The sequence below is a fragment of the Tamandua tetradactyla genome, chromosome 1 (assembly GCF_023851605.1).
Source record: "Tamandua tetradactyla isolate mTamTet1 chromosome 1, mTamTet1.pri, whole genome shotgun sequence".
NCBI lineage: Eukaryota > Metazoa > Chordata > Mammalia > Pilosa > Myrmecophagidae > Tamandua > Tamandua tetradactyla.
The window spans coordinates 36,487,373-36,631,551 of NC_135327.1; the positions used below are offsets into that span (position 1 = coordinate 36,487,373).

Consider the following 144,179-nt stretch of genomic DNA (forward strand, 5'->3'; position numbering starts at 1 on the left):
TTTGTCTGTTCATGGGCATTTGGATTGTTTCCAGTTTTGGGTGATTGTGAATAATGCTGCTATGAACATCGATGTGCAAATTTCTGCTTGTGTCACTGCTCTCAGTTCTTCTGGGTATATACCAAGTAGTGGTATTGCTGGGTCATAGGGCAACTTGATATTTAGTTTCCTAAGGAACCACCAAACTGTCTTGCATAGTGGCTGTACCATTATATATTCCCACCAGCAGTGCATAAGTGTCCCAATTTCTCCACATCCTCTCAAACAGATTCAACGCAGTACCAGTCAAATTCTAACAACCTAATTTGAAGACTTAGGTTAATAATGAAGGCAGATCTATAGTAGATATATAGGTCACATTGGCATATTGAAGGTGAACATGATTGAAAGGGGTTGGATAGACCGATGTGTCTTATTGTTGTTTTCTGTTTGTTTAATACCTGCCATTCTTATAGGTGTGAGGTGGCATCTCATTGTAGTCTTCATCTGCATTTCCCTTATAGCTAAAGAAAATGAGCATTTCTTCATGTGTTTTTGAGCCATTTGTATTTGTCCTTCAGAAAATTGCCTATTCATATCACTAGCCCATTTTGTAATTCGACTGTTTGTTCTTTTGTTGATAAGTTAATAATTTCTTTATATATATAGAATATCAAACCCTTTGTTTGATATGTGATTTCCAAATATTTCATTCCATTGAGTTGGCTGCCTCTTCATCTTTTTGACAAAGCCTTTTGTGGTGCAGAAGCATTTGATTTTGAGGAGTTCCCATTTATCTGTTTTTTTTCTTTAGTTGCTGTGCTTTGGGTGTAAAGTTTAGGAAACTAACTCCTATTACTAAGTCTTGAAGATGTTTCCCTACCTTTTTTTTTTCTAGGAGCTTTATGGTGTTAGTTCTTATATTTATGTGTTTGATCCACTTTGAGTTATTTTTGTACAGTGTTTAAGGAAAGGGTCCTCCTTCATTGTTTTGGCTATTGATATCCGGTTCTCTCATGCCCATTTATTGAAAATACTATCTTGTCCCAGTTTAGTGGATTTGGAGGCCTTTTCAAAAATCAGTTGACCATAGATTTGGTGGTCTATTTCTGCACTCTTTATTTGATTCCATTGGTCAATACTTCCATCTTTGTGCCAGGACCGTACTGTTCTGACGACTGTGGCTTTATAATAAGTTTTAAAGACAGGAAGTATTAATCCTCCCACTTCATCCTTCTTTTTTAGGATGCTTTTGGCTAATTGGGTCTCTTACCCTGCCTGATGAATTTGGTAACTAGCTGTTCCAAGTCTTCAGATTAGGTTGTTAGAATTTTGGTTGGCTCTGCATTGAATCTATAGACCAATTTGGGTAGAATTGAGAGCTTAACTATATTTAACCTTCCTATCCATGAGCAGGGAATGTCTTTCCACCTATTTAGATCTTCTTTGATTTCTTTTAGGTAGTTTTCTGTGTACAAGTCCTTTACTTTCAAAGTTAAATTCATTCCTAACTACTTGTTTCTTTTAGTTACGATTATGAATGGAATTTTTTCCTTAAGTGTCTCCTCAGTTAGGTCATTTATTCTGTATAGAAATGTTGCTGATTTTACACATTAATTTTATATCCTGCTACCTTGCTCAATTTGTTTACTAGCTCAAGTAATTTTGCTGTCGATTTCTCAGGATTTTCCAAGTATAGTATCACGTCATCTGCAAGTAATGACTGTTTTCCTTCTTCCTTTACAATTAGACGCCTTTTATTTCTTTGCCTTGTCTGGTTGCTCTAGCTAGAATTTCTAGCACAATGTTGAATAATAGTGGTGACAGAGGGCATACTTGTCTCATTCCAGATCTTACTGTAGCTTTCAGTTTCTTTCCATTGAGTGCAATATTGTATACTGGCTTTTATTTATATGTCCTTTAGTATATTGAGGAAGTTAACTTTGATTCCTATCCTTTGAAGTGCTTTTATCAGAAAGGGATGTTGAGTTTTGTCAAATGCTTTTTCAGCATCAATCAAGATGATCATGTGATTTTTCCCTTTTGATTTGTTATTGTACTGTCTTACATTAATTGATTTTCTTGTGTTGTACCATCCTTGCATTTCTGGCATAAACCCCGCTTGGTCGGGGTGTATAATTCTTTTAATATGTTCTGGATTTAATTTGCTAGTATTTTGTTGAGAATTTTTGCATCTATGTTCATTAGGAAGATTGGTCTGTAGTTTTCCTTTCTTATAGTATCTTTACCCCGGTTTGGTATTAAAATGATACTACCTTCATAAAATGTGTTAGATAGAGTTCCTTTCCCCTCAGGTTTTGGAAAAGTTTGAGTAGGTTGGTGTTTGTTCTTTCTGGAATGTTTGATAAAATTCCCCTGTGAAGCCATTGGGCCCTGGGTTTTTCTTTGTAGGAAGTCTTTGGATAACTGATTTACTTGTGAGTGGTTTGCTGAGATCTTTTATTTCTTCCTGAGTCAGTGAAGCTTGTTGCGTGCCTCCAGGAGTTTGTTCATTTCATCTAAGTTGTCTGGTTTTTTGGCATGTAGTTGTGCATAATATCCTCCTATGATTTATTTCTTCAGGGTCTGTGGTAATACACTCCTTCTCATTTCTGATTTTGTTTATTTGCATTCTCTTTCTCTCTTTCTTTCTCAGTCTTTCTAGTAGCCAACCAATTTTATTGATTTTCTCAAAGAACCAACTTTTGGTTTTTGATACTTTCTATTGTTCTTATGCTCTCCCATTCTTCCATTCATTTATCTCTGTTTCGATCTTTGTTATTTCTCTTCTTCTAATTGCTTTGGGGTTAGTTTGCTGTTCTTTCTCAAGTTCTCCCAGGTGAGCACTTAAGTCCCCGATTTTTGCTCTTTCTTGGTTTTGAATATAGGCATTTAGGGCAATAAATTTCCCTCTCAGCACCGCCTTTGCCACATCACATAGGTTCTGATATGTTGTATTCTTATTTTCATTAGTCTCCACTGATTTCTCTAGCAATTTCTTCTTTGACCCATGGTTGTTTAAGAATGTGTTATTTAATCTCCATATATTTGGGAAAGTTCTCATTTTTTGGTGGTTATTTATATCCAGCTTCATCCCATTGTGATCAGAGGAAGTTCTTTGAACAATTTCAATGTGTTTACATTTATAAAGATCTGTTTTGTGCCCCAGCATATGATTGATTCTGGAGAATATGCCAGGTGCACTAGAAAAGAATGTACATCTTAGTATTTTGGGATGTAATGACCTAAATAGATCTGTTAGGATCTATTTATAAATGAATAGATTCATTTATCAAGTTGTTTGACTTCTCTATTTTGTTGATAATCTTCTGTCTGGTTATTCTATCTATAGAGGAGAGTGGTGTATTGAAGTCTCCTACTATTATTGTTGAGACAACTATCACTCCCTTCAGTTTTGGCAATGTCTGGCTCATGTACTTTGGACTTCCTTCATTGGCGCATAAATGTTTATGACTCTTATTTCTTCTTGGTGATTTGACCCTTTTATTAATACATAGTGTCCTAAAATACATATATATATGTAGTCCTTCTTTATCTTTTATGATGGATTTGTATTTAAAGTCTATTTTGTCTGATATTAGTACACCTACTCCTACCTTCTTTGATTACAACTTGTATAGAACATTTTTTCCATCCTTTCACTTTCAATCTATTCATAAACATGTGTTGAAGGTAAGTCTCTCGTAAGCAGCATGGAGCTGAATTATATATCGTAATCCATTCTGCCAATCTTAATCTTTTAATTGGTAAGTTTCATCCGTTGACTTTCAATGTTACTAGTGACAAGGTGCTTCTTGAATCTACCATCTTATATTTTGGATTTAATTTGTCAGATCTATTTTCCCTCTTTCTCTTTTGATCCTTTAAGTTGCCCTAACTGCTATTTTCAATTCTCTGCCTTCCTCTAGACCTCCCACTCCTGTCTTTTTTTTTCAATTGGCAGAACTCTCTTTCAGGATCTGTTCATTTTTGAAAATTTTAATCTCCTCCTTACTTTTGAAGGGCAAATAGCTGCGTATAGAGTTGTTGGCTGGAATTCTTTCTCTTTAACAATCTTGAATAAATCATACCACTGTCTTCTCACCTCCACAGTGTCAGTTGAGTAGTCTGAGCTCAGTCTTATGTAGTTATCTTTGTATGTAGTAGACTGATTTTCCCTTGCAGCTTTCAGAATTTTCTCCTTTTCTTCAATATTTGACAGACTGATTATTATGTGTCCTGGGGGAGGCCTATTTGGACTTATTCTATTTGCAGTTTCTTGAGCTTCTTTGACGTGCATATTTCTGTCCTTTGTAAGGGTTGGGAAGTTTTCCCCCACTATATCCTCAATAATCTTCCTAGCCCTTTACTCTTCTCTGCTCCTTTTGGGACACTGATGATGCTAATATTTGTGCACTTCATTTTCTCCAACATTTCCGTGAAATCCAATTCAAATTTTTTCATCTTTTTTGACATTTGCTGTTTTGTGTGTTTGAAATCAGTTATCCTGTCCTCTAGTACTTTATTCATTCTTTTGCCTCTTCAAATCTGCTCCTGTATGTCTCTAGCATATTTTTAGTTCGTCTATGAAATCTTTAAACTCTGTGATATCTGCTATTTTTCTATTCATCCTTTCAAATTCCTCTTTATGCTCTTCTGATGTCTTTTTGATTTCCTTTATGTCACTAGTCACTCCATTTATTTTATTTAGTGGAGTTGTATGAATATCTTTGATCAGTTATTTCAACATCTGTGTCTCCTCTGGTGTTTTAATTTGGTCATTAGGCTAAGCTATCATCTGTCTGCATCATGATATGCTTAGTGATCTGCTGTCTTCGTGACATGTAAATATCTGGATTGGTTTACTTTGGGAGTTATTTTCCTTCAGTAGTCTAAAGCCTTGTATTTGCAGAATTGTTGTGGAGCAGAATGTAGGGTCCTGAGGAGGGCACAGCAGTGCAGTGATGCAATACAGCATAGGTATAGGTGCAGTTTGGTGATGCAATGCTGGTGGTTCTGAGTGGATGGCCAGCAGTTGGGAGGATGTGGGTGTGCCAGTGCAAGTGTCTGGGGTTGTGGGGCCGGTTGTGCGGTGATCTAGGGCACGGGGCCCTTTGGGGTCCTGTGCAGAGTTCAGGGCAGCGGGTCAGCATCGCTTCTGAATGCAGCGGAGGCAGGTACGGTCCAGGTGGTGCAGGTCAGCACTTGCCCAGTGCTCGGACATGACGGGGGCTTGGTGCATGCACACATCTGGAAGGGCAGTAAACTGAGGTACATGTGCGCATTGCTTGGGGGTTGAAAAAGTTGGGTTAGACTGTATGGGCTGTGGGTGGGTGTAGCCTGGGTATGGAGGTAAGCACCCAGAGCCTTTATGTGCGGGCGCTCGCTTGCAGGGGGCAGGGACTGGGAAGTAAAGCTCAGGAGGCTCAGGGTGAGACAGCACTTTTGCCAAAGAGTTGGACTAGGCTGAGGCAAGCATTGCACAAGCTTGGGCTGCGGGACAGTTATTCGCACGGGAGTGTGATGGGGCAAGGCACTTGGAGCACAGGGTGGGGGTGACGGGGTTCAGGTGCAGGGGTTGTGGAGTTGGTTATGGGTCATGAGACTGCGCTGGTGAAGGGCTGCTCACCATCAAAACCAGGGGAGGAGTTAAAGCAACAAGGAACAGACAGGGGATGTGCTGAGCTGAACTGCTGCCTTTGGAGATCATCTGCAGCTCTGGAGAAGTCTTTCCTGTCAATCAGGCAGGCCCTGGGGCAATGGGCCAGACTTCACCACTTCCTGGACCTGAGAAAGACCTCTCTGGAAAAGGCCAGGACACCGCTAGCTGGGGTGGCTTAAGTCGAGGCAGAAGTGATGTGGTCCCTGCTTCCAGGAGAATTCCCCTGCGTTGGTTTACCTTCAGGTGGTATGTGGGAAAAAGAAGAGAGTTTGGATCTGTTTGAAACAGTGTTGAATTTCACAACAGGGCTCTGCCTTTACGACGTCCTCATTTGACCCCCGGATTCAGCCCTGCCCGCTGAGGGACAGTGAAACCATTTTACACTCCTCCTTGTGGCATCAGACCCCAAGGACAGGGTCAGGTGACCAGACCCACAGGAGTCTCATGGACAAAGTAGAGAGATGGTTGGGTAGCACCAGGGACATCTGCTGGTGCCTGGATGCAAAATCATGGGTTGGGAGAATTTAGAATCATTGAAGGGAGACTATAATGATTTGGAAGATGAGCTGCTCCCTGTAATGCCTTCTGGTTCACCTCCGGATGAAGACTAAGAATCCCCATCTGGCTATATGGTAGAGAAAAAGGGAGGAACATCCCCTGCCCCAAACACAGCCCCAACTTCATTTTGGGCTACCAGCTGCCCTGAGGGTTGCTGGCATGTTCTAAAATATTTATGTTGTCAAAGAGCCAATGGGCTACTGTTAGCACCTCTCAAAGCTGTATCTGCCAAAGACTTTTGCTTAGTTCAGTTTTCTACTTACAGCCAACACCTTTCCTGGGGACCACTCCAATTACTTGTATCACATTTGAGATCAGTAATTCCCAGGAGCAAGTGAGAACCATCAGAGCACAGCCACGTTGCCATCTAGCACTAGGAATGTATTCAAGAAATATTTTATCTTATTGAGTATTCTGAAAAGTAGGTCTAAATAAGAAACAATAAACACCGATGTAAAGAAAATGCCTTTCCATAAATCAAAACTAAGATAAAGCTTCAGTGCGCTGATTTTTCATTTGAAGAGTGATGGGAATCTTCTTCCCAGCATCAGGCATAAATGGGTATCTTAAGGAAACTTGCAGAGAGGGAATATGTATTCTGAAAAAGCAAAGGTGCTATTAAATCTTAGTTTAAATACCCCAGGAATCCAAGTGAAGGCCAACAGGCCTCAGCTGCCTGCCTGTCCCACACCTTTGGTCTTGGATGATGAGACAGTGAATAAACATTTTGCTACAGAAACAATCTTACTTCTTAGCTCAAAGGGTCTGATTGTTACTATTTTAGAAGTTGGGAGGGACTGAGACAGCCTGCAATTCACCCACTGAAAGAACAGAGATTTCCTTTCTCAGCCGAACTATGCTCAGGAGATAGAACCATCAGAAGCCCATTGCAGAGGCCAAGAGCCAGCAGAAACCTGAGCTGTGCCTTCATGGCTGCACAAACCAGGAAAGGGGGATTTTGCTCCAGAACAACACTTATCAGGATGCCATCCAAATAGATAACGATAAATAAAGGGAAATCAAAAATAGAATGACCTTTAATCTTCCAAAATGTCAAGGTCCTCGTCTGAAAAAGACCAAAGACAATACCTGATTCTTGTCTGGATTCTTTTTTTTATAATGGGCAATTAGTAACACTTGAATGGGGTCTGAGGAACAGATGGGAGTGATGTTTCAGTGTGAATTCCCTGAATCCAAGAGTTGTGACCTGCTTAGGAAGGTGTCCTCAATTGCCACAGCTTCTAAAGCAAAGTGCCACAGATCACTGGCTTAAGCAAAGAAATCTATTGGCTCACATTTTGGAGGCCAGAAGTCCAACATCAGGGTATTGGCAGGTCATGCTTTCTCCAGTCTGCAGCCTTCTAGTAGTGGATTGCCAGCAATCCACAACTCAATCTCTGCTTCCATCACAGGAACATCTGTCTCCATCTCCTTCTATGGTTTTGTTTCCATATCCAAGCAGTATTACCTGGCTGGTGCCTCCAGTATGGGCTTCTCCTAGCCTCAAAGCCATGAGGCAATAAATTCACGTTCTTTAAACCAACCCACTGTATGGAATTTCTTTTAGCAGCCAGGAAAATAAAACAGGAGGTCAGGACTGGAGCATGTCTTTATGCAGGGCATGATTCCATGCCCTACAGGAGTTGTCTTTGCTTACATGAATTACTCAAACAAATTGAGGGTGATAAGGCATTGTGGTAGTTAGGTTCAGGTGTCAACTTGGCGAGGTGAAGGTGCCTAGTTCTACTGCGATGGACATAAGCCAGTGGCATCCGAACCTCATCTCTTCCTGATTACATCTGCAGTAGGCTAAAAGGTGGGCCTACTGCAATGAATGATATTTCATTTAATTGGCTGTTGCTTAAATGAGAGAGCACAACCTAGCATAGCCCAAGCAGGTCAGCATACCTCATCACAGCACTCACAGCTCAGTCCAGGCCTTTGGAGATGTAGAAAGGAATCAGCCCAGGGAAAGCTGTTGGAAACCAGAGGCCTGGAGAGAAGGCCAGCAGAGATCGCCCTGTGCCTTCCCACATAAGAAAGAATCTCAGTTGAAAGTTAGCTGCATTTACTCTGAAGAGCTATACATTAACTAAATAAATCCCCTTTTATTGAAAGCCAATCCATCTCTGGTGTGTTGCATTCTGGCAGCTAGCAAACTAAAACAGGCATCATGTCATCAACTTCTCATATGTTTCAGGGAAAAAGGTCTTTGCATTAGGATTACACCATTTCTGTATGTTTGAGATTCTTTTAGAATAAAATTTAATTTGAAAAACATCCACAGTCCTGGGACCCAGCAGTCACCTTGGCAAGTGGCAAAGGGCAAGGACAGGGCAGGCATTGCCCCAGCATAGGAGGATCTTCCATGGAAAATGCAGTGATGGGGTGTCCCAAGGGTATCTCTTCTTATTTAGTAATGGGAAAATGCCTTGTTGCTTCTCACAAAGAATGACATATTGTTTCAGCAGGAGGTGGGAGGTAGGAGACTGATATACAATGGAAAATGACCAGGAAACTCTGGCCCACTACCAGCAACTGGCAGTCCAGGAAGTTTGCCGGTATCTACAGCAAGCAGTCCATGGAGCCAAAGAACAATCCTGGAAGCAATCAGCACAAAACTGTGATGACTTTATCAATCATTGACACCTTCCACAATTTTTACCCCTAGTTTCAACTTAGGACCAACTAGAGAAAGCCATATATATTCTCCCCTACTCAACCATGTAGGATTCTTGGCTCCTAGTTGCCCACCTCCAGCTTCCCCAGACCAACCACAGCATAGCGGAAGTCTTCCCTTTTGTTCCACTTTAAAGCTTTCCTTTTATTCTGAGTGTCTCCCAAATGAAAGTGAGAGTGGTTGACTCTATTTTTATAGCACACTCTGAATGAGCAGTCTTTGATGATTTTCATTTAGGTCATGTGTTAGTTTGTTAATGCTGTCAGAAATACCAGAAAGGGTTGGTTTTTATAAAAGAGCATTTATTAAGCTGCAAGTTTATAGTTCTAAGGACCTAAAAATGTCCAAGCTAAGGTATACATGAAAGATACCTTGATTCAAGAAAGGCCAATGGGTCCAGAACACCTGTTTCAGCTGGGGGGGGGGGGCAGGGCAAATTGCTGGCATCTGCTCTTCCTTTGGCTTCTAGTTTCAAACAGCTTCCACAATGGGCTTTTCCTTCTACATGTCCAATTGTCACTTTCTGTGTCAGTTCTGAAGCTTTTTCCACAATACTTTCTTCTTAAAAGACTCTAGTAAGCAACCCACCTTGAATGGATGGAGGCACATCTCCATGGAAACCACGTAATCAAAAGGATCCACCACAGCTGGGTGGGTCACATCTCCATGAGCACAACCTATTCATAGATTTCCATTCTACAATATTGAATCAGGATTAAAAGACATGGCTTTTCAGGGCTCCACAACACTTTCAACCTGGGACAGGTTGTCTTCATTTATTTCCATACAGGTGAGTGCACCATCATCTGTCAACACCAGCAGGTGCTGTCAGTGTCCAGGAAGTCCAGGGAGTGGAAGTGACAGATGAAGGAGGAAAGACAGATCCGGGTGTATTTGGGAATAGGTTGCTGCTATGGGCAGTGGGGGCCCACCACTGGGGATAAAAGTGGAGAGGTCTGTGTGCATGCAGCACATGGGCAGTAGTTAGTTTCTGGTGTCAAATTGGTCAGGTGATGGTGTCCAGTTCTGTTGTCATGGACTTCAATCACCAGCATGTGAAATTCATCTATGGCTGCTTGCATCTGTGGTTGGCTGAGGGGAGTGCCTTCCACAAAGAGTGAGTCCTAAAATGAGAGAGCAAAAGAGAGACAGGATGCTCAGCACATTACAACACAAGCAGCTGAGAGCTCAGAGCCAGCTAAAAGCCAACTCAGACTCTGATGTTTGGAGTTGCAGAAAGAATACACCCTGGGGAAAGACGGTTGAACCCGGAAGCGGGAGAGAGGGGCAGCATACATTGCTGTGTGCCTTCCCAAATCAGGAAATTTGTAACTCAATAAATACCCTTTATATAAGTCAATCAATCACTGGTGTATTGTATCCTGGCAGCATTAGCAAACTAAAACAACATGCCTCAGAATTTCCCAGCTGAGGGACAAAGATGCAGGGATATTGATTCCCCAGTCCTTGTTTTTCATCTACAGAGGACTGCTCTCAGGTGCATAAATAGTCTGTCACTTTTCAGTCTATTCTACCTGCCGGTAAACATGCCCTATGGCCAGAGAAAGGCATCAGGCAAAGCTGCAGGGCCTGCAGTGGAAGGTCTCATGGTGAGATTCAGAAGACTCTTGTGGAGTGCCAGCAGCTTCTTGGTATTATCAAGAAAGTGTATTACAACATACAGAATCCAAGGTGCAAATTATGTATCTGATAAAGACTGAATGTCCAAAATATATGAAGAATTCCTACCATCCAACAAAATTGCAGAGCTCAATTATACAATGAAGAAAGTACTTGAATAAACACTTCTCCAAAGAATATAGACAAATGATCAATAAGCCCATGAAAAGAAGCGCAACATGAATTCTCATCAGGAAAATACAAATCAAAACCACAATTGAATACAGCTTCACACCTTCTGTGGTAGCCATAATGAAATAAGACAGAAAATAACAAGTATTAGTGAGAATATGGAGAAATTGAAAAAAGGAGTAGAGGGTCCTTGCATTTGGAAAGCCCAGGACACATCTCCTGATGGTTTCTCATTGGCTGGGATGAGGGATGCATGCCCATTCTTACATGTACTTAGAATTGGCTGTGGTCTGCACTGATTTCCTGGTTCCATCTGAAACCATCCTTGGTGGTATGAGTAGGCTCAGTCCCTCCTAAACACATGGCTGGAGACAAAGGCAGGAGGGGGTCCCCAAAGAAAAGTCATAATTATGATTTTTTCCAGAAGATGATTAGAGACAAAAGAAGAGAAGGGGGAAGAGAAGAAGGGAGAAAGAACAAAATGAAGGGAAGGGAAGGGGGGAAACCCTCTGCACACGCATCAGAATAATGAGCAGCCAGAAGAAGGAAGATCAGTCTGAAAGCCCGGCACAGGGGCCCCTCTTGTATGTAGCAGAGTTTAGTGGGGGAAAATGGCTTTTAAAAGTAGGAGTGAGCTCTGCTTCCAGATAAATGAATTAGTCACATGCGGCTCTAAGTCTCCCAAAGAATGTCACGGTTAAACCTGGACAGAATGCATGCAGCACCATCTTGAAGGCTCTGAAACAGGTATGTAGCTGACAAATTAGACGGGAAGACCAGAATTTGAAATATTACTGAACCTTTTCAGGGATTTACTGCTTATTTTCCTGTAATCCCCCAGGCAGAACTCAAGACAGCCAGAAACCTGGAAGTAGACACTGGGGTGTAGACAGAAGGCTCCAGGAGAATCCCTCTAGTTGTGGATCGAGATGCAGGAAAAGAGAACCATAAAGCTCATAGGCAGTAGGAGCAGTCCCACTTTGTTCCTGCCTCAGAGCGCTCATGCCCCAGCCTCCAAGCAATCCCATGGTGGTAGACTTGGCAACACTAGCAGAAGCCATGTGGTCTTCAGGCATAGGAAATGTGGAGCTAGGGAAACGTTCCTCTATGATCAGGGGAGCAGTAGTTCCAAGAGGTGTAGAAAACTTTAGCGCCATATCCCTGTCTGGCCCCAGAATTGGGTACAGGCATGAGAATGCTCAGCAGAGCAAGGCACTGCTCTGGCTGCAGGACCGAAAAGCAGAAACTCAGGGAACTCAAAAGCCCTGGAGACATCACAGAAAGTGAGAAGTTCAAGAAAGTGATTGTGGTGATATGAAGCTATACATACACTCAGAAAAACACGCACTTAAGTAAACCATTCCTGTAGGTATGAAACCATCGTAAGTAGGACCTTTTGATAAGGTTATTTCAGTTGAGGTAGGTGTGTAGCTCAGACCAATCAAAAATGGGTCTTAATCCTATTAAAAGGGTCTTTAATAAGAGAATGAAATTCACACAAAAAGAGAGAAAGCCACAGGAAACAAGAAGCCAGACATCAGTGGAACCCATAAGAGAAGGGACAGACTAGGAGACACTACCATGTGCCTTGTTATGAGGCAGAGGAGCCAAGAATTGCAGGCAGTCAGCCCAGGGCACCACAGTCTTCAGGGAGGAACCACTGTCTTGGTGCCTTGATTTGAACTTCATTTTAGCCTCAAAACTACAAGTCAAAAAATTCCATTGTTTGAGCCAACCCACTTCGGGATATTTGTTTGAGCCTCCAAAGGAACTAAAAGGTGACACCTGAGCTAAACCCTGAGCTGCACAAATTTGGATCTAACCCTAAACAGCATAGTCAGGACTTCTAGAACTGCACTAAGGTAGCGACCACCACCGAGCCAGACTGACCACTGTATGGTTCACACCCAACACAGATCTAAATCACATTGCAAAGAGTATTGAAACTGACATGGAAACCACAACATACAGATGGCTGGTCAGAACTTGCAGTCCGGACCCAACTGGGTCAACGGCCAGCTGAAACAAATATCAGGGTTTTATCAAGATTCAAAGTCTCATAACTTAATATTCATCTGTCCAGGATCAATTCCAAAATATTCATTATATGAAAAAAAATAGAAAAATGTCCACTCTTGGAATAAAAAACAATCAGCAGATATCAGATATTTGAATTCTCTGACAAACTTTAAAATAGACATTATCAAAATGTTCCAAGAAGTAAGGATGAGCATACTTGAAATGAAGGGAAAGGTAGGAGATATCAGCAAAGAAACAGAAGATGTAAATGAAAACCAAATAGACATTTTACAACTGAAAAATACAAAACCAAAAATCAAAAACTCATTGAAAAGGGTCAATAGCAGATTTGAAATGTCAGAGGAAAGAATTGTACACTTGAAGACAGATCAATAGAAGTTATCCCATCTGAACAAAAGGGAAAAAAGTGATTTAAAAAAAAGCATTGAGCTTCAGATACCTGTGAAACAATTTAAAAGATTTCACAGTCATGACATTTGATTCCCAGAAAAACAGGAGAAAGATTGTAGTGCAAAGATTTTGAAGAGAGAATGGCTGAAAACCTCGCCAATTTGTCTAAAGACACAGGCTTACAGATTCAAGAAGCTCAGCAAATCCCACAGGATGAATGCAAAAAAATCCATCTCAAAACATATCAGAATCAAACTGCTGAAAATTAAACCAAAAATCTTCGAAGCCAAGAGAGAAAAATGACCCTACTTATAGAGAAATAAAGATTCGAATGGTTGCAGATTTCTCAGCAGAAACCATAGCGGCCGGAAGGAAGTAGAACAAGATTTTAAAATGTTAAAAGATAAGAACTGTCAAACCAGAATTCTATATTCAGCAAAAATATACTTGAGGCAGGATAGTGAAATAAAGACATTATCAGATGAAGAAAAACTAAGATATTTCATTAATAGCACACCTGATATGAAAGAAGCGCTAAAGGAAGTTCTTCAGACAGACAGAAAATGACACCAGAAGGTAACCAGCAGGAATGCAGAAAAAGCAAAAGAAATGTAAATATGTGAATACATATAATAGACAATGTTCTCCTCTTAAGTTACAATCAGGATTAGTGAAAGCAACATTTAATCATTTTAATGAGGTCTTCAATGAATGCAATTTAATGACCTTATTAAAACATAGTTCTAGCAAAAAAGAGGGAGGAAAAGGGATTCAGATGCTGGTGAGATTATTACATTTCTTTTGAAGTAGTAAAATAGTGATTCTAAACTATCTTTTGAAGATTAGAAATGTACCCCTAGAGCAAACAATAAAATTATACCAAAATATATTAGCAAAACCATAGTAGATAAATTGAAATGAAATACCAAAAAAAAAAAAAGTAAATAACCCAAAAGAAGGTAAGGCAGTGGAATCAGAGGAATGGAAACAGGAACAAACAGAAACAAGTAGAACTAAATTCAAGCATATCACTAATTATATCAAATGTAAGTGATCTAAATGCAAATAAATTAAAGTAAATCTAAAGGGAAATACAGAGATTGCCAAAATTATAAAAATATGACCCAACTATATGTCTTCCATATTTACAAATAAGATAATCTTATGCATTATGTTTTGAAAAATCTGAAGAAGTTGACCAAAAAAAAAAAAAAACTTCTTAGAGAGTGTGATATTTGTGATGGATAGACACATAAATTCATGGAACAAAATACAGTCCAGAAATAAACCCTTGGATAACCAACTGATTTTTCACAATAGAGATGAAATCAATTCAGTAGAGAAAGAAATATCTTTTAAACCACTGGTGGTGGAAAAATTGAGCTTCTATATGCAATAGAAACAAATATCAAACTCAACACCATATCTTATACAAAATTAATCCAAAATGGAATGATGTATATAAATGTAAACATAAAACTACAAAAGTTTTAGGAGAAAATACCAACGACTAGTGTTAAGCAAAGGGTTCTCAGACATGATATCAAAAGCAAGATCCATTCTTTTTAGAAGTTGAACTTCATAAAATTTAAATTTTTGCTCTAATGAAGACACTCTTAAATGAATAAGACAAGCTACCAGCTGAAAGAAATATTTGCAAATCACTTATCCGACAAAAAAAAATAGTGGGAAGGGTGGCTGGGAGAGTGAAACTGTAGGAAACCAGGGGTTGGTCCAGCCAGGGACCACGGGGAGGCTGTGGGACTCACCCCTGAGTTATCCCATGAGGCATGAGGAAGCTGGAGAATTTCTACATCGACGTCCCCTCCTGCTCTCAGGCACTATTCCAGATCTTCCCGCCCATCCTGCACACGGGGTAGAGCGAGCTCTGGCCATCAGAGAAAGCCCTCGAGCAGAGACCCTGGTGCTGGAAGACGTGAATGGCAAGTAACAGCCTCTGGGCTTTGGGCACGTCCTCAACAGTGTTGTACACATGCAAATCCACAGAATAATTTCCCAGTGCAAGATTTACTTGCGTCTAAAAGTATCTGTGCTTTTGCTTTGATAGAAAAAGATCTGTTGAAGATTGAAAGAGTGAAAATCAGCTCGGCATGAAAAGGAGAAAAGGGTAAGAGCTCAGACACAGAAAACACGGCTGCAAAGTTTACAGGAAAGCTGTTTCTCCCAAGGCCATGGAGCAGCCATAAAATGCCATGACGCCCCCCTCATTGAGTGGCCACCACTGTTTTACCAATGATGCACCCAGACTCTCTTTGCCGTGCCTGTCTGTTATGGGGGGGCCCTCACCTCAGGAGAGCACCCTTCTGATCTTCCCTCCAAAACAGCAGCCACCCCAGGATGGATGTCCTCTTACACCCTCCTCAGAGCCGTTCAGCAGAAACCCACACCCTAGTAAATGCACTTTTCTGCAGAGCGGCTTCCACCCAGCTCCCAGGGCCCTTCCTTGTTACACCAGGGCAATAAATCCACCTGTTTCCTACTGCAGGCTGGTACCTGTCGACGGATCAGATTTTAACAGTAACTATTGCCAAGCTGATTCCTAATCTTTCAACCTTTTATGCTCCTGACAGAAAGACAGTTTCCCCCAAACCTTGCCACCACTGGAGTATTGACCAACTGTTTGTTTTTTGTCAATTTAATGGGTGAAAAATGGTTGTTAACATTTGTATTTCTTTAACCGTGAATGTGAGTGGCATCCCAAATGGGTTTAGTCTTTTTTGTTACTTTTATTCTGCAAATAACCCCTTGGTATCCACTACACATTAGATTTGCCCATCCTCTCTGGGCTGGACCAAAATTTGCTTTTTCTTTTTTATCTCAGGCAGATGAAAATAACAGGAAACCAGAAGACAGAGCCTGGCTGGCAGGGTGTCCCACCCGCTTTATCCTCTGCAAAAAGCAGGCCAAAGCCCTAATTCACAATCTTCACAGTAGCTCCACTGATAATGAGCCCAAGCTGGAAACAGCCCATTTCTCCAGGAACAGGAGAAAGCCAAATAGAGCACGTGGATCAAGGCAGCCCCAATAGTGTCTGTAGTCTTGACAGAGAACTCGGCCACCAGGGGCACCCCGAATGCCGCTTTGACGTGGACCGTCTTGGGTCCCAAGGAGGCAGCTGGCGGGAAATGGGGGTCGGGAGAGGTTCCTGGACAAAGTGGGAAGAGTGGGACTATCCGTGAGGGGGGAACTTTGGGGCCCGACTGCTCCCACATGGATATCAGTGCATTAGAGGCTTGGCAATTGTTCAGGGAGAACACAGGAATTGGGAAGACAGGCACTCTCCTAGCAGGAACATAAACTGGGGAGGTAACAGGAGGCAGTGCCCTAAACCCAGGCTACAGGAATCTCAGCAGACTTTCCAGGATCTACAAAATCACAGGAAACTGGCCGTAGTATCAGTGAGAGGTCACAGTGGATGCCAAGGAACAGGTGGGACTTACATGAGTCCAGAAGGAGAACAGACCTGGGACAGGGAGAAAAAGGATTTTATTAGTTCATTTCTCTGTATAAATTTTTATTGTAGTAACGTACATATAACACAAAATTTCCTATATTGACACTTCCATGAATACATGTATACAACTCAGTGATATTCGTCACAGTCACAATTTTTTTTACCTCTTGTTATTTATTTATTTTAACCTTCTTTTTTTACTCATCTTTCATCATACCCTGGATAAAGGGAGTATCAGACACGTTTCTACAATCACACGGTCACACTGTAAAAGTTGGATAGTTATACAATCATCTTCAAGAATCAATGCAACTGGAATACAGTTCAACAATTCCAAACACTTCCCTCCAGCCACTCCAATACACCATAAAGGAAAAAGAGATCTCCTTATACTGCAAAAAATACCCTCTACAACAACCTCTCAATTCTATTTGAAATCTCTCAGCCTCTGAAACTTTATTTTCTCTCATTTCTGACTTCGCCCTTTTAATCAAGAAGCCTTTCTCAATCCCATGATGCTGGGTCCTGGCTCACTCCAGGAGTCTAGTTCCAGGTTGCCAGGGAGATTTACATCCCTAGGAGTAAATGTAGAGGGGAGGACAGTGTTGAATTGGCTTAGAGAGAGAGAGACCACATCTGAGCAACAAAAGAGGTTCTATGGGGGTGACTCTTAGGCGTAATTATAAGTAGACTGAGATTCTCCTTTGCAGGAATAAGTTTCATAGGGGTGAACCCAAGATCAAGGGCTCAGCCTATTGAATTGGTTGTCCCCACTGCTTGTGAGAATATCTGCAATTACCTAGATGAGGAAGTTTAATATTTCCTCCTTTCTCCCCAGACTCCTAAGAGGATTTTGCAAATACTTTTTTTGCTCTTGGCCAAAATTACTCTAGGATGAACTGGGGTATAACCTGTATGAACCAACAAGTTTTCACCCCTATTCAAGATTCTATGTAATTACAGTACTCAAACAAACTGACCATACAGTTAAATTAGCTAATGCACTACCAAAAATATAAATTTTGCACAAAATAAAATCTCTTCCTTTGGTCTCACACAGAAGTTGAAGTTTTAAAACATAGACCGCATCATCCTTTATGCTGTATTTTGATCTACCCTCATCGTTTCCCAATCAGCATCATCATATCTCTACTTGAAGTCTGATCACTTCTTCAAACTTTGCTGTATGGGGTAATGCTAACTTTCACAGGTTCAGAGCTCTAACTTTGAGTCTCAGGTGTCATGCAAATAGCTGAAGTTCTGGGGAATAACTAGTTTATACACATATAGCTCAGCATCTCCGAATTCAGGAAAAACAGTTACAACTTTGTGGTTTCATTCGCCTATTTGCATGCCTCAGCACTTCACTCCTTCTTGAGGCCTCTGAGTAGTCCATTGTATGTATGCACCTCAGCTCCCCATTTCATTCCTCAACGAGGCCACCTCCATTCATTGCAATTCCTGAACAATGCTGCCAAAAACAGCAGTGTGCAAATGTCCATTCATGTTCCCACTCTCAGTTCCTCCAAGTGCATATCTAGCTATGGGGTTGCAGCAGCACATGGCAAGCCCATTCAATTGCCTCTTGTGGAACCACCACGCTATCCTCTGAAGGGGCTGCACTGCTCTGCTTCCCAACTAACAGTGAATTGGTACATCACTTCCTGCACATTTTCTCCATCATTTGTACCTCTCTATTCATTTTTAAACAGTTTGATTCACGCATCATACAATCCAATCTAAACTGAAAAATCAGTGGTTCTCATTATAAACACATAGCCATGTCTTTGCCATGACACCTATATGAGGACATTTCCTTTTCTTCTGCAAACATTCCCATACCATTCCCTCTCCCACTTATTGACATTTTAGCTTTGGCATATTGCATTTCTTGTATTCAGTGGAGTATATAACAATGTTACTGTTAACTATACACTCTAGCTTGCACTGATCGTATTTTTGCCTGTATGACATCCCATTTTCAACACCTTGCAATGTTGACATTCATTTTTCTCCCTCATGAAAAAATATTCTTATATTTGTACATTGAATCACCATCATTATCCACTCTAGGCATCCCTAAGTTATACTGTCTCAGCCTTTATCCACTATCTTTCCTTCTGGTGTCATACATGCCCCAGCCCTGCCCCCTCAAATATACTCACATTCAGCTTCAGTCAGTGCACTTTATATTATTACGCTACCATCAGATGTTAGTATGCTATCCAGTTCTGAATCTTTACAATCAGTTCTCTTGCACATTCTGTACTCCTTCAGCACCAAATGCCCAATCTCTACCCTCTTTCTAGCTCCTGGCAATCTGCGTCCTTAACTTTAATGCTCAAAGTTAACTCATTAATGTTAGTTCACTTTAGTGTTACCATACAATATTTGTCCTTTTGCTTTTGGCTTATTTCACTCAGCATAATATCCTCAAGGTTCATCCACTGTGTTTTATGCTTCATGACTTTATTCTGTCTTACAGATACAGAATATTACATCATATGTATATACTATCACTTGCTTAGTCACTCGTCCATTGATGAACATTTGAGCTGTTCCCATCTCTTGGCAATCATGAATAACACCACTATAAATATCAATGTCCAATTCTGCAATTGTTTCCTGCCTTCAGGTCCTCTGAATATATACCTAGTAAAGGATTGCTAGATTATATGGCAACTCTATACTTAGCTTCTGAGGAACCGCCAAACTGCCTTCTAGAGTGGTTGTACCATTTTACATTCCCACCAACAGTGAACAAGTGTGTGCCTTTTCCTGCAAATCCTCTCCAGCACTTGTGGCTTTCTGTTTTTTTGGTTAATGGCCATTCTAGTGGGTGTGATATGGTATCTCATTGTGGTTTTGATCTGCATTACCCTTGATGAATTATAGAGCAACTGGTTTCATGCCAGCACTGGGACACAGCTGTGAATAAAACAAAGTCTTCTCTGTGGCACTAACATTCGGAGGTCTTCCAGAGGCATTCTGAAGAGGCATTACCTAGTCTAACCTGGTAACCAACTGGAGGCAAAGGATGAGGCTTAAAATTGTGGGCACATGTGTGTGTGATTGTGTGTGGATGTGAGTCGAAGGTGTGGGTGTGTGCATGAGTGCATACAAGTGCATATCAGTGCATGCACTAGTGTGTGCACCAATGTGAGCATGTACATGGATATGTTAAAGTGTGAATGTGTGTGTATTTGTGTGTGTGCGAACACAGCCAGTCATTCATTCAACTTCAAGAACTGCACCAGGAGTCAGTGGTGAGGACAACGACAATGACGACCATACACAGGCTCTCTTCTAAGCATTTTGCCTGAGTTGTCTCATTTAATAATTAAAACACAAGGTAGGAATCATTGTTATACCCATTCTACAGAAGAGAAAACCAAGACGTAGCAAATGTAAGCAACTTACCCACATTCTAGTGAATGGTGGAGCCAAGATGCCACCCAAACATTCTGATTCAACCCTGTGGGGCTGAAAGTCAACTGACAGAGACAGACCTGAAAACCAACGAAGGAAAAACAACCTTGCAGCTTTGAGGAACCAATGTATGAGGCATTGTGAGGGCTCAAATGAGCACATGTGCACCAATCAAGGCAGAGGGGAGAGCCAAGCAATCAGGAAACCCTTCCTGGAGGAGAAAACCCTTGAGCAGAATCCAGGAAGAAGAGCTGATGATAGCAAAAAGAAGAAAGGGAAGGGATATGCCTCAGAGGGAACACCCTGAGACTGAGGTGAAGGAAATCATGGAGGAAACCTGGACAGGGGGGAGTCTGGTGTCCCTAGGCAGCTGTCCGCTGCAAAGCCCATCCTTTCAGTGTTGTTCTCACTTTGAAGGAAGAGGCTATAGGCTCAAAGGAGAGGTGAAGAGGCGGGTTACTCACTGAGAGCCCAGCCTCTCCTCTGTGATGTCAACAATTTCACTTGGCCACAGACCTACAAAGCAAAATCCAGCCAAACCAAAATCCCACAGGTAATTGCAGCCACCATCACGAATTTGGGGACCTACCTCTGGGAAGAGTGCTGATACTATGACTTTCTCATCCCCACCTTGGCTCAATGATATGCTGGGGCTCCTGACAGACAGACATCATGGGCAGCCACTGAGCTAGTCCCACTCTAGTCCATGCTGAGTCCAGGGAGCAGCCATTGGATCTACCTGGCTCCAGAAAAAAGCCTCTGTGGGGCCATGAAAGCCAAGGGCCCTAAACCAAGCCTACACTGAATCAACCTGAACTGTTGGAAACCGTGAAGAAGGGTTAGGAGGGCAGGAACCTTCTTTGATTGCAACTAGAGACCTTACCAAAAAATCACCCAAGTTACAGAGTGGGTGAGGAATTTTAGAAACCAGTCAGATCAGCTTCCTTAGCAAGTTCCTTAATCTGTGTTGACAGATTGGGGGCCAGAGAGCATCTTCTAGCAGAGATACTCAAAGCTTAAAGCCAGAGGCCACAAGCACGAAAGGCAAACACAGGTAACCTTGCAGTTAATATTCTGTTCAAGGTGGAGCAGAAAGCCTCTCTGACCCTTATGATCCTTTACATTGTGAATCTCAGCCTCTAAACTTGCTCTGGGTGAAATTTGGAAAGCTGGTGCTGAGAACAACGGATGTTTTGTAAGATCATTGGGCTGCAAACTTACATCCAAAGATATGTGCTCTTCGCAATAAACCCATTGGTGCATATCACCTACAGAGAACCTACAGCAGGGAAGGAGCTGAGACAATGAATGGAATAAAGGGGTGGAACTTGTTGACTAGTTCTGGGACCTCTTAATGCCAGAAGGGAGAGGTTCATGGAACCGCTGACAGCATGTGGGACCCAGATTGGCAGTGCCAGGAGAGTGATGATCACAAATCAAATATTTGAGGAGTCCCCAGCTCACAGAGGGACTTTCAAAGAAATTTGCAACAATCAGTTGAATCTATAGGATTAGACCTCAAACCTGGGAAGTTTAAGGGAATATTTGGGGGGAGAGTCAGATTCACAAAAGCTTGGAATATGTCTCAGTGCCAGGCAAGTAGGAAGATTCTGGTTTCCTCACCTCTTCTTCATCTCCAATTCCCTACAGCAGGAAGACTCCACAAACCACAGTTAGTAAAACAGGGGACAGGAGGTGCTATGATATCGGGGATTATAAAAAAGAAGCATAAGCTTTCCTCTAATGCAGGCATCCAGCTTGGAGGAGGTCCAGCAAGGGGAGAGGGAAAAGTGTCATCTTTACTGCATGTTCTAAGCTTTGTCATCTCAAGAGAATGTCCTCTTAATTTCTGACTCTAGGTACTGTTCTAAGACTGTGTAGGCTGAGAGTGACTTGAGAGCCCATGGGATGGCCCAGAACCATCGCACAGATTCAAGGAGCAATTGGCATTTCTGAATGCCTCCAAAAGCCTAGAGGTGGACATGGACCTGTGCTTAAATGTGGGGAGGAGAAACTGCTCACCAGGTCTCATCATCAGCTCCCTGGAAGAGAGGTCCATCTTCCATCCACATTTCAGAGATTTGTGTAGGCATCCCCAAAGCTGAAGAATTATTAACATAGAGAAAGAGCCCATGGTCTGGGCTTGGGGAGAGTGTGTAACCTGCGGTGTGGGAGGAGACTACGAGAAATAAAATCAGGGGAAAGAGGAGGGAGAGCATAGTGCAGGCAGTTTATGGTGTTCACCGCTGTGAGCTGTTCAAGGAGGCACAGCATCCTTGGCTACAGCATCCACAGAATAGGAACCCTGTTTTGGAACGCTGGGTTCTGAATAGGAACCTCAAAAGAGCATTTCTCTTATCATCCCATTCTCTGTGCCCACGATGCAAGATACTCCTCTTAATCCCACAAAAATGGCAGCTATGCCCAGGAGATGACCCCTACTGGGCACACACAACACGACAGCAGCTGCAAACACCAAACAACTACTGCTTCTACAGAGCCGTCATATGGGAGAGTCAGAGCAATCCCATGAGGAGTTAAACATTTTAGCGGCCCACCCTCACATTCCATCCCCCTTAATCGTTGCAGGGACATTCTGGGATTCACCAGCTTTGGGCTTGGGAAGTGCCCCTGGCAATAGTCAGCAGGATAAAGCTGGATGAGAGAGAAGTGAGTTGCTCCCCCAGGCCCGTAGACATAAACAGAAGAAGAGTGAAGTACCACAGGGAAAATTCCATTTGCTTGAGACCCAGGGGCTCAGAGACTCAGAACAAGGGAGCTCTGCCCAGCAGGGAAGACCATGTGGATGCCTCTGGTTTACCAGCTGGGCCAGGGGTGCAAAGATACTGCAGCACATGGAGCTCAGCTCTGTCTACCTCTGTCTCAGACCCCAATAGTTACTATCACAAATATCACATTTTTTGCCAGTCATATTGGATGAAGGCCCATCTTGATTCAATTCTAATGTATCATCAGTACTAGCTTCTCTCAAGAATTTAGACAAAGAATTGCAAATTGAATTCAGAGAAAATACTGTAGATGGAAGGAAAATATCACACAAATGAATGAAATAGAAAGCAAAAGTATAGTAGAAAAGATCCTAAAGCCCAAAACTGATTCTTTGAAAGTCTAGAAAAATCAGTAAGCCTTGGCAAGAGAGATCTGAAAATGGAGAATGTGGTCATAACCACATTGGGAGTCAAAGGGGCCTCATTTCCAATCCTGGCAATCACAAACTTGACAATGAGCTAGCAAACAACCCGAGGCAGGAAGCCTGAGGAGGAACAAGCACTGGGGTCTACAGCCTCTAGTGTGCATGCACATGACAATGAAACTTAAACACCTCCTTTGACAGGTTTCTGTGTCCAGTGGACCTTGACTGCTGTATCCTTAGAACACATGTGAAAGCATCAATTCATGCATGAAGATGAACGGGGCCAAGTTAGGGTTGCCCTCTAAACCCTCTGGTCAATAACTGTGCTAGAACTACTCTGCCAGACCACCTGTCCCCAAGGATGTGTTCCTCCACATTTGGCCCCCTTTACAGACGGCATTGTACAAGTGTCCTGAGGTGGAGGTCTAAAGCAGGGAGTGGTTTCCATGCAAAGCATCCTCATGAGTGGGTAGGGCTGCTTATTGCCGACCTTCTCTCTAGGGCCCCATTTTCTCCCTTGAGGCTCCAGGTAGGAGGCATCACAAGTTGACTCCGCTTTGAGTCCAGTGAAACAGAAAGGTGCTGAGCACCATGGGGACACACATCTTCCTCAGCACTGACCCTTCTTCTGGGCCCTGGCTCCTTTCCACATTGAACCAGCAGACCTCATGCCTGGGCTCCTCTTCTACCTTTTCCTGGGTTCTCAGTCCACCCCAGAGCCCTGACAATCTGAGTTGGTTCTTGGGGTGGGGGTTAGGGGATGGTGGGAAGATCAGCTAGTGCCACAGGGCACCCCTGTGGTTAATGGATGGAAGCAGAGGGAGGAAATGGCATCCTCATGGACCACACCAATGGCCCCCAATCCTGTAAGCTCTTTAATGCTTGCCCTGGGATACGGACTCAGCCAAGGAGGCAAGCATATCTGCTTCTTCCTTCCTTTCCCCCATTAGAGTGTATTAATGGGGGAATACACTCTACAGTGTTAGGTCTACAGAACTAACTGTCACTCCTGACAAGAGATAAAAGTCCACTCTACTTTTCCACACGGGTGTTGTTGTTCAGTAAGGTAAATTCGGTAAACCATGGCATGGCATCCACCAGAAAAGTGCAGCACAAATGAAAAATAGAAATGATGAGAGAGAAATTAGAAAGTGCAACATGTCAAGAGCTGTACATGGAGGATGTGCTCAAGATGCACTGAAAAATCACAAAACTACAGAAAACAAGGTAGGTTTCTCCTGGGCCAGACCATGAACAGCTCAAGTCAGCTCAAGTCAGGAAGAAAGAACAGAGGCTGCTGAACCCTACATCTGCCACCTTTCTCAGGATCTCTGAGGAGGGGGTCTTTGCCCCTGAAGGATTCCTGTCTACCAATAGTTCCCCAGGACAGAGGTCTCTGGAGCATCCTTCACCCCATTTATCCTGGGGAGCTGACTGCTGCAAGATGCTTCAGATGCCCGCCATAGGATGGCAGGTGATGAGATCTCCAGCTCTACTGAAGGATCCACCCTCACTGTCGCCCAGCCCCACCCTCCAGGGTTCCCTAAGCCAGATCAGCTCACAGGATGGGGGTGACATCAGAACTCTGGACAAGGAGAATACTTGCTTCAAGAAAACACAGAGAGGGTAGGTGATCAGATAAAACAACAGACACCCAGTGCAGAAGGGTCCCAGGGAGAAATTCATGTGGCTGAAAGTCATGCAGAGCAGAAAGGTTCAAGGTTGGCACCTTGGAACTAGGACTTGGCCCAGAGAGAAGGGCAGGTGGATGCCTACAGGTCAGCCCTGTTCTCCCAACAATGCTCACTACCCAAGGGGAAGCCAGACCCACTGGGCAAGGGTCTAGAATTCTTTATTTCACTCTACCAGAACCATCTCCTGGTGACTCCCCTAAGCCTTCCTCCAAAGACCCTCCCTGAATTTAGCCTAGATTCCCAGCACATCTGTGCTGCTTTGGGGCCAATTTCAGTGTCAAACCTGTTTTGCTCCTTGGAGTTCTTGAGAGGGATAGTTTCCAATGCCATCATCGTTCTTTCTGCAAATTGGGTGGGCTAATTCCAAGTCCATTATGAATCTGTAGTGAAACCGTTATCAAGAAATCACAACAAATTCTACCAAAAAGACAGAGAAACACATAGACTGTTCACATGCATATAAATTAGTGTATTCTTACAATGTGCAATTTTTCTTCTTCCTCTTATTTTTAAATCACTTATTATTCTTTATCTTTTTAATTATCAATATTTCTCACAGAAGATGCTCACATACTCACCTAAAAATGGTTCTAAGATATTCTCTGCAACACTGTGCCTAATAGCCAGCCCCTGAAAATCACAACGAGAGTTCATTGGCTATAGAACGTGTGGCACAGTCAGACAATTCATACGGCACAACAACAAACACAAACGCAATTTAGCATCATCGAAAAGTCTAAAGAATCTCTCAAACACATGGTTGGTGAACGAGAATAATCACCCTAAAGTGCTCATCCTGAATGATTCCAACACACACAGTAGGAAAACACTAGGCTGTAAGAAACCAGGACACACCAACACTCACAGGGCAGGACCCCATGGAGAGCGAGGGGCTCCCCTGTGCCAGGACTGTCCTGTGTCTTCACACGTTGTTGGTACTCTAAAGGAAGAGATCATTCTGCAAACATTCATGTAGTCGCGTGATGGTCTGTGAGTTCCTTAGGCTTCTATAAGAAGTTATTAAAAGCTCTTCATTTCCCTCTGTGATGGTTTGAAACAGCTGTGGACACCAGAAGAGTGATGTTTGTGGATCCTCATTCAATATTGCAGGAACGGATCCTTTTTATTTTAGTTGGTTTTTGGAGATGTGCCCCATGTATTCAAGGTGGGGTTTCTTACTGGAGCCTTTTAAGAGAGAATCATTTTGGAAAAAAATTCAGAGCCCACACAGCCAAGATCTCTGGAGATACAGAAGGGAAACATCCCTGGGGAAGAATTTTGAAATTAGAAGCCTGGAGAGAGAGCTAGGAGAGGTTCCCATGTGCCTTCCCAGCTGACAGAGAAACCCCGAATGTTGTCAGCCCTTCCTTGACTCAGGCTATCTTTCTCTGGATGACTTAGTTTGGACATTTTTGTGGCCTTAGGACTATAAATTTATTACTTAATAAATTTCTTTTTAGAAGTCACTCCAGCTCTGGTATATTGTATTCCAGCAGCTGTGGCAAACCAAAACACCTTCCTTAAATATGGACCAAGGATTTGTCAGGAAGAGTACAGAGAAAGAAACAAATCCATTTAGGCAGTCCACCCCCAAATCTCTGAGGGAAGCAGTTATTTCTATGGGCTGACCTGGAAAGTGCTAGAAAGCTGACTTAGCCTGAGGTTCAGATGGCGTGGTGCCCACAGAGGCCATGCACTACCCACCAACGCACACAAGTCTATCCCTCTGCACATGGACTTCCTTTCACAGGACCTGGCACTGGGATTTGGGGGCTGAGGCAGCAGTAGTAGAAGTGTCCATAGACCAGGGCTTCCTACTGGTCTTAGGGTACAGGGCTAAGACTGCAACCCAAGGAAGAGGCAGATGGTCAAGGAAAGGGGGGAGTGACTCGAGGAGGCAGCAGGCTCCTTGCAGGGATGTAGAAATCAAAGAGCCACCTCTGCAGGAACTTGCTGCCAAGACACTCCATCCCCATCAGAGCCCCTACTGATGTGGCACCCAGATCAGGGCAATCCATCCAGGAAGAGAACTTAGGGATGGACAAAATTATTCCCAAGAGTGGTTGAAAATCGCCAACCCGCCCACAGAAAGCAAGGAGCAATCAAAACAGCAGTGCAGAAGCTGGCGGAGCTGTGCTACCAACACTGATATCCCCATTGGTTCATGCTGTCCCCACCCTGCAGGCTGGACAACCTCCTCCTTGTCCCTTCCTTTGGCTCCTTTCTCCAGTTCATCTTAGTTCTCATCCCTCCACCACTCCAGTCGTCAACTCCTCAGCTGATGGGTTCACAGCTCACTATGTGCTCAGGGCCCTCGCCCAGGACCTCCAAGATGAATTTTTACTCCCATGCACATCTCAGTTTCAGGCAACTCCACCTCTGGAGGATCCAGAAGATAGCACTTCCTCACTGCCAGCCCCTGCCATGTCAGGTGACCTACCCATGAGCTGTGCTCAGCCTCCCCATGGGATTTGCAGGGCAACACATGTTCAGGGACAAGCTTGCCACTCCCTGAGCTCACCTGCCTTGGACAGTGTCCATCCTCCCTATGGTCACCTGCCTTGCTCCTGCAAAACTTTTAGTGTCTGGGTCCCTCAGCTGGCCTCCCTGTAGAGAAGCTTTCTCCTCCCACCTGGCCCAGTCCCTTCCAACCTCACGCGCTTCCCTGTGGCCCCTTTACTACTCAGAGGCTGCAACCTGCCTTGATCCATGACATCAGGACTATGGAGCTCATTTATATCCCTCAGGTCACCCAGGAGAACACAGCCTTTCCCGGTCTTAACTGCACCCACAAACACACACTCACACACACACACAGTGTGGGCTCCAAGGAAAGGTCAATGTCTGCTCTGTGAAGACACGGCTGTCCCCACAGTGCAGCCTGGGGGCCACTACCAAGGAAAATGCAGACAGGACAAGCCTAATTCCTCAACCCAAGTGTCCTCACACCCCAGGGAAGCCGCTTTGGGTCTTCTCTGCTTGTCTTGCCCCTGGGATTTTGTTTTTCAGCTGCTGGTTGCCTTCATCGTTCTCCTGCTTGCCCATCTCTGTCCGCCCCTCCTCCCACTGTTATCTCAGGCTCACATTTTGTGTCTCTCTCCCGGCCCCTCACAGAAGTTTTCACCTTGATATTTATGCCCCTGCCGACCTACTCTCCATCCACCCTGTTTGCTACAGCTCTGCTCCTCAAGGAAACATTACAGAAAATGGAAGAATTTCTAATGAATACTTCCATGTTTAAAATAAGAACCACAGAAAATGTCAGGGGCTATTTCCTTCAGAATTGGACTCCCCCAAACTGGGCCTGGTCCCAGGCAGACCTGGGGCTGCAGGCAGCCGGAAGCCACCCTCACCTTGTACTGGCTCCATCAGATTCACACCAGCTTGTACGCGAACTCATCCTCATTCTCCTGATTAAATTTAAACAGGGCATACTCCATCCACACGAGGAAATATTCCATGGGTTTGCTGATGTCATAAAACTCACAGTGATACCTCCAGACGTGATCCATCAGCCGATGAGCCCCAGAAGCAGAGTCACCTTGAGGGACAGGGTTGTTCTCTGTGGCAGCACTGAAGTTGAAGAGACGGGACAGAGAAGGCAGTGACAGCAGCTGCCAGGGACACCATCATGAACTGGATCCCATGCAGCCCTGCCCCTGCAGGCCTGAGCTGGTCACCTCCTCCTGCCTTGGAAAAGCTCCTCCTTCTCACCCCACTTCACCCTTCCCTTATCACCAAACACACAGCAATCTGGAAACCAAATCACCCACAGTGTCCACATCCCTCCTCTAAAACCTCAGACCCAAGAGACACATCAACCTGCCCACTCCCTGCTCATGCCCTGGAAAGGACCTGAGTGGGGACTTCATACACCTTACTGGCTTCCCAGCAGTGCATCTGAACAGGGTCAAGGGGGCTCAGAAGAATAATGGGGGAAAGAAGGGAAGAAGCAGGTCTGCATGTCCCTTGACTGTGCCCATGACCCAGGGTGAGCATTACAGAACTTACAGGCAGAGGTACTGGTGGGGTCCATGGGTTGCCATTTCCTCCCTCTGCTTCACCCATCACTCGAGGGTCCCCTGGAGCCTGCTGACACTCCCACCATCCCCTAACACCCACCCTGATGTGCAACAGCAAGGGACAAGGTTTTAGAATTCCTTGGGGTGCACTCAGAACCCCAGGAAAAGGGGGAATGGGAGCCCCAGGCATGAGGTCACCCAGGTCAATGTGGAGAGCAGCCAAGGCCAGGAAGAGGGGTGACTGCTGGGGAATTATGCATTCCTATGGTGTTCGGCACCTTTCTGGTTCCCTGGACTCGAAAAAGTGTCAACTCATGATGCCTCCTACCGGGAACCACAGAGGAGGAAATGCGGCCAAGGAGGGAGAGGGCGGGTAATAAGCAGCCACACCCACACATGAGGACATGATAATCTGATCATTGTGTCACTTGTATATTGTGATCTGAACAATGGGGCCAAGTAAAGCATAGCATGAAAATTGGGAAGGCTCCAGGAGTGAAGTGATAGAAGTAGGGAGTGGAAGACCCCACCCAGATCCTGTCCATACTCTTGTGACTTGAGGCCTCATGGGGTTACGGACACAGCAGCACCATCAGACTGGAGAAATGGGCAGAACACCTCCTGCAAATTTCATCTAAGCCTCCTTTTTGGTGCACACCAGAAGCTGCAAGACCCACACTTTTCTTCAAATTGGCAGGAAATACACTGAAACCCCTTTCATTCCTGACATAGATCCAACCTGACATAGACTCGCTGGATTTTAATTTGGTCTGGATAAGACAGGACATAGAAAGGAGTTTAAGTTTTGCATTTTTCTTATAATTGCATAAATCCAATTATACGTCATCTTAGAATTTTATTAGACATTCAAGGAACAAACTTCGGGATCTCTTGATCCTTTCTAGGATATCCTTTACTAATTTTATGTTCATTTCTCCATTTTTTGCTGTTATCTCCCTCCTGCTGTGTTCTCTGGGTTCAATTTGCCATTCTTTGTCTGATTTCTTGAGACATAGACTTGGTTCTCTGATCACAACCCTGACCTTTCTCCAATAATCACATTTCTGGCTCTTCTTGCCCTCAAAGCCCAGTGCTACTTAGCAGTATCCACTGTTTCTGTTATGCTAAATGTGTTAATCACTTCATGAGTAATATACGCAGTCACCACTGGTACTGTAGCCCCCGTGTTAGGTAGAGTTGATAAAGTTCAGTATGCCCACACTGCAGGCATCCATGCTGAGTCCCCTGACAGGAAAAATGCAAAACTGAAGCTCCTTTCTATGCCCTGTCTTATCCGGGCCGAATTAAAATTCAGCGAGTATGTGATCATCGCTTATTTTCCTCTCTCTTAAGCAACCAACCCCTCCTCACTTTCGGAGCAAAATAAAAAATTAGGGTCAAACAATCAGACATTTCCTTGTGGACTTCCAGATTTGCCCTGTATAAGCTTCTTCTCTCTACACGCTTGGTGGACCCACCTGTGCTCGCTCAGCCAGATTCTCTCCACCTTGTATGCAAACTCGTCCTCAGTCTTCTGATTGAACTGAAACAGGGCATACTGAAACGACATGAAGAAATATTCCAGATCTGTTCTAATGTCATAAAATTCAGAGCAATATGTCCAGACATGACCCATCAGCACAATGAACCCTAGAAGCAGAGTCACCTTGAGGTACATGGGTGTTCTCCACAGCAGCACTGAAGTCTGAGGACACAGGGACAGACAGCAGAGTGGCAGCAGCTGCCAGGGACACCATCATGGCCTAGAGCCCATGCAGGCCTGTCCCTGCAGGCCTTGAGCTGGTGAGTTCCTCCTGCATTAGACTAGCACCACAGTCCATTTCCTCCTCCCTCGTGCAGCCTCATCCCTTCTGCATCACCAAACACATTTCCATTGTGATCATGTTCTTCTCCCAAAAGCTTGGACTCACGATGTGCACTGACATGCTCCCTCATTACCTGGGTCCAGAGCTGTGCCTCCTCCCCAGTCACACTAGGATAAGGACATGGGTGGTGGCTGTGTCCTCCTCACTGGCCACCAAGCACAGCATCCATGGTCCTGCAGGGTCACAGACTTAGATGAATAATGGAGAAAAGGAGGATGGAAGTGGATCTACTTGATCCCTTGGCTGTGCTGATAACTCACAGTGAGCATTGCAGAGCTTACAAGGATGGAGGGCATTGATGTGCTCCATGGGGTTGCCATTTCCTCCCTCTGTTTCACCATTACCACGGGACCATCGGGAGCCTACTGAACCTTCCCACTGCCCTGCAAACTTCACCACAAGACAAAACTGTGAGGGTCATGGCCTTATAAAGTCCTGCAATAGACTGACAATCCCAGGAAAAGGGGGAATGAGAAACCTAGGCATGCAGTCTGCCAGGTCAATCTGGAGAGCAACCAGGGCCAAGATGAGGAGTTGGAGGTAGGAAGATATCCTTTCCCACATTGCTTGACCCTTTCTGATCCTCTGACCTCATGATGTCTTCTTCCCCAAACCTCAGAGGATTAAACAGGGCCATGAAGGGAGATGGCAGGCACTACACCATCAGGGAAGCCCAGAATACAGTGACACACATTAGGGACACCAAAATCAATAGGCCGAGTCCTTGATCTTGAACTTACTCTTACTCTTGTAACATTTTTGTATGTAGCAGTGAAATTTAGACTATAGGTATGTACAGGAGTCACGTCCAGAGGAACTCTTTTGTTGCTCAGATGCGGCCTCTCACTCTTTAAGTCCAGTACCCGAAGTGAAATCATTGTCCTTCCCCTACGTGGACCATGACATCCAGGGATGAATGTCTCCCTGGTGGCATGGAGGCAACTCCAGACATGAGTCTGGCCTCCTACTGTGGGATAAACAATACCATCCTGACCAATAGGGGGAAAAGAAGTGTAACAGATAAGCTGTTCTAGTTTGTTAGCTGCCATAATGCAATATACCAGAAATGGAATGGCTTTTTTTTTAAGGGGAAGTCAATAGGTTACTAGTTTACAGTTCTAAGGCTGAGAAAATGTCCCAATGAAAACAAATCTATAGAAATGTTCAATCAAAGGAATCCAGGGAAAGATGCCTAGGTTCAAGAAGGCCAATGAAGTTCTGGGTTTCTCTCTCAAGTGAGAAGGCACAGGATGAACACAGTCACGGTTTCTCTCTCAGCTGGAAGGGCACATAGCGAACACAGTGTCATCTGCTAGCTTTCTCTCTCTTCGCTTCTGGTTTCATGAAGCTCCCTGGGAGGTATTTTCCTCCTTCATTTCCAAATGTTTCTGGTTTGTGAACTCTCTGCTTCCTGGTCCTGCAGCATTCTCTGCTTTCTCCAAATCTCTCATTCTCCAAAATATTTCCTCTTTTATGGGACTCCAAACAACCAATCAAGACACACCCAAATGGGTGGAGACATGTCATCACCTAATCCAGTTTAACAGCCACTCTTGACTAAATCCCATCATCCAGAGAGATGATCCGATTACAGTTTTGAACAAACAGTATTGAATAGGGACTACTCCACCTTTATGAAATGGGATTTTGATCATAACATGGTTTCTCTAGGGGGCATACTTCCTTTCAAACCAGCACATTTCACCCTCCGGCCCCTAAAAAAGACATGTTTTTCCCATATACAAAATACATTAATTTCATAATGATATCAGAAATCCATAAACCATTTCAGTAGCAATACAAATGAAACACAAAGTTTGAAACAGTACAAACTCCTATCAAAGTTAGTCACAGGTATGGTCTGTTCTAAGGCAAAGTTTTCTGGTTCTGGACCTTTGAAAACTTATAACAGGTTATTCGCTGCCAACATGCAAAGGAGGACCAGTCATGGGACACATATACATATTTCCATACGGTGGAAAGAACACAGGGGTCGCTGGACCCATACAGTTTTGAAAACCCACAGGACAAAGCCCATTAGATTTCAACGTTTGAGATTCAATTATCCTCGGGGCTTCTGAAAGCTGCAGTCCCACCCTTTCCAAGGGCCTACACAGAGGTCTGCCTCTCTCAAAATGCAACCTTGGGGCACACTGGGGAGACAACCTTTTTCTAAGCTCCACCCTCCCCAAGCATCAGGGCTGCACCCGGGTCTTGGCCATCTTCAGGGCACACACTCAACTCCGTGAGTTGAGTGTGCAATCAGGCTCTCCTCAAACCACAAGGAATGTGCTTCACTCTCTCCAAGGCCTGAGGCAGCATGACTCTTCCACTGCAATGAGGTGGAAGGCCTATCCTCTGCCTTTGGGGCAAACTCACCCTCTCCACGGGCTTGGGTGGGTCCACTCTCTCGGCCTGAGGCTTCTTGCCTTCAGACCTCAGTCTCCATGGTTTTGCCTCTGAAGTTATTTATCCTCCAATATGTCCCTTCTCTGAACCCCCAAGTCCAGACTGGCAGCGAGTCTGTTTATACAGGTCCCACAGCACTCTCGTTGACTTTCTATGCAGTAGCCTCGGATCATGCCCATCAGACATAAGGACTTTCTGCAAATTCTTCCTGGATAACTCCATTTCCAATCCTGGCTTTCTCTGAGATGGCTGACTGGTTCCACATCTGGTCAAATCCTCACAGGGAGGACTATTTTCTGGCGTCTCCCTTTCTGGAAGTCCAGAATTTTCCAGGACATCAATATCTGGTTTCTTTGTACTCAAGAGTTCAGTTTTCATCTTATCTCTCTCCTGTTGCATTTCACTATAAGCTATAAGGAGAGACAAGGCTGCACTTTCCACATTTAATTTGGAGATCTCTTCTGCTAAATAGTCAATTTCATGGCTTTTTAAAATCTGCCTTCCAGCCAAAGTCACTCATCAATTTTGCCAGATTATCTGCCATTTTAAAACAAAGCTCATCTTCCTTCCAGTCTATAATAACACACACTCATTTCTGTCCTAGGCTCTATCAGAAGTGTTTTTAGAGTCAACATTCCTACCAACAGTCTCTTCAAAGCATTCTAGGCCTTCTCTATCATTCTTCTCACAACTCTTCCAGAATCTTCCCCTTATCCATTTAAAAAGCCATTCCAACATGTTTCGTATTTGCAAACCACAGAAGGAGGACCCCACTCTCTGGTACCAAAATCTGTTCTAGTTTGTTAGCTGTCAGAATGCAAGATGCCAGAAATGGAGTGGCTTTTTTTTAAAGGGGAATTTAATAGGTTACTAGTATACAGTTCTAAAGCTGATAAAATGTCCCAATGAAAACAAGTCTATAGAAATGTCCAATCTAAGGCATCCATCCAGGGAAAGATACCTTGTTCTAGAAGGCCAATGAAGTCCTGGGTTTCTCTCTCAAGTGAGAAGGCACATGGTGAACACAGCCACGGTTTTTCTCTCAGCAGGAAGGGCATATGGCAAACATGGCATCATCTGTTAGCTTTTTCTCACTTGGCTTCTTCTTTCATGAAGCTCCCCGGGAGGCATTTTCCTTCTTCATCTCCAAAGGTTTCTAGCTCGTGGATGGTCTGCTTCACAGTCCTGCAGCATTCTCTGCTCTCTCTGGATCTCTCATTCTCCAAAATGTTTACTGTTTTATAGGATTTCAAACAACCAATAAAGACCCACCCAAATGGGTAGAGACATGTCATCACCTAATCCAGTTGAACAGCCACTCTAAATCACATTATCCAGGGAGATGGTCTGATTCAAACATACAGTATTGAATAGGGAATACTCCACCTTTATGAAATGGGATTTTGATCAAAACATGGCTTTTCTAGGGAGCACACTTCCTTTCAAACCAGCACATAAGGTATCAGTGTCTGAGAGATTTCAAAAAGTATATGAGACTACTCTGGAGGTCACTTTTACACAAGCTTCAGTACTAGATATTACTACCTATCATGGTTTTCCAAACCCCAACCAAACCATTCCTGCCAATCCTAAAGAACACCAAGAGTTTCATATAAGATTGTACAAAGGTTCTATGCCCTAGGAACATGCAGATGGGTCCATAGAACAGGTATGTCCTGAAACACAGAAGGGCCAGCCCCTCCAGAACATCAACTAGTTCCACCCCCATATTCCATATTATTGAAAGCTCTTTCCAACATGAAAAAGTGAGAATGGGTATGACCCAAATACCACTAGAGAGTAGGAGAAAGGCGAAGGTGATGGTGGAGTTCTACCAACAAGGTAGGGCTTAACAAATGAGAATGACTACAGAATCATTATATTGATATTTCTTTTAATCCCTAGTGTCTGGAAGCACCTAGTAGTAAAAATCTAAAAATGCGGAATTGTAACCCATATTAAACTCTGGAATCAGCTCTACAAGGAATTGTTGTGATGTACTTTGAAATGGATATCTTTTTCACGACATTGGTATTTTTCACAAAAAGGTCGATTGTGATGATATATAAATAAATAAAAGTATATGGAATCTCCAATAGGACTGTAGCCCACATGGAGGGTAGAGATTGATAAATAAAGTCCAATAGGCCTGACCCACAGGCACCCATGCTGAGTCCCCTGATAGCAAAACCAAAAACCTAAGTTCCTTTCTACGTCCTGGCATGGCCAGATCAAATTGAAATTCAGCCCATCAATGATCAACACTCGTCTCCCTCGCTCTTAGGCAATCAACCCCTCCCCACTTTGGAAGAACACCCCCGCATAAAGTGGAAACTTAACATCAACCAATCAAAACTTTTTCTCACTGGCTTCCACATTTGCTCTCTATGAGCTTCTTCTCTCCAAGCCCTTGGTAGAGTTCCCTTCTGCTTTCCCAATGGGCTACTGCCGGATTCATGAATCACTCCACAATGCTTTAAGATCCTAACTGACATGAAAAAATGTTCATTTCTCAAGATATGTTGCCAAGTTCCAAATATTCTGTTTTGTGTTTCCAGATAACTCTATCTTCTTCATTTCAATGCTGCCACTATCTATGGTCAAACACACACTGGGACATCACCTCCATGCAATTGCTTGAAACTTCTTTTATGGATAAAAATCAGCTCAATTTTATGTTTCACCAGCTCAAGAAAGCATGCATATTCTGCTGTTCTTAAAAAAAGTTTCTATATAAGTCACTAAGTCAAATTTCTCAAATGTATTCTATATCCTTCCAAAGGCCCACTGGTTCTGACTTGGAGAAACCAGTCAAATACCAGCTCCTGAGATAGGTGCTTCAAATTCCTCTCTTAGGCCTATTTTCTAGTTCGCCAGCTGCCAGAAAGCGATATCTTAGAAATGGAATGGCTTTTAAAAGGGATAATCTATTAAGCTGTAAGTTTACAGTTCTAAGGCCATGAAATTAAAGTGAGTCTATAATAATGTCCAAATTACAGCACCCACAAGAGGTTACCTTCATTTAAGAAAGGCTGGTGATGTTCAGGGTCTTTCTCTCTTCTAGAAAGGCACATAGAGAACATGGGAATGTTTGTGAAATTCCTCTCCAGGCTTCTGGTTTCATGAAGCTCCCTGGGGGGATCCTCCTTCTTCCTCTCCAGAGGGCTCTGGCTACATGGGCTACCCTGGCTCTCTCATCATTCTGAAGCTTTCTCCAAAATGTTTCCTCCTTTAAAGGATTCCAGTAAACTATTCAAGACCCATCTCAAGGGGGTTGAGTCACATCTCCCACTAATTAAACCCACAATTGGGTGAGTCACATCTCCATGGAGATAATTTAATCAAGTCTGCAGCCTAAAGTGCTGAATGGGGATTAAAAGAAAGGATGCTTCCACATAATTACATCAGGATTAAAACATGGCTTTTCTAAGGTACATATTACTTTCAAACCAGCACAGCCTGTGAATGTACCTGTTTGTCTTCTAGCCTTCTCAGCTATTGCTTTATACCATCTAGCTATTATAAGAGGTGGCACCACAAATAGAATCACTGCCACTTCTACAATCAAGGCAGAATTTCACCTCAAGTTTTGCCAAAGGCCACTGTTCTGGTCCTATATTGTCTGAGTCCTAAGACCAGTGGAATAGAAGCAGAATTGGGCAATTCCCATCTACATACTAGTGCCCAAATTGGAAGGCTGTTGGAATCATTGATGGAGACTTTAAAATGTCCCACTGTCAGGCCCTAAATGTGGAGAACACTGGATGCAGTTAGTTGCATCTTAGCTTTACTTAGAACTTCAGATAGAAAAGGAGAGGCACACTGGGCTTGCCTGGCATGAAACGGGAGCTGAGGATGAAAGCATTTTCACTCACAGGCAATGATGACTAAAGTTCAGGGAACATCCATGTGTCTTTTTCCAGTCTGACTCATCCCTCTGAGTCTCCTACACAATGGGAATTGTTGACCAGCTTTGCTGACATCACAGACCTACCCTTGTATTTTTAAGTACGTCCCCATCCAATTGTGGGTCTTTCAGAAACTGAAAAACAGGTTGATTCAAAAGAGCAGAGCTGGCACAGACAATGGTCTTTCTGATGTGAACCAAAGGGAAAACCTCTTGCCAAGGGAGACTCAACTTGGAGCTCTGGTTCTAGGATCATGTCACAAAGAAGCACCAAGTTTCTCCATCCAGAAGCTCTTCTACAGCAGTGACTGAGGACCCCACAGGAGATGAACTATCCCTCCAGGAGCCTGGATGCCAAAGATGGAGCAAGGGGGGCAGGGACACCTGCTTCATCACAGCATTTTCTTTGCTTTCTTGTTGTTTAAAATGTGAACATATGGAAACAATGGATAATGAATGAATAAGTGAATGAACAAATTTACAAACAAACCTAAGAAGGCCGCCCATGAGCCAGCAAGGACTCCCTGGTCTAAGGTGAGGGATTTAACACAGTCAGGACTGTGCACCTGCAGCTCAAATAACCACAATAATGGTAGGAAACACATCATTGATTCTTTCCATGTAGGGACATCCGTGACAGCCAAACGAGAAGTCAGAGTGCAGCACCACGGGCCCAAAATGTACTCTAAAATGCCTATATTTCCCAAAGCACCCACATATTAACTAGGTCTACTGTTTTCCTGCCATGAAGAGCTATGCCCCACCCCCCTAATATTCCACAAGTGCTATTCAGGAGGGCGAATGTGGTGAACCATGGTCGGGCATCCACCAGAAAAGAGAAGCACAACTAAAAAAGGAAAAACGATGAGAGAGAAATTAGAAAGTGCAACGTGTCATGAGCAGTTCATGTAGGACGTGCTCAACACGCACCTAAAAATCACAAACTGCTGAAAGCAAACTAGCTTTCTCCTGAGGCAGAATGTGAACAGTTTAAAGCAGCAGCAGCAGGAGGGACGAGCAGAGGCTGCTGACCCCGGGTTTGCCTTTCTGATCCCAGCCCCCCAATAAATGCGGTGCTGCCTCTGAGGGATTCCTGTCCACCCACAGCCTCCGCAGGACAGAGGACTCTGAAACACCCCACCCCATTGGTGCTGGGGAGCTGACTGCCCAAGAAATGCTCCAGCTGGGTACCTGCCAACTAACCCGCCCTAGCACAGGCAGGTGAGGGGGGTTCCAACCCTACCGAGGGGTCTGTCCTCACTGAGGCCTGGCCCCAGCTTCGAGGTTCCCTTTTTCACAATTCAGTTCCCAGATGCGGGACATCAGAATGCTGGGTGAGGGGCATCCTTGCCTCACAGTAACATCAAAGACAGAGGATGATCTAATAAACCAAGGACTGCCCTGTGGGGACACATGCCCAAGGAGGACCCCAGGAAGAAATCCATGTGCCTAAACGCCACACGGAACAGAGAGGGTTGAGGCAGGAATCAGGAGTTAGGGCTCTTCCCAAAGAGAATGGCAGGTGGATGCCTGCAGGTCAGCTCTGTTCTACCAGCTGGGCTGCAGGCAACGGGCTTGCTGCACCCACAGGTAATCAGGCTGCGTCTCCTTAAAGCAACCACATTTGTCCCACCCAGGGGGGAGCTCTGAGATAAAGGTTCAGGAAACCCTCAATCTACCAGGAGCATTTCCTAGTGACACCCCTAAGCCTTCCCCCAAGGTTCTTCTTAGACTTTAATTTTCATTCCCAGCATATCTGTGCTGCTTTGGGGGTGTTTTATTCTGACCTTTTTCTTTCCTTGGCTTTCCTGCAAAGGGCAGCGGTCAAGGTCTTCTTCCTGCTTTCTGCAAATCGTGCAGCCCAAGTCCAAGTCCATTAAAAATATCATTGTCCAAGTCTCTCAAGTAGAAATTATACAAATGGCTGCTAAATATTTGCCCTCCTGATGAAAGTAAAAGACAGAGAGAGAAGTAAACTAGTAGGCCAATGATTAGAATAAGTTTATGCATGTAATAAAGTGAGAACTTATCACGTGCGATTTCTCAAGGTAAACAGTGAACTAAAAGGTGTTCATAAGTACAACTTACACACACTCTAGATGTTCCCTGCGGCACTCTTCCCAACAACTAACACCTGGTAATGACATCTACAATGTACTGAATATATAAGGTGTGACACATTCACATAATTTGATTGCTCCACAACAGTAAGCCTGCACACAGCACTGCAAAACCTAAGACTATAAGGAATCCCTCAAACGCACCATTGAGCAGCACAAGCTATGCACAAAGAACATGCACTGATCAATTCCATTTATAGAAGGGTGGGAAACATGTCTAATAGATATGCTTAGAAACCAGGACTGTGGAGTGATAGCGAGATGAAACAAGACAGTAGGAAAAGGCATACTCAGCTAATGCACCCCACATACCCACACACACATGCACACAAAAACCTTGAAAAAGCATGCACGGTCTGTCAGAACCAACTCAGTCAGAATTCTGGAAAACAGTCAGGTTATAAAACAGCTGCACTGGCATTGATTGAGGAAAAAGAAACCTACTAATGTAAGGAAATCTGAGGGATGCTTTAATTTGACCAAGCCCTCCCTAGAATTGAAGGGAGAAAAGGATAGCTCTAGGATGGTTGGAGAGCTCAATGCATCTCTTTCAATAAGGATCAGAACATCTAACTGAATATCAATAACAAAAAAATAAGTTTAAAGCATTGAATAATATTATACCCTAACAGACCAAACCAGATATATATGAAATACTCCACCCAACAAAAGCAAAATACTCATTCTTCTCACATGCACATGAAACATTCTCCAGTTAGACTGTATATTAGGTGGCAATGAGTTATTGCTCAATGGGTGCAGAGTTTCCATTTCTAATAATAAAAAATATTGATCATAATTGGAGGTGCTGGTATTATCACACTGTGAATATAATCACCACAGAATTGCACACTTGAAAGTGATTAAAATAGGACATATTGAGTTGTATAATATGCTACCAGAATAAAAAGTTAAAGTAAAAACCCTAAAAAATAATAATTGGAGAGTCCACATAAAATCAGCATTGCTTGTTGATCACAGACACCTTTCATCATTCCCTTAAGAGCTAAATTGTAAAAAGTAACATTAAAAATCATTATAGAGAAATGAAATATATATTACTTAAGGTAATCAAAAGTAAACTAGCTATTTGTATTTCCTTAAAATGCATTCAGTGTTGGTTTTTAATGTGCTGAAAAATATTTAGGTATTTCGCAAAATTATTTGTCGCTCACTTTTTAAGGGAGTTAATCCAGTGAAACCCTTAGATTTTGTTTGCATGCTTGATTTTTTAAATGGTGTCTTGTCAGGTGAGCTCTAGGGATAAACATTCACAGAGCCACAGATACACAGATCTGTAACTGTGGAATGCTGCTATGCTTTCGCATTTTCTACCGACATGACTTTGAAGAACACAGCCAGCCCCATCTGTGAATATTTTTCAGGTTGAAAAAAAAAAGAAATATGGGGAAAATGCATCCAAGCATATTATACACTCTTTTACAATAATGAGAGAGAACCGTTCCCCAAATACTTCTACAGCTGTCATGACCTGGTAGGGACAATTCTATCTTCCACACTGAATGTCAAGGACCAAGGCATAAGCCATCCCTGGGCCCGTCTCGTCTCCCCTGACCAAACACCTTGGACAGCAGTGGCAAGAGCAGAGGCTTGAGCTTCCCTTGTCCCACTGGTTCGGGGTCGTCCCATGAGCTGCCGCTGCGCCCCGAGATGTCCGGGTGTCCGCGAGGCGCTGACTGGCGCGTGGACCTAACCGCCTGAGTGTCCAGAGCACCGCACGCGGGGTGCGCTGTCCGTGGGCCCTGAGGCCAGCGGTCACTGGAACCCTGCTCGCTTCGCCTCCGGCTGTGTTGGCAGACTCCAAACTTCTGGAAGCAGAATCGCGACTCAGGGACTCGCCCCGCCCCGCCGCCGTCATGGACAGCTACCTGAGCAGCTACCTGGGCGCGTCCCAGCCCTCGCTCCAGCCCCCGGCCCCGAAGCGCCCGTCCCCGCCGCCCAGGCCCGCCCGCAGCCAACCCGGCCCGGCTCAGCGCCCGGTTCTGCGCGCCCCCGGTGAGCGCTGTGTGGACACCCGACCCCTGCCCCAGATCCCTCCTGAATTGGAGCCCGTCAATCTCCGCAGGGTGCTGGTCACCGAGGCTTGGAGGCGCTTTCCTAACAAGCTGACTCCGCAGACCATCTGGTGGCCGGATCCGTCCTGTGCAAAGGACATTTACTGGAAGAGGTGGCTGTGGAATGCCCGGAACCGCAGAAGGTTCAGGAGCCCCGTCACCGTCAAAATCGCCCCTCCTGGGAGCAGAGGGAGCGGCTTTAACATTTGCCCACCCCGCGACAAGTCCCCAGAGTCCTGTGCCAGGGAGACTGTGGTGAAGGCCCTCAGTCAGTGCAAAAAGGCGAGGATGAAGTTTGACGAAACGCTCTGGTTTGAGAACCCGGAAAAGAAGAGAAGGAAGTCCAGCCTGGGGGCCAGGCGGTCTGCCTTCAAGCTTGTGGTGAGAAATGGAGTGAGCCCTACCTTTCTGCCCAGACCCGGGCTTCTGAAGAGGAGACTGCGCTTCAAGAGAGAGACTGTCTGGTGGGAGAAAGCTGACCCCAGGCCCAACATCCAGCCTTTCCGGCCTGCTGCCCAGCCCACTGCAGGTACAGCGCCAGCCTGGGGCACAGGTCCTCCCCTGGAGAGGTGGGCGAAGATGCAGCACTCCTGGATCTTGGGACCTTCCTACAGTGCCTGGGAGCAGCATCAGTGAGGCCAATTTGCCTCTGGACACACCCAGCCTGCTGGCTTCCTTGGCTGCTGAGAGCCAGGTCCCTGCACTCACCCACAGAGACCCCAGACCACAGCAGCTTTCATTCTCCTCACCCATTTTCTTCTCTGTGGTGGAACACTGACACCACCAGGTCACCTTCCCCTCGACACCACAGGCTTGCTCAGCCCCCAGCCCCCATGCTTACCCTGCCCCTCCCATCAAGCAGTATATTTTGTTAGAAACGATGGTCCCACCAGTCCCACCCTTCTATTTCTGCACCTTCTACTGCCCCTTCTGTACCCCTAGTTTGAACCACAGTGAGACCCCAAAAGTAGGAGGTTGTAGCCCCAGGTGTGCCCATCCACACCACAGCTGTCGTACATCCCAGGGCTGCCCTTGCCACAGTTCTCAGTGCCTGAGCCCCACCTCAAGCGTCTCTCAACCAACCCAAAGTCATCATGCCCCTCCCCTCCCAGGAAGCGCCTGTGTTCCCGATGACCCCCTCCTCAATCTGGACCTCCGTGCTGATTGCAGAGCCTCTGTCCTCCTTGATTGTCCCCATCAGACTTCCCCACTCCGGGTTTCTGGCTGAGCAATCAAGGAAGTGCTGGTGACCTTGGGTCTCCTTGCCTCTCTTTTAGAAGAAACTGGAAGCCCAAGGACTCCGTGACAGATGAAGGATGAGGTGAGGCAGAATCCTAGGAAGTAGACCTGCCACAGTCACACTGGAGAGATGTTGTATATTCCAGAACCCTTGCCTTCCCCTGCCCACCCCTCCTCCCAGCCTTTACCATGCAAGTAGAACTTGTCAGGAAAGCACGGTGCCTTCCTACTGCCCCAGTTAGACTGGTTATTGTACATAAAGATTACCTGGTGTTATTTAAAAAATCAGACTTCCGATTTTTTTTTTCTTGCTGATCCTGTCTCCTTGAAAAAGTCACTTGGGGTCTTGTACGTTCTAGGCAAAATTTTGGTTATATCCTCCCCAATAGATGGTAACCAGGTACAAAAACGTGCCCCCAAGGCTGTTTGGAGATGTTTGAAGGACACTGAAAAGCAATGAAGACACTAAGGGGTGAGCTTGAACACACACACACACACACACGCGCGCACATATGAGCCTGGGCCAAAGTGTGGAAAGTACCTTGTGATGTTAATATGAATGGACAGAAGGAAGGAGGAATCAGGAAGGTCATAGAAGAGCCAGATGCCAAGACCCTTAAGGAAAAGAGTCACACAGGTGTAAGGAAGCACCTCTTGTTGCTCTGAAAGTGGGAAAATTTGTTTATAGAGAAGAACTTAACAGCTTTTGCCTATATCCTCATTTAAGGGGCCATGGCAAAGGGACAGTGTTGGTGGGTTTATTATCCTCAGCAGTAGTTCATGGGTACTCCTGGCATTGGAGGCCAGAACATCACCCTCTTGGGGGGGTGTGAGCAGGAATGATGCTCACTGTAGTTTGAAGCTGGATTGATCATGTCACCCGATGGGAAGTGTGCCTCCCCAGGTGTAACCCATCACCAGGAAGCCAGCCTGGGTGTGCACTCCACTGAGCTTCAGTTTGTCTGTCCTTCTCTGACAAACCGCAGAATGACAAGAGTTCCATTTGACTTGACTGCCAAGACCCTAAGAGAAGAAAATATAGTTTTCTCTCAGTAAGATACGCCTTTATAGCTTTCAAAGCACTTCTACACACCCATCAACAGATATCCCATCAACACTGTCGATTAACAAATGAACGGAGGAAGAACATATGGTCAATTAACACAATGGAATACTATTTAACTGTAAAAGGGAATGAAGTTCTGATATATGCTACAGCATGGATGAATCTTGATGATATCTTGAGTGAAATAAGCCAAACACCAAAAGACGTACATTGTATGAGAAGTGTAGAGCTTCTGTTTGAGGTTACAAAAACTTTTGTAAGGCACGGTGGTGACCGTGACACAACATTGTGAATGTAATTAACACAGTGTATTAGACACTCAAAAGTGATTAAAATGGGAAATGTTCTTTGTATAAATTTTAAAACAGTAAGTTTTAAAATAAAGAAGAAAAGACTAAATATAGTTAAGATGTTGACTGTCCCCAAATAGATGGACATATTCAACACAGTACCAATCAAAATTCCAACAACCTACTTTGAAGACCTGGGAAAGCTAATTATCATATTCATCTGGAAGGAAAAGAGACCCCCAATAGCTAAAAGCATCCTAAGAAAGAAGAACGAAGTGGGAAGATTACCACTCCCTGACTTTAAAACCTCTTTTAATACCACAGAGGTCAAAACAGTATGGTACTGGCACAAAGATAGAAGCATTGACCAGTGGAGTTGACTCAAGAGTGCAGAAATAGACCACCAAATCAATGGTCAATGGATTTTTGACAAGGCCCCCAAATCCTCTGAACTGGGACAAAGTAGTCTTTTCAATAATTGGGCATGGAAGAACTGGATATCAATAGCCAAAAGAATAAAAGAGGACCCCTGTATTATACCCTACACAAAAACTAACTCAAAGTGAATCAAACTTCTCAATAGAAAAACTAGCACCATAAAGTTTCTAGAAGAAAATTTAGGGAAACATCTTCAAGACCTGGTGTTCTAGTTTGCTAGCTCCTGGAATGCAATATCCCAGAAACGAAACATCTTTTAAAAGGGGGAATTCAATGAGTTGCTAGTTTGCAGTTCTAAGGCTGAGAAAATGTCCCAATTAAAACAAGTCTATAGAAATGTCCAATCTAAGGCATCCATCCATGGAAAGATACCTTGGTTCAAGAAGGCCAATGAAGTTCACGGTTTCTCTCTCATTTGAGAAGGCACATGGTGAATGCAGTCAGGGCTTCTCTCTTGGCTGGAAGGGCACATGGCGAACAGGGCATCAACTGCTAGCTTTCTCTCCTGGCTTCCTGTTTCATGAAGCTCCCCGGGAGGCATTTGCTTCATCTCCAAAGCGCTGGCTGATGGACTCTCTGCTTTGTGGTGCTGCAGCATTCTCTGCTCTCTCTGAATCTCTCATTCTCCAAAATGTTTCCTCTTCTATAGGACTCCAAACAACCAATCAAGAACCACCCAAATGGGTGGAGACATGTTGTCACCTAATCCATCTTAACAACCACTCTTGACTAATGAAGGCAGGAGGCTGGAGGATGCACTGACTGAGATGTAGATTGGCAAATAGTGTATACTTATGAACGAAGTTTGTGCTGCTACAAAAAGAACAAAATTAGGAAACATGCAATGATGTGAATGAACATGTGGGACATCTGGTGAGGCAAAATAGCCAGAAACAAAAGAACAACAATGGTATGGTCACCTTTAGAAAATGTTTATAAGAAAACAGGGGCCTAGGGTGTAAGCTTTTAGAGTAGACACATTAAGTCCAGAGTGGTGATTAATATTTCTGTATTTCGAGAGGCTATTTTATAGATATAGATATAGATATGGATATGGATATGGATATGGATATAGATATATATCCTGGTATTTAGAGATAAGAACAAAGCCAATCAAGTTGGGATTAAAGTAATTCAGAGCACGAAGGTAAGGAAGACAGTGTCTATATTTTAGGACCACACGTACTGTTTGAGACCAAAGGGAAGAAAGGTTTATTTAGTCTGGACTGAAATTTTCTGTAGCACATAATCTAACTCACCCTGTCTGTATAGGTCGTTTGAACAATTGAAACACAGGGAGCACAGAATAAGGAAGAGGTCCTCTAATCTTGTATGGATTAGTATAATGCCTGGATACTCCTAGAGTATATTAAGCAGATAATCAAAAAGTTTTGGCAAAGATCCTTGAGGGATGCGAGAAAGAAAAGGGAACTATTGAACCTTGCCATCAGGTAACCCCCTTAATACCATGTCAGATTTTAGGTACAACCAAATCAATAGGCCCTGCCCTCGATCCTGAGGGTTGCTTGTGTGAGGCTTGTGTAGGTAGCAGAGAATCTTGGACTACTTATAGGTATGCCTAAGAGTTATTTCTGGAGGACCTCATTTGTTGCTCAGATGTTGCCTTACTCTCTCTAAGCCCAACTCTGCAAGTGAAATCATTGCCATCCCCACTACATGAGACATGACATCCAGGGATGAAAGGCTCCCTGGCAATGTGGGAGATGACTCCCAGTGATGAATCAGGCCCTGGTACCATAGGAGCAACAATTCCATTCTGACCAAAAGGGGAAAAGAAGTGTAACTAATAAAGTAGCAGTGGATGAGAGAGATCAAATGGAGTCCAGAGGCTACTCTGGAGGTTGCATGTTATGCAACATTTGTTTAGACCTTGCTAGCTATCATGGCCTGCCAAAACCCCACCAAGATCACTGCAGCCAAACTTAAAAATTATCTACGAACATGCCCCATCCCCTGAGTGAACCCCTCCTGCTCTACAGCCACACCCTGTGAGGGAAGGAGTGGTGCCTCCTTTCACATCCTCCCCGCCCAGGGCACATCCAAGGACAACCTGTCTCGGGAATTTTCAGGGACTGAAGTAACCCACACTCCTGAGAGTTGAAGCAAGAAGCCAAGAAAACTTGTGACCATGGCTGGGGACTGTGACCCAGAAGCATGAGCACCGGCATTGGGTGTGGCTGTGGAGTGGGAGGTTTCACCTGCCCTGCCCCCAATCGCCTCCATCCTTCCAGTTTGAGGTACCATCTGTGCACCTTCTCATTTCCGTTGTGAAGTGGTTTTGAATGTAACTTACTTAGAGGTGTAATATTTAATTTTCAACCAGGTTCTAATTGATTTCCAGCTGAAGTCCAGTAGAATCAGAGAATATCCTTTCTCTCATGACTTCTCTTCTTTGAAATTTGTTGAGATTTGTTTTATTGTATAGGTAGGATCCCTATTCTATGTGGCCTTGAAAGAGTATATCCTGCACTTTTTAGGTGCAGAAATATTTATCTCAGTAAGACCATTCTGTTCAAACCTTTTTTATATTTACTCTTTTTACTTCATTCTGTTTAATGTTTTCTTTTATTCCTTTTTTATTTTTTGCATGGGCAGGCACCGGGAATTGAACCCGGGTCTCCAGCACGACAGGCAAGAATTCTGCCCCTGAGGGCACCATTGCAATGCCCTGTTTTCCTTATTTTTACTTTTGGATTTCTTAATAGGAAACTTAAGAAATGTATTTCATAATCTGTAGGGTTTCTTTAAATAGTTTGGTTCACACACCATACATTCCCGCCTAAGGATACAATCATTGGCTCTTGGAATAATCACACAGTTATGCATTTACCACTACAGCGAATATGAGAACATTCTCATTTCTTCTGAAGATAAAAATCCCATGCCCCTTAAATCCCCTTATTATTGACGTTTGGATTTGGTATAGTTTGTTACATTAATGCAAGGATATTACAATGTTAATGTTAACTATAAATTTTGTTTACATTAATTGCATTTTCCTCATACACCACCTTATTATTAACACTCTTTAAGTGATGTACACTTGTTCTAGATTTCTTTCATGCAATTAACCACCATTGCTGTCCACTCGAGGTTTCCCTAAGTTATACAGCATCAGTTCCTATTCTCTCGCTTTCCTTTCGGTGACACACATGACTCTAGCCTTCTTCTTTCAACCACAATCACACCCAGCTTTGCGACTTGCACTACAGCGTGTGCTACCCTCACACAGCACTGTGCTGTCCACTTCTGAGACTTTGCATTTAACCTTGTTGAATATGCTTTTTTTTTTTTAACATGGGCAGGCACCGGGAATCGAACCCAGGTCTTCTGGCATGACAGGCAAGCATCCTTGCCTGCTGAGCCACCGTGGCCCGCCACTTGTTGAATATTCTGTGATTTTTGTTTTTGATTTTGGTCTTCGTTAGGTGTCAGTTACTGAGAATACATTAAAATCTCCCACTGTGAGTGAGTATGGATTTGTCTCTTTTCTTTTTCTGGAAATTTTTGTTTCATATCTTTTGAGGTCATTAAATGCTGATACATAAAGAATCATTACATCTTTGCCATGTTGACCATTTTATCATTATGAAATATTCCCTGTCATTTCAAGTAGTAATGCTTCTAGCCCTAATTTCTACTTTCATATCATCATCAGCATTGGTTTAATTAATATTTTCATGATCTAACTTTTCTTCTCAGTTTTTATTATCTTTTCATTCTAAGTGTGTGCTTATGTCTTCATAAGATGCAACTTTACAAGCAGAAAATAGTTTTTTTAAATGTATTTAAAGTTGTTTAGTTGAAGTATATTTTCCATTTACAATTACTCTTATTATCTATTACTGATGACTAATATTAAAACTACTGATAGATTTAGGTTCAAATCTACCCCCTTGCTTTTTATTTTCTGGTTATTTCTGTTCATCTCATTTGTCTCTATTCCTGCTTTTCCCCTTTCTTGCATTCTTTTGGATGGGTAAGCTCCTTTCATTATCCCATTTCTTCCCGTGTACATCCATTCTTCTATTCTTCTTTTAGTGGTAAATGTAGAGATTATAGTGAGCGTGATTGCCTTACTTGACTCTAGCCTTAATTAGTACTTCACCGTTTCTAGGATGATGAGATGACCCCAGAGCACCATCTCTCCTTTCACCCCTTTCTACCTTGTGTGTTACTGTGGCCATGTGTTTAAATCTGACATATTTTGAAGTCTATAAAAGAATACCCCATTGTTCTATGCACTCACTATTCACTTGGATTTGCCCATATGTTTATTCTTCCACAGTGTTTCATTCCCTGACATTACTTTTATTCCACCTCAGATCATTTCTTTCTTCCAAAATAACTCTCTGTAGCATTTATTTTGGATTGGGTCCTATTGACGCCTCTCATAGCTTTCACCACACCTGTCTTCCCACTAAACAATTCTATTTCCACAAACCCCTGTCCTAGGTGGAGAGCCTGGACTCCCTCCTCTCTGCACCCTCCAAACATCGCTACTAGTGAGATTTTAGAACTATAAATTTCCCCTAAACCCTGCTTTAGCTGCATCCCCCAAGTTTGAGTCTTTCTTATGTACATTATCTTTCAATTCAAAGTGTTTTCTTATTTCCTTCGTGATTCCTTCTTCAATCCATGAATTATTTAGAAATATATTGTTTAATTTACAGGCAGCTGGGGAGTTTTTAAGTAGTTTTCTTTACAAATATCTGCCTGTAGACAAAGAGCATATTCTGAACAATTTCTATCATTTGAGATATTTTAGGTTTCTCTCTGACTCATGGTCTGGATATATTTTTATTTTGTCTTCCTTTTAAAGGCTGCTTTAGTCAGTTTTAGAATTCTAAGCTGGTAAGTACTTTCCTTCCATTCTTTGAAGTTTTTAAGGTGGGCTTCCTCGGATGTGGCCTTTGGAGCCTCAAGGACATCCCAGGATGTTGACCACAGCCTTTCCTCTTTCAACTCACCTTCAGTTCCCCCAGTTGAGATGAACAAATTGCCTTTCTCCAGGACACTGAAAGTCGTGGCCTCCCACTTCCCCATTCACCTCCTTGGTAGCCCCCATTCTCTCCTCTCCTTCTCCCGGGACTTGCTCCAGGCCAGGCAGACCTGGGATGAGACAGCTCCACGCCAGGGCATGTCCCATCACTGCAGGGTCCTCCTCGTGGCAGTGGGAAGAGTCTGCTGCCAAGTGCTCCCCGTCAGGACCAGGCGAGGAGTTGAAGTATCAAAGAGCAGAGAGGGGACGTGCTGGGTTGAACTGCTGCCTTTGGAGATCATCTGCAGGTCTGGAGGAGGCTTCTTTGTCAATCAGGCAGGCTCCGGTGCAGAGTGCCAGCTTCCATCTCCTCCTGGACCTGAGTCAGGCCCCTCTGTAAAAGACTAGGAGGCCACAAGCTGGGGTGGCCTGAGCCTGAAGCAGAAGTGATGTGCTCCCTGCTTCCTGGAGAATTCTCCTGCAATCCTATACTTTCTGGAAGTGTGTGGGGAAAAAGAAGAATGTTTGGATCTGTCTGAAACAGTGTTGAATTTCACAACAGGGCTCTGCCTTTACGACATTCTCATTCAGCCCCTGGCTTCCACGCAGGGTCCAGTGCTGCCCGTTGATGGTCTCTGAAGACATTTTACCCTCCTCCTTGTGGCAGTCAGGCAACAAGGACAGGGTCAGGTGACCAAACCCACAGGACACTCACGGACAAAGCAGAGAGATGGTTGGGTTGGACCAGGGACGTTTGCTGGTGCCTGGATGCAAAATCATGAGTTGGGAGAATTTAGAATCACAAAAGGGGGAAAATGATGACTTGGAAGACGAGTTGCCCTCTGTAATGCCCTCTGGTTCACCCATTGGATGAAGTCTAAGATTCCCCAGCTAACTGTATGTAGAGCAGAAGGCAGGAACATCCCCTGCCTGAAACCAAGCCCAACTTCCTACTGAGCTACTAGCAGCCCTGAGGGTTGCTGCCTCTTTCTAAAGCATTTATGTTGTCAAAGTGCATCTGGGCTAAAAGGCCTCTCAAAGCTGTTATCATTCCAAGGACTTTTGCAGAGTTCACCTTTCTGCTTACATCCGATGCCTTCCCAGTGGTCCACTCCAATTACTTGAATCACATTTGAGATCAAGAACAGCTGAGACCCAGTAGAGCAGAGCCATGTTGGCATCTGGTATTGGTAACATATTTGTTACGATATTTTATCCTCTTGAAAATGCTGAAAAGTAGGTCTAAACAGGAAATAGAACAACACTATTATTCTATTTCAAAGAAAATGCCTTCCCTACAATCAACCATTCATGAATCAGAATCAGGAAAAATATTCAGTGTACTCATTTCATCATTTCAAAATTGATGGGACACTTCTTCCCAGCATCAGGCCTAAATTTTTGCATGTGTTTTAGGGAACCTTGCAGGGAGGAAATAGTTATTTCAGAAAAGACAAAGATGCTATTAAGGCTTGACTTTAAACGCCCCAGCAACCAGATGAAGGCTGACAGGCCCCAACTACCAGCCTGCACATGCCTTTGGCCTTGGATGATAAGACAGTGAATAAACACTTTGCTACAGGGACAATCTTATTTCTTAACTCTCAAAGGGTCTGATTGTTACTATTTTAGAAGTTGGGAGGGACTGAGACAGCCTGCAATGCCGCGTCTGAAAGAACAGAGATTCTCTTTCTCAGCTGGACTGTAGGGCTCAGGAGATAGAGCTATCAGTAGTAGCCCATGGGAATGGCCAAGACACAGAAAAACCAGAAATACGCCTTCAAGCTGCAAACAAGAAAGGGAGCTCTCCACCAGGACAGCACTTACCAGGATTCTATGCTAACAAATAAATACAAACAAAGGTAAATCTAAAATAGAATGGGCTTTAATCTTCAAAAGTGTCAAAATCCCCAGACTGAAAAAGAACAAATGCAGTACCTGATTCCTGACTGGATTCTTTTTTTTTAAAAAAAGGACAATTAGCAACATTTGAATGAGGTCTGAGGAGCAAATGGGAGTGATGTTCAGTGTGAATTCCCTGAATCCAATAGTTGTGTTCTGGTTAGGGAGGTGTGCTCGTTTGCCACAGTTGTTACAGCAAATTATCATAGATGGCTGGCTTAAGCAACAGGGATATATTGGCTTACACTTTGGAAGCCAGAGGTCTAACATCAAAGTATCAGCAGGTCATGCTTTTTCCAAAGTCTGTAGCATTCTGGTAGTGGCTTGTCAGCAGTCCATAACTCAATCTCTGCTTCCATCACATAACCATCTCTCCCCTCCAGTCTCTTCTTGTGATTTTGTTTCCATATCCAAACTTCTTTTGCTGAAAAGGACTCCAGTTATTTAGGATGAAGATCCATCTGCTTCAGTTTGGCCTTGTCTTAAGAGGATCTTTGAAGATCCCATTTACAAGTGAGTTCACACCCACAGGTCTAAGAGTATGGTGGTTTGGAGTTATGCACCCCAGTGAAACAAGTTCTTAATCATAGTCCATTCCTGTGGGTGTGAACACAATGTAAATAGGAAGTCTTGATGAGGTTACTATAGTTAAGGTGTGACACAGCACAGTCAGGATGCATTTCGATCCCATTCATTCCTGGACGCCTTATACAGAAGACCACAGAGAGAGACATCATGGGGTGCAGCCAGGAGCTGGAAATCAATGAGACCCAGAAGATAAGGAGATGCAGCTACCATTTGCATTGTCATGTGGCGGAAAAGTCACAAAACCCCAAGGATTGCCAGTAGCCCACCTCCGAACCCAACTGTCCCCAGGAGACAGCACTGCCTGTCTGGTGCCTCCATTATGGGCATCTACTAACCTCAAAACCATGAGCTAATAGATTTTCATTCTTTAAACCAACCCATTTCATGGTATATTTTTAGCAACAGAAAAATAAAACAGGGGTGCAGGAATTAAACATGCCTTTATGGGAGACATGTTTCCATCCACCACAGGAGATGTATTGGCTTTTATGAATTACTCAGTAATATATTGGGGTTGATAAGTCATCATGTTAGCAACTTCTCAGATATTTCACAGAAAAAGGTCTTTGCGTTATAAATATACAGCATTTCTGTAAATTTGAGATCCTTTTAGAATAAAATTCAATTTGTAAAACATCCACAGTTCAGGGACCCAGCAGTCACCTCACCAAGTGGCAAAGAGCAGGAGCAGGGCAGGTGTTGTCCCAGCACAGGGAGAATCTTTCATGAAAAATGCAGTGATGGTGTATCCTGAGGGAGTGTCTCCTTATTCAGTAATGGGAAAAATGCCTTGCTGATTCTGACAAAGAAGCACACATTTTTTCAGCAAGAGGTGGGAGGTGGGAGACTGATATACAAATGGAAAAGGCCCAGAAACTCTGGCCCACTACCTGCAACAGGCAGTCCAGGAAGATGCCACTATCTACAACTACCAGTCCAGGAAGTCAAAGCACAATCCTGGAAGCAAATAGCACAAAATTGTGGTGACTTTATCAATAACTGACAGCTACCCTAATTTTTACTTCTATTTCCGGTTAGGACCAACTAGAGAAATGCAAATATTCTCCACTACCCAGCCATATAAGATGCTGACTCCTAGTTAGCCCACCCCCAGCTTCCACAGGCAACCACAGCAGAGCTGAAGCCTTTTCAATCCACTCTAAAGTTTTCCCAGTACCATGAGTCTTTACCAAATGCAAGTGACAGTGCCTGATGCCCTTTATAGCAAGCTCTGAATAAACAGTCTTTCATGGTTCTCATTTAGGTGGTGTTTTAGTTTGTTAATGCTGCCAGAAACGCAATATACCAGAAAGAGTTGATTTTTGTAAAGGGCATTTATTAAGTTGCAAGTTTACTATTCTAAGACCCTAAAAATGTCCAAGCTAAGATATCCAGGGAAAGATACCTTGACTCAAGAAAGGCCTATCGTTCCAGAACTCTTCTTTCAGTTGGAAAATCACATGGCTGGCATTTGCTCTTCCTTTGGCTTCTGGTTTTAAACAGCTTCCACTGGGGCGTTTTCCTTCTGCATCTCCAAATATCAATCCCTGTGTCAGCTCTGAAGCTTTTCCCAAAATGGTTCCCTCTTAAAGAACTCCAGTAAGCAACCCCCCTTGAATGGATGGAGACATATCTCCACAGAATCCACATAATCAAAAGTTGCCACCCTACAATATTGAGTCAGGATTAAAAGACATGGCTTTTCAGGGGTAGACAACACTTTCAAACCAGCACAGGTGGTCTTCATTTATTTCCATATAGGTGAGGGCATCATCATCTGTCAACACCTGCAGGTGCTGTCAGAGTGCAGGTAGCCCAGGGAGCGGAAGTGAGAGATGAGCTCAGAGCCAGCTCACAGCCAGTTCAAAGCCAGCACAGATCCAGACTTTCGCAGATGCAAAAAGGATATGTCCCAGGGAAAGATTTTTGAACCTGGAAGCAGGGAGAGAGGGCCAACAGACATTGCTGTGTGCCTTCCCAAATTAGTAAATTCATAACTAAATAAATAGCCTTTATGTAAGTCAATCCATCTCTAGTATACTGCATTCCAACTGCATTAGCAAACTAAAACAATATGCCTCAGAATTTCCAGCTAAGGGACAAAGATGCAGGGACATTGAATCCCCAGTCTCAATCTGTCATCTACAGAGGACTGCTCTCAGGTGCATAAATAGCCTATCTCTTTCAGTCTGTTCTACCTGTGGGTAAACGTGGCTGTGGCCAGAGAAACACTTCAGGCAAAGCTGCAGGTGCCTGCAGTGGAAGGTCCTATGGTGAGATTCAGAAGACCCTTGTGAAGCACTAGCAGGTTTTTAATATTACCAAGAAAGTGTAAATACAACCTAAAAAATAGGAAATTGATGCAAATTATGTATCTTAAAAGGATTTAATGTCCAAAACATATAAAGAATTATTACCATTCCACCACAAAAAGATTAAAACCCAATTAAACAATGAGCAAAAGACTTGAATAGACACTTCTCCAAGGAAGATAAATGATCAGTAAGCATATGAAAAGTCATCAGGAAAACATCAATAGTCATCAGGAAAAAAAACACAATGAAATATCACTTCACACCCTCTCAGATGACTACTATTAAAAACATAAAACATAACAAGCATTAACAAAGATATGGAGAAATTGGAAGAAGGAGGAGATGCCCCTTGCTCTTGGAAAGCCCAGGACACATCTCCTCATGCTTTGTCATTGGCTGGGATGAGGGATGCAGGCCCCTCCTTGCATGTACACAGACAGGGCTGTGGTTTACAATGATTGGCCTGGTTCAGTCTGACACCATTCCTGGTGGTGTGAGTCAGCTCATTCCCTCCTCAACACACGGGTGAAGACAAAGGCAGGAGGTGGGTCCCCAAAGGAAAGGTATGAATCTGGTTTTTACCAGAAGATGGTTAGTGCCAAATGAAGGGAGGGAGAGAGAGAAGAAGGGACAAAGGGAAAAAGGAATGGAAGGGTAGGAGAAAAGCCCTCTGTACTATCTTCAGAGTAGTCAGAATCCAGAGGAAGGACTATCAGCCTGAAGCCCCAGTATAGAGACCCCTTTGGATGTAGGAGAGTTTAGTGGGGGAAACGGCTTTTAAAAATAGGAGTGATGGGTAATGTGATGGTGGTTCAGTGGCAGAATACTCACCTCTCATGCTGGACTCCCAAGTTCGATTCCCAGGGCCTGCCATGCATTGAAAAAAAAAAGTAGGAGGATCTCTACTTCCAGATGAGATGCAACAGACGCGTTCCTCTAACTCTTCCAAAGAATACACCTATTAAGCCTGGACAGAATGCATGCAGCACTATCTTGATGGCTCTGAAACATGTGTGCGGCAGCCAAATTGGAGGATCAGAGGAGCTGTAGTTCCATGAGGTGGGGCAAACCCTAGGTCTTAATTCCCTGTCTGTCCCCAGAATTGGGTACAGACATGAGAATGCTCAGAAATCGAGGGAATATGTGTGGCAGTGGATTTTAAGGGTGTGGGATAATGGTGGGAGGAATATAAGGCTGGATCAGGCTGAATTTATTGATATTGGCCCACTAAGCAGAGATTCTGCATTCAATTTTATAGCTTGAGGGGTTAGAAAAGGTATTAACAGTTTGTTTGGATGGTTCGTTGAAACATGGATCAAAAGGTGGCCCACAATACCTGAGGTTGAAATATCAGAACTGCCCTGATATAATGTAGCTGAGGGGATCCAGAGGCTTAGAGAGATTGGAATGTTAGAGTGGATTTATCATGCAAAGCCTGCACTTACACCCCAGGAATGTCTGGAGGATGCATCTTCTACCAGAACAGTGAGAAATAAATTTGTGAGACTAGCACCATCATCCCTGAAGAGCTTGTGGTTGCACTTCTCTGTTGTTCAGATATTACTGTAGGAGCTGCTGTCACTGAGCTGGAATCCTTAAACACAAAAGCCAGGTGGTAGAACCTAATCGCCAAAGACAGTGTAGATGTGACTATTATAATAGACAGCAAACTCAAAGCAGATTTATATGACTCAAAATTATATGACTCACAGAGATTTGTGGCATTGGCTAGTAAATCATGGGGTACCGAGAAATACAATAGAAGGGCAGTCTGCTAAATTCTTGCTCGAGCTGTATAAGCAAAAGAGTTCTAGGTCAAGTGAACAGAAGTCTAACCCGAATTACAAAAACACAGAGTCATGGCCCCTTAATCAATTTCCAGACTTGAAACAGTTTACAGACTCAGAGCCCCTTGAATGAAGGGAGGCCAGTTCCCTTCGGGGGAGAAACCTGTTACACTGCCACAAATTTATACTGTTAATGTTCCTCCAAGCCTTCCCCAAGGAGACCGATGGCCTCCTACCAGGATAACTGTGCATTGGGGAAAAGGAAATGATCAGATATTTGGGGGATTATTAGATACTGGTTCAGAAGTGACATTAATTTCAGGAGACCCCAAACGTCACTCTGGACCACCTGTCAGAGTGGGGGCTTATGGAGGCCAGGTGGTCAATGGAGTTTTAGCTCAGGTCCATCTCACAGTGGGCCCAGTGGGACCCCGGACCCATTCTGTAGTTATTTCCCCAGTTCCAGAATGTATAATTGGTATAGACATACTGAGCAACTGGCAGAATCCCCACATTGGTTCTCTAACTTGTACAGTGAGGGCTGTTATGGTGGGAAAGGCCAAGTGGATGTGGCTAGAACTGCCCCTACTGAGCAAAATAGTAAATAAGAAGCATTACCAGATTCCTGGAGGGATTGCAGAGATTACTGCCACTCTTAAGGACTTGAAGGATGCAGGGGTGGTGTTTCCCACCACATTCCCATTCAACTCTCCTATTTGGCCTGTGCAGAAAACAGATGGGTCTTGAACGATGACAGTGGATTATCGTAAGCTCAACGAGGTGGTAACTCCAATTGCAGCTGCTGTTCCAGATGTGGTATCATTGCTTGAGCAAATCAATACATCCCCTGGTACCTGGTATGCAGCTATTGATCTAGCAAATGCTTTTTTTCTCAATAGCTATTAGTAAGGACCACCAGAAACAGTTTGCTTTCATCTGGCAAGTTCAGCAATATGCTTTCACTGTCCTACCTCAGAGGTATATCGACTCTCCAGCCCTATGTCTTAATCTTGTCACGGGGGACTTGATCATTTCTCCCTCCCACAAGACATAACCCTGGTCCATTATATTGATGATATCATGTTGATTGGACCTAGTGAGCAAGAAGTAGCAACTACTCTAGACTTACTGATAAGGCATTTGTGTGTCTGAGGATAGGAGATAAATCCAACAAAAATACAGGGCCCTTCCACCTCAGTGAAATTTCTAGGTGTCCAGTGGTGTGGGGCATGTCGAGATATCCCTTCTAAGGTGAAAGAGAAGTTGCTGCATTTGGCCCCTCTGACAACCAAAAAAGAGGCACAATGCCTAGTTGGTCTCTTTGGATTTTGGCGACAACACATTCCTCATTTGGGGGTGCTACTCTGGCCCATTTATAGAGTGACCAGAAAAGCTGCTAATTTTGAGTGGGGACCTGAACAAGAGGAGGCTCTGCGACAGGTCCAGGCTGCTGTATAAGCTGCTCTGCCACTTGGGCCATATGATCCAACAGATCCAATGGTGCTGAAAGTGTCAGTGGCAAATAGAGATGCTGCCTGGATCCTTTGGCAGGTCCCAATAGGAGAATCACAATGCAGACCCTTAGGCTTTTGGAGCAAAGCCTTAAGATTTTGGAGCAAAGCCTTACCATCTGCTGCAGATAACTACTCTCCTTTTGAGAAACAGCTTTTGGCCTGCTACTGGGCCTTAGTAGAGACTGAACGCTTAACCATGGGCCACCAAGTTACCATGAGACCTGAGTTGCCTATCATGAGCTGGGTGTTGTCTGACCCACTAAGCCATAAAGTCAGGTGTGCACAGCAGCACTCTATTGTAAAATGGAAATGGTATACATGAGATAGGGCCAGAGAAGGTCCTGAAGGCACAAGTAAGTTACAGGAAGAAGTGGCCCAAATGCCCATGGTCTCCCCTCCTGCCACATTACCTTCTCTTTCTATAACCAGAGCCATGGTCACTTGGGGAGTTCCTTACATTAAATTGACTGAGGAAGAGAAAACTCGGGCCTGGTATTCTCTTGGTTCAGCACAATATTCAGGTACCTTCTGAAAGTGAACAGCTGTAGCACTACAACCCCTTTCTGGGGTGTCCTTGAAGGACAGTGGTGAGGGGAAATCCTCCCAGTGGGCAGAACTTTGAGCAGTGCACCAGGTTGTTCATTTTGCTTAGAAGGAAAACTGGCCAGAGGTGTATTTATATACTGATTGACGGGCTGTTGCTAATGGTTTGGTTGGATGGTCAGGGACTTGGAAAGACAATAATTAGAAAGTTGGTGACAAAGAGGTCTGGGGGAGGTTCCAAGATGGCAGCTTAGTAAGGTACATGCGTATTAGTTCCTCCTCCTCCAAAGCAACTACTAGGTGAACTGAAACAGTGCAGAACAGCTCCTGGGGCTACGGCAGGGAATGGACACACAGCGTACCCCAGTCTGGACTGGCTAGTCTGGCTGCGAGACTCGGCTGTGGTAAGATCCCCGAGCGGCGCGCGATTTCCCGAGCAGCGGCAGTTGCGGCTCCCTCCTTCCCGGGCTGGCTGAGAGTCTCGGAGAGGCAAGTTTCCCAAGCCAAGGCGGCTGGCGCCCCTCTTTTGCGGGCGGCTTCGAGTCTCGGCTTCAAGTCCGCGGCTACGAGTCTCGGATCAGAGGGCTATCCAAGCCGCGGTGGCCCCCCCCCTGCGGGCGGCTTCCTGGTCCGGTGGCGAATTCCCCGGGCCCACTGCAGCCGGCGACCAGCCACAGGGTCCCCTCAAGCCTCAGCGGCTGACGCCCCCACCACGCACGGCCCCTGAACCAACGGAGAGAATTGGATCGGAAATCCCCAGGCCGCGGAGATCGGTGACCGGGGGGATCCATTCCAAACACTTGAGACAAACGTGTGTCACGAGCGCCACCTACTGGGCAGGATAAAAAAAACAGAACCCAGAGATTCACAGAAAAATCTTACAACCTTCTTGGGTCCGACACCCAGGGAAATCTGACTAAATGCCCAGATGCCAGCAGCAGAAGATAACTGCCCACGTTCAGAAGATTGAGAATATGGCCCAGTCAAAGGAACAAACCAAAAGTTCAAATGAGATACAAGAGCTGAGACAATTAATGCTGAATATACGAACAGAAACGGAAAACCTCTTCAAAAATGAAATCGATAAATTGAGGGAGGACATGAAGAGGACATGGGCTGAACATAAAGAAGAAATAGAAAAACTGAAAAAACAAATCACAGAACTTATGGAAGTGAAGGATAAAGTAGAAAAGATGGAAAAAACAATGGATACCTACAATGATAGATTTAAAGAGACAGAAGATAGAATTAGTGATTTGGAGGATGGAACATCTGAATTCCAAAAAGAAACAGCAACTATCAGGAAAAGAATGGAAAAATTTGAACAGGGTATCAGGGAACTCAAGGACAATATGAACCACACAAATATATGTGTTGTGGGTGTCCCAGAAGGAGAAGAGAAGGGAAAAGGAGGAGAAAAACTAAAGGAAGAAATTGTCACTGAAAATTTCCCAACTCTTATGAAAGACCTAAAATTACAGATCCAAGAAGTGCAGTGCACCCCAAAGAGATTAGACCCAAATAGGCGTTCTTCAAGACACTTACTAGTTAGAATGTCAGAGGTCAAAGAGAAAGAGAGGATCTTGAAAGCAGCAAGAGAAAAACAATGCATCACATACAAGGGAAACCCAATAAGACTATGTGTAGATTTCTCAGCAGAAACCATGGAAGCTAGAAGACAGTGGGTTGATATATTTAAATTACTAAAAGAGAAAAACTGCCAACCAAGACTCCTATATCCAGCAAAATTATCCTTCAAAAATGAGGGAGAAATTAAAACATTCTCAGACAAAAAGTCACTGAGAGAATTTGTGACCAAGAGCTAGCTCTGCAAGAAATACTAAAGGGACCACTAGAGTCAGATACAAAAAGACAGAAGAGAGAGGTATGGAGAAGAGTGTAGAAAGAAGGAAAATCAGATATGATATATATAATACAAAAGGCAAAATGTTAGAGGAAAATATTATCCAAACAGTGATAACACTAAATGTCAATGGACTGAATTCCCCAATCAAAAGGCATAGACTGGCAGAATGGATTAAAAAACAGGATCCTTCTATATGCTGTCTACAGGAAACACATCTTAGACCCAAAGATAAACATAGGTTGAAAGTGAAAGGTTGGGAAAAGATATTTCATGCAAATAACAACCAGAAAAGAGCAGGAGTGGCTATATTAATATCCAACAAATTAGACTTCAAATGTAAAACAGTTAAAAGAGACAAAGAAGGACACTATATACTAATAAAAGGAACAATTAAACAAGAAGACATAACAATCATAAATATTTATGCACCGAACCAGAATGCCCCAAAATACGTGAGGAATACACTGCAAACACTGAAAAGGGAAATAGGCCCATATACCATAATAGTTGGAGACTTCAATTCCCCACTCTCATCAATGGACAGAACATCTAGACAGAGGATCAATAAAGAAATAGAGAATCTGAATATTACTATAAATGAGCTAGACTTAACAGACATTTATAGGACATTATATCCCACAACAGCAGGATACACCTTTTTCTCAAGTGCTCATGGATCATTCTCAAAGATAGACCATATGCTAGGTCACAAAGCAAGTCTTAACAAATTTAAAAAGATTGAAATCATACACAACACTTTCTCGGATCATAAAGGAATGAAGTTGGAAATCAATAATAGGCGGAATGCCAGAAAATTCACAAATACGTGGAGGCTCAACAACACACTCTTAAACAACGAGTGGGTCAAAGAAGAAATTGCAAGAGAAATTAGTAAATACCTCGAGGCAAATGAAAATGAAAACACAACATATCAAAACTTCTGGGACGCAGCAAAGGCAGTGCTAAGCGGGAAATTTATTGCCCTAAATGCCTTTATCAGAAAAGAAGAAAAGGCAAAAATGCAGGAATTAACTGTCCACTTGGAAGAACTGGAGAAAGAACAGCTAACTAATCCCAAAGCAAGCAAAAGGAAAGAAATAACAAAGATTAGAGCAGAAATAAATGAAATTGAAAACATGAAAACAATAGAGAAAATCAATAAGACCAGAAGTTGGTTCTATGAGAAAATCAATAAGATTGATGGGCCCTTAGCAAGATTGACAAAAAGAAGAAGAGAGAGGATGCAAATAAATAAGATCAGAAATGGAAGAGGAGACATAACTACTGACCTCACAGAAATAAAGGAGGTAATAACAGGATACTATGAACAACGTTACGCTAATAAATACAACAATTTAGAGGAAATGGACAGGTTCCTGGAAAGACATGAACAACCAACTTTGACTCAAGAAGACATAGATGAGCTCAACAAACCAGTCACAAGTAAAGAAATTGAATCAGTCATTCAAAAGCTTCCTAAGAAGAAAAGTCCAGGACGAGACGGCTTCACCTCTGAATTCTATCAAACATTCCAGAAAGAATTAGTACCAACTCTCCTCAAACTCTTCAAAAAAATCAAAGCGGAGGGAAAACTACCTAATTCATTCTATGAAGCCAACATCACCCTCATACCAAAACCAGGCAAAGATATTACAAAAAAAGAAAACTACAGGCCAATCTCTCTAATGAATATAGATGCAAAAATCCTCAATAAAATTCTAGCAAATCGTATCCAACAACACATTAAAAGAATTATACATCATGACCAAGTAGGATTCATCCCAGGTATGCAAGGATGGTTCAACATAAGAAAATCAATTAATGTAATACACCATATCAACAAATCAAAGAAGAAAAATCACATGATCATCTCAATTGATGCAGAGAAGGCATTTGACAAGATTCAACATCCTTTCCTGTTGAAAACACTTCAAAGGATAGGAATACAAGGGAACTTCCTTAAAATGATAGAGGGAATATATGAAAAACCCACAGCTAATATCATCCTCAATGGGGAAAAATTGAAAACTTTCCCCCTAAGATCAGGAACAAGACAAGGATGTCCACTATCACCACTATTATTCAACATTGTGTTGGAGGTTCTAGCCAGAGCAATTAGACAAGAAAAAGAAATACAAGGCATCAAAATTGGAAAGGAAGAAGTAAAACTATGACTGTTTGCAGATGATATGATACTATACGTCGAAAACCCGGAAAAATCCACAACAAAACTACTAGAGCTAATAAATGAGTACAGCAAAGTAGTAGGTTACAAGATCAACATTCAAAAATCTGTAGCATTTCTATACACTAGCAATGAACAAGTGTAGGGGGAAGTCAAGAAACGAATTCAATTTACAATTGCAACTAAAAGAATAAAATACCTAGGCATAAATTTAACTAAAGAGACAAAAAGCCTATATAAAGAAAACTACAAAAAACTGCTAAAAGAAATCACAGAAGACCTAAATAGATGGAAGGGCATACCATGTTCATGGATTGGAAGACTAAATATAGTTAAGATGTCAATCCTACCTAAATTGATTTACAGATTCAATGCAATACGAATCAAAATCCCAACAACTTATTTTTCAGAAATAGAAAAACCAATAAGCAAATTTATCTGGAAGGGCAGGTTGCCCCGAATTGCTAAAAACATCTTGAGGAAAAAAACGAAGCTGGAGGTCTCGCACTGCCTGACTTTAAGGCATATGATGAAGCCACGTCAAAACAGCATGGTATTGGCATAAAGATAGATATATCGACCAATGGAATCGAATAGAGTGCTCAGATATAGACCCTCTCATCTATGGACATTTGATCTTTGATAAGGCAGTCAAGCCAACTCACCTGGGACAGAACAGTCTCTTCAATAAATGGTGCCTAGAGAACTGGATATCCATATGCAAAGAATGAAAGAAGACCCATATCTCACACCCTACACAAAAGTTAACTCAAAGTGGATCAAAGATCTAAACATTAGGTCTAAGACCATAAAACAGTTAGAGGAAAATGTTGGGAGATATCTTATGAATCTTACAATTGGAGGCAGTTTTATGGACCTAAAACCTAAAGCAAGAGCACTGAAGAAGGAAATAAATAAATGGGAACTCCTCAAAATGAAACACTTTTGTGCATCAAAGAACTTCATCAAGAAAGTCGAAAGACAGCCTACACAATGGAAATCAATATTTGGAAATGACATATCAGATAAAGGTCTAGTATCCACAATTTATAATGAGATTGTTCAACTCAACAACAAAAAGACAGCCAACCCAATTACAAAATGGGAAAAAGACTTGAATAGACACCTCTCAGAGGAGGAAATACAAATGGCCAAAAGGCACATGAAGAGATGTCCCTGGCCATTAGAGAAATGCAAATCAAAACCACAATGAGATATCATCTCACACCCACCAGAATGGCCATTATCAACAAAACAGAAAATGACAAGTGCTGGAGAGGATGCGGTGAAAGAGACACACTTATCCACTGTTGGTGGGAATGTCAAATGGTGCAACCACTGTGGAAGGCAGTTTGGCGGTTCCTCAAAAAGCTGAATATAGAATTGCCATACGACCCAGCAATACCATTGCTGGGCATCTACTCAAAGGAATTAAGGGCAAAAACTCAAACGGACATTTGCACACCAATGTTTATAGCAGCGTTATTTACAATTGCAAAGAGATGGAAACAGCCAAAATGTCCATCAACAGAAGAGTGGCTAAACAAACTGTGGTATATACATACGATGGAATATTATGCAGCTTTAAGGCAGGATAAACTTATGAAGCATGTAATAACATGGATGGACCTAGAGAACATTATGCTGAGTGAGTCTAGCCAAAAACTAAAAGACAAATACTGTATGGTCCCAATGATGTGAATCGACACTCGAGAAAAAACTTGGAATATGTCAGTGGTAACAGAGTTCAGCAGGAGTTAGAAACAGGGTAAGATAATGGGTAATTGGAGCTGATGGGATACAGACTGTGCAATAGGACTAGATACAAAAACTCAAAAATGGACAGCACAATAATACCTAATCATAAAGTAATCATGTTAAAACACTGAATGAAGCTGCATCCGAGCTATAGGTTTTTGTTTTGTTTTGTTTTGTTCTTACTATTATTACTTTTTTTTTTCTCTATATTAACATTCTATATCTTTTTCGGTTATATTGCTAGTTCTTCTCAACCGATGCAAATGTACTAAGAAACCATGATCATGCATCTATGTGATGATGTTAAGAATTACTGATTGCATATGTAGAATGGTATGATTTCTAAAAAAAAAAAAAAAAATGGACAGCACAATACTACCTAATTAAAAAAAAAAAGAGGTCTGGGGAAGAAGCATGTGGATAGATCTTTCCACATAAAGCCCACTTTCTGAGTGGGCTAAAAACATGAACATATTCATGTCCCATGTGAATGCACACCAGAGGGTGACTTCAGCAGAGGAAGGTTTTAATAATCAAGTGGATAAGTGGATAAGATGACCCGTTCTGTGGATACAAGTCAGTCTCTTTTCCCAGAAACTCCTGTCGTTGCCCGATGGGCTCATGAACAAAGTGGTCATGATGGTAGGGATGGAGGTTATACATGGGCTCAGCAACATGGGCTTCCACTCACCAAGGCTGACTAGGCTATAGCCACTGCTGAGTGCCCAATCTGCCAGCAGCAGAGACCCACACTCAGCCCCCTATATGGCACTATTCCCCAAGGTTACCAGCCAGCTACATAGTGGCAGGTTGATTACAATGGACCACTCCTTTCATGGAAGGGGCAGCCATTTGTTCTAACTGGAATAGACACATACTCTGGATATGGGTTTGCTTTCTCTTCACACAATGCTTCTGCCATAACTACCATCCGTGGGCTTACAGAATGCCTTATCCATCGTCATGGTATTCCACATAGCATTGCTTCAGATCAAGGAATACACTTCACAGCAAATGAAGTGCGGGAATGGGCACATGCTCATGGAATCCTCTGGTCTTACCATGTTCCCCATCATCCAGAAGCAGCTGGATTGATAGAACAGTGGAATGGCCTTTTGAAAACTCAATTATGGTGCCAACTAGGTGCCAATACCTTGAAAGTCTAGGGTAATATTCTCCAGGAAGCTGTATATGCTTTAAATCAGCATCCACTGTATAGTGCTGTTTCTCTCATAGCCAGGATCCATGGGTCCAGGAACCAGGGGGTGGAAATGGAAGTGGTATTACCCCTAGTGATCCATTAGGAAAATTTTTGCTTCTTGTCTCTGTGACTCTGAGCTCTGCTGGTCTACAGGTTTTAGTTCCAAAACGGGGAATGCTTCCACCAGGAGAAACAACAATGATTCCATCGAACTGGAATCTAAGACTGCCACCTGGTCACTTTGGGCTACCTATGCCCCTGGATCAACAAGCCAAGAAGGGGATTATATTATTGTCTGGGTGACCAACACTGACTATCAGGGGGAAGTAGGACTGCAACTACACAATGGAGGTAAAGAAGAGTTTTCTTGGAATATAGGAGATCCCCTGGGGCATCTTTTAGTACTTCCATGCCCTGAGATTAAAATCAATGGAAAACTGCCACAACCCAATCCAGGCAGGACTACCAATGGCTCTGAAACTTCAGGAATGAAGGTTTGGGTCACCCCACCAGGCAAAGGACCACAGCCAGCTGAAGTGCTTGCTGAGGGTAAAGGGAACATGGAATGGGTAGTTGAAGAAGGTAGTGATAAATATGAACTTCGACCACGTGATCAGTTACAGAAATGAAGACTGCGATGCTGTTTGGTTCATGTGATGCTATTTAAGTTGTAAGATATCAAGTTTAAGAATGAATATTACCCAAGGATTTGCACCCTATTCTGGAGAGATTTAATGTGTTTCCAGTTATATACAGGACAGTTAGGTGAAAGAAAAAATGTGTGTTTTATTGTTTTTTATTTAGAAATTAGGTATGGCTTAAGGTGAAATGTAAAGCTGCCAAGTTGACAAGGGTGGACTGTCATGGTCAAGATCATGTGTCAACTTGGCCAGGTGGTGGTACCTGTTTGTCTGGTTGGGCAAATGCTGGCCTGTCTGTTGCTATGAGGACATTTCATAGAATTAGATCATGATCACGTCAGCTGCATCCACAGCTGATTCCATTTGTAATCAGCCAAAGGGGAGTGTCTTCTGCAATGAGTAATGCTTAATCTAATCACTGGAAGCCTTTTAAGGAGGATTCAGAAGAGACAGGCTCTTCCTGCTTCAGCTGGTGAACCTCTCCTTTGGAGTTCTTCCAGACCCTCCATCGGAATCATCAGCTTCACAGCCTGCCCTGCAGATTTTGGACTCTGTGTTCCCACAGTCATGTGAGACACTTTTATAAATTTTATATTTGCGAGTGTTTCCTGTTGATTCTGTTTCTCTAGAAAACCCTAACTAATACAACACCCAACACAGATCCAAACATTGCAAAGACTATTGAAATTGACATGGAAACCACAGTGCACAGAGGGCTGGCCTGAACTTGCAACCTGAACCCAATTGGGTTAACTGCCACCTGAAATAAACATCAATATTCTCAAAAGGATTTAAACAATATTCAGAGTCTCATAACTTAATATTCATATGACCAGGATAAATTCGAAAATTACTCAGTATATGAAAAAATAAACAGAAAAATCTCCACTCTCATGGGGAAAGGAAAAGCATCAGCAGATACCAGATATTACAATATCCGTCAAAATTTAAAATAGATATTATAAAAGTGGTCCAAGAAATAAAAGTGTGTACTCTTGAAATAAATGGGAAGGTAGGATATATCAGCAAAGACCAAATAAAAACCAAATAGACATTTTACAATTAGAAAATACAAAACCAAAAATTTAAAAACTCATTGAACAGGGTCAATACCAGATTGTAAATGTCAGATAAAAGAGTCATACCCTTGAAGATAGAGCAATAGAAATGATCCAGTTTGAACCACAGAGAGAAAACAGTGATTTCAAAAAAAAAATGAATAGATCTTCAGAGATCTGTGGAACAATACAAATGGTATAAAAGTGATGTCATTAGATTCCCAGAAAAAGATGGGGAAGATTGTAGAGCAAAAAGAATTTGAAGAGATAAGAGCTGAAAATCTCCCAAATTTGTCTGAAGACATAGGTTTACAGTTTCAAGAAGCTCAGCAACCCCAAAGAGGATGAACCCAAAGAAATCCACGTTGAAACATATCAGAATCAAACTGCTGAAAACTAAAACCAAAAATCTTGAAAGCCACTAGAGAAAAATGACCCAACTTACAGAGAAATAAAGATTTGAATGGATGCAGATTTCTCATCTCATAGAGGCTAGAAAGAGGAAGAACAAGATTTTAAAGTGCTGAAAGATAAGAACTGTCAAACCAAAATTCAAACTTCAGCAAAAATATACTTTAGGTATGGTACTGAAATAAAAACATTATCAGATGAAGACTAAGATATTTTATTATCAGCACACTGATATAAAAGAAGGGCTGAAGGAAGTTCTTCAGACAGCACATGATACCAGAAGGTAACTTAGAACAGCAAAATACAAGAAATACAGGAAAAGAAAAAGAAATGATAAATATATGGACAATATACTAGACGATGTTCTCCTCCTGAGTTAGGATTAGGGTTAGGATTTCACAGTTGAAAGCAAAAGTTAAACATTTTAGTGAGGTTTTCAATGTATACAATTTAATGAATAAAATGGCTCTAGCATAAAGGGGGGAGGATAAAGGGACTCAGATGATGGTTATATTTTTATATTCCCCTTGAAGTAATGAAATAGTGTCTCTAAGTTATCTTTTGAAGATTAAAAATGTATATATTGCAATCCCTAGAACAAACAACAAAAACTATACTAAAATATATAAGCAAAAACATAGTAGATAAATTGAAATGGGACAACGAAATAAAAAGAGTACATAACCTGAAAAGAGAAAAGGAAGTAGAATCAGAAGAATGGTAACAGAGGAACAAACTAAGAATAAAATGGTAGACTTAAATTCAAGCGTATCTAAACTGTATCAAATGTAAGTGATCTAAATGCAAATAAGTTAAAATATAGAGACTGGAAAGTGGATAAAATTATGACCCAACTATATGCTCTACATATTCACAAATAACATAATTGTATGCATCATGTTTTGAATAATCTCATGAAGTCTACCAAAAGAAACTCTAAGAGAGTGTTGTATTTTGAAGGGATGGACACATAATTTCATAGAACAAAATACAACCCAGAAAAAGACCCACTGACAATCAATGGATTTTTAACATAGGGGTAAAAGCAATTCAGTAGAGAAAGAATCATCGTTTTTAACCACTGGTAGTGGAACAATTGAGGTTCCACAGGCAATAGAAACAAATCTCAAACTCAGCCCCATATTTTATACAAAATTAATCCAAAATGAAATGATATATATGTAAACGTAAACTAAAATTATAAAAGTTTTGGAAGAAATTCTAGGACAAAATACCAATGACCTAGTGTTACGTAAAGAGGTCTTAGACATGATATTAAAAAACAAGATACATTTATTTTGAAACTTGAACTTCATCAAAATTTAAATTTTTGCTCTAATAAAGACACTGTTAAATGAATGAGAAGACAAGCTGCCAACTTGAAGAAATATTTGCGAATCACTTATCTGATAAAGAAAAAAAGCAAACTTGTATCCAGAAAATATAAACAACACTTAAAACTCAACACTAAAGAAACAAAGAACCTAGTTTAAAAAATGGGAAAAATATGTAAGTAGACACCTTACCAAAGAAGATATACAGGTGGCAAATAAACACATGAAAAGATATTCAACATCATCAGCTATTAGGACAATTAGGATTAAAACCATGAAGAGCTACCACTACACACCTATTAGAACGGCTGAAATGAGAATGGTGATAACACCGAAATGTCGCTGAGCATGTGGAGAAACTGGGTCTTCCATACGTTACCTGTCAGAATGCAAAATGATGCGGCCACTCTAGAAAAGTTTAACAACTTTTTATAAAGTTAAACATACACCTACCATATGACCCAGCAATCCCACTCTTAGTTATTTATTCTAGAGAAATTGAAAGTTTATGTTCATGTCGAAACCTGTGCACACATGTTTACACCAGCTCTACAACTGGCCCAAACTGTGAACACCCCAGATTTCCTTCAGTGGTTGAATGATTGGATCAATGTGGCACATCCATACAAAGGAATGTTACTGGGCAAGAAGGAAGGAAATAGTGATACATGCTACAACATGGATAAATCTTAAAAACATTGAAGGAAGTGAAAGAGGCCAGGCACAAAAGACCACATATTGTATGATTTCATTTGTATGAAATGTCCTGAATAGACAAATCTATGAAGACAGAAATTAGATTGGAAATTTCCAAGGGCTGGGGGAAGGTGGGGAAATAGGGTGGGTTGATGGCTAAAGGAGATGGATTTCATTTGAGGATGATGAAAATGTTTGAGAATTGATTGTTGTGATGGTCACACAACTCTCTACGAAAACTCATTGAATTAAACATTTTCAATGGGTGAAGTGTTTGGTAAGTGACAATAAGGCTGATACAAAAAAAGAGAAATTGCATTTTAAAATATGGCATATTTACACAAAGGAATACTCTACAGCAATGTGAATAGATCAATCACAAGTACACATGCAATAGGAATGAATCTCACAAAGATAATGCTAAATGGAAGAAGTCAGATGTACAGTTGCACATCCTGTATGTTTTGTTAACATAAAGTTTAAAAACACACAAAACCAATCTCTGCTGTTAGAAGTTGGGCCACTGGTTTCCCCTAGGTGGGGTGTGACTAGCAGGGGGCTTGAGGGTCTTGAAGGGTACCGACGACACTTTGGATTCTAGTCTGGGAGCTGGTTGCATGTGTGGATTCAGTTTCTGAAAATTCTGTCCACTTATCATTTGTGTACTTTTCTGTATGGATGTTATATAGCAATAAAATATTTTAGAACTTTTTTTTAAATAAGAGAGGGTATTTTAATTTATCACTGTTGTAACTCTTTTGCACAAATCTAGCAGCTTAAAACAGCACAAATGTATTATCTCTCAGTTCTTGGGATCAGAAGTCTGAAATGGATGGTCTCACTGGAATAAAACCAAGGTGCCAGCAGGGCTGGGTTCCTTTTGGAGGCTGCAGGAGAGGATCTGTTTCCACGCCTTTTCCAGCTCCTAGAGGAATTCTGCACTCCTTGGCCTTCATCTTTGAAGCCAGCAGGAGAGCATCTGCAAACCCATTGGCTTCTGTGGTTGCATTGTCTTTCACTGCCTTTTGACCTTTTTGCCTCCCTCTTATAAAGAGACCTTTGTGCTCACATCCTCCCACCCCCGGATAATCAGGGTTATCTCCCCAACTCAAGATCCTAACATAATTGCATCTGCAAAGTCCCTTTTGCCATGGAAGGTGACAGATTCATAGGTTCTGGGAATTAGGACCAGGACGTCTTGTGGAGGCCAACCCCTATTAGCTGAGCAGAGAGGTGGTATGTCCAGAGACATCGGAGCACCCAGCTGCTGTGTGTCCCACCTGCAGCTTTTACCAATGCTGCACCCAGACTCTCTTTGCTGTGCCTATCTGTTACGGGGGTGCCTACAGGAGTGCCCTCACCTCAGGAGAGCATCTGTCTCTAGTTTATCCCACACCTTCTGATCTCCCCTCCAATACAATAGCCAGCCCAGGTCAGATGTCCTCTTACACCCTCTCAGAGCTGTTCAGCAGAAACCCACCCTAGGAAATACACTTTTCTGCAGAACAGTTTCCACCCAGATCCCAGGGCCCTGTCTTGTTGCACCAGGACAATAAACCCTGTTTTGGACTGCAGGCTAGTGCCTGCGGGCAGATCAAGTTTTAATAGTAACAATTGCCGAATTCATTTCTAATCATTTACCCTTTTATGCTCCTGCCAGAGAGCCACTTTCCCCAAAACTTTGCCACCACTGGTATATTGCCTGACTCTTTGTTTTTTGTCAGTTTAATGGGTGAAAAATGGTTGCTTACATTTGCATTTCTTGAACCATGGATGTGAGTGGCATCCCAGATGTGTTTTGGTCATTTTTGTTGCTTTAATTCTGCAAAAAACCTCTTGGAACCCACTGCGCATTAGGCTTGCCCTTCCTCTATGGGCTCTACCAAAATTTGAGTTTTTTCTTTTGATCTCAGGGAGATGAAAATAGCAGGAAACCAAAAGACAGAGCCTGGATGGCAGGATTTCCCACCGAATTTATTCCCTGCAAAAAGCACACCCAGCTTTAGGTCAGAATTTTCACGGTAGCTCCACTGATAATGGCCCCACACTGGAAACAGCCCATTTCTCCTGCAACAGGAGAAAGCCAATAGGACACATGGTCAGGGGAGCCCCAAAGGAAGGGTTTGCAGCCTGGGCAGAAGACCCGGAGGTGCCCAGTTTGCCCCGTACCAGGCATCCAGCTCTCAGGGAAGAAGGCAGCAGTAAGGGCTCTGGTGTGGCTGTGCACACCTCGGCCACCAGGGGGCACCCCCGAACGCCATACTGACTTGAACTGTGTACTTGGGACCCAAGGAGGCAGCTGGGGGTGGAGTGACATTCCTTGACAAAGCAGGGAAAGAGTGGGACTTTCCGTGAGGGAGGGAACCTGGGGTCTGTAGGGCTTCCACATGGATATAAGTGCATTAGAGGCTTAGGAAGTGTTCAGCGAGAACACAGGATTTGGGTAGACAGGTAGTCTCCTAGCAGGAAGATAAACTGGGGAAGTCACGGAAGGCAGCGCCCTAAACCCAGGCTACGGGAATCTCTGGAGACTTTCTAGGGCCTGTAGTCCCGGGGAATTGGCCATAGTGACAGTGAGAGGCCTCAGTGGGTTTCAAAGAAAAGGTGGGACTTACATGAGTCCAAACAGAGGGAAAGAAAAGGGGAGCTGGGACAGGGAGTTAAAGGATTTTGTTAGTTCATTCCCTCATTCAGTGTATTGCTTTAACTTTTTTTGTGTGGTAGCATATATAAACTCAAAGCTCCCTATTTTAACCACTGTCATATATACAATTCATTGATATTAATTACATTCACAATTTTTTTACCCTTTGTTATTCATTTATTTATTTGTTTTGTAACCTTATTTTTTTTCCTCATTTGCCATCAAACGCTATAAAGGGTGTATCAGACACAACGTTTTCACAATCACATGGTCACATTGTAAAAGTTGGATAGTTATATAATCATCTTCAAGAATCAATGCAACTGGAATACAGTTCAGCAGTTCCAGATACTTCCCAGTAGCCACTCCAATACTCCATAAACCATAAAGAGATGTCTATACAATGCATAAAATAACCTGCAGGACAACTTCTCAACTCTGTTTGAAATCTTTCAGCCACTGAAACGTAACTTTCTCTCATTTCTGTCTTCTCCCTTTTAGTCAAGAAGGCTTTCCCAATCCCATGATGCTGGGTCCCAGCTCATTCCAGGAGTCCTGTCCCACATTACCTGGGAGATTTACGTCCCTAGGAGTCATGTCCCAAGTAGAGGGAAGGGCAGGGTTCATCTCTCGAATTTGCTTAGAGAGAGAGAGACCACATCTGAGCAACAAAAGGGGTTCTGTGGGGGTGACGCTTAGGCATAATTATAAGTAGGCTTAGATTCTCCTTTGCAGGAATAGGTTTCATAGGGGCAAGCTCCAAGATAAGGGCTCAGCCTATAGAATTGGTTGTCCCCACTGCTTGTGAGAATCTCAGCAATTACCTAGATGAGGAAGTTTAATAATTCCTCCTTTCTCTCCAGTCTCCTAAGGGAACTTTGCAAATAGTTTTTTATTCTCGGCCCAAATTACTCTGGGATGAATTGGGACAAAACACTAACTGGTATGAATCAACAAGATCTCACACCCTATTCAATATTTCATGTAATTATGATGTTCAAACAAACTGACCCAATAGTTAAATTAGACAAAGTGTTCCCCAAAAATACAAATTTTGCACACAATAAACATCTCTTCCTTTGGTCTCACACAGAAGTTGAAGTTTTAAAATACAGACCATATAATCCTTTATCTTGATTTAACTTAGTCCTATCCCAATCAGCATCATCATATCTCTGCTTGAAGTCTGATCACTTCTTCACTGTTGTAACCATTGTTCTATGGGGTAATGATGACTTTCACAGCTTCAGAGCTCTAAATTTGAGTCTCAGGTGTCACACAAATACCTGAAGTTCCAGGGAATGACAGTTTATACATATAGCTCAGCATCTTAGAAATTAGAAAACAACCTCACAACTCCAAATAGATATGACTGCTGCAAGAGCTTACAATCCAGGAACCTTTGCAATAGGCCCCAACTTGACAATCCATGCTCTCAGCTTCAATTCTCCGAGTTTGTATATTGTAGGTATTCCATATGACTGAGGCATGATATTTGTCTTTTTGTTTCTGACATTTCATTCAACATACTCTCTTCAAGTTCCATGCTCCTAGTTGCATGCCTTACAACTTCATTCCTTCTTGAGGCTTCTGAGTAATCTATTATATGTATATACCATAGCATCCTCTTTCATTGCTCAGTGAATCCACCTGCATTCATTGCAATTCGTGAACACTGCTGCCATAAACAATGTGCAATGGACAGTGTGCAAATGTCCATTCGTGCCTCCACTCCACTCCACAGTGCATACATAGCAATGGGGTTGCAGAACGTTATGTCAGCCCCACCCCTAGCCTCCTGTGGAATCACCACACTGCCCACCAGAGGGGCTGCACCACTCTGCTTTCCTCCCAACAGGGAATCAATGCATCTCTTTCTGCACATTTTCTCCAGCACGTATATCTCTCTGTTCATGTTTAAACAGTTTTATTCACACACCATACAATCCAGCCTAATTAAAAATCAGCGGTTCCCATTATAAACATATAGCCATGCCTTTGCCACCACCATCTATATGAGGACATTTGCTTTCCTTCTGCAAAAATTCTCATAGCAGGAGAGAACATTTCAGGATGGCGGCTTGGTGAGGAATTTAGTTCGTCCTCCAGAGCAACTAGTAAATAGCCAGGAACAGTACAGAACAATAGCTGGGGCCACGTCAGTAACCAGACAAACAGTGTACACCCATCCAGACAAGCTGGACTAGCTGCAATTCCACGCAGAACTTTGAGTGCCCCAAGCCCCAGAGGCCAGTGCCCCTCCCCCATGGGCACAGAGCCTGGTTCCTGGAGGGGAAAGGAAAGAGACTTTACTAGCAGCAGGGGCTTAACTCAATTGAGCTCAACTTGCGGAATTAATTAATAAAATCTGCCTATTGGAAATAGGCCCCCAGCTCAGATAAACCTCAAAGAAGAGCTAAAGGTATTAGGAAATTTGCCCTGGCACAGAGGGGGCAGGGCTGATGGAAGCGAAAAAAAAAACACAGAGGTTGCTTTGATCAGACAGCACAAAATACTTGAAAAGAGCTGGACCCTAAAAAAAGAGTGGGTGTACATAGAACCTGGAGATACATAGAGCAACATACCAACTTAAGCTCTTGATTGACAAACCCAAGGAACAGGGGTCCTGCTCCAAAAGGGATTTTTTTTGCTCTGTTTCTACTATTTAACTGCTCTTTAGAAAGAACTGCAAGGCTTCTCAGGGTCCAACTGCCCCAGGCACAGGCAAAATTAATCTTGTCTGAGAATCAAAGAGGCTGGTCAGGTGAAAGGAATTAATTCCCTAGAGGCTATGCCTTCCCCAGGACAGGGGTGAGGTCCAGCTCAGGTAGAGTCCCTCCCTGAAGGAACTCACACCCCAGAGTCTGAAAACTGAAGTAATAAAGCCAGCCTATGACCTCTCCTCTATCTCAACCATGCCCCTAGCTGGGAGAGTCTGCTGAAGTTAAAGGCATCATCCCACTTTATACTGGTGGGAAGCCACAGGCAGAGAAGCACCACATATTGGGTAGAAGAGGAAAAGCACAGAGTCTAGAGGTTTCATAGGAAAGACTGTCAATCTGATGGTGCTCATCTTCAGGGAAAACTGATGTAGGTGACTCTTTCCTCCTGAGAGGAGAAAATCTGAATGGGGTCTATAATATCTAAGTAGACCCTCCTAAGAAAAAAAAAAACAGGCTCATATAGGCAGGGCAAGAAACAAGAAAACAAGTACTGAAAAATTCTGATCAGTTAAGCAAAACCTATGCTAGAGGTCTAGAATAAGTTAAACTGGATGTCAAAGAATAAATAGACAACAGAGTCACCCAGCAAGAAAATCCTAGGTAAGAGAGTGAAAACCATCTCCAGAACAGACTAATTAAGGAAGTCAAATGTCCAGACACCAGCAGAAAAAAAAAAGAGTCATACTAGGAAAATTGAAGATATGGTGCAGTCAAAGGAACAAACCAACAATTCAAATGAGATACAGAAGTTGAAACAACCAATTCAGGATGTTTGAACAGACTTGGGAAAATATCATCAAAAATCAAATCAATGAGTTGAGGGAGTATATAAAAAAGTCAATGGGTGAACAAAGAAAATAAGTCAAACGTGTGAACAAACAAATCACAGAACTTATGGGAATGAAAGGTGCAGGAGAAGAGTTGGAGAAAGCAATGGAAACCTACAACACTAGATTTCAGGAGGCAGAAAAAGGATTAGTGAGCTGGAGGACAGGACATCTGAAATCTGACAAAAGAAAATATAGGGAAAAGAATGGAAAAATATGAGCAGGGACTGAGGGAATTGAGTGACAACATGAAACACATGAATATAATTGTTGTGGGTGTCCCAGAAGGAGAAGAGAAGGGGAAAGGAGGAAAAAGACTAATGGGGGAAATTATCACTGAAAATTTCCATTCTCTTATGAAAGACATAAAATTACAGACCCAAGAAGTGCAGCATAACTCCAACAAAATAGATCCAAATAGATATACTCTAAGACACTTACTAATCAGAATGTCAGATGGCAAAGAGAAAGAGAGAATTTTGAAAGCAGCAAGAGAAAAGCAATCCATCACATATAAGGGAAGCCCTATAAAACTACGTGTATATTTCTCAGCAGAAACCATGGAGCAAAGAAATAGTGGTATATTTAATATTCTAAAGAGAAAAACAGCCAACCGAGAATTCTATATCCAGCAAAATTGTCCTTCAAAAATGAAGGGAAATGAAAACATTTTCAGACAAAAAATCACCCAGAGAATTTGTGACCAAGAGATCAGCTCTGCAAGAAACACTAAAAGGAGCACTAGAGGCAGCTAGGAAAAGACAGGAGAGAGGGGTGTGGAGAAGAGTGTAGAAATGAAGACTATCAGTAAAGGTAAAAAGAGAAAAAAAATAAATATGACATACAAAATGGTAGAAGAAAGTACTGCCTTTACAGTAATAACACTAAATATTAATGGCTTAAACTCACCAACAAAGACATAGACTGGCAGAATTGATTAAAACTTCTATAGGCTGTCTACAGGAAACACATCTTAGACCCAAGGACAAACATAGGTTGAAAGTGAAAGGTTGGAAAAAGATATTTCATTCAAACAGCAATCATAAAAGAGTAGGAATATCTATTCTAATACCCAACAAATTAAACTTCAAATATGAAACAATTAAAAGAGACAAAGAAGGACACTATATATTAATAAAAGGAAAAACTCATCAAAAAGACATAATAATTATAATTATATAATAATTATAAATAATCATAAGTATTTATGCACCAAGCCCAAGTGCTCCAAACCACATGAGGCAAACATTGAAAAGACAAATAGACACATCTATCATAATAGTTGGAGATTTCAATTCCCAGCTGTCATCAATAGACACACATCTAGACAGAGGATCAATAAAGAAACAGAGAATTTGAATAATACAATAAATGAACTAGACTTAACAGACATTTATAGAACATTACACCCCACAACAGCAGGATATAGATTTTTCTCAAGTGCTCATGGATCGTTCTCAAGGACAGAACATATGCTGGGTCACAAAGCAAGTCTCAATAAATTTAAAAATATTGAAATAATACAAAATACTTTCTTGGATCATGAAGGAATGAAGTTGGAAATCAATAACAGGCAGAGGACCAGAAAATTCAAAAATATATGGAGGCTCAACAACACACTTTTAAAGAACCAGTGGTCAAGGAAGAAATTACAGGAGAAATCAGTAAATATCTTGAGGCAAATGAAAATGAAAACACAACATATCAAAATTTAGGGTATCCAGAAAAAGCAGTGCTAAGAGGGAAATTTATTGTTTAAATGCCTATATCAAAAAAGAAGAGCAAAATCAAGGAATTAACTGCTCACTTGGAAGAACTAGAGAAAGAACAGCAAACTAACCCCAAAGCAAGCAAAAGAAAAGAAATAGCAAAGATTACAGCAGAAATAAATGAAATTGAGAGCATGAAAACAATCAAGAAAATCAACAAAACCAGAAGTTGGTTCTTTGAGAAAATCAACAGCATTGATGGACCCTTAGGAAGGTTGACAAAAAAAAAAAAAAGAAAAGAGAGGATGCAAATAAACAAAATCAGAAGTGGAAGTGGAGACGTAACCACTAAAACCACAGAAATATAGGATGTAATGAGAGGATCCAATGAACAACTTTATGCTAATAAACTGGACAATGTAGATGAAATGGAAAACTTTCTAGAAAGGCATGAACAATCATCATAGACTTGAAAAGAAATAGACACCTTCAATAAACCAATCAAAAGTAAAGAAACTGAATCAGTCATCAAGAAGCTCCCCCAAAACAAAAATCCATGAACAGATGGCTTCACATATGAATTCTACCAAACATTCAAGAAAGAATTAGAACCAGTCTTACTCAAACTCTTCAAAAAATTGAAGAAGATGGAAGGCTACCTAACTCATTCTATGAAGCCAACATCACCTTCATACCAAAGCCAGACAAAGATACTACAAGAAAAAATTATAGACAAATCTCTCTAATGAACAAAGATGTGAAAATCCTCAACAAAATTTTTACAAATCGAATCCAGCAGCACATTAAAAGAATTATACACCATGACCAAGTGGGATTAATTCCAGCTGTCAAGAATGTTTCAATATAAGAAAATCAATTAATGCAGTGTGCCATATCAACAAATCAAAGCAGAAAAACCACATGATCATTTTGAATGATGCAGAAAAAGCATTTGACAAAATTCAACATACTTCCTTGATGAAAACACTTCAAAGGATAAGAATAGAAGGGCACTTCCTCAACATGATAAAGAGAATATATGAAAACCCACACCTAACATCATCCTCAATAGTAAACAGCAATCTGAGAAAGCTTTCCCCTAAGATCAGGAACAAGACAAGGATGTTCACTGTCACCATTGTTATTCAGCATTGTGTTGGAAATCCTAGCCAGAGCAATTAGACAAGAAAAAGAAATACAAAGAATCAAGATGGAAAGGAGGAAGTAAAGCTCTCGCTGTTTGCAGATGATGATACTATATGTCGAAAACCCTGAAAAATCCACAGCAAAACTACTAGAACTAATAAATGGGTACAGCAAAGTGACAGGTTACAAAATCAATACTCAAAAATCTGCAGTGTTTCTATACACTAGTAATGAGCAATCTGAGGGGGAAATCAAGGACAGAATTCCATTTACAATTGCAACCAAAAGAGTAAGATATTTAGGATTAAATTTAACTAAGGGTACAAAAGACCTACACAAAGAAAACTACAAGAAATTGCTAAAAGAAATCACAGAAGACCCAAATAAATGGAAGGGCATACTGTGTTTATGGATTAGAAGACTGAATATAATTAAGATGTCAATTCTACCGAAATTTATTTATAGATTCAATGCAATACCAATTAAAACCCAAAAAACTTACTTTGCAGAAGTAGAAAAAACAATAATCAAATTTATTTGGAAGGGCAGTTTGCCCCAAATAGTTACAAATATCTTGAGAAAGAAAAATGGAGTCAAAAGTCTCACATTACCTGACTTTTCAGGCATATTACGAAGCTACAATGGTCAAAACAGCATGCTACTGGCATAAAGATAGAGATACTGACCAACGGAATCAAATAGAGTTTTCAGATATAGAATCTCATCTATGGACAATTGATCTTTGATGAGGCAGGCAAGCCAGCTCACCTGGAACGGAACAGTCTGTTCAATAAATGGCATTTGGAAAACTGGATATCCATATGCAAAAGGATGAAAGAGGATCTATACCTCACACCTTGTACAAAAATTAACTCAAAATGGATGAACGACCTAAACATTAGAGCTAAGACCATAAAACTTTTAGAAGACAATGTAGGGAAATATCTTATAAAACTTGTAATAAGAGGCGGTTTCCTATATCTTTCCTATATCCAAAGCACAAGCATTGAAGAAAGAAATCGATAAATGATAACTTCTCAAAATTAAACACTTTTGTGCATCAAAAAACTTTGTCAAGAATGTAAAAAAGCAGCCTACACAATGAGAGACAATATTTGGAAACACATAATCAGATAATGTTCTAGCATCCAGAATATATTAAGAGATTTTGCAACTCAACAACAAAAAGACAAACAACCCAATTAAAAAATGGACAAAAGACATGAGCAGACACTTCTCAGAAGAGGAAATACAGATAGCTAAAAGGCACATGAAATGATGCTCAACTTCCCTGACTATTCAGGAAATGCAAATCAAAACCACAATGAGATATCATCTGACACCCAACAGAATGGCCATTATCAAAAAAGCAGAAAATGATAAGCACTGGAAGGGATGTAGTAAAAGAGGCACACTTATCCACTGTTGGTTGGAATGTAAAATGGTATGATCACTATGGAAAGCAGCTTGGCAGTTCCTTGGGAAGCTAATTATAGAATTGCCACATGACCCAGCAATATCATGAATAGATTGCTAGCTATCTGTTCAGAGGACATGAGGGCAAGGACACAAATACACATTTGTGCACCAATGTTTCCAGCAGCAATATTTACAATTGCCAAGAGATGGAAACAGCCCAGATACCCATCAACAGAGGAGTGTCTGAACAAGCTGTGGTATATACATATAATGGAATATTACATAGCTGTAAGACAGAATAAAGTCATGAAGCATGTAACAACATGGATGGACCTTGAGGATATTATACTGAGTAAAATAGTCAGATACAAAAGGACGAATACTGTATGGCCTCACTGATATGAACTAACATTAATTATTGAACTTGGGGAATTTATTCTTACACACTATATATATATATATATACCCCCTTTTGAGTTTATAGTGTATTCAGGTGGCTAGAGGGAAGTACCTGAATCTATAGAGCTGTGTTCCAGAAGCCATGTTTATTGAAGATGATTGCATAATGATGTAACTTTCACAATGGGACTGTGTGATTGTGAAAACCTTGTGTCTGATTCCTCTTTTATCTATGGTGTGAACAGATAAGTAAAAAATATGGATAAGAAATAAACACATAATAAGAAGAACAAAGGTTAAAATAAATTGACTTGATTGAACTGCTAGTGGTCAGTGAAAGGGAGTGGTAGGGCATATGGTATGTATGAGTTTTTCTTTTTCTTTTTTATTTCTTTTGCTGGAGAGATGCAAATGCTCAAAAAAAGTGAACATCATCATGAACACTCAACTGTGTGATGATATTGTGAGCCACTGATTGTAACCATGACAAGAATGTTTGAATGTTTGTTCATTGTTTACAATAAAAATAGTTTTACAAAAAATTCCCATATCATTCCATCTCCCACTTATTGATATTTTGCTTTGGCATATTGCCTTTATTAACATCCAATGAAGTATATTACATAATGTTTCAGTTAACTATAGATCCTAGCTTGCATTGATTGTATTTTTTCCTGTATACCATACCATTTTCAACAACTTGCAATGTTGATATTCATTTTTCTTCCTCACGAGAAAATATTCTTATATTTGTACATTTAATCACCATCATTGTCCACTCTAGGCATTCCTCAGTTATACTGTCTCAGTCTTTACCCTCTGCCTTTCCTTCTGGTGCCAAACATGCCCCAGACCTTCTCCCTCAACCATACTCACATTCAGCTTCAGGGTACTTTATATTATTATGCCACCATTAGATAGTGTTGTGCTATCCTTTTCTAAGTCTTTAGGATTAGTTCTGTTGCACGTTCTGTACTCCTTCAGCACCAAATGCCCAGTGACTACTCTCTTTCTATCTCTTGGTAACCTGTGTTCTTAACTTCAACTCTCAAAGTTCACTCATTAATGTTAGTTCACCTTAGTGAGCCCATACAATATTTGTCCTTTTGTTTCTGGCTAATTTCATTCAGCATAATGTCCTCAAGGTTCATTCATTTTCTTATATGTGTCAGGCCTTTGTTCTGTCTTACAGCTGTGTAATATTCCATCATATGTACATACCACAGCTTGTCTAGTCACTCATCCATTGATGGACATTTGAGCTGCTTCCATCTGGCAATCATGAATAATGCCACTATAAAGATCAGTGTGCAATTGTCCAATTGTTTCCTTGCCTTCAGTTTCTCTGAACATATACCTAGAAATGGGATTGCTAGATCATATGACAATTCCATACTTAACTTCCTGAGGAACCACCAAACTGCCTTCCAGGGAGTTTGACCATTTTACATTCCCACCAAGAGTGGATATGTGTGCCTTTTACTGCACACAGCACTTGTCGCTTTCTATTTTTGTAATGACCATTCTAGTAGGTGTGATATGATATCTCATTGTGGTTTGATTTGCATTTGCCTTGATGTATGGTTGTGCACTGATTTCATACCAGGTACTGGGACGCAGCTATGAATAAAACAAAGGCCTCTCTGTGGCACTTCCATCCAGGGCTCTTCCACAGGCATTCTGAGCATTACACAGTCTGAACTGGCAATCAGCTGGAGGCAAAGGATGAGGCTTAAAATTATGAGCACGTGTGTGTGTTATTACGTATGGATTTGAGTATGTGTGTATGGGTGCATACATGTGCATATGAGTGTATACATGAGGGTGTACATGTATGAGTGTGTGCCCGTGTGTGTGCACATGTATGTGAAAGTGTGGAAGTGTGTGTGTGTGTGTGTGTGTGTGCATGCACACCCAGTGATTCATTCGACTTCAAGAACTGCACCAGGAGTTAGTGGTGAGGATAATGATAATGATGACCAAAAATAGGCTATGTTCTAAGCATTTTGCCTGAATCGTCTCATTTAATAATCACAACAACAACATAAGGTAGGAATCATTATTATACCCATTCTATGGATGAGAAGATCAATATCAAATATATGCAACCTGCCCACATTCTAAGGAACGGCAGAGCCAGGATACCACCCAGACAGTCTGATTTCAGTCCCCTGTGGGGGGGGGGGGGGGTGACAGAGATAGATCTGAAAAAAAATGAAGGGAGGAAAATCTTGCAGGCTTTGAGGAACCTATGCATGAAGTATTGTGAGGGCTCAGAGGAGCACATTTGTGCCAGTCAAAGCAAAGGGGATGACCAAGCAATTTGGAAACACTCCCTGGAGTAGAAGACCCTTGAGCATAATCCAGGAAAAAGAGTCGGTGCTAGCAAATTGAAGAAAAGAAGAGGAGTAGATGCCAATAAAGTGAAGAAAGGGAGAAGAATATGCCTCAGAGAGGACACCCTGAGACTGAGCTGAAGGAAAGGCAGTGACATGGGCAGGGGAAGTCTGGAGTCCCCAGCCAGCTGTTCCCTGCAAACCCAATCCTTTCAGTGTTGTTCTCACTTTGAACAAGAGGCTGCAGGCTCTAAGGAGAGGTGTGGAGGGGGGTCACTGGTTAAGAGCTCAGCCTCTCCTCTGTGGTGCCAACAATTCCACTTGTCCCGGACCCACAAAACAAAATCTAGCCAAAACAAAATCCCAAAGGATACTGGAGCTACCATCAAGAATTTGGGGAACTACCTCTGAAAAGGGTGCTGATAGTATGACTTTCTCATTCCCACCCTGACTCAATGATATATGCTGATGCTCCTAGCAGACAAACATCTTAGGCAACCACTGAGCTAGGCCCACACTTTAATCCATGCTGAGTCCAGGCAGTAGCCATTAGATCTACTTGACTCAAGAGAAAAGCATCTCTGAGGGCCTGAAAGCTATGGGCACTAAACCAAGCCTACACTGAACCAACCTGAAGGGTACGAAACTGAAGAAGAGTTAGGACACCAGGGACCTTCTTTGATTGCAAGTAGAGACATTAAAAAAATCACTGAAGTTGAAGAATGGGTGAGGAATTTTAGAAACCAGCCAGTTCAGCTTCTTCAGAATGTTGGTTTATCTGAGATGACAAATTGAGGACCAAAGAGCATCTTCCAACAGAGAGACTCAAAGCCAGAGGCCACAAGCACATTAGGCAAACACAGGTAACCTTGAAGTTGATATTCTGCTCAACACAGAGCAGAAAGCCTCTCTGCAGCTAGGAAGTACGATCCTTTACAGTGTGAATCTCAGCCTCTAAACTTGCTCTGGGTGGAATTTGGAAAGCTGCTGCTGGGAAGAACAGATTTTTTCTAAGATCATTGGGCTACAAACGTACACCCAAAGATGTGTGCTCTTAGCAATAAACCCATTGGTACATATTGCTCATGGAGGACCCTCGACAGGGAAGGAGCTGAGAGAATGAATGGATGAAGGCTCTAGAACCTTCTGGTGCCTGAAGAGGGAGGTTGATGTAGACATTGCAGTATGTAGGACCCAGAGTGGCAGTGCCAGGAGAGTGATGATAACACATCAGTCTTAGGTCTGAGGAGTTCCAGCTTACAGGGGGACTTTCAAAGAAATTTGCAATAATCAGCTGAATCTATGGGATTAGACCTCAAACCTGGGAACCTGGGTGAAGTGAAATATTGAGGGGTCACATTCATCAAAGCTTGGAATGTGGGTAAATTTTTGGTGATTAAGAGAGTAGAGAAGGGGTTCTTCATTCAGGGTCCAAGCCAATAGATGTGATCCAGGGGTCTATAAAACCCCTGAAGTTATATGCAACATTTTATGTAAACATAACTTCACGTTAAAAGAGAATTTTTTACTGAGGCAGACGTTCATGGAAGGTGCAAAATTTTTCATGACAGGTGGAGGAGACACTAACTTGTTCACTGAGGTTAAGAAAATTAAATGATCAGGATTGAAGAGGAGAGGGGAAGTTTGAGGAAGGGGGTCACATGTCTGACCCTCATCTTGAACATGTGAACTGAAAGTGGTGACTAACTCCATGCTTCCCTGGACGAGCAAATAAGAGTGGCCAAGTTGGGATTGTTCTGAGCTGAGAGAAGCTAAGAGGGAAGGGTGCCAGGAGGGGTTCACACCCTGAGCACAAAGAAACAAGAGGGTACTCAGACTGAGAGAGGAAGAGAAGAGAGTGTGTCACTGTGCCCAGCTCACAAAGATGCCCACACCCCAACATTTGAAACCATGCATATGGTCCCTGAATGGCAAAAGGGGCTTTGTAGGTATAATAAGTGAAGGAGCTTGAGATGGGGAGGGGATCCTGATAACCCAGGAGAGCCCAATGGCATCACAAGTGTGCTTCTGAGAGGGAAGGAGGCAAGAGGGTGAGATTGGAGAAGGAGATGTGACAGCAGGAACAGAGGTCAGAGAGAGAGAGAAATGTAAAGAAACTACACTGCTGGTTATGAACATGGAGGAAGGGGCCATTGGGCAAGGAACATGGGCAGCCTCTAGAAGCTGGAAAAGACAAGGAAGTTTGTTCTTCCACAGGCCTCCAGAAGAGACCAGCCCTGCTGACACCTTGACTCACAAAACTGAAGGATGATTTATCTGTATTGTTTAAAGCCTCTACATTCCTGGTCATTCATTACAACAACAATAGGAAACTAATGTCTTTGGCCAGAAGGCGAACAAGGCAGATGTCACTGACAAGGGGGGCAGGGGAGAACCAGGAAAGGACCATGGACAAGCTGGCTTTAAACTCTACCAAGGCTGGGGAGGACTGAAGCAGAGGCATTGTCTCAATGTCAGTCAAGTAGGAACATTCTGGTTCCTCACCTCTTCTTCCTCTCCAATTTCCTTCAGCAGAAGGGACTCCACAAACCATGGTTAGTAAAACAAAGGGATGAGGAGGAGCTGTGATATGGGGAATATAAAAAAAGAAACAAAAGCCTTCCTCAAATGCAGGTGTCCACCCTAGGGCAGGTCCAGCAAGGGAAGAGGGAGATGTTTCAACTTTATTCCATGTTCTAAGTTTTGACCATCACAAGGGACTGGCCTCTAAATTTCTGACTCTTGTTACTAGAGAGAAACTGTGTGGCCCAAAAGTGACTGGAGGTCCATAGGATGGCCTGAAACCATCTCCCAAAGTCAAGGAGCAAATGGCACTGCTGAGACCCTCCAAACATGCAGAGACAGACATGGACATGTGTCCATACCCTGGGAGGGGAAACTGTTCTCCAGGTCTGATCATCCGCCTCCTGGAAAGAGAGTTGTAGCTTCCATCTGCATTTCAGAGATAATTTGGGAATTCTCAAAAGTTAAGAATTATCAACATAGAGAAAGAGGCCAAGGTCTGGGCTTGGGGGAGAATGTGTATTCTTGGGTGTGGGAGGGGACCACCAGAACAAAATCAGTGGAACGAAGTGGAAGATCATAGTGCAGGCAGATTATGGTGTTCTGCAGACTGCTCACCTAATGCAGCGACCAGGAAGGAGAGTGGATGGCGCAAAACAGTGGAGCCAACCAGGAGGAAGCCTGGGAGCTCATCATTGTGGAGGAGAGGTCCCCTCCACCTCCTGCCTGATTCTGTGATTCTGCTTTGTGCCTTGTCACAAGGGAACTGAGAGAGCTGGGCGAGATGTTTTTGAGATGACTGTGGCACCACACCAAACTCAGGAAAGGAATTTTGTTAGGTGGAAGCAGCACTAAGAGCCCCAGGGAGACCACCCAAACCCCCAACCCCAGCAGGCACTGACAAGAAGTGTTTTTTTTATGGGCCCATCAAACCACCCCACTCCCAGAGGATGGAAGCTAGGTATAGTATTTCCAATCATACAACTTGAGAGTACTGCAAGAGAGGTATAATGGCAGGTGGGCCATGGTGGCTCAGCAGGCAGGAATGCTTGCATGTGATGCCAGAGGACCCGGGTTCGATTCCCAGTGACTGTCTATGTAAAAAAAAAACAGAGAGGTATAACAGCTATGCGTAGCTTTTGAAAATCCTAAGCTGGACAATAGGAAACAAAACTTCATAAATATTGCTGAGACCATTGTGCAATAATCGCATCATCTATTAAGCACATACTATGGGTCAGAACTGTTCCAATTAACAATAGTATGTGGCCATGAAGATCAGAGACCAAAACTGTAGTGGCTTAAACACACAAGAGATCATTTTCTCCTACAAAAGAAGCTTGAATGGCAATATAGGGTTGACATGCAATGCCAGAAAATGATCAAGATGCAAGGCACCAGAACACTTCTATTGCTTTGCTCTCCTATCCACAGAGCTGGTTTCCATCCTGCAGGTTGTCTCATGTTTCAAGACAGCTGCTGGAGCTCCAGCCATCTTGTCCTTTTCCCCAAAAGCAGATAGGGCAGAAAGAACTCCTCCCAGCTAAGTCAGCTTTTTATGGGATTATTTTATTGAAGTCCCAAATAACAATTTCACTTATATCTTGGTCCCATGGACACACCCAGCTCCTGAGAAATGCAGGGTTTATGCAGTAAGCCATGTGCTCAAAAAAAAAAGAAAATACTAAAGTGGCATTCTGTTACTGAGGAAGAAGGCAAGAAGAAGTCCCCACCACTGATACTTACTTAGCTTCTTAGGCTAACCCACTATATCCTGCTATGCCAACAAGTGGCCAGACTCCCTGTTGAGTGAGCTGGTATGGTGTGTCTATGTTTCTTATTGTATTGGTAGTGGTGTGTGTGTGTGTGTGTTTCTGTCTGAGTGTGGATACGTGTAGGGGTGGAGAGGTATATGTGTGTGTGTGTGTGTAGTGTCTCTGTATCCATGTTTTGCATTGTATAAATGGGCCTGTTTTACACTGTGTGTGTTTGTATAGAGATGGGTGTAAATCTTTGTGTTTCAGAGTGTGGATGTAGGAGAATGTGGGGGTGTGTCTGTGAATGAGGGAGGATTTTGAGGAGGTGTTAAGAAAGAGACCCCTGTTTCCCCTCACCAGCCTTCGTGCTGGCCCTAGGAGGCACATGGGCCAACCTGGCTGACCTCAGTGGAAATCTGACACAGACTTCCTTATTTCACTCCCCTTTACCTGGATTCACATACTTCCTCCTCTGTGTTCCCATAATGCAGGAAACCATCACGACAGAAGCTTTCCACTGCCTTCATCCAAATGCCAACATAAGGGATTTTCTATCAGTGACATAATAATAGCACAATCAACTGAGCCTTGAGTTCCACAGGCACCTTGGTGGAGCCCACGGTTCATAAAATCCACAGATGCTTCCTTCTCTGCTTGTTTTAACATGGCAGAGAATTAGACGAAGTTGAGTTCTAGTGTCAAACGGAAGGCAGAATATGAAAGTGATGAGCTTGGATATTTAGCTGAAATGATTTCCAAATTAAATGTGGAAAGTGAAGTTTGAGCTCTCCTTTCAGCTTACAGTAAAATGTGAGAGGAAAGGAATAAACTGAGAATTGAACTCTTGGGTAGAAAGAAACCAGAAATTGATGGTTTGGAAAATTCTGAGCTTCCAGAAAATGCGTCCCAAAAGAAAACTTCCCCACATGAGGATTTAAGCAAACTGCGAGTCAGTCAGCCATTTCAGTACCAATCAAGATGGGAGATGGATTTATCTACAAACTATTTGTGGAAAGTCCTATTGTCTTATGGTTTGGTCCCCTGTGTGCTGCATGCAAAACCACCATATTTTTTTAACATCTGTATGAATGGAACCACTGCAAGCTTGGATTAAAAGGGGCATAAAAGGCAACAGATTGAAGGAAAAATGACTGCAAATGCTGAATGATTGAAGTTAAGTCTGAAGCCAGGGTAGCAGAACCAACCATGACTGTGAAAATGGTAATTGTACCCAGGAGCTCACAGAGGCCAGGCCTTCTGCCCCATTGTTCAGGAAGAGTACTGCCACGCCAGGTTTCAGAGAGGGTGGTAAACATTTCACCAGGATTGGCGGTAGTCTGACCAGCACCCCATTTTTCTGAGAGGCCTCAGCCTGTGTGCTGGAGATGGCAGGGAGTCAGGCCACCAGTCAAAAGCTTGAGGAGTATAGAGCTGAGAGTATGGGCATCTCCCCATTGCTTGAGATGTTGGAGCCCTTACCCCAGTGCTTGGAGTGCCCTGGGCCTCTGCATAGCCCTTGGAATCGGTGGGCTGCCACTATATCAAATCCTGAGGATAAAATGTCATTCTTTAGATGATTCTTAAACCTTAAAATCTAGTGCAGTATGCCCTGAAGTTTTCAGAATTGTTTGGGTCCAATGGATCAATTTTCCTTTTAATTTTTCCCTATTGCAATGGGAATTTTTATCCCATGACTGCCCCGCCTTTGTATACTGAAGACAGATAACTTGTTCTAAGCCTTATACATGCACAACAGGAGGGAAATTTTTATGCAGGACAGACTAAACCTATAATTGATTTTGATGAGATTTGTACTTAATATTGGTACTGAAGCGATTTAATAATTTTGTGGTAGTGTGATGGAATGAATATATTTTGTATGTGGAAATAACATGTCTTTGGGGGATCCAGAGGGTAGAGTGTGATGGTTTTAAGCTGTTATGTACCCAGGAAAAGACATTTATTAAAATCCATTGCTGTGGGTGCAAACCAATTGTGGATGGGAGCTTTTGAATAAGTTATTTCAGTTGAGCAGTTGTGGCAGGGTGGGTCTTATTCCTCATTCCAAAGTTATTTGATAAGAGTAGAAAGGACACAGAAAAGTCCAGAGAGCTCAGATAAGCATGAGAGACAAGAACACACAGAAGTTGAGAGAGGGAGTCACTGAAATCATAAGCTGAAAACAAAGAAACCCAGGAGAGAAGGACCTACTGACACCAGTCATGTGCCACCGATGTGAGAAAGGTGTCCTGAATGCCAGTGGCCCTTCTTCAGAGAGGCATTGTCCTGCAGATGCCTTAATTTGGACATTTTCATGGACTTAAAATGCTAAATTTGTGAGATGAAAAATACCCATTGTAAAAGCTAATCCATTTCCTGTATATTGGATTCAGCTTTAACACACTGAAACACCAAGTCTAAGGACGGTTTTTATAGATTTAATGGATTCAAACAAGGGGAGATGGAACTGTTATTATTACAATACCAAATATAAACACGGCTGAGACTAGTTTAGCTCCAATAATTTCAGTTATTAACTATCTTTATTATTATTAACTTTTGATTATTTTACAATATAGAAAGAAAAATGTCTATATAATGATTCAGTAATCATAATCATTTGTTAGTGCTTAATTTCTTGGTTACATCACGAGCATTGAAAGGAGGAAATGAAGCAGTCACCCCTTTGAGCTGTTCAAGGAAGCACAGGGATGGCCACTGAAGGAGGCTGAGCCATCACTAGGAGTCCTCGAAGCCACAAAATAGTAAACCAGTTTGGAGTCCCCCAAAAAACATTTCTCTTATTATCCCATTCCCTGTGCCTATGATGCAAGATAGTCCTGCTTCTCCCCAGGAAATGGCAGATATGCCGAGGAGATGACACTTACTGGGCACACGCACACAGGACAGCAGACAGCAGCTGCGAACGCCAAGGAACTGCTGCTCCTACCAAGCATTTGGGATCAGCGCACTCCTGTGAGGAGTTAAACATCTCAGCAGCCCACCTCAAATTCCATCCCCCTTAATCACTGAAGTGACAGCCTGGCTATCCACCAGCTCCTGACTTGAGAAGGCTCAGCAGAGCCCTCAGAAGTAAACACTAGGATAAAGCTGGATGAGAGAAAAGTGAGTTGCTCCCCCAGGCCCATAGATATAAACAGAAGAGTAACAGACCACAGGGAAAATACCATCTGCTTGAGCCCCTGGGACTCAGGACATGAGGGCTCCATTCAGCAGGGAAGACCATGTGGATGCCTCTGGTTTACCAGCTGGGCCAGGGGTGCAAATCTACTGCAGCACAGCGGGGTCAGCTCTCTCTACCTTTGTCTCAGGCCACCAGGGTTATCACAAATACCACAGCCCACAGAGAGGGCTGGCTTATATAACGGAAATTTATTGCCAGTCATGTTGGACGAAGGCCCTTCCTGATACAACTTGGCCCAAAGACCCCATTTACAAATGAATGCATATGGGGGACATAATTCAAGCTACTACAGCTCTGGATCCCACACAGCCCTGCCACTGGGGAGCAGTGTTTCAGCCCAGCTCCTCCTCCCTCACCCTGCCTTGTCCCTCCCACATCATATCTCCCATGATGTCCACATTATTCACACAGAACCTTAGACCTGAACATGCATCCGCTTGTCCACCTACTGCCCATGTCCAAAGCTACCCTGCCCTTATAAGGATCAGGTACAGTCTGTGTCCTCATTGGCCTCCCAGCAGTGCATCCAGGACTGGCAGGGTCACAGATTCAGAAGAATAATGGGGGAAAGTAGGGTGGAAGCAGATCTGCTTGCCTCTTTGGCTGAGTCCATATCTCACGGCAAGTATTACACAGACTACAGGGGTTGAGGGCACTGGTGTGGTCCATGAGGATGCCCTTTCCTCCCTCCGCTTCCATCCATTAATATCTAGCACCAACTGACCTTCCCACTATCCCCTAATCCCCACCCCAATGACCAACATTGAGGGTCAGGGCTTTATAGTGCTCTGGGATGGACTAAAATTCCAGGAAAAGATGGAACATGAGTCCCAGGCATGAGGTCTGCTGGGTCAGTGTGGAGAGCATCTAGGGCCCAGAGGAGGGTTCAGGGCTGGGGAAGACGTGTGTCCACACAGTGCTCGGCCCCTTTCTGGTCACCTGGTATCAAAGTTAACTCATGATGCCTCCTACCTGGAGTCTCAGAGGAGTAAATGGGGCTATGGGTGGGGCAGGAGGCAGCCCTTCCCACACACGAGGATGCTTTGCATGGAGACCATTCCCTGATTTAGACCCAGACCTCAGGACACTTGACAATGCCATCTTAAAAATGGGGCCAAGGGTGGGGGAACACAGCCTTGGGAACAGGTAGTCTGGCAGGACTAGGACAAATACACAGGTATTTGCCAGAGGGTTTAGAAGGCAACCTTATCTCGGGTCCCTTCATCTTCACATGGGTTCTAAGTGCATAGCAGGCTGGTCCAGTGGTAGGAGGAAACACAGCAACCTGTCAAAGGATGTGTCTAAGTTTCATTCTCATGCACACATGCCCTACAGGCTGCAGACCCCAGGGGTTCTTCCTCTTCAGGCTTCCTGCCTCAGGTTATTATTCTATCTCATTGTCAACATTGAGATCTGCAGGATTGGAAATGAGGCCCTTTGACTTCCAATTGGTCATGCCCACATTCTCCATTTCCAGATCCCTTTTGCCAAGACCTACTGATTTTACTAGACTTTCAAAGAACGAACTTTGGGCTTCCATGATCTCTTCAAGTGTATCTTTGTTTTCTAGTTCATTCATTTCTGTTATACTTTCCTTGCATCTATGGTATTTTCTCTAAATTCAACTTGCAATTCTTTGTCTAATTTCTTGGAAGAGAAGCTAGAATTGACAATAAACTAGAATAACTTTGCAGCATTCCTGGACAGTCTGCTTCTTACGTGGAAGAAGGGGGTCAGTAGGAGAAGGCAGTAGGTGGTGGGTTCAGGCAGCTGGACTCTGGAAGCTATACCTCTATTCCTATCAGGTAGAATGGATGAAAGCCATGCAAAGATAGGAGAATGAATTAATAAATGAACAATTATGATGATGAGTGAATGAATGAATGAACCTGCAAACAGAACTGAAGGACTGTACATGACCCAGCAAGCACTCCATGTCCTGAAGTGAGGGCTTTGATATACTCAAGGCAGGGGACCTCCAGCTCAGATAATCACAGTAATGGGAAATGACACCCCATTTCTTCTCACCAGGCTGGAACAGCCACAATGCCGAACAAGAAGTTAGAGTGCAGCAGTATGGGTCCCAGAAAGTGCTCTGAGAAGCCTTTATTCTCCCAGGAACCCAAATACACTAGGTCTACAAAGCTATCTGTCACTCCTGACGAGAAGTACAAGACCACTCTACTTTTCCACACAGGTGCTGTTCAGTAAGGTGAATTCGGTAAACCATGGCTTGGCATCCACCAGAAAAGTGCAGCGCAGCTGAAAAGGAGAAATGATGAAAGAGAAGTTAGAAAGCGCAACAAGTTGAGAGCAGTACATGGAGGATGTGCTCAAATGAATAAAAAAATTACAAAACTGCAGAAAACAAAGTAGGTTTCTCGTGGGCCAGACCATGAACAGCTCAAGTCAGCTGCAGGAAGAAGGAGCAGACGTTGCTGAACCACGCACCTGCCACCTTTCCCAGGATGTCCCTGCCCCTAAGGGATTTCTGTCCACCAACAGCCTCCCCAGAACAAAAGACTCTGAAGGATCCCCCACCCCATTTGTCCTGGGGAGCTGACTGCCTAATGGATACTCTAGCTGGACACCCACCAACTGCCCAGCCCTAGGACTGGCAGGTGAAGTGGGTTCCATTTCTACTGAGGGATCTACCCTCACTGAGACCCAGATCGGCCCTCCAGGGCTCCCTGAGCCAGATCAGCTTCCAGGATGGTGGTAAGATCAGAAATCTGGACAAGGAGAATCCTTGCATCAAGGAAACAACAGAGAGGGAAGATGATCAGATAAAACCTAGCCACCCAGTCCAGAGGGACCTCATGGAGAAATTCACATGCCTGAAAGTCATGTAGAGCAGAAAGGGTCAAGGTTGACACCTTGGAGTTAGGGCTGTACCCAGAGAGAAGGGCAGGTGGACGCTGCAGGTCAGCCCTGTTCTCCCAAATATGCTCTGTGCTCAAAATGAACACATTCTCCAGCTCAGAGGGAGCCCTGATACCTGCCAGGTGAAGGGCTAGCATTCCTCATTTCACTCTACCAGGATGATCTCCTGGTGACTCCCCTAAGCCTTCTCCCATGGACCCTCCTAGGTTTTAGCTTAGATGCCCAGCACATCTGTGCTACTTTAGGGTCAAATTTAAGGTCAAACCTGTTTTGCTTCTTGGCCTTCTTGAGAGGGACAGTTTTCAATGTCCTCATCATTCTTTCTGCAAATCGTGCGGGCTAATTCCAAGTCCATTAAATATATGAATTGAAACCTCTGTCAAGAAATTGCAGCAAATGTTATGAAATAGCCACTTTTCAGAAGAAAGAAAAAGGCAGAGAAACATAGAATATTCACGTGCATATAAATTAGGATATTTCTACAGTGTGCAGTTTCTCTTCTTCATCTTATTGTTTCCTTTTTTTTCCTTTTTTTTTTTTGTTGCAAGGACATGCTCCAGGAATCAACAGGTGAGACTTCTGCCACTGAGCCAACATTGCACCACCCTCTTCCTCTAATTTTTAATTCATGTTTTATTACTCGTTTTCCTTTTAATGATCAATATTTCTCACAGAAGACACTCACATACATACCTAAAACTGGTTCTAGAATGTTCCCTGCAGCACTCTGCGTAATGGTCAGCCCCTAGAAGTCACATAGAGTTCATTGGCTATAGAAGGTGTGGCCCAGGTAGACAACAAGCACTGCACAGCAATGAGCCCAAACGCACTATAGCATCATCGAAAAGCATAAAGAGTCTCTCCAACGCATGGTTGGTAAATATGAGTAATCAGTCTAAAGAACTCATCCTGAATGATTCCAACACACACAGTTGGAAAACATGACGCTATAAGAAACCAGGCCACACCAACACTCACGGGGCAGGACCCCATGGGGAGTGAGGGGCTCCCTGGTGCCAAAAATGTTCTGTCTCCACGGGTTGTTGGCACGCAAAAGGAAGAGCTCATCCTGCAAACATTCATGGAGTCGTGTGATGGTCTGTGAGTTCATTAGGCTTCTATAAAGAAGTTATTAAAAGTTCTTCTTTTCCCTTCTGTGATGCTTTGAAACAGGTGACCCCAGAAAAGTGGTGTTTTGGGTCTTCATTCAATATTGCAGGATGGGATCTTTTTTGTTGTTACTACTTTGAGATGTGACCTGCCCATTCAAGGTGGGGTCATGTATTGGAGGCCTTTAAGACAGAACCATTTTGGAATAAAATTCAGAGCCCACAGAGCCAGAGACCTTTGAAGCTGCAGAAGGAAAATGTCCCTGGGGAATAATTTTGAAATTAGAAACCTGGAGAGAGAAACCTAGCAGAGATCCCAACATCACTCCCAGGGTACAGAGAAACTCCTAATGTCATCAGCCCTTCCTTGACTAAGGGTATCTTTCTCTGGATGCCTTAATTTGGACATTTTTATGGCCTTAGAAATGTATACTTGCTACTTAATAAACTCCCTTTAAAAAGCCACTCCATTTCTGGTATTTGCATTTCAGCAGCTGTAGCAAACCAAAACACCTTCCTTAAATACAGATCAAGGATTTCTCAGGAAGAACTCAGAAAGAAAAACAAATCCATTCCAGAAGTCCACCCCCAACCCCCTGGGGGAAGCAGCCCTTTCTCTGGACTGACCTGGAAAGTACCAGAAAGCTGACTTAACCTGGAGCTCAGGTGACCTTGGTGCCCACAGAGACCATGCACTACCCAACAACACACACACATCTGTCCCTCTGCACATGGGCTTCCCTTCACAGAGCCTGGCACTGGGGTTTGGGGGTGAGGCAGCAAAAGGAGAGGTGTCATTGGGACATGGTATCTTGCTGGCCATAGGGTTACAGGGCCTGGGGCTGCAACCCAAGGAAGAGAAAAGCCCTAAAGGAAAGGGGGAAGCATTTGGGGTGGCAGCAGGTTCTAGCAGGGATGATGGGTCCACAGAGCCACCCCTGCAGGAGCATGTTGCCAAGACGGGTCACCCACACCCCCATCAGAGCCCCTGCTGATGTGGCACCCAGCTCAGGGCCACCCATCCAGGAAGACAACTTCAGGATGGACAAAATGACTCCCCAGGGTGGTTGACAAACAGGATCCTGCCCACAGGAAGCATAAAGTAACCAAAATAGCAGTGGAGAAGATGGCAGAGCCATGCTAATGACACTTACATCCCCATCACGTCCAAGCTATCACTCCCTTGCAGGCTGGACAACCTCCTCTTTGTCCCTTCTTTCAGCTCCTCCCTCCAGCTCATCTCAGTTCCTGTCCTTCCACCACTCCAGCCATCCTCTCCTCAACTGATGGGTTCACAACTCACCGTGTGCTCAGGGCCCTCGTCCAGGACCCTCCAAGATGCCTTTCACTCCCACACACATCTCAGTTCAGGCAGCTCCACCTCTGGGGGATCCAGAAGCCAGCACTTCCTCACTGTCAGCACCTAATGCACCAGGTGTTTCCATGAGCTCCCACCTGGGCTCAGCCACCCCATGCAATTAGCAGTGCCACACCTGCCTCTCTGCACATTCCATCCTGTGATACAGGTTCAGGGAGGATCCTGCCACTCACTCAGTTTGCCTGCTGTGGCCAGACTCTGTCTTCTCTGTGGCCACCCACCCTGTTCCTGCAAACCTTTCAATGTCCAGGTCCCTCAGCTGGTATCCCTATAGAGAAGCCTCCTCCTCCCACCAGGCACAAGTGCCAGCCCCTTCCAATGCCACTCACTTCCCTGTGGCCCCTTTACTACTCGGAGGGTGCAACCTGCCCTGCTCCGTTAGAGTCAGAATTATGGAGCTCATTTATGTCCCTCAGGTCAGCCCCATGAGAACACAGCCTTCTCTTACTACTTCCCACACACACCCACAGTGTGGGCTCCCCGGAAAGGTGAATATCCACTCTGCAATGACACATCTGGCCCCACAGTGCAGCGTGGAGGCCCCAATCCAGGAGAGTACAGACAGAACAAGCCCCATTCCTCATCCCAAGTGTCCTCACACCCCGGGGAGGCCCCATTGGGTCTTCTCTGTTTGTCTTGCCCCTGGGTTTTTGCTTTTCAGCTGCTGGTTGCCTTCGCCATTCTCCTGCTTGCCCATCTCTGCCCGCCCCTCCTCCCACTGTTATCTCAGGCTCACATTCTGTGTCTCTCCCCCAGGCCCTCGCAGAAGTTTTACCTTAATATCTATGGCCCTGCTGACCTTTTCTCTATCCACCCTGTTTTTTACAGCTCTGCTCCTCAAGGAAACATTACAGAAAGTTGAAAAATTCCTAATGAATACTTGCATGTTTAAAATAAGAACCACAGAGAAAGTCAGTGGCTCTTTCCTTCAGACTCGGGCTCCCCCAAACTGGGCCTGGTCCCAGGCAGACCTGGGGCTGCAGGCAGCTGGAAGCCACCCTCACCTTGCGCTGGCTCTGTCGGATCCACACCAGCTTGTACGCGAACTCGTCCTCATTCTCCTGATTGAACTTAAACAGGGCATACTCCATCGACATGAGGAAATATTCTGTGGTTTTACTGATGTCATAAAATTCATAGCGATACATCCAGACATGACCCATCAGCACTATGACCCCCAGAACCAGAGTCAAGTTGAGAGACATGGGTGCTCTCCGCAGGGGACTGAAGTTGAAGACACGGGGGCAGAGAGGGCAGTGACAGCAGCTGCCAAGGACAACGTCACAGCCTGGACACCACGCAGCCCTGCCCCTGCAGGCCCTGAGCTGGTCACCTCCTCCTGCCTTGGAAAAGCTCCTCCTCCTCACTCCACCTCACCCCTCCCTTGTCAACAAACACACAGCAACCTGGAGACCAAATTTCCCACAGTGTCCACATCCTTCCTCCAAAGCCCTGGACCCAGGACACACATCAACCTGCCCACTCCCTGCCCATGTCCAGGGCAGCACTTCACTGACCTACCCTGAGAAGGACCTGAGTGGGGACTTTGTCCACCTCGCTGGTCTCCCATTAGTGCATCCACGCAGGGTCATGGGAACTCAGAAGAATAATGGGGGAAAGAACGGACGAAGCCGATCTTGTGTCCCCTTGCCTGTGCCCAGGACCCAGGGCGAGCATTAAAGAGCTTACAAGGGGGCGGGCCGTGGTGGCTCAGCGGGCAAAGTGCTTGCCTGCTATGCCGGAGGACCTCGGTTCGATTCCCGGCCCCAGCCCATGTAACAAAAACAAAAAAAACAAAATACAATAAAAAACAAGAAAATGTTTAAAGATGTTTCCCTTTCTTCCTTCCTTCCTTCCTTCTCTCTGTCTTTCCTTTAAAAAAAAAAAAAAAAAAAAAAAAAAGAGCTTACAAGGCAGAGGCATTGGTGATACCCACAGGTGCCATTTCCTCCCTCTGCACATCTTCACCAATTACTTGGGGTCACTTTTGGAGCCTACCGACACTCCCACCATCCCCTAACACCCACCCTAAGGCCCAACAGCAGGGGACAAGGCTTTATAATATCCTGGGGTGGACTGAGAACCTCAGGAAAAGGGGCAATGGGAGCCTCAGGCATGACGTTTCCCAGGTCTATGTGGCGAGGGGTGGGTAAACATGCATTTCCATGGTGCTTGACACCTTTCTGGTCTCCTGGACTCGAAAAAGAATCAACTCATGATGCCTCCTACCCAGAACCACAGAGGAGTAAATAGAACACATGTGATGTGCTGATCTGGATGTTGTGTCACTCGTACATTCAGATCTGAACAATGGGGCTAAGTAAGGAACAGCATTGGGAACTAGGGAAGGGTTCAGAAGTGATGGGGGTGGGGAGTGGAAAGCCCCACCCAGACCCTGTCCATACTCCTGTAACTTGATGCTGACCAAATGGGCTTAGGATAGTGCAGATTGGAGAAGCGACAAAGCACCTCCTACAAATTGCGTCTAAGCCCCCTTTATGGGCACACCCCAGAAGCTGCAGTCCCCAAGTTTTGTTCAGACTAGTTGGGAATGTATTGAGGCCCCTTTTATTCCTGACATAGAACCACCCACTTTCTACAATTCCAGGTCACCCTTGCTAAGGCTTTAGAACTTCATTAAATATTCAAGGAACCCGCTTTGGGATCTCTTCCTTCCTAGGATACCTTTGGTTTCTTTTATGTTCAGTTCTGCATTTTTGCTGTTTTTCTCCCTCCTGCTCCATTCTCTGGGTTCAATTTCTCATTCTACGTCTTAACAAGTAAGACATAGACTTGGTTCTCAGATCGTAACACTGACCCTTCTCCAGTCTACACATTTCCTGCTCTTCTGTCCCTGAAATGCCCAATGCTATTTAGCAGCATCCACCATGTTTGTTATGCCAAATGTTTTTAATCATTTCATTTACATATATTTGGAACCACCACCAGAACTGTAGCCTTCGTGTTAGGAAGAGACTGATGAATAAAGTCCAGTAGGCCCAACATGCAGGCTCCATGCTGAATCTCCTGAAAGAAAAACCAAAACCCTAAAACATTTCCACGTCCTGTAAAGGCCTGGCTTGCCCAGACCAAATTTAAATCCAGCCAGTGAGTAATCATCACTTGTCTTCCTTGTTCCTATACAACCGACCCCTCCCTTTTTGTAAGACCACCCCTAAGTAATGGAAACTTCACATCAACCAATCAGGCAATTCCTCACTGGCTCCACATGGGAGGTGACTCCCAGGAATGAGTCTGGCCCTGGCACCATGGGATCAACAATGCCATCCTGACCAAGAGGGGGAAAAGAAGTGTATTAAATAAAATATCAGTTGCTTACTGCCTGACTTTAAGGCATATTATGAAGCTACAGTGGTCAAAACAGCCTGGTACTGGTATAAAGATAGATACATTGACTAATGGAATTGAATAGAGTATTCACATACAGACCCTCTCATCTATGGACAATTGATCTTTGATAAGGCAGTCAAGCCAACTCACCTGGGACAGAACAGTCTCTTCAATAAGTGGTCCCTAGAGAATTGGATATCCATATGCAAAAGAATAAAAGAGGACCTGTATCTCACACCCTATACAAAAGTTAACTCAAAATGGATCAAAGACCTAAACACTAGATCTAAGACCATAAAACAGTTAGAAGAAAATGTAGGAAAATATCTTATAAATCTTATACTTAGAGGTGGTTTTATAGACCTTACACCTAAAGCAAGAGCACTGAAGAAAGAAAGAAATAAACGGGAACTCCTCAAAATTAAACACTTTTGCGCAGCAAAGAATTTCATCAAGAAAGTAAAAAGACAGCCTACACAATGAGAGACAATATTTGGAAATGACATATCAGATAAAGGTCTAGTATCCAGAATTTATGAAGAGATTGTTCAACTCAACAACAAAAAGACAGCCAATCCTATTACAAAATGGGAAAAAGACTTGAACAGACACTTCTCAGAAGAGGAAATACAAATGGAATAAAGGCACATGAAGAGATACTCAACTTCCCTGGCCATTAGAGAAATGCAAATCAAAACCACAATGAGATATCATCTCACACCCACCAGAATGGCCATAATCAACAAAACAGAAAATGACAAGTGCTGGAGAGGATGTGGAGAAAGAGGCACACTTATTCACTGTTGGTGGGAATGTCAAATGGTACAACCGCTGTGGAAGGCAGTTTGGCGGTTCCTCAAAACCTGAATATAGAATTGCCATATGACCCGGCAATACCATTGCTAGGTATCTACTCAAAGGGCATAAGGGCAAAGACATAAACAGACATTTGTACACCAGTGTTTATAGCAGCATTATTTACAATTGCAAAGAGATGGAAACAGCCAAAATGTCCATCAACAGACAAGTGGCTAAACAAACTGTGGTATATACATACGATGGATTATGCAGCTTTAAGGCAGAATAAAGTTATGAAGTATGTAACAACATGGATGGACCTTAAGGACATTGTGCTGAGTGAGATCAGCCAAAAACAGAAGGACAAATACTGTATGGTCTCACTGATATGAACTGACATTAGTGAATAAACTTGGAATATTTCGTTGGTATCAGAGACCACCAGGAGATAGAAATAGGGTAAGATATTGGGAAATTGGAGCTGAAGAGATACAGATTGTGCAACAGGACTGAATATAAAAACTCAGAAATGGACAGCACAATACTACCTAACTGTAATACAATTATGTTAAAACACTGAATGAAGCTGCATGTGAGAATGATAGAGGGAGGAGGGCTGGGGGCATAAATGAAATCAGAAAGAAAGATAGATGTTAAAGATTGACATGGTATATTCTAGGAATGCTTAGAGTGTATAATAATAGTGACTAAATGTACAAATTTTAAAAATGTTTTTGCATGAGGAAGAACAAAAGAATATCATTACTGCAGTGTGCTGATAATAGATGGTAATTAATATTTAAAAATTTCAACTTATGTGTGAGACTAAAGCAAAAAATGTTTATTTGGTACAAATTTATATTTTGACTAGTGCATTTCCTAATATAACTTATGTAGATGGTTGGTTGAACACTTTAAGTACATGGAACTTTGGGTAGGACATGAGATTTTGTTGGTTTGTCCAGGTGATGCCCTGATGGATCCCAGAGTGATATGATCAGTGAGTGGAAAAGTATTCGCAAAGTCCCCTTTGGGGAATGGTGAGAACGGGGGAAAAAACTCAACTTCCCCAAGTTGAATTCTTGATATTCTCACAAGCAGTGTGGACAACCAAAGCTATAGGCTAAGCCCCCAGTCTTGGGATTTGTTCCTATGAAACTTAACCCCACAGGGGATAGGTCAAGCCTAATTAAAATTAGGCCTAAGAGTCACCCCCAAGAGAATGTCATTACTGCAGGGTGCTGAAAATAGATGGTAATTAATATTTTAAAATCTCACCTTATGTGTGAGACTAAAGCAAAAAAATATTTATTTGGTGCAAAATTTATATCTTGACTAGTGCATGTCCTAATATAACTTATGTAGATAGTTTCATTGAACACTTTAAGTACTTGGAATCTCAGGTAGAACATGAGATTTTGTTGGTTTGTTCAGAGTAATACCCTGATGAATCCCAGAGTGATTCGATCAGTGAGTGGAAAAGTATTCGCAAAGTCCCCTTCGGGGAATGGTGAGAACAGGGAGAAATTCAACTTCCCCAAGTAGAATTCTTGATACTCTCACAAGCAGTGTGGACAACCAAAGCTATAGGTTGAGCCCCCAATCTTGGGGTTCGTTCATATGAAACTTAACCCCACAAAGGGTAGGTCAAGTCCACTTAAAATTTAAGCCTAAGAGTCACCCTCAAGAGAGCCTCTTTTGTTGCTCAGATGTGGCCTCTTTATCCAGCCAACACAACAAGCAACCTTACCACCCTTCCCCTGTCTATGTGGGACATGACTACCAGGAGTGTGGACCTTCCTGGCAACGTGGGACAGAAATCCTAGAATGAGCTGAGACTCAGCATCAAGGGATTGAGAAAAACCCTAGAATGAGCTGAGACTCTGCATCAAGGGATTGAGAAAACCTTCTTGACCGAAAGGAGGAAGGGTGAAATGAGACAAAGTGGCAATGGCTAAGAGATTCCAGAGTCAAGAGGTTATCCTGGAGGTTATTCTTACGCATTAAGTAGATATCACCTTGTTATTCGAGATGTAATGGAGAGGCTGGAGGGAACTGCCTGAAAATGTACAGCTGTGTTCCAGCAGCCATGTTTCTTAAGGATGATTGAATAATGATATAGCTTTCACAATGTGACTGTGTGATTGTGAAAACCTTGTGTCTGATGCTCCTTTTATCTATCTCGTCAACAGATGAGTATAACATATGGAATAAAAGTAAATAATAGGGGGAACAAGTGTTAAAATAAATTTAGTATGAAATGCTAATGAAAGCAAGGGGTAAGGGGTATGGTATGCATAATCTCTTTTTTTCTGTTTTCATTTTATTTCTTTTTCTGTTGTCTTTTTATTTCTTTTTCTGAATTGATGAAAGTGTTCTAAGCAATGATGAATATGCAACTAAGTGATGATATTGTGAACTACTGAATATATATGTTGATGTTTTAGTACATTTGTTAATTTTTTTAATTAATAAATAATTTTTTTTAAAGTGAATAAACAAAATAAAATATCAATGGCTGAGAGAGTTCAAATAGAGTTGCAAGACTATTCTGGAGGACAGTCTAATGCAAGCTTCAGTTCTAGATATTGCTACCTATCATAGTTTGCCAATCCCCAATCAAAATCATTCCTGTCAATCCTAAAGAACACCTAGAGTGCTATATAAGATTCTACAAAGGTTCTATGCAGCAGGGTAACTTTCCAGAAAACTATAACCTCCAAATGGGTCGCTAAACTCAGATATGTCCGAAAATGAAGAGGGGCCAGTCCGTCAGAACATCAACTATTTCATGCCCCCTATTTCATATTATTGACAGCTCCTTCCAACATGAAAAAGGTAGAAAGGATATAGCCCAAATACCTCTAAAGAGTAGGAGAAAAATCAAAGGTGTTGGTGGAGCTATACATATAAGGTAGGGTTTAACAAATGAGTATGACTGCTGAATCATACTGATATTTCTTTTAATTGCCAGTAGTCTGGGAGCACCTAGTAGTAAAAATCTAAAAACGTGTAATTCTAAACCATATCAAATTCTGCAATCTGCTCTAGAAGTAATTGCTGCGATGTGCTTTGAAATTTATTGCTTTTTTGTATATGTTCTTATTGTTCACACAAAAAAAAGTCAATTATGATGATAAATAAAAGTATATGGGGCCGACCATGGTGGCTCAGTAGGCAGAGTTCTAGCCTGCTACACCAGAGACCCGGGTTCAATTCCCATGCATGACCAAGCAAAAAAAAAAAAAAAAAAAGCTTATGGAGTCTCCAATGGGACTGTAGCTGCCATGTTAGGTAGAGATTGATGAATAAAAACCCAATAGGCCTTACCTGCAGACACCCATACTGATTCCCCTGACAGCAAAACCAAATATCTAAGCTCCCTCTATGACCTGGCTTGCCCAGACAAAATTCAGCCCATCAATGATCATCACTTATCTTTCGCCTTCTTAGACAACCAACTTCTCCCCACTTTATAAGACCACCCCCAAGTAAAGTAGAAACTTAATGTCAACCAATCAAAACATTTCCTCACTGGCTTCCGCATTTGCTCTCTATGAGCTTCTTTTCTCCACGCCCTTGGTGGAGCTCCCTTGTGCTTTCCAAATGGGCTGCTGCTGGATTCATGAATCACTCCACAATACTGTAAATCCTAACTGGCACAAAAAAATTTCATTTCTCAAGATATACTGCTGAATTTCCAAACATTCTGTTTGTGGTTTTGCGTAACTTTATCTTCTTAAATTCAACGCCACCAGTATCTACGGTCAAACAACACACTGGAACATCACCTCCACGCAATTGCTTGAGACTTCCTTACGGAGAAAAATCCCCCTCAGCAGCTGCTGCCCCCAAGATGTCCGGGTGTCCGTGGGGCGCCGGCCCGGCGCGTGAACCTGACAGCCTGAGGATCCTGAACACCGCCACGCACCGCGCGCTGTCCGTGGGCCCTGAGGCCATCGGTCACTGGAGCCCTGCTCGCTTCGCCTTCGGCTGTGTCCGCAGATTCCAAACTTCTGGAAGCAGAATCCCTGCTCAGAGAACCGCCTCGCCAAGCCCCGGTCATGGGCAGCTACCTGGGCGAGCTCCAGCCCGCGCCGCCGCCCCGGGGCCCGAAGCGCCCGTCCCCCCTGCCCAGGCCCTCCTACAGCCAACCTGCCCAGGCTGAGCGCCCGGTTCTGCGTGTCTCCCGTGTGCGCACCCGACCCCTGCCCCAGATCCCGCCTGAATGGGAGCCCGTCACTCTCCTCAGGGCGCTGGTCACTGAGACTTGTAGGCGCTTTCCTAACAAGCTGCCCCCGCAGACCATCTCTGGCCGGATCCGTCCTGCGCATTGGACACTGACAGGGAGAGGTGGCTGTGGGATGCCCGGAACCGCAGGCGGTTCAGGAGCCCCGTCACGGTCAAAATCGCCCCTCCTGGGAGCAGAGGGAGCGGCTTTACCATTTGCTCAACCCCCGAGGAGCCCCCAGACCCCTGTGCCAGGGAGACTGTGCTGAAGGCCCTCAGCCGGTGCAACAAGGGGAAGAAGAAGTTTGACGAGCCGCTCTGGTTTGAGATTCCCGAAGACAAGAGCAGGAAGCCCAGCCCCGAGGCCAGGCGGTCTGCCTTCAAGCCTGTGGTGAGAAACGGAGTGAGCCCTCCCTTTGTGAAAGGCACATGGAGAACATGGGAATGTTGGCGAGTTTCCTCTCCAGGCTTCTGGTTTCATGAAGCTCCCCTGAGGGCATCCTTCTTCTTCATCTCCGAAGGTCTCTGGCTACATGGGCTCTCCTGGCTCTCTCATCATTCTGAAGCTTTCTCCAAAATGCTTCCTCTATTAAAGGATCCCAGTAAACTAATCAAGACCCACCTCAAGTGGGTGGAGTCACATCTCCCACTAATTAAACCCACAGTTGGGTGAGTCACATCTCCATGGAGGTAATTTAATCAAGTCTGCAGCCTAAAGTGTTGAATGGGAATTAAAAGAAAAGATGCTTCCACATGATTACATCAGGATTAAAACATGGCTTTTCCAGGGTACATATTCCTTTCAAACCAACACAGCCTGTGAATGTACCTGTTGGTCTTCTAGTCTTATCAGCTGTTGCTTTATATGATTTAACTATTATAAGAGGTGGCACCACAAATAGAATCACTGCCACTGCTATAACCAAGGCAGAATTTCACCTCAAGTTTTACCAAAGGCCACAGTTCTGGTCCTATATTGTCTGAGTCCTAAGACCAGTGGAATAGAAGCAGAATGGGGCAATTTCCATCTACATACTAGTGCTCAAATTGGAAGGCTGTTGGAATCATTTATGGAGGCTTTAAAATGTCCCACTGTCAGGCCCTATGCTGGAGGACACCGGACACAGGTAGTTGCATCTGAGCTTTACCTTAGAACTTCAGGTAGAAAAGGTGTAGCACACTGGGCTTGCCTGGCATGAAATGGGAGCTGAGGATGAAAGTATTTTCACTCACAGGCAATGATGACTAAAGTTCAGGGAATATCCATGTGTCTTTTTCCAGTCTGACTCATCCCTCTGAGTCTCCTACACAATGGGAATTGTTGACCAGCTTTGCTGACATCACAGACCTACCTTTGTACATTTATGTATGCCCCCATCCAATTGTGGGGCTTTCAGGAACTGAAAAACAGGTTGATTCAAAGGAGCAGAGCTGGCACAGACAATGGTCTTTCTGATGTGAAACAAAGGAGAAACCTCTTGCCAAAGGAGACTCAACTTGGAGCTCTGGTTCTAGGAGCATGCCACAAAGAAGCACCCAGTTTCTCCATCCAGAAGCTCTTCTACAGCAGTGACTGAGGACCCCACAGGAGATGAACTATCCCTCCAGGAGCCTGGATCCCAAAGATGGAGCAAGGGGGTAGGGGCACCTGCTTCATCACAGCATTTACTTTGCTTTCTTGTTGTTTAAAGAATGAGCGTATGGAGAGAATGGACAATGAATGAATGAGTGAATGAATGAACTTAGAAACAAACCTGAGAAGGCCGCCCATGAGCCAGCAAGGACTCCCTGGTCTAAAGTGAGGGATTTAACACAGTCAGGACTGTGTACCTGCAGCCCAAATAACCACAATAATGGTGGGAAATACGTCATTGATTTTCCCCATGCAGGGACATCCGTGACAGCCGAATGAGAAGTCAGAGTGCAGCACCACGGGGCCCGGAATGTATTCTGAGATGCCTTTACTTCTTGAGGCACCCACACACTAAATAGGTCTACTGTTCTTCCTGCCATGAAGAGCTATGCCCCACCCCCCTAATATTTCACAAGTGCTATTCAGGAGGGTGAATGTGGTGAACCATGGCTGGGCATCCACCAGAAAAGAGAAGCACAACTAAAAAGAAAAAATGATGAAAGAGAAAAAAGAAGTGCAACGTGTCGAGAGAAGTACATGTAGGACATGCTCAAGATGCCCCTAAAAATCACAAACTGGTGAAAGCAAACTAGCTTTCTCCTGGGGCAGAACGTGGACAGTTTAAGGCAGCAGCAGGAGGGACGAGCAGAGGCTGCTGACCCCGTGTTTGCCCTTCTGATCCCAGGCCCCCTGAGAATGGTGTCCCAGCCCCTGAGGGATTCCTGTCCACCCACAGCCTCCCCAGGACAGAGGACTCCAGAACATCCCCACCCCATTGGTGCTGGGGAGCTGACTGCCAAAGGAATGCTCCAGCTGGGCACCTGCCAACTGCCCAGCCCTAGCACAGGCAGGTGAGGGGGACTCCAGCTCTACTGAGGGGTCTGTCCTCACTGAGTCCCAGCCCCACCTTCGAGGATCCCTTCTTCACATTCAGTTCCCAGATGTAGGGATATCAGAACTCTGTAAGAGGAGCATCTTTGCCTCAAGGAAACATCAGAGACGGTGGATGATCTGATAAATCAAGGACAGCCCCATGCAAAGGACATGTGCCCAAGGAGGACCCCAGGAAGAAATTTGTGTGCCTAAACACCACATGGAACAGAGAGGGTTGAGGCAGGAATCGGGAGTTAGGGCTCTTCCCAAAGAGAATGGCAGGTGGATGCCTGCAGGTCAGCTCTGTTCTACCAGCTGGGCTACAGGCAAAGGGCTTGCTGCACCCACAGGTAATCAGGCTGCGTCTCCTTAAAGCAACCACATTTGTCCCACCCAGGGGGGAGCTCTGAGATAAAGGTTCAAGAAACCCTCAATCTACAAGGAACATTTCCTAGTGACTCCCCTAAGCCTTCCTCCAAGTTTCTTCCTAGATTCTACTTTTCATTCCCAGCATATCCGTGCGGCTTTGGAGGTGGTTTTCTTCTCTGACCTTTTTCTTTCCTTGGCTTTCCTGCAAAGGGCAGCGATCAAGGTCTTCTTCCTGCTTTCTGCAAATCATGCGGCCCAAGTCCAAGTCCATTAAAAATATCATTGTCCAAGTCTGTCAAGTAGAAGTTATACAAATGGCTGCTAAATATTTGCCCTCCTGATGAAAGTAAAAGACAGAGAGAGAAGTAAACTAGTAGGCCAATGATTAGAATAAGTTTATGCATGTAATAAAGTGAGAACTTATCATGTGCGATTTCTCTATAGGTACACAGTGAACTAAAAGGTGTTCATAAGTACAACTTGCACACACTCTAGATGTTCCCTGCGGCACTCTTCCCAACAACTAACACCTGGTAATGACACCTACAATGTACTGAATATATAAGGTATGACACATTCACATAATTTGATTGCTCCACAACAGTAAGCCTGCACACAGCACTGCAAAACCTAAGACTATAAGGAATCCCTCAAATGCACCACTGAGCAGCACAAGCCATGCACAAAGAATATGCACTGATGAATTTCACTTATAGAAGGGTGGGAAACTTGTATGTCTAATAGATGTGCTTAGAAATCAAGACTGTGGAGTGACATAAGCAAGATGACACAAGACAGTAGAAAAAGGCATACTCAGCTAATGCACCCCACATACCCACACACACATACACACAAAAACCTTGAAAAAGCATGCACGGTCTGTCAGAACCAACTCAGTCAGAATTCTGGAAAACAGTCACGTTAGAAAACAGCCACACTGGCATTGATTGAGGAAAAAGAAACCTAGTAATGTAAGGAAATCTGAGGGATGCTTTAATTTGCCCAAGTCCTCCTTAGAATTGAAGGGAGAAATGCATGGCTCTAGGATGGTTGGAGAGCTCAATGTATCTCTTTCAATAAGGATCAGAACATCTAACAGAATATCAATAACAGAAAAATAAGTTTAAAGCATTGAATAATATTATACCCCAACAGACCAAACCAGACATATATATATATAAAAAACTCCACCCAACAAAAGCAAAATACTCATTCTTCTCACATGCACATGAAACATTCTCCAGTTAGACTGTATATTAGGTGGAAATGAGTTATTGCTCGATGGGTGCACACAGTTTCCATTTTTCATGATAAAAATATTAGTAATAAATGGAGGTGCTGGTATTACCACACTGTGAATATAATTCATACTACAGAATTGCACACTTGAAAGTGATTAAAATATGAAATATTGAGTTGTATAATATACCACCAGAATAAAAAGTTAAAGTAAAAACCCTAAAAAATAATAACTGGAGAGTCCACATAAAATCAACTATTGCTTGTTGATCACAGATACCTTTCACCATTCCCTTAAGAGCTAAATTGGAAAAAGTAATATTAAAAATCATTACAGAGAAATGAAATATATATTACTTACAGTAATCAAAAGTAAACTAGCTATTTGCATTTCCTTAAAATGCATTCAGTGTTGGTTTTTAATGTGCTGAAAAATATTTCGGTATTTCTCAAAATTATTTGTGGCTCACTTTCTAAGGGAATTAATCCAGTGAAACCGTCAGGTCTTGTTTGTTTGCTTGCTTGGTATTTTAAATGGTGTTTTCTCAGATAAACTCCAGGGATAAATATTCACATAGCCACAGATACACAGATCTGTAACTGTGGAATCCTCTTTCCGCTTTCACACATTTTCTACAGACACGACCTTGAAGAACACAGCCAGCCCCATCTGTGAATATTTTTCACGTTGAAATGAGAAGAAATGTGGGGAAAATGCACCCAAGCATATTGTACACATTTTTACAATAATGAGAGAGAACCGTTCCCCAAATACTTCTACAACTGTCATGACCTGGTAGGGACAATTCTATCTTCCACACTGAATGTCAAGGACCAAAACAAAAACCCTCCCTGGGCCGGTCTCTCCTGAACCAAACACCTTGGACAGCAGTGGCAAGAGCAGAGGCTTGAGCTTCCCTTGTCCCACTGGTTCCGGGGTCGTCCCATGAGCTGTCGCTGCGCCCGGAGATGTCCGGGTGTCCGCGAGGCGCTGGCCTGGCGCGTGGACCTAACCGCCTGACAATCGCGGGCGCCCGCACGCCCCGTGCGCTGTCCGTGGGCCCTGAGGCCAACGGTCACTGGAGCCCTGCTTGCTTCGCCTCCAGCTGTGTCCGCAGACTCCAGACCTCTGGGAGCGGAATCCCTGCTTGGGGACCCGCCCCGTCACGCCGCTGTCATGGGCAGCTACCTGAGCAGCTACCTGGGCGCACCCCAGCCCTCGCTCCAGCCCCCGGCCCCGAAGCGCCCGTCCCCGCCGCCCAGGCCCGCCCGCAGCCGACCCGGCCCGGCTCAGCGCCCGGTTCTGCGCGCCCCCCGTGAGCGCTGTGTGGACACCCGACCCCTGCCCCAGATCCCGCCTGAATGGGAGCCCGCAAATCTCCGCAGGGTGCTGGTCACCGAGGCTTGGAGGCGCTTTCCTAACAAGCTGCCCCCGCAGACTGTCTCGTGGCTGGATCCGTCCTGCGCAAAGGACATTTACTGGAAGAGGTGGCTGTGGGATGCCCGGAACCGCAGACGGTTCAAGAGCCCCGTCACCGTCAAAATCGCCCCTCCTGGGAGCAAAGGGAGCGGCTTTAACGTTTGCCCACCCCCCGACAAGTCCCCAGAGTCCTGTACCAGGGAGACTGTGCTGAAGGCCCTCAGTCAGTGCAACAAGGGAAAGAAGAAATTCGACGGGCCGCTCTGGTTTGAGATTCCTGAAGACAAGAGAAGAAAGTCCAGCCCGGAGGCCAGGTGGTCTGCCTTCAAGCCTGTGGTGAGAAATGGAGTGATACCTACCTTTGTGCCCAGACCCGGGCTTCTGAAGAGGAGACTGCGCTTCGGGAGAGAGACTGTCTGGTGGGAGAAGGCTGTCCCCAGGCCCAACGTCCAGCCTTTCCTGCCTGTTGCCCAGCCCACTGCCAAGGACAGCGCCAGCCCGGGGAACAGGTCCACCTCTGGAGAGGTGGGCGAAGATGCAGCACTCCTGGGACCTGCAGCCTTCCCACAGTGCCTGGGAGCAGCATCAGTGAGGCCACTTTGACTCTGGACACACCCAGCCTGCTGGATTCCTTGGCTGCTGAGAGCCAGGGCCCCGCACCCACCCACAGAGACCCCAAACCACAGCAGCTTTCATCCTCCTGACCCGTTTTCTTCTCTGTGATGGGACCAGGTCACCTCCTTCCCCTCCACACCACAGGCTTGCTCAGCCCCCAGCCCCCATGCTTACCTTGCCCCTCCCACCAAGCAGTGTATTTTGTTAGAAATGATGGGCCCCCCATTTCCACCCTCCTGCTTCTGCACCTTCGACTGCCACTTCTGTACCCCCAGGTTCAACACACACTGAGACCCCCAAAATAGGAGGTTGTAGCCCCTGGTGTGCCCGTCCACGCCACAGCTACAGCACCTCCCCACAGCTCTCCACATTCAAGTGTGTCTCAGCCAAACTCAAAGGCATTGCCGCCCCAAGGAAGTGCCAGTCCTCCCCATTACCTCCTGCTCAATCTGGACCTCAGTGCAGCTTGCAGAACCTCTGTCCTCCATATTACTCACCATCAGACTTCCCCACCCAATTTCCGGCTGAGCCATCAAGGAGGTGCTTGTCCCCTTGGGGCTTCTTGTCTCTGTTTTGAAAGAAACTGGAAGCCCCAGGCCTCTGTGACAGATGAAGGATGAGGCGAGACAGAATCCTAGGAAGTAGACCTGCCACTGCCACACTGGAGAGATGTTGTATATACCAGAACCCTTGCCTTCCCCTGCTTGTACCTCCTCCCAGCCTTTACCCTGGAAGCAGAACTTTGCAGGAAAAGCACGGTGCCATCCTACTGCCCCAGTTTGACTGGTTATTGTACATAAAGATTAGTTTATGTTATTAAAAAAAAAAAGTCTGTCTTCTTCTTGCTGATCTTATCTGTCAGAAAAGTGACTCAAGGTTTGTATGTTATAGGCATGACTCTGGTTATATCCTCCCCAATAGATGGTAACCAGGTACAACAATGTGCCTCCAAGACTGTTTGGAGATGTCTGAAGATCACTGCCAAGTGCAGTGAAGACACCGAGGGAGAGAACTTGAACACTCACACACACACACACACACGTGCGCGCACGCACATGCTCATGCATGTATATGAATCTGGGCCAAATTGTGCAAAGTACCTCATGAGGTTGATATGACTAGAGAGTAGAAAGGAGGAATCAAGAAAGTCTTGGAAGAGCCGGATGCCAAGACCCATAAGGGAAACCGTCACACAGGATAGAAAGAAGTGCCTCCTGGTTGCTCTGGAAATGGGCAAATTTGTTTAGAGAGGAAAGAATTTAACAATTTTCTCCTAAATCCTCATCTTAGGGGCCATGACGAAGGGACATGTTGGTGGGTTTATGATCCTCAGAGCTAGTTCACGGGCACCCTTGGGATTGGAGACCAGAACATCACCCCCTCAGGGGCGTGAGCTGGGATGAGGCTCACTGTAGTTTGAAGCTGGATGATTGCCTCACCCAATGGAGGCTCCCCAGATGCAACCCACTACCAGAGAGCCAGCCTGGTTGTGCACCCTGCTGGGGGTTCAGTTTGTCTGTCCATCTCTGACAAACTGCAGAACAGCAAGAGTTCCGTTTGTCTTGACTGCCAAGACACTAAGAGAAGAAAATACAGGCGTTTGCTCTCAGCAAGGTGCCCCTTGAGAGCTGTCAAGGCACTTCTGCACACCCATCAAGAAATATCCCACCAACACTGTCCATTAACAGATGGAGGAACAAAATGTGGTCATTTCATACAATGGTATATTATTTAACTGTAAAAAGGAATGAAGTTCTGATACATACTACCATATGGATAAACCTTGAAAACATCAAGGTTATTTGCGTGAAATAAGCCAGACACAAAAGGACAAATATTGTATGAATCCACTCATGAAATACCTAGAATATGCACATTCATAAGGCAGAAAGTAGATACAGGTTACCAGGTACAAGAAGGGCTGGGCCAGGATGGAGGATGAGGAGTTATTGCCTAATAGGTGCAGAGCTTCTGCTTGAGGTCATAAAAAATTTGTAAGGCATGGTGTTGACAGTGGCACAACATTGTGTGTGGGAGTTCTCTCTGCTAGGTCTCCCACTTGGGGTCTTCCTCCCGGTGGCTAAAGGGGGAGATTGAGGCCACAATCTCCGGGGGCTCGAAGGTGTGGAGGGCGCGCGAGATAAATAACGACTCACAGGAACTAGTTGGGCTGGCGAGGCGCGCACACTAGAACGTTTATTAGAGGAAGTATACCAGCTTATATAGGGTGAAGCATCTAGGGGAGGGGTGAGCGAGAAGGGCTCAGAGCAATTTTTGATTGGTTGGGATGGGTGTTATAGCCATAAATGGAAGGCTCAGGCGGGGGTTTTAGAGGAAGGGCTGGTTTTGCATCCTCACTTGAAGGACCAATGGGATGGTTAGAAATATGCTGTAAAGAGTTGCTAGGTAAAGAGCTGGAGGAACGGGGACTGAAGTGATATCCGGCAATTCCTCCCTTTTTCTTTATATTTTGCGGAGGAAGGGTTGGAGGGGAAATGAGGTGGAGGGGGCGTGTTGCCGGGCATAGAGCGACCAGAAAGCTAGGAGGGAAGCAGGCTCCCAGGAAGTGTCGCAAAGGGCAGTACAGACCCATACTCGCGGACTTCCCCCTGAGACCCTCGCCGGCCGGACGATTAGGTGTCAGGGCGGGCAACACTGGCTAACCAGACCTGAGCTTGGTGGCGCTCCTCCGGGCAGGCGGTGTCCCTCATTAGTTGTAGGGTAGCAAGAGCGAGTAGTTGGGTTTTTTGCTGGTCGGCGGAAACACGCCAGGCTAAACACACAATAATTAGGATGAGTAAAATTAGAAGAAGGAGTAGAATATTATAGAAAATTAGGTTTGAAGGTTGAAAGAGTGAGGAGAATTCTGCTGCTAACTCAGAGAGAAGGGTGGTTGAGAGTTTAGGGACGGTGGTTTCTTGCAGGGTAAGAATTTTGGCTTGGAGCTGGTGGGTACGGTTCCAGAAGGACTCGTTATAGGCAGTAAAGATCCAATCGCAAAGGGTAAGGCGGGGTTGAGACCTATTTACGGGTATTGGGGTGATACAGAGGTGGGAGAAGGGGTAGCGTCCATCACATGTGGAAGAAGCGAGTTCGTAGAGCGCTTCGATATCTAGCGCCATTAAGTCGATTTGGTGTTGCAGGTGGAAGATAGCACGGTGTTGTAGGAGGTTGATGGCATGACCCCGAAATCTCTTTTCGCTCTGCTATGTAGAGATTTTGCAGGGACTGAAAGAGAGAGTTGCGGGGCGACCCAGGTGGTGACATTGACAGGAATCCAGAGTAGGCGGGGCTGTAGGACTAGAAAGGCATAGGGGAATGAAATGTTCCAGAAATTTGCAAGGTAGCAGGAGTATTGGAAGGGTGGGGAGGGACAGAGCAAGAAGGTGAAAGGTGGTTGAATGAAAACGTGGGTGTATATAGTAATGTTGGGGCCGGGCGTTATATTGAAGGGCGATGGTTTTGACGCTGAAGAGTCTGGTGGTTTTATGGTTGCGCTTGTTATTGTGCAGTTTTCGAGGCAAATGAGGGGTCAGAGGTTAAGGCATGCCCAAGACCCGCATAGAAACATGTCTGAGAAGGTGGGAACGGAGGTTGCATAGGCGACTAGTCCAGCCTGAACGCCAATCATGGGGACATAAAATGCAAAGGAGGAGTTGGGTAGAAAAGGCAGGGAGGAGTTATTAACATGGTCGAAAAGGATGGGGGTGGGAAAGTGACAACTGTACCAAGTAAGATGAGTGATGGGGAGGGATTTGCGCTCACGGGTTAAAGCCGGGTGGGGGGTAGAACAAGGCCAGCTAGGGGGTGAGGCATATGGATGTTTTGGGGAGCTGTATGTGCTGGCGGGTTTGGTGCCGTTAGTGGGGGAAGAGGTTAAGTTGAGGTATGGCATAGAGCCATTTTGGCGGTAGTGCTCAGCAGAGGGCCATGAGGCGCCAAGCAGCATTAATGAAGTCCAATTTTTGCTTTTGTCAGTGGGGCGATAGGTTTCCGAGATGTTGGCAGAGGTGATATTGAGGCAGTTAATGAATGGAGGGGGGCATGAGGAAAGATTGGAGTTTTTGCCATTGATATCGGTGAAGAACAAGAGAGCGGGAGCGGGTGGAGTGAGTGAGACATTAAGGGAGGCTTGAGTAGGCAAAAGGTGGGGATTGCAAGGAAGGCCGAGAGAACAAGAAGAGTGAAGTAGAGTGGGGAAGAACAGACTGTCCGGTGTGAGGAAAAGAACTCCTGGCGGGTTTTTGCACTGCGGCCCAGAGTTCGACGGCTTGACCTGTGGAGGCAAGGGCGAGCATGGCAATAAGGATTTGAATGAGGGTGGGGGAGGTTTGAGGGCAGTTTCGGCGGGCCCTCGCATATAGCTGCAGAAGCTGTTCAGGTGTGGCAATGTTGCTTCGCTGGTTTTGCTGAGGTGTGTCTCCCAGGGACATCCGGGCAGTCTGGTGAGCTAGGTTTCTCATTCTGCGGCGAAGGCGCCTGCTCGGTCGCCATGGCGGGTCTGACGTTCCTTCCGGGGATCCAGATTGGCTGCGGCACATTGTCTGGAAAGATACAAGCAAACCCGCGCCCTTGGGCGAGGAAAGGGGCTGGCCCTTCCCATGTGTTAGTGGCCGGGTCGTGCCAGCGAGCCAGCGGGGCTGGCGTGGGCCTGTGAGACGGTCCCCAGTGTTTATGTAGGGGAGATAGGCCCTCTTGATCGAATGTGAGGAGATTTAGATGTATGAGGGAGGCTGTGATGAGGTCACTCAGTGAGGACCGGGGGTGGTTTGTCTTCTCCTTTTGTATTTGAATTTTTAGCCCGCGGTGCACGGCCTCCACGATGGCCTGCCCTTGTGGGTTATAAGGGATGCCAAAGTGGTGAGTGATGTTGTAGAGGCGCAGGAAGGCTGCAAAGGAGGCGCTGCGGTAGGCAGGGCCATTGTCTGTTTTGAGGTCCCAAGGGACCCCCATAAACAGGATTCCTTGGCGCAGTGCTTTGATGCAGTGCTTGGCGGTTTCCTCTGCAAGGGGGATAGCATAGCACATGCTTGAGTAGGTGTCGATAATTACATGGACATATTTAAGGCGCCCGAAGGAAGAGAAGTGTGTGACATCCATTTGCCATCTAGCATTGGGCTTGAGGCCGCGGGGATTGACCCCTTGCGGCTGCAGGGGCCCAAGTGGCGCAAATGGTGCGCAAGTGGTGCAGCTCCGACTAAGTGTTTGCAGGTTGCTTTTGGAAGGCCACAGAGGTGGTGTAAGGAGGTTGCCGAGAAATGAAATTTTGAGTGCAGCAATTTGGCTGTATTGATGGCCTCAGTGAATGTATTGACAGCGGAGATAGACACTGCCTGATCAGCCGCTTCATTACCAGCAGCAAGGGGCCCGGGAAGGCCAGAGTGGCTGCGGATGTGGGCAATGAACCAAGGCGCCTGCCGGCGCTCTATGAGGCTTTTTAGGCAGGTTAAAGCGTCATCTATGGCAGTTGATTCAGGGAAAAAGGTGGCAAAGGTGATGACGCGGCAAACTTGGAAGGTGTAGAGACTGTCTGTGAAGATATTTAGTGGCTGTTGTGGGTAGTTGTGGAGTGCATGTGTGACGGCGAGGATTTCGCCGACTTGGACAGAGTGGTTATTGATCTGTGTAAAATGCTTGCCATTCTTGCTAGGATGGAAAGCCAGAAGAGCAAATTTGGCTTTAGATGCATCAGTGAATATTGTGATCGAGTTAGGGAAGGGTGAGGATGAGGGGTATGGGTGAAAAGAGCTTTGGAAAGGAAGTTGGGAAATGCCCTGAAGTAGGCGATGGCTGGGATAATGATTATCAAAGTTGCCAGAGAACCCTTCTAGAAGAACTTGCATACTGGCATTGTCACGGATTAAAAGATCGGTTTGTTTAGCATTTAACGGCCAGACAATGGTGTTGGGCTGGACTCCGAAAATTTGGAGGGCCAGAGTAATTAAGTCTGTAGCCAGTTCGATCCACAGTTGGACGGCTGGGCAGATTTTTTTGAGCTTGCTTTTAGCAGGGTGCACCCAGAGTAAGGGGTCATCCTGCCAGAGCAGCCCCGAAGGAGTGCCATAGGTAGGTAAGACCAACGCCAGTAAGGGCCGGTTGGGATCAAATCTATCGAGGCGGCAGTTATGGAGAGCCTCGTTGATCGTTCGGATGGCCATTTTTGCCCCGGATGTGAGTCGGATGGACCACCCAACTGCTGTGGGGGGGTTTTCTCGAATTTGTAGGAGTTGAAATAGAGGTTGGAGTTCAGCGGTGGTGATTGGTAAGGCCGAACGGACCCAGTTAATTTGCCCGCAGAGCCGTTGCAACTCTGTAAGGGAGACTCGTTCTGGAATGGCTAATTGCGGGGTGGTAGGGGCCACGTGTTTGTCAGTTGTGAACCCCAGGAATGAGAACGGAGGGTTGGTTTGGACTTTATCTGGCTGGACCTTTAGGCCCAGAGCTGCTAGGTTGGTTTTCAGTAGGTCAAGTGCTAAATGAAGCTTTTCAGGCTCCTCTGAGGCTAAGAGAATATCATCCATATAATGGATGATGTGGGCTATGTCACAGACGGGGGCCACGGCAATGTTGACATAGTTCTGGCAGATGGTTGGACTGTTGCACATACCTTGGGGAAGTACTTTCCACTGGTAGCGCTCGGCTGCACTGGCGAGGTTAGGGACTGGGACCGTGAAGGCAAATCGGGGTCGGTCTCGCTCATGCAGCGGAATAGAGAAGAAGCAGTCTTTAATGTCTATAGTGGCTATGTGTAGATGGGAAGGGATGGCCACTGGGTGCAGGAGCCCGGGCTGCGGAGAGCCCATGGGCAGAATGTGTTTGTTAATTTCCCGCAGGTCTTGTAGGAGCCTGAACTTATTTATGGATTTTTTGTGAATGACGAACACAGGTGAGTTGTAAGGGCTGGTGGAAGGCTCGATATGACCAGCTTCCAACTGCTCTAGGACGAGGGCTTTAAGTGCAGCCAGCTTATGGGGAGGCAAAGGCCACTGCTCCACCCAGATGGGCTCCTCTGTGTCCCATTGCAGAGGAGTGGGTGTAGGAGGTGTTACACGAGCAGTGGCGCAAACTATTGGGGGGGCTGAGTGGTGATAACTGCCCCCGTGGCTGCTAGGATGTCCCGGCCCCACAGGATTTGGTTAATAGTAGTTAGGAAGAGAGGCCGGAAGGTGCCTGAGCGGCCCTCATCATCTTCCCATTTTAAGGGGAGAGCGGTGCGTAGGGAGGGGGCAGAGCCCGTGGGGCCGATGACGGAGGGTCCCTTTTCTACCGCCCATGTTGCCATTAGGTGCGCTGGAAGACATGATATTTCAGCGCCAGAGTCGACAGTGCCGGTATACCAGTGGTGGTTTATTTTAAGTGTGCGGGTGGGTTTGTTGGGCATGATGGGAACTGTCCACATTATGGCTTGGGGCCTGGTTTGGCCCGCGCCTGCGCCTCTTGGGGGCGGGGCTGAGGCAGGCCCCTTTTGGAGTTTAAAGGCGGCTGCCGAGAGGAGGAGCGGCAGTCCTGGGCCCAGTGGTATCCCTTGTTGCAGCGAGGGCAGGGCGTAGGAGGTTTGCGCTGGGGCCCGTGTGAAGGGGGTTTAGTATTTGGGCACTCTTTGGCAAAATGGCCGGTCTCGCCACACTTGAAACAGCCTGAGGTGAGAGACATGGCGGTGGCGATGGCCTGGGCTAGGGAGGAGGCAGCAAAGTCGACGTTATTGCACGCTAGGACCCTGTCGTGCAACCCTTTTTCTTTTACTGGGATGAGCGCCTGCTTACAGGCGGGGTTTGCTCCCTCAAAGATAAGCTCTTTAGCAAGCGCTGTCTGAGCTTGCTCGCCAGTAACTTTGCGCTCACAGGTGTCAGTGACTCATGAGACAAAGGAGGCAAAGTCCTCATCTCGGCCCTGGGTAAGTTTAGCAAATTTTTCTGGCTTAGCAGCGGAGCATGTGCGGAAGGCTCGTAAAGCTACTTCCCTTAATTGGAGCCAGAAGCCTGCTGGGGCCTGCGAGTATTGAGCGGGGAGGGTGAAGGGGCCCGTCCCAGTGTAGGCCTCTGCCGGGAGGTTAATTCTGGAGGCATGGTTGGTGATAATTTGTTTCTCTACTTCTGAGTGAAAATGGGCCTGCCAGTCAATGTATTGACCGGGGGTGAGAATGGCTCGCGCTAGCGAGATCCAGTCAAAGGGGTTACATAACTGTTGAGATAGTTCTTCTAGGAGATGAGTAGCATATGGGCTGTTAAGACCATCCTCTTTTACCGCCTTATGAAGACACTTAACTTCGTCGGCATTAAAGGGGTACCAAGGGAGAGGGCGCTGGGGGGTGGCTTGGACATTCATCGGGAAGCAGGAGATCGGGTGCTGGGGAGCGGGCGGTGTGCAAGCAAAGGGGTTGGTGAGAGCAAGGGGTTTGGGGCTCATCTCCCACGCAGAGCCGTGGGAGGGGTTCCAGGGATTGGCGGCACTTGCGACTGGTGCAGATGGCGGCCAAGGGGCTGGGTCAATGGGTGAGGTGGTATTATAAAATGGCGGCCAGGGCGGAGTGGAGGTGCAAGATGGTGGCTGGGGATCTCCCTCAGCTGAGGTGGGAGGGGGGCACTTCCCGTCCTCTTTTGGCGCAGAAAGGGGAAGTGGCGCGCCAGAAGGCGGGAGGGCGGGGTAAAGGCGGTTCCTGTTTTTAGCTGGGGAAGAAGGAGGAAGTTCGCCATTTTTGCCAGCCTCGAGGTTGCTTGGTTTAGGGGGACTGAGTTCAAGGGCATTGTTTAACTGTTCGACTAGAGACTCGGTGTCTGATTCAGAATCAGAATGAGTGTCTTCTGCGCTACGCGGGTGCTGTGCAGACATGGCCTCCCGTGAGGTGCTGCCGGATGGAGGCCGCGAGCCTTGAAGGCAGGAGCGGATGGTGATTAGCGTGGGCAAAAGGCCGGGGGGAAAACGTTTGCCCTCATGTTCCATGGCTAGTGTGACTCGATCGATTAGGCGATCATAGGTACCGGGGTCCCAGAGGGGGCTTGTGGTGAGCCATGGGTTAAATGGTAGTAGAAGGTCCCAATAGACCTGGAGCTGGCAGACGGAGACCTTACATTTATGAGTGTCTAGAAGGGCTGCTAACGCTCGGACTTGAGGCACCTGGCGTGCTGTAAGTCGGTTCCCCATTTTTGGTAATGGAGGAGGGCAGGGGAACGGTGAGCAGAGTGAGGCACCCTACAGCGCACAGGAAAATTATAGCAAGCGCTGCTCTCTGTGGCACAGTCCAAGCTTGCGGGGCTATTTCCGCTAGGATTATGGCGAACACTAAGGCTAAGGAGGCAATTAAGAGAAGCCAGTAAATCATATAGTACTAGGGCTGGGGTAAATTCAGAAGTAAGACTGTCCTCAGGAGAGAGGACTTTGGGGCCGTTGAGGTCGAGGCCCTTACCTTGTGAGCGGCGGCGAACGGGGCCGGAGAGGAGACGAGAAGAGGGTGCCCCACGCTGGGCGCCAACTGCGGGAGTTCTCTCTGCTAGGTCTCCTGCTTGGGATCTTCCTCCCGGCAGCTAAAGGGGGAGATTGAGGCCACAATCCCCGGGGGCTCGAAGGTGTGGAGGGCGCGTGAGATAAATAACGACTCACGGGAACTAGTTGGGCTGGCGCGGCGCGCACACTAGAACATTTATTGCAGGAAGTATACCAGCTTATATAGGGTGAAGCGTCTAGGGGAGGGGTGAGCGAGAAGGGCTCAGAGCAATTTTTTGATTGGTTGGGACGGGTTTTATAGCCATAAATGGAAGGCTCAGGCGGGGGTTTTAGAGGAAGGGCTGGTTTTGCATCCTCACTTGAAGGACCAATGGGATGGTTAGAAATATGCTGTAAAGAGTTGCTAGGTAAAGAGCTGGAGGAACGGGGACCGAAGTGATATCCAGCAATTGTGAATGTAAATTACACAAAGTATTAGACACTCAAACATGGGAAATGTTCATTGTATAAATTTTACAGTGGAAAGGCCTGGCACCCAAGGAAGAGGCAGACAGTAAAGGGACTGTGCAGAGGCAGTGAGCTCCATGCAGGAAGGGAGGGTCTGCAGAGCCTCCTCTCCAGGAGCCCATGGCAGATGTGGGGCTCTGCATCGGGGCTCGTGCTGATGGCACCTAGCCCAGGGCCATTCATTGGGCGAAAGCTCTGCAGACAGACAAAATTGCTGCCACTCATCTTTTGCTGGCTTTGCCCAATCTCCAGCAACTTGTATCCATACCCTACCATATTTTCCTGATTACACTGAGTCACAGAAAAATCCACAGATGCCACAAAATAATCCAAATTCTAACTAATGTCTTCAAATTCTTTTTGAGTGGTCCAGAAGTGAGTCCCCAGCACAATGATTCCCAGAAACAGAGGCACCTTCAGGAACATGGTTCTGCTCTGCACCAGCTTTATAGGGCTGGGTACACTCGGGTGACAGCAGCTGCCAGGGACACTTTGCACAGCTCCAGACCCCATTCAACCCTGCCCTGGAGGCCCTGAGCTTATCGCCTCCTGCCTTAGACCAGTGCCTCTGTCCAGAGCCTCCCCACTCCTCCCCCTCCTCCTTCCCCTCCTGTATCAGCAAACACAAGGCACAGCAGGAGGTCACATTTTCCAACTCCTTGTCTTCTTTATCTGTCAGTTACTGACAATGCATTAAAATCTCCCATTGAATTTGAATTTGTCTTTTCTCTTTTTCTGGAAATTTTTGTTTTGTATTTTGAGGTCATTAAATGCTGATACATATAGAATTATGACATCTTTCCATGGGTGACTATTTTGTCGTTATGAAATGTTCCTTTTCATCTCAAGTAGTAATTTTTCTTGCCGTGATTTCCACCTTAATGTCTATGTGAGCATTGCTTTAATTAATATTTTCATGTTCTAACTTTTCCTCTGTAGTCCTCTTATCTTTTTATTCTCAGTATGCTTGTGTCTTCATAAGATGTGGTTTTATAAGCAGAAAATAGTTCAATTTAACAATCATTTATTTGGAGTGTGCTTTCCATTTATAATTACGCCTATTATTAACTACTGATGACTAATATTTAAAACTGCTGATAGGTTTGGATTCAAATCTACCCCTTTTATTTTTAACTATTTAAAAATGTTTTATTAAATAAAACAAAATATAAGCAACTCAGAAAGCGTACTGATATGATACTTTTCTTGAATTTGAATTGAACAAATTAATATACTGGCATATTTAATCATTTTAATGGTGCCAGAATCTAAATAAACATATTATTACTTTTATTTTGGCTAGTAATTATGGCTGACATTTTATTTTCCACTCTTTCTCAATCTTTTGCTTTCTCTTATTCTCATCTCCTCTTCCTTCTTTTCATCTACTTTCTCCTCTTTTATTCTTTCCTTTGTTTTCAAACCTAAATTGCTAAATGTTTGTTTTTATTACTGCTATACACCCACCACAGTCATTGCAATCATCTCATAAAATTAACTTGGCACTTAATGAAAACTCATCAGATATTGGTTTTTTAAAATATTTTTATTGAAAAACCTTCATATACATACAGTCCATCTATGGTTGATATTGTTTTAAAATATTGTCATTATATACCACGTTTTGTTTGTTCTCAGAAAAGTAGTTTATCAGTGGTGGCTATTACATGTTCATGCCACCACTGAGAAGAAAAATACTGAGCGCTGTGATATAATTATTGATGGTATGAATGTGTGCTTCTATGAATCAATAGGGTCTAAGAGTTCTGGAAAATTCAGAGATATTGAGGTTTTGCATGCCCAGAGCAATATTATAATTAGGTTCCTAAGTCTACATAGAGACAATGACTCAAATGCTATGAAATAAAATAAATTAAAAAATAGTAAGAATTAATCAATAAGGCCAAGGATAATGTATTTAAAAAATAGAAATAAATGCACTGACAGTTTGAAGGTTGATGTATAAACTTCTCATTATTTGCAAATTGAGAGAACACAGGCTCAGGTATTAAGTCTAATTGCCATGGGATTAATTGGTTACTTAAGATCAGGTCAAGCTGTACATTTCTAAATTCCTTCCTTGTCTTGTTTTTTATTATGTAATGTTACATACATACAAAGCAAAGGAAAGAAAAGCAATAGTTTTCAAAGCAATCTTCAACAAAGTATTTACAGGACAGATCCCAGAGTTTGTCATAGGCTACCATACCATCATCGCAGATTTTTCCTTCTAGCTGCTCCAGAATATAGGAGGCTAGAAGGAATAAATATTTTTTTATCATCACAATCAACTTTTTTTCTTTTTTGTGAAAAATAACTTATATACATAAAAGCAATAAATTACAAAGCACATAACAGCAATTAGTTATAGAACAGATTTCAGAGTTTGGTTTGGGTTACAATTCCACAATTTTATATTTTTACTTCTAGCAGCTCTAAGATACTGCTGACTAAAAGAAATATCAATTTAATGATTCAGCAATCATATTCATTTGTTAAACCTTACCTGCTCTGTACAATGCCATCATCACCTTTGATCTTTCTGTCCCACTCTTTAGGGGCATTTGAGCTATGGCCGTTCTAACTTTTTCACCTTAGAAGTGTCTGTCACTAATATGAGGTAGGGAGATAGAGCTATCTGATGATCTGGAGAGGCTGGGCCCTCTATGTTTCAGGACTTATCTGGTCCACGGACTCATCTGGAGGTTGTAGGTTTCTGGAAAGTCACCCCAGTGCATGGAAACTTGGTAGAATCTTATATATTGTCCTAGGTGTTCTTTAGGAATGATTTTGGTTTGGTTGGCAAGGTATGATAAGTAGCAGTGTCTAACTGAAGCGTGCATAAGAGTACCCACTCAAATCCATTTGAACTCTCTTAGCCACTGATACTTTATTAGCTGCTCTTCTTTTCCCCCGTTTGGTCAGGATGGAATTGTTGATGCCACAGTGCCAGGGCCAGATTCATACCCAGGAGTCATCTCACACGCCGCCAGGGAGTCTTTCACTACCGGATTTCATATCCTAGTAGCGGGGAGGGCAATGATTTCAATTACAGAGTTGGACATAGAGAGAGGCCACATTTGAGCACAAAAGAGGTCCTTCAGAAGTAACTCTTAAGCATATGTATAGGTAGGCTAAGCATCTCTGCTACCTGCATAAGCTTCACAGGAATAATCCTCAAGATCAAGGACTATTGATTTTGGTGTCCCTAATGTTTGACACAGTATCAGGGGATTTCCTAGTGGTAAAGTTTAATAGTTCCATATTTTTTCTCCCATCCCTCATGGGACCTTGCCAATACTTTTTGGTTATCTTCTAGGTAATATATATATTTTGATATCTAAATATATATCCTAGAATATAGTCTAGGATGCATTCAGGAATTACCTTAAACTATACATGATTAAAGGCCCTCATTCTTATTCAGGGCTCCCTATGTTTCACTTGTTCAAATGAGCTATCCAGACAGGTTGAGTTAGATTATGTGCTACAGAAAATTTGGATTCCAGACAAAATAAACTTTCTTCTTTTGGTTTCAAAGAGTAGGTGTGGTTCTAAAATATGGATAATGTCTTCCTGACTCCTGTGTTCTGAATTACCTTAATCCCGACCTGATAGGCTTAATTTTTACCTCTAAATCCCAGGTTATACATATATAAAACATCCTCTCAAAATCCAGAAATAATAATGACCACTCCAGACTAAATTGTCTGCTGTAAGAGTTTACAATCTAGGCCACTGCCTTCTCGTAAGCATTTTCTAAAGGAGACCATACAATCATTGGTCTTTCCTTTCTGGCTTATTTCGCCTCACCAAGTGTCCCACAGTTTCATTCACATCCTTGCATGCCTCACGACTTTGTTCCTTTTTGTTGCAGCACAATATTTGCTCATATGTATACATCATCACTCGCCAATCTACTTCTCGGTGGGTACATCCTTCAGCCACTTGCCTTCATTAAACATCATGTATAATGCCCAAAGGCCACAGTCCATCAACACTCTCAATTTCAGATAATTTCATTTTCCCAAGAGAAAGATAACCAGTAAACACACCATCACCAATTGGGAAATCTCCCCTTAACTCTTTTCCCTCCCCCCATTATTTATCCCTGCTGTTGCTGTGGTACTGCTGATGCTTTCCTTTTGAACATAGTCCATAGGAAACAATAGCATTTTTTCCCCTGGACCTTGGACTTAAAAACTCTTTATACATGAATCATGCATTTGAAGTAGTTTCTTGCAAGAACTTATTTTTATTTCTAGTGTTAATGAGTGGGACACATAGGTCTATCCAACCCCATTCAATCATGTTCACCTTCAATATGGTAATATTACCTATAGACCCATTAGAGAACTGCCTTCACTTCTATCTATTCCCTTACATTTGATTCAACCTCATTAGTTAACTGTTCACCTATCTCTAGCTAGCTTCTATGTATCTTTAAGTCCACTATATTCTGTATTATAAGGCTCTGATTTTACCTTTACCATGGTCATAAAAATGGAATCATACAGTATCTATCCTTTTGTGTCTGGCTAATTTCACTCAGCATTATGTCTTCAAGCCTCATTCTTCTTGTCATGTGCTTCAGGAGGTCATTTCATCTTACTGCTGCATAATATTCTGTCTTATGTATATACCACAATTAGCTAATCCACTTCTCTTTTAATTGGATTGTTTCCAGTTTTGGGTGATTGTGAATAATGCTGCTATGAACATTGGTGTGCAAATTTCTGCTTGTGTCACTGCTTTCAGCCCTTCTGGGTATATACCAAGCAGTGCTATTGCTGGGTCATAGGGCAACTCGATATTTATTTTTCTAAGGAACCACCAAACCATCTTCCATAGCGGCTGCACCATTATATATTCCCACCAGCAGTGCATAAGTGTCCCAATTTCTCCACATCCTCTCCAATGTTTGTTATTTTCTGTTTGTTTAATACCAGCCATTCTTATAAGTGTGAGGTGGTATATGCATTTCCCTTATAGCTAATGAAAATGAGCACTTCTTCATGTGCTTTTGAGCCATTTGTATTTTTCCTTCAGAAAATTGCCTATTCATATCATTAGCCCATTTTATCATTTGGGTGTTTGTTCTTTTGTTGATGAGTTAATAATTTCTTTATATATATAGCATATCAAACCCTTTGTCTGGTATGTGATTTCCAAATATTTCCTCCCATTGAGGTGGCTGCCTCTTCACCTTTTTGACAAAGCCTTTTGTGGTGCACAAGCATTTGATTTTGAGGAGTTTCCATTTATCTATTTTTCTTTTCTTTTGTTTCTTGTGCTTTGGGTGTAAAGTTTAAGAAGCTACCTCCCATTACTAGGTCTTGAAAATGTTTCCCTATATTTTATTCTAGAAGCTTTACAATGCTAGTTCTTATATTTATATGTTTGATCCATTTTGAGTTATTTTTGTATAGGGTTTAAGTTAAGGGTTCTCTTTCATTCTTCTGGCTATTGATATCCAGTTTTCCCATGCCCATTTATTGAAAAGACTATTTTATCCCAGGTCAGTGGATTTGGGGCCTTGTCAAAAATCAGTTGACCATAGATTTGGTGGTTTATTTCTGTACTCTCAATATTATTCCATTGGTCAATACTTCTATCTTTGTGCCAGTACCATGCTGTTTTGACCACTGTGGCATGATAATAAGTTTCAAAGTCAGGAAGTAGTAATCCTCCCACTTTGTTCTTCTTTTTTAGGATGCTTTTAGCTATTCAGGGTCTCTTTCCCTGCCAGGTGAATTTGGTAACTAGCTTTCCCCAGTCTTCAAATTAGGTTGTTGGAATTTTTACTGGTACCTCATTGAATCTGTAGATCAATCTGGGCAGAATTCAGATCTTAACTATATCAAACCTTCCTATCCGTGAGCAGGGAATTTTTTCCACCTATTTAGATCTTCTTTGAATTCTTTTAGCAATGTTATGTAGTTTTCTGTGCACAAGTCCTTTACTTCCCAAGTTAAGTTCAATCATAACTACTTGATTCTTTTAGTTGCCATTTTGAATGGAATTTTTTCCTTAACTAATTCCTCAGTTAGGTCATTTCTTGTGTATAGAAGTGTTGCTGAATTTTACACATTAATTTTATATCCTGCCACCTTGCTGAATTTGTTTATTAGCTCAAGTAACTTTGCTGTAGATTTCTCAGGGTTTTCCGAGTCATTTGCAAATAATGAAAATATTCCTTCTTTCTTTCCAATTTTGATGCCTTTTATTTCTTTGTCCTGCCTGATTGCTCTAGCTAGAACTTCTAGTACAATGTTGAATAATAATGGTGACAGTGGGCATCCTTGTCTCATTCCTGATCTGACTAGGAATGCTTTCAGTTTCTCTCCACTGAGTACAATACTGTCTATTGGTTTTTCATATATGCCCTTTAGCATATTGAGGAAGTTACCTTTGATTCCTATTCTTTGAAGTGTTTTCATCAGAAAAGGATGCTGACTTTTGTCAAATACTTTTTCAGCATCAATCAAGATGATCATGTGATTTTTCCCTTTTGATTTGTTAATGTGCTGTCTTACATTAATTGCTTTTCTTGTGTTGTGCCATCCTTACATTCCTGATATAAACCCCACTTGGTCTTGGTGTATAATTCTTTTAATGTGTTTTTACTCGATTTGCTAGTGTTTTGTTGAGAATTTTTGCATCTATGTTCATTAGGGAGATTGGTGTGTAGTTTTCCTTTCTTACAGCATCTTTACCCAGTTTTGTTAATAAAATGAGCTGGGTAGAGTTCCTTTTTCCTCAATTTTCTGGACAAGTTTGAGCAGGTTGGTGTTAGTTCTTTTTGGAATGTTTGATAAAATTCCCCTGGGAAGCCATTTGGCCCTGGGATTTTCTTGTAGGAAGACTTTTGATAACTGATTTACTCGTGATTGGTTTGCTGAGATCTTTTATTTCTTCTTGAGTTAGAATAGTTTGTTTCTGTGTTTCCAGTAATTTGTCCATTTCATCTAAGTTGTCTGGTTTGTTGGCATATAGGTGTTCATAGTATCCTCTTATGATTTATTTCCTCATGGTCTGTGGTAATGCACCCCTTCTCATTTCTGATTTTGTTTATTTGCATACTCTCACTTTTTTTCTCAGTCTTCCTAGTGACCCATCAATTTTATTGATTTTCTGAAAGAAGCAACTTTTAGTTTTATTGATACTTTCTATTGTTCTTTTGTTCTCCCATTCATTTATCTCTGCTTTAATCTTTGTTATTTCTCTTCTTCTATTTCCTGTGGGGATAGTTTGCTGTTCTTTCTGAAGTTCTTCCAGGTGAGCAGTTTAGTCCTCAATTTTTGCTCTTTCTTGTTCTTGAATATAGGCATTTAGGGCAATAAATTTCCCTCTCAGCACAGCCTTTGCCACATCTCATAAGTTCTGATATGTTGTACACTCATTTTCATTCGTCTCCAGATAGCTACTGATTTCTCTAGCAATTTCTTCTTTGACCTACTGGTTGTTTAATAGTGTGATTTTGGAAAGTTCTCATTCTTTGGTGGTTATTGGTATCCAGCTTCATCCCATTGTGATCAGAGAAAGTGCCTTAACAATTTCAGTGGATTTACATTTATAAAGATCTGTTTTATGCCCCAGCATATGATCTGTTCTGGGGAATGTTCCATGAGCACTAGAAAATAATGTATGTCCTGGTATTTTGGGATGTAATGACCTATATAGGTCTGTTAGGTCTAATTCATTTATCAAGTTGCTTAACTTCTCTATTTTCTTGTTGCTTTCATTCTGGTTGTTCTATCTATAGAGGACAGTGGTGTATTGAAGTCTCCTACTATTAATGTTGAAACATCTATCACTCCCTTCCATTTTTCCAATGTCTGGCTCATATTCTTTGGAGCTCCTTGATTGGGAGCATAAATATTTAAGACTCATTTCTTCTTGGTGATTTGTCCCTTTCATTAATATGTTGTGTCCTGTATATATATATGTATATAGTACTTCAATGTCTCTTATCATGTATTTATGTTTAAAGTCTATTTTGTCTGACATTAGTATTACTACTACTACTTTCTTTTGGTTACAACTTGCAGGGAGCATCTTTTTCCATCCTTTCACTTTCAATCTATTTGTAAATGTGTGTCTAAGATGAGTCTCTTATAGGAAACATATAGCCATATTATATTTCTTAATTCATTCTGCCAATCTGTATCTTTTAATTGGTAAATTTAGTCCGTTAACATTCAAAGTGACCAGTGAAAATGTGCTTCCTGAATCCACCATCTTATCTTTTGGATTTTATTTGTCAGATCTATATATTCTTTTCCCTCTTTCTTTTTTTATCCTTTAAATTGCCTTTACTGGTAGTCTTCAATTCTCTGCCCTCCTCCAGACCTCCCTCTCCTGTCTTTTTTCTTTTTTCCATCTGACAGAACTCCCTTTAGTTTTCCTGGTAGGGCCAGTCTCTTGTTGACAAATTCTTTCAGGATTTGTTTGTCTTTGAAAATTTTAATCTCCTCCTTAGTTCTGAAGCTCAATTTGGCTGGGTATAGACCTCTTGACTGGAAGTCTTTCTCTTTAACAATCATGAATATATCATACCACTGTCTTCTCACCTCCATAGTGCCCACTGAGTAGTCTCAACTCAGTCTTATGTGATTACCCTTGCATGTAGTAGATTGTTCTTCCCTTGCAGCTTTCAGGATTTTCTACTTTCTTTTAACATTTAACAGACTGATTAGTATGTGTCTTAGGGAAAGCCTATTTGGATTTATTCTATTTGGAGTTTCTTGAGCTTCTTTGACTTGCATATTTATGTCCTTTATAAGGGTTGGGAAGTTTTCCCCTATTATATCCTCAACTAATTTTCCTAGCCCTTTACACTTCTCTTCTCCTTTTGGGATGCTGATGATTCTTATATTTGTGCACTTCATTTTCTCCATCATTTCCTTGAGAGTCAATTCAAATTTTTACATCTTTTTTGACTATTGCTGCTTTGAGTGTTTGAACTCAGTTGTCCTGTCCTCTACTATGCATATTCGTTCTTCTGCCTCTTCAAATCTGCTGCTGTGTGCCTCTAGTATGTTTTCTATTTGGTCTACAAAATCTTTAATCTCTGTGATATCTGCTATTTTTCTATTTCTTCTTTGAAATTCCTCTTTATGTTCTTCTAATGTCTTCTTGATCTCTTTTATGTGATTAGTCATCCCATATATTTTATTTAGAAGAGTTATATGAACATCTTTGATTAGTTGTTCCAGTGTTTGAGTTTCCTCTGGTGTTTTAATTTGGTCATTAGGCTAAGCTATATCAGTCTGCATCAGGATATGCTTAATGATCTTCTGCTGTCGTCGTGGCACGTAAATATCTTGATTGGTTTACTTTGGAAGTTATTTTCCTTCAGTAGCCTAAAGCCTGTATTTGCAGGATGGTTGTGGAGCAGAATGTAGGGCGCTGGGCAGGGCACAACAATGCAGTGATGCACTGCAGCATGGGTATAGGCACAATTTGGTGATGCTGGTGCTTCTGGGTGTGGGTGCCCAGCAGTGGGGAGGATGTGACTGTGCCAGTGCATGCATCTGGGAAGGTGGGGCCTGGTGTGTGCTGGTCTCGGGCATGGGTCCCTTAGTTTCACGCGCAGAGCTCAAGGCAGCAGGACAGTCTTGCAAATGCATGGACTGGAGGCAGATGTGGCCCGGCTGTGCAAGTCAGCACTTACCCAGTGCTCGTGACTGTGGGCTTTGTGTATGCACAGACCTGGAAAGGCTAAAAACTGATGTACACATGGGCAGAGCTTGGGTGTGGGAGGGGTGGGGTTGCATGACTGTATGGGCTGTGGGCGGGTGTAGCCTGGGTATGGAGATAAGCCCCCAGAGCCTTTATGTGCGGGCGACCACTTGCAGGGGGCAGGGCTTAGGAAGTAGGGCTCAGGAGGGGCGGGGCAAGACAGCACCTTTGCGAAAGAGGTAGGCTGGACTGAAGCAGGCATTGCACGTGCTTGGGGTGTGGGACAGGTATGTGCACAGGGTGTGACGGGCAAAGGCACTTGAGCACAGGGTCGGGGTGATGGGGTTCAGGTGCATGGTGTGTGGAGTGGGTCACAGGTCATGAGGTTGCCCTGGTGAAGGGCTGCTCACCATCAAGACCAGGTGAGGAGTTTAAGCATCAAGGAGCAGACAGGGGACGTGCTAATTGACCTGCTGCCCTTGGGGATCATCTGCAGGTCTGGAGGAGTCTTTCTTGTCAATCAAGCAGCCCCGAGTGCAGAGTGTCAGCATCTGCCTCATCCAGGGCCTGAGCAAGACCTCTCTGGAGAAGACATGGACCCTGTGAGCTTGGGTGGGCTAAGCCTGAAGCAGAAGTGATGCGGTCCTTGCTTCCTGGGGAATTCCCCTGCAATCCTTTACCTTCAGGTGGTATGTGTGAAAAAGAAGAGAGTTTGGATCTGTTTGAAACCGTGTTGAATTTCATAAGAGTGTTCTGACTTTACAATGTCCTCATTCGGCCCCCAGCTTCTGGGGCAGGGTCTAGCACTGCCCTTTGAAGGTCAGTGAAGCCATTTTACACTCCTCCTTGTGGCATCAGACCCCAAGGACAGGGTCAGGTGACCAGACCCAGAGGAGACTCATGGACAAAGCAGAGAGATGGTTGGGTAGGACCAGGGACATCTGCTGGTGCCTGGATGCAAAATCATGAGTTGGAAGAATTTAGAATCACAAAAGGGAGAAAATGATGACTTGGAAGGGAAGTTGCTCCTTGTAATGCCCTCTGGTTCACCAGCCGGATGAGGACTAAGAATCCCCATCTGGCTGTAGGGTAGAGCAGAAGGGAGGAACATCCCCTGCCCAAACATAGCCCCAAATTCCTTCTGGGCTACCAGCTGCCCTGAGGGTTGCTGCCTCTTTCTAAAGCATTTATGTTGTCAAAGAGCATCCGGGCTACTGTTAGCACTTCTCAAAGCTGTATCTGCCAAAGACTTTAGCAGAGTTCACCTTTCTACTTATATCCGATGCCTTTCCAGGGGACCACCCCAATTAATCGCATTACATTTGAGATCAGTTATTCCCAGGAACAAGTGAGACCCATCAGAACACAGCCAAGTTGTCATCTAGCATTAGTAATATATTTGAGAGATATTTTATCTTCTTGAGAATTCTGAAAAGTAGATCTAAATGAGAAATAACAAACACTGATGCGAAGAAAATGCATAAATCAGAACTAAGATAAAGCTTCAGTGTACTCATTTCATCATTTGAAAATTGATGGGAATCTTCTTTCCAGCATCAAGCATAAATGGGTGTCTTAGGGAAACTTGCAGAGAGGAAATATGTATTAGGAAAATCAGAAAGATGCTATTAAAGCTTGAGTTTCAATGCCTCAGGAATCCAGATGAAGGGTTACAGGCCCCAGCCGCCTGCCTGTCCAACACCTTTGGCCTTGTATGATGAGACAGTGAATAAACACTTTGCTACAGGGACAATCTTATTTCTTCGCTCTTAAAGGATCTAATTGTTACTATTTTAGAAGTTGGGAGGGACTGAGACAGTGTGCAATTCACCCTCTGAAAGAACAGAGATTCCCTTTCTCAGCTAGCCTAGGGTTCAGGAGATGGAGCCATCAGAAGCCCATGGCAGAGGCCAAGACACAGCAAAACCCTGTGCTGTGCCTTCGTGGCTGCACAAACAAGGAAAGGGGAGCTTTGCTCCAGGACAGCACTTACCAGGATGCCACCCTAATAGATAACGATAAATAAAGGGAAATCAAAAATAGAATGGCCTTTAATCTTCAAAAGGTCCCAGACTGAAAAAGATCAAATGCGGTACCTGATTCTTGTCTGGATTCTTTTTTTATAAAGGGCACTTAGCAAAAATTGAATGGGATCTGAGGAGCAGATGGGAGTGATGTTTCATTGTGAATTCCCTGAATCCAATAGTTGTGTTCTGGTTAGGGAGGTGTCTTCATTTGCCACAGCTTCTATAGTAAAGTTTCACAGATGGCTGGCTTAAGCACAGAAATTTATTGATTCACAGATTGGAGGCCAGAAGTCCAACATCAAGGTATCAGCAGGTCACGCTTTCTCCAAAGTCTGTAGCATTCTGGTAGTAGCTTGCCAGCAATCCACAACTCAATCTCTGCTTCCATCACAGGAACATCTGTCTTCTTCATCTACTGTGGTTTTTGTTTCCATATCCAAATTTACTCTTCTTATAAGGACTCCAGCCATTTAGGATTAAGATCCACCTGCTTCAGTTTGGCCTTGTCTTAAGAGGACCTTTGAAGATCCCATTTACAAGTGAGTTCACACCCATAGTACTGGGAGTATAGTGGCTTGAGTTATGTACCCCAGTTAAACAAGTTCTTAATCTTAGTCCATTCCTGCAGTGTGAAGTTAAGGTGTGGCCCACCCCAAATAGGATGGATCTGAGACCAATTACTGAAGGTTTTATAGAGAAGGCCACAGCAATGGAGACCACGGGGAGCAGCCAGAAGCTGGGAGTCAATGGAACCCAAAAGACAAAGGAGAAGAAGCCACCATATGCATTGCCATGTGACAGAAAAGTCACAAAACCCTGAGTATTGCCAGCAGCCAGCCTCTGAACCCTACAATCTTCAGGAAGCAATATTTCCTGGCTGGTACCTCCATTATGGGTTTCTACTAGCCTCAAAACCATGAGCCAATAAATTCTCATTCTTTACACCAACCCATTGTATGGAATTTCTTTTAGCAGCCAGGAAAATAAAGCAGGGGTTCAAGACTTGAGCATGCCCTTATGGGGGCAAGAATCCATCTGCCACATAAGTTGTCTTTATTTACATGAATTACTCACTAATATATTGGGGGTGATAAGGCATCATGTCAGCAACTACTCATATGTTTCAGGGAAAAAGGTCTTTGCATTGTGATTATAGCATTTCTGTAAGTTTGAGATTCTTTCAAAATAAAATTTAATTTGAAAAACATCCACAGTCCTGAGACCCAGCAGTCCACCTTGGCATGTGGCAAAGGGCAAGAGCAGGGCAAGCATCACCCCAGCATGGGGGCATCTTCCATGGAAAATGCAGTGATGGGGTGTTCTGAGATTGTCTCTCCTTATTCAGTAATGGGAAAATGACTCATTGCTTCTCACAAAGAATAACACATTGTTTCAGCAGGAGGTGGGAGGTGGGAGACTGATATACGAATGGAAAATGACCAGGAAACTCTGTCCCACTATTGGCAATCTGCAGTCCAGGAAGTTTGCCAGTATCTACAGCAACCAGTCCAGGAAGCCAAAGCACAATCCCAGAAGCAATCAGCACAAAATTGCAATGACTTTTTTACCCCTATTTCAAACTTAGGACCAACTAGAGAAAGCCATATATTTTCCCCTACCCAAGGCTATAGGATTCTTGGCTCCTAGTTAGCCAACCTCCAGCTTCCCCAGGCCATCCAAAACATAGCTGAAGTCTTCCCTTTTGTTCCACTCTAAAGCTTTCCTTTTTTTCTGAGTGTCTATCCAATGAAAGTGACAGTGGTTGACTCTGTTTTTATAGCAAGTTCTGAATAAGCAGTCTTTGATGATTTTCATTTAGGCGGTGTTGTTAGTTTGTTAATGCTGCCAGAAATACAATATACCAGAAAGGGTTGGTTTTTATTAAAGGGCATTTATTAATTTGCAAGTTTACAGTTCTAAGGCCCTAAAAAGGTCCAAACTAAGGCATCCAGGGAAAGATACCCTAACTCAAAAAAGGCCAATGGGTCTGGGACACCTCCTTCAGCTTGGAAGGCACATGGCTGGCATCTCCTTTTCCTTTGGCTTCAGGTGTCAAACAGCTTTCATGAAGGCCTTTTTCTTCTGGTTCTCCAAAGGTCTCTCTCTGTGTTGGTTCCAAAGCTTTTTCCAAAATGGTTTCTTCTTAAAGGACTCCAATAAGCAACCCACCTTGAAAGGATGAAGACACATCTCCACGGAAACCACATAATCCAAAGACCCACCCACAGTTGAGTGGGTCACATCTCCATGAAAACAACCTATTCATAGTTTTCCATCCTACAATCTTGAGTCAGGATTAAAAGACATGACTTTTTAGGGCTCCACGACACTTTCAAACCAGCACAGGTGGTCTTTATTTATTTCCATATAGGTGAGCGCACCATCATCTGTCAACACCTGCAGGTGCTGTCAGTGTCCAGGAAGTCCAAGAAGAGGAAGTGAGAGATAAAGGAAGGAAGACAGATCTGGGTGTATTTGGGAGTAGGTTGCTGCTATGGGCAAGTGGGGCTCACCAGTGAGGAAAAAAGGGGAGAGGTTTGTATGCAGCACATGTGCAGTAGTTAGGTTCTGGTGTCAATATGGTCAGGTGATGGCATCCAGTTCTGTTGCTGTGGACTTCGATCACCACCATGTGAAATTAATCTATGGCTGATAACATCTGTGGTTGGCTTAGGGAAGTGCCTTCCACAATGAGTGAGTCTTAAAAGGAGAGGTCAAAAGAGAGACAGTTTGCTCAGCACTGCCCAGCACAAGCAGCTGAGAGCTCAGAGCCAGCTCAGACCCAGATGTTTGGAGATGCAAAAAGGATACACCCTGGGGAAAGATGGTTGAACCTGAAAGCCAGGAGAGAGGGCCAGCAGACCTTGCTATGTGCCTTTCCAAATTAGGAAATTTGTAACCAAATAAATATGCTTTATATAAGTCAATTAGTCTCTGGTGTATTGCATTCTGCAGCATTGGAAAACTAAAACAATGTGCCTGAGAAACTCCCAGCTGAAGAACAAAGATCCAGGGATATTGAAGCCCCAGTTCCTGTTTGTCATCTATAGAGGACTGCTCTGAGGTACATAAATAACCTGTCACTTTCAGTCTATTCTGCCCGGTAAATGTGCTCTATGGCCAGAGAAGGGCATCAGGTAAAGCTGCAGGTGCCTGCAGTGGAAGGTCTCATAGTGAGATTCAGAGATTCTTGTGGAGCGCCAGCAGCTTCTTGGCATTGACAAGAAAGTGTAATACAACCTACAGAACAGGAGTTGCAAATTATGTATCTGATAAGGATTCAATATCCAAAATATATAAAGAATTCCTACCTTTCAACAACAAAAAAGCAGAACTCTATTAAACAATGAGGAAAGCACTTGAATAGACATGCTTGCAAAGAAGATAAACAGATGATCAATAAGCACAAGAAAAGAAGCTCAACATAATTTCTCATCAGGAAAATGCAAATCAAAATCACAATGAGGTACCGCTTCACAACCTCTAAGGTGGTTATTAAGAAAAACATAGACAATAACAAGTATTAGTGAGAATATAGAGAAATTGAAAGGAGGAGCAGCTCCTTGCTTTTGCAAAGCCCAGGGCACATCTCCTGATGCTTTGTCATTGGCTGGGATGAGGGATGCAAGGCCCTCCTTGCTTGTACATAGAGTTGGCTGTGGCTTGCACTGATTTCCTGTTTCCATCTGAAACCATCCCTGGTGGTGTAAGTAGGCTCGGTCCCTCCTAAACACATGGCTGGAGACAAAGGCAGAAGGGGGTGCCCAAAGGAAAGTCATAATTATGAATTTTTCCAGAAGATGTTAGAGAGAAAAAAGGAGAAAGAACAAAAGGAAGGGAAGGGGGAAAAGCCCTCTCATCAGAGTACTGAGCGCCCAGAAGAAGGAAGACCAGCCTGAGGCCCCAGGACGGGGGCCCCCCTTGTATGTAGGAGAGTTCAGTGGGGGGGAAGTGGCTTTTAAAAATAGGAGTGAGCTCTGCTTCCAGATAAATGAATTAGTCACATGCTACTCTAAGTCTTCCAAAGAATGTAACTGTTAAACCTGGACAGACTGCATGCAGCAGCATCTTGAAGGCTCTGAAACAGGTATGTAGCAGACAAATTGGAGGGAAAGACCAGAATTTGAAACATGACTGAACCAATTAAGGGCTTTAATGCTTATCTTCCCGTTATCCCCCAGCCAGAACTTAAAACAGCCAGAAACCTAAAGTAGGCACTGGGGTGCAGACAGAGAGCTGCAGGAGAATCCCTCTAGTTCTGGATCGAGATGCAGGAAAAGAGAACCATAAAGTTCATAGACAGCAGGAGCAGTTCCACTTTGTTCCTGCCTCAGAGTACTCATGTCCCCTCAGATTGCTCAGCCTCCAAGCCATCCCATGGTGGTAGCCTTGGCAACACCAGCAGAAGCCGTGGGGTCTTCAGGCATATGGAATATGGAGCTAGGGAAATGTTCCTCTATGATCAGGGGAGCAGTAGTTCCAAGAGGTGGAGCAAACCCTAGGGCTATATTCTCTGTCTGGCCTCAGAATTGGGTACAGACATGAGAATGCTCAGCAGAGCAGGGCAACTACTCTGGCTGCAGGACCGAAAAGAAGAAACTCAGGGAACTCAAAAGCCCTAGAGACATCACAGAAAGTGAGAAGTTCAAGAAAGTGATTGTGGTGATTTGAATCTATACATACACTCAGAAAAACATGCACTTAAGTAAACCATTCCTGTAGGTATGAACCAATCGTAAGTAGGTCCTTTTGATAAGGTTACTTCAGTTAAGGTAGGTGTGTAGCCCAGACCAATCAAAATGGGTCTTAATCCTATTAAAAGAGTCTTTTATAAGAGAATGAAATTCAGACAACAAGAGAGAAAGACACAGGAAACAAGAGGTCGGATATCAGTGGAACCCAGGAGAGAAGGGACAGACTAGGAGACACCGCCATGTACCTTGTCATATGGCAGAGGAGCCAAGAATTGCCAGCAGCCAATGCAAAACACCACAGTCTTCAGGGAGGAACCATTGTCTTGATGATGCCTTGATTTGAACTTTATTTTAGCCTCAAAACTGTAAGCTAAAAAATTCCATTGTTTAAGCCAACCCACTTCGGGCTATTTGTTTGAGCCACCAAGGAAACTAAAAGTTGATGCCTGAGCTAAACCCTGAGCTACACAAATGTGGATCTAACCCTAAACAGCATGCTCAGGACTTCTAGAACTGTGCTAAGGTAGTGACCATCACCTTCCCAGACTGACCACTGGATGGTTCACACCCAACACAGATCTAAATCACACTGCAAAGACTATTGAAACTGACATGGAAACCACAACATACAGAGGGCTGGTCAGAACTTGCAGCCTGGACTCAACTGGGTCTTTTATTCTATGTATAGCTTTTTAAAATTTTTATTGTGGTAACATATATACAACACAAAATTTTCTATTTTAACCACTTTCATGTATACATGTATACAACTCAGTGATATTAATTACAGTCACAATTTTTTTTGCCTCTTGGTATTTATTTTTTTTTAATCTTTTTTTACTCATCTTCCATCATTCCCTGGATAAAAGGAGTATCAGACACAAATTTCCACAATCACAGTGTCACATTGCAAAAGCTAGATGGTTACACAATCGTCCTCAAGAATCAATGCAACTGGAATACAGTTCAACAATTCCAGATACTTCCCTCTAGCCATGCCAATACACCATAAGTGAAAAAGAGATCTCTTTATACTGCATAAGTATAACCTCCAGGACAGTGTCTCAATTCTATTTGAAATCTCTCAGCCCCTGAACCGTTATTTTCTCTCATTTTTGTCTTCCCCCTTTTAATCAAGAAGCCTTTCTCAATCCCATGAAGCTGGGTCTCTGCTCACTCCAGAAGTCTAGTACCACATTGCTAGGGCAATTTACATACCTAGGAGTAATGTCCTATGTAGAGGGGAGGACAGTGTTGAATTGGCTTAGAGGGAGAGACCACATCTGGGCAACAAAAGAGGTTCCATAGGGGTGACTCTTAGTCATAATTATAAGTAGGCTGAGATTCTCCTTTGCAGGAACAAGTTTTATAGTGATAGTGGTTGACTCTGTTTTTATAGCAAGTTCTGAATAAGCAGTCTTTGATGATTTTCATTTAGGTGGTGTGTTAGTTTGTCAATGCCGCCAGAAATGCAATATACCAGAAAGGGTCGGTTTTTATAAAAGGGCATTTATTAATTTGCAAGTTTACAATTCTAAGGCCCTAAAAAGGGCCAAACTAAGGCATCCAGGGAAAGATACCCTAACTCAAAAAAGGCCAATGGGTCTGGGACACCTCCTTCAGCTTGGAAGGCACATGGCTGGCATCTCCTTTTCCTTTGGCTTCAGGTGTCAAACAGCTTTCATGAAGGCCTTTTTCTTCTGGTTCTCCAAAGGTCTCTCTCTGTGTCGGTTCTGAAGCTTTTTCCAAAATGGTTTCTTCTTAAAGGACTCCAGTAAGCAACCCACCTTGAAAGGATGGAGACGCATCTCCACAGAAACCACATAATCCAAAGACCCACCCACAGTTGAGTGGTTCACATCTCCATGGAAACAACCTAATCAAAGTTTTCCACCCTACAATATTGAATCAGGATTAAAAGACATGACTTTTCAGGGCTCCACAACGCTTTCAAACCAGCACAGATGGTCTTCATTTATTCTTATTTCATAGGGGTGAGCCCCAAGATCGAAGGCTCAGCCTATTGAATTGGTTGCCCCCACTGCTTGTGAGAATATCAGCAATTGCCTAGATGAGGAACTTTAATATTTACTCCTTTCTCTCCAGTTTCCTAAGGGGACTTTGCAAATACTTTCTTTGCCAAAATTACTCTGGGATGTATTGGGGTATAACCTGTATGAACCAAAAAAATCTCACCCCTATTCAAGATTCTATGTGATTACGGTACTCAAACAAACTGACCATATAGTTAAATTAGATAATGCTTTACCAAAAATATAAATTTTGTACAAAATAACATCTCTTGCTTTGGTCTCACACAGAAGTTGAAGTTTTAAAATACAGACCATAGCATCCTTAACCCTGAATTTTGATTTACCTTAGTCTTATCCCCATCAACATCATTCATATCTCTACTTGAAGTCTGATGACTTCTTCAACCTTTTTTTTAATACATGGGCAGGCACCAGGAATCAAACCCGGGTCCTCTGGCATGGCAGGCAAGCACTCTTGCCTGCTGAGCCACCGTGGCCCACCCTTCTTCAACCTTTTTAACAGTTGCTTTTTAACAGTTGCCTTATGGGGTAATGCTGACTTTCACAGCTTCAGAGCTCTATCTCTGAGTGTCAGGTGTCACACAAATAGCTGAAGTTCTGTGGAACCGTCAGTTTATACACATATAGCTCACCATCTCAGAATTTAGAAACAACCGTTACAACTCCAAATAGGTATGACTGCTGTAAGAGTTTACAATCTAAGGACCATTGCAATAGGCCTCAATTTGACGACCCATGCTCTCAGTTTCAATTCTACAAGTTTGTATATTATAGTTCGTCCATGTGAGTGAAGCATGATAGTATTTGTCTTTTGTTTCTGACATTTCATGCAATGCACAGTTCCTCCAAGTGCATAGCTGCAATGGGGTTGCAGGAGCACATGGCAAGCCCATCCCTAGTCTCCTGTGGAACCACCGCACTATTGTCTGAAGGGGCTGCACCACTCTGCTTCCCAACTAACAGTGAATCAGTACATCTCTTCCTGCACATTTTCTCCATCACTTGTATCTCTCTGTTTATTTTTAAACAGTTTTATTCACACATCATACAATCTAATCTAAGTTGAAAAATCGGTGGTTCTCATTATAAACACATAGCCATGTCTTTGCCACCACATCTATCTGAGTCATTTTTCTTTTTTTCTACAAACATTACCATACCATTACCTCTCCCACTTATTGACATTTAGCTTTGGCATATTGCCTTTGTTACATTCAATAGACTGTATTACAATGTTACTGTTAACAATAGACTCCAGTTTGCATTGTATACCAACCCATTTTCAACACCTTGCAATGTTGACATTCATTTTTCTCCCTCATGAAAAAATGTTGTTATATTTGTACATTTAATCACCATCATTGTCCACTCTAGGCTTTCCTAAGTTATACCATCTCAGTCTTTCTCCTCTGTCTTTCCTTCTGATGTCAAATATATCCCAGATCTTCTCCCTCAACCATACTCACATTCAGCTTCAGGGTACTTTATATTGTTATGCCACCATCAGATAATACTATGCTATCCAGTTTTGAATCTTTACGATCAGTTCTGTTACACATTCTGTACTCCTTCAGCACCAAATGCCCAATCACTACCCTCTCTCTTGCTACTGGCAATCTGTGTTCTTAACTTTAACTCCCAAAGTTAACTCATTAATGTTAGTTCACATTAGTAATACCATACAATATTTGTCCTTTTGTTTCTGGCTAATTTCACTCAGTATAATATCCTCAAGTTTCATCCACTGTATTTTATGCTTTATGACTTTATTCTGTCTTACAGCTGTGCAATATTGTATCATATGTATATACTACCATTTGTTTAGCCACTCATCCACTGATGAACATTTGAGCTGATCCCATCTCTTGGCAATCATGAATAACACCGCTATAAATATCAGTGTGCAACTGTCCAATTGCGTCCTTGCCTTCAGGTCTTCTGAATATATACTTAAAAAAGGATTGCTAGATCATATGGCAATTCTATACTTAGCTTCTGACGAACCACCAAACCGCCTTCCAGAGTGGTTGTACCATTTTACATTCCTATCAACAGTGGATAAATGTGCCTTTTACTGCAAGTCCTCTCCAGCACTTGTTGCTTTCTGTTTTTTTTGTTAATGGCCATTCTAGTGGGTGTGATATGATATCTCATTGTGGTTTTGATCTGCATTACCCTTGAGCAACTGATTCCATGCCAGGCACTGGGACACAGCTGTGAATAAAACAAAGTCCTCTCTGTGGCATTTACATTCAGGGGTCTTCCAGAAGCATTCTGAAGAGGCATTACCCAGTCTGACCTGGTAACCAACTGGAGGCAAAGGATGAGGCTTAAAATTGGGGGCACATGTGTGTGTGATTGTGTGTGGATATGAGTATGCACACATGAGTGTGTATGTGCGTCTGAGGTGTGGGTATGTGCATCAGTGCATATATGTGCATATGAGTGTGTTCACTAACGTGTGCATGCATAAGGGTGTGTCAATGTGGGCGTGTACATGCATGTGTTTAAGTGTGGATGTGTGTGTGGATGTGTGTGTGAACACAGCCAGTCATTCATTCAACTTCAAGAACTGCACCAGGAGTCTGTGGTAAGGATAACAATAATGATGACCATACACAGGCTATGTTCTAAGCATTTTACCTGAATTGTCTCATTTAATAATCATAACACAAGGTAGGAATCATTGTTATACCCATTCTATGATTGAGAACACAAGACATAGCAAATGTGAGCAACCTGCTCACATTCTAGTGAATGGTGGAGCCAGGATGCTACCCAGATAGTCTGATTTCACTGCCCTGTGGGGCTGAAAGTCAAACGACAGAGACAGAACTAAAAAGCAATGAAGGGAAGACAACCTTGCAGCTTCAAGGAACCTATGCAGGAGGCATTGTGAGGGCTCAAATGAGCACATTCGCTCTAGTTAGGACAGAGGGAAAAGCCAAGCAATCTGGAAACCCTTCCTATAGGAGAAAACCCTTGAGCAGAATCCAGGAACAAGAGTTGATGATAGCAAAGTGAAGAAAGGAAGAGTAGGTGCCAACAAAGTGAAGAAAGGAAGAAGAGAAGGTGCCAACAAAATGAAAACAGGAAGGGATTTGCTTCAGAGGAAACACCCTGAGACTGAATTGAAGAAAAGCATGGAGGAGACCTGGGCAGGGGGCAGTCTGGTGTCCCAGATGGCTGTCCCCTGCAAAACCATCCTTTCAGTGTTCTTTACACTTTGAAAGAAGATGCTGCATGTATCAAAGAGAGGTGAAGAGGCAGGTCACTGGCTGAGAGTCTAGCCTCTCCTCTGTGGTGCCAGCAATTACACTTGGCCTCAGACCCACAAAACAAAATCCAGCCAAACCAAAGTCCCACAGGTAATTACAGCCACCATCACGAGTTTGGGGACCTACCTCTGGGAAGAGTGCTGATACTATGACTTTCTCATCCCCACCTTGGCTCAATGATATGCTGGGATTCCTGGCAGACAGACATCATGGGCAGCCACTGAGCTAGTCCCACTCTAATCCATGCTGAGTCCAGGGAGCAGTCATTAGATCTACCTGGCTCAAGAGAAAAGCCTCTGTGGGGGCATGAAAGCCGAGGGCACTAAACCAAGCCTACGCTGAATCAACCTGAACTGTTGGAAACCGTGAAGAAGAGTTAGGAGGGCAGGGACCTTCTTTGATTGCAACTGGAGACCTTACAAAAAATCACTGGAGTTACAGAGTGAGTGAGGAATTTTAGAAACCAGTCAGATCAGCTTCCTCAGCATGTTCGTTAATCTGAGATGACAGATTGGGGGCCAGAGAGCATCTTCCAGCAGAGATACTCAAAGCTCAAAGCCAGAGGCCACAAACACATTAGGCAAACACAGGTAACCTTGCAGTTAATATTCTGTTCAAGGTGGAGCAGAAAGCCTCTCTGACAGCTGGGAGTTACGATTCTTTACATTGTAAATCTCAGCCTCTAAACTTGCTCTGGGTGGAACTTGGAGAACTGTTGCTGATAAGAACGGATTTTGTATTAAGATCATTGGGTTACAAACTTACATCCAAAGATGTGTGCTCTTAGCAATAAACCCATTGGTGCGTATCACCTACGGAGAACCTACAGCAGTGAAGAGACTGAAAGAAAGAATGGATGAAGGGATGGGACTTTGTGGCTAGTTCTGGGGCCTCCTGACGCCAGAAGAGGGAGGTTGATGGAACCGTTGACAGCATGTGGGACCCAGAGTGGCAGTGCCAGGAGAGTGATGATAAGTCAATTTAAGGTTTGAGGAGTTTCAGCTCACAGAGGGACTTTAAAGAAATTTGCAACAATCAGTTGAATCTATAGGATTAGACCTCAAACCTGGGATCTTTAGGGAAATATTTGGGGGGAGGATCACATTCATAAAAACTTGGAATATGTCTCAGTGCCAGGCAAGTAGAAACATTTTGGTTTCTTCACCTCTTCTTCCTCTCCAATTCCCTACAGCAGAAAGACTCTACAAACCACAGTTAGTAAAACAGGGGAGGAGGAGGTGCTGTGATATGGGGGATTATAAAAAAGAAACATAAGCCTTTCTCAAATGCAGGCGTCCAACTTGGAGGAGGTCCAGTAAGGGGAGAGGGAGAAGCTTCAACTTTATTCCATGTTCTCAGCTTTGCTATCTCAAGAAACTGGCCTCTTAATTTCCGATTCTAGTTACTGGACTGAGACTGTGTGGCTTGAGAGTGGTTGAGAGCCTATGAAATGGCCTAGAACCATCATCCAGAGTCAAGGAGCAAATGGCACTGCTGAGAGCCTCCAAACACCTAGAGGTGGACATGGACATGTGCTAATACACCAGGAGGGGAGCCTGCTTTCCAGGTCCCATCCTCTGCTCCCTGGAAGAGAGTTGCAGCTTCTGTCTGCATTTCAGAGACTGTGTAGGCATCTCCAAAGGTGAATTATTAACATAGAGAAAGAGGCCAAGGCCTGGGCTTGGGGAGAGTGTGTAATCTGGGGCGTGGGAGGGAACTATGAGAAATAAAATCGGGGAAAGAGGAGGGAGATCATAGTGCAGGCGGTTTATGGTGTTCACCGCTGTAAGCTGTTCAAGGAGGCACTGTTGGAGGCTGCAGCATCCACAGAATAGGAACCTTGTTTTGGAACCCTGGGTTCCAAATAGGAACCTCAAAAGAGCATTTCTCTTATCATCCCATTCTCTGGGCCCATGATGCAAGATACTCCTGTTAGTTCCACAAAAATGGCAGGTAGGCCCAGGAGATGGCTCCTACTGGGCACACACAGCAGGACAGCAGCTGCAAACACCAAGGAACTGCTGCTCCTACAGAGCTGTCATTTGGGAGGGTGAGAGCAGTCCTGTGAGGAGTTAAACATCTTAGCAGCCCACCCTCAAATTCCATCCCCCTTAATCGTTCAAGGGACAGCTTATGATCCACCAGCTCTGAGCTTGGGAAGAATTCCTGGAAATAATCAGCAGGATAAAGCTGGATGAGAGAGAAGTGAGTTGCTCCCCCAGACCCATAGACATGAACAGAAGAAGAGTGAAGTACCACAGAGAAAATTCCATCTGCTTGAGCCCCAGGGGCTCAGGGACTCAGGACATGAGAGCTCTGTCCAGCAGGGAAGACCATGTGGATGCCTCTGGTGTACCAGCTAGGCCAGGGGTGCATATCTACTGCAGCACAAGGGGCTCAGCTTGATTCACCTCTGTCTTGGACCCCCACAGTTGCTATCACAAATATCACATTTTTTGCCGGTCATATTGGACGAAGGTCTATCTTGATTTAATTTGGTTCAAAGACCCCATTTACAAATGAATGCCTGTGGGGAACATAATTCAAGCTACTACAGCTCTGGACCCCAACAGCCCTGCCACTGGAGACCCTGAGCTGTGACCTCATCCTGCCTTTGACAAGTGCTTCAGTCCAACTCCTCCTGCCTTGTCCCTCCGGCATCACATTTCCCATGGTGTCCACGTCATTCTCCCAACTCCTTGGATTCAACATGCATCAACCTGCCCACCTACTACCCATGTCCAGAGCTTCCCCCAAACCCTGGTAAGGATCCAGGAAGGG

At 43.7% G+C, this 144,179-nt stretch overlaps 3 protein-coding genes across 13 annotated transcripts; 1 reads left to right on the forward strand and 2 right to left on the reverse strand.

Moving 5' to 3' along the window:
- Positions 1 to 9,146: 9,146 nt before the first annotated feature.
- On the reverse strand, positions 9,147 to 41,850 carry LOC143644838 (uncharacterized). 11 transcript variants are annotated; one of them, XR_013156911.1, is made up of 9 exons: positions 41,316 to 41,850; positions 40,801 to 41,046; positions 38,885 to 38,995; positions 30,374 to 30,453; positions 28,369 to 28,446; positions 25,452 to 25,503; positions 25,157 to 25,253; positions 14,891 to 16,605; positions 9,147 to 10,003 (listed from the first exon to the last, which is right to left on the reverse strand). XR_013156911.1 is itself a non-coding variant. In XM_077114347.1 (6 exons), the coding sequence occupies exons 1-6, from the start codon at positions 41,391 to 41,393 to the stop codon at positions 9,791 to 9,793; spliced, it is 825 nt and encodes a 274-aa protein (XP_076970462.1). In that variant the 5' UTR covers positions 41,394 to 41,850; the 3' UTR covers positions 9,147 to 9,790. The 11 variants fall into 11 exon arrangements, 3 of the variants coding, with proteins under 3 accessions (XP_076970462.1, XP_076970486.1, XP_076970508.1); XR_013156912.1 differs by having other exon boundaries at positions 25,157 to 25,290; XR_013156902.1 differs by having other exon boundaries at positions 28,227 to 28,446.
- On the forward strand, positions 40,866 to 110,429 carry POM121L12 (POM121 transmembrane nucleoporin like 12). The gene is made up of 3 exons (XM_077156920.1): positions 40,866 to 40,917; positions 41,036 to 42,079; positions 109,831 to 110,429. The coding sequence occupies exons 1-2, from the start codon at positions 40,866 to 40,868 to the stop codon at positions 41,926 to 41,928; spliced, it is 945 nt and encodes a 314-aa protein (XP_077013035.1). The 3' UTR covers positions 41,929 to 42,079; positions 109,831 to 110,429.
- Positions 91,897 to 96,499, reverse strand: LOC143644863 (putative cystatin-16). Its single transcript, XM_077114408.1, has 3 exons — positions 96,190 to 96,499; positions 92,964 to 93,074; positions 91,897 to 92,077 (listed from the first exon to the last, which is right to left on the reverse strand). The coding sequence occupies exons 1-3, from the start codon at positions 96,388 to 96,390 to the stop codon at positions 91,997 to 91,999; spliced, it is 393 nt and encodes a 130-aa protein (XP_076970523.1). The 5' UTR covers positions 96,391 to 96,499; the 3' UTR covers positions 91,897 to 91,996.
- Positions 110,430 to 144,179: the final 33,750 nt, after the last annotated feature.

Excerpts from the sequence above, each read along its gene's own strand:
- POM121L12 (XM_077156920.1), top strand. The coding sequence starts at position 40,866 with ATGAGCTGCCGCTGCGCCCCGAGATGTCCGGGTGTCCGCGAGGCGCTG. Across the intron at positions 40,918-41,035 it reads TGTCCGCGAGGCGCTGACTG|ACTCCAAACTTCTGGAAGCA; the intron begins GCGCGTGGACCT and ends CTGTGTTGGCAG.
- LOC143644838 (XM_077114347.1), bottom strand. The coding sequence starts at position 41,393 with ATGTCCTTTGCACAGGACGGATCCGGCCACCAGATGGTCTGCGGAGTC. Across the intron at positions 30,454-38,884 it reads AAAGCCAAGGAAAGAAAAAG|TATGCCCTGTTTCAGTTCAA; the intron begins GTCAGAATAAAA and ends ATGTCGTTTCAG. Across the intron at positions 25,254-30,373 it reads ATCTGGCTGAGCGAGCACAG|ATTCATAATGGACTTGGAAT; the intron begins GTGGGTCCACCA and ends GTTTCACTACAG.
- LOC143644863 (XM_077114408.1), bottom strand. The coding sequence starts at position 96,390 with ATGTCTCTCAACTTGACTCTGGTTCTGGGGGTCATAGTGCTGATGGGT. Across the intron at positions 93,075-96,189 it reads TCCGACAGAGCCAGCGCAAG|AGGTTTCAATTCATATATTT; the intron begins GTGAGGGTGGCT and ends ATTTCTTGACAG. Across the intron at positions 92,078-92,963 it reads AAGGCCAAGAAGCAAAACAG|CTGCGCTGCACTTTTCTGGT; the intron begins GTTTGACCTTAA and ends TCTCCTTTTCAG.